This window comes from Anopheles stephensi, chromosome 2 (genome assembly GCF_013141755.1).
Source record: "Anopheles stephensi strain Indian chromosome 2, UCI_ANSTEP_V1.0, whole genome shotgun sequence".
NCBI classification, from domain to species: Eukaryota; Metazoa; Arthropoda; class Insecta; order Diptera; family Culicidae; genus Anopheles; species Anopheles stephensi.
The window spans coordinates 68,231,602-68,353,497 of NC_050202.1; the positions used below are offsets into that span (position 1 = coordinate 68,231,602).

The window sequence follows — 121,896 nt, forward strand, 5'->3', positions numbered from 1 at the left end:
GTTTTTTTCTTCTCTCGCTCGCGTTTTCTTTTTGCTTGATTCACTTTTTTATCTCTTCATACCAGACTGACGGTACTGCCCCGGATAGCTTGGAATTGAAAAATAAGCTCGATCAGAAGGTGTGAAACTACTTAACCATTTTTAAAATTTGAATTAGAAATAAAAAAATGACATGAACAAGTTTTATTTTGAACAATTCTCTAAACCCATTTAAACTGTTAAACGCGTTTTATCGTTTGCCATTCTATCACCACTTTGTAAAAGAGTAAATCGATACAAAATTCTCCAAACAAATCACGAAAACAACTACACTGGCGAAGCATTTCAGCTTCAACTTAAAACATAATTATCATTCAATTTGTTTGCCATCAACTTGAAAATTAAATTAAGATATCATCAACTGCCACATTAAAGGAGGGAAGCTGGGAAACAGTGCAAACGGAGCAAGTAAATTGATCCACCAGCTTATCGTCGCCCCTTCATGCGATGGTCAAGTATTTACAGCAACCCAATACCGTCGGAAAAGCTATTAAATGTACGAAAAACTCATTACCAAACTTCGGCAACAAACGATTACGGATAAGATTGTTGCAGTTTGTTTATTTTCGCGTTCGGTGCGGCCTTTTTTTAGGTACACAAAATTTGAAGTAACAAAGCTGCTAAAAATGATCCGTAAACTTAACGCAGTAAAAAAAGTAAAGCTTTTAAGGAGAATCTCAGTGCCCGGAAGAACTTTCTTTGACTTTTCAATTACCTAACCATTGTTAGAATCTAAAGCTGCCTCAAAATCACCCCCGAGAACTTAGCATTGACAGTTACAATTTAACCGTTTTACTATCATACTTCACCCAACGCACTTGAACACTTATGGTGCTAGTTCCCGGCATACAGTATATCATTCTAAATTACCTGTGATGATTTCAATTTCCGCCAACAAACGTTACATGTCCAGGAGTTTTAGCCGCTCGCGTTACCGTACAGTCTAATTGACTTTGTTCCGTTGAAAATAACATAACCTTTGGCCTAAAGCCATTCTGCATACGGAATCAAGTTTTTTTCTAGCGTACCAAATTCGTTTTATAAAGTTTTGTACATCGCGAAAATGGACGCGAGCCTGATAGAGCGTCTGGTACCTGCAGCAGCACCCGGTCACTTGCTCTCGTTTGTAACATGTGCGCCACTGTATGCTTCTCGGTATTGTCCGGGACTCACTTGTTAATTCTCGTTGCCCACCACAGTTTGAAGCATAAGCTCAACTTTGTTTAACGTCATTTCTAGCGCAGGTTTTGTGTGTGTGTATCTGTGTTGCCTTTATTGTACGTGGTTCATAAACTCGTTCGGAACACGGGAAGCAAAGCATGTTTGATTTTTCGGTTTCATGCTGTCGTGTCCTGTGCAATGTTCTTCTCGATAGTACGGAGAAGTGGTTAGGACAGCAAAATACGCGGAAAAACGAAATGGATAGACTAAAAAAAAACATAGAGCTAAGGTACGGGAGCCTGATGCTACTAGAGCTTAAAAATGACCACTAGTCTTTGGTAACATTTTTTTTCCACCTCTTCCTGTGTGTGGTGGCCTTTTGTAGGGCCACCAGCGCTAATATCTCCTGTGGTTGATGCATGTCACCCTTTCTATTGAACACGCCATTTTAGCGCTTGCGGTGAAGTCATGACAGCATTTTTTTTTTTTCGTTGGAGTCCCAGCTCTTATCACTGATTTACGGGTTCTTTCGTTTCGTTCGACTCATCTACTACTTTTTTTGGTGCTATCGAAGATTGCTCGGAACCCACACATCATTGAGCGGATGGAACAATGATCGATCGGTAGGCTTGATCTACAACGTGTGTACCTGCAAGATACCTTTTTGAAGAATGTGGCGTTTGACGGGTAAACAGTTCTCTCTCTCTTTCTCTCTCTCTCTCTCTCTCTCTCTCTCTGGATTCGGTTGAAAAACGGACGGACTAGATTATTTACGTGTACAAAGGCATAGCAACTAGACTGCAAATGTAAGGCGATCGGTGAATATAACCAAATTATATTTTATTATATGACAACCGATACCAATCTATGATAACCATTGATAAGTAAGTTCTATATTTGAGTTTTCTGCCAATCCAATCAAAAAAATCCTTTCTAATTTTGGAGCTGCTGCAACTATTCACAGGTGGCAACCCAAGGCTCAGCACTTAGCGGCTTCAACTCATTGGAATCAGAACATTATTGTGTTTGACTGCTTCTTAACTCATGCAATATATTAATATTCTATGGTGAATGACTCTTCTCATTGAGGATAAGTCTTTTTATGTTCGTAGTGGATGCTCATCAAGTGATATCATGTGACAGTATATCGATGGGTCTCTAACTTGTAAGTTTACCTTAGCTGACGGCAGCGTCCCAATCATCGTTTTAAAACAAAAGAATTTTTCAAGACTTTTAGCATTAGATGAACTTCACTACCGTTCGATTCATTTGATAGAAAAATGACGAGCCCGAATATTTAACAAGTAAATCATGTCTGTACAGTCTGTTTAGTAGCTACCCCAACTACCTAAAAACAATTTAAATACGTTGAAATTTGGTTGAAAATAAGTTGAAATGTTGGGACGGGTCCGATGTTCAAGGTGACAGCGACGCCGGTCTTCACCCGCCAGGACCCGGGGTTCTAATTCTATTCGCGTCCGCCTTTCTGTACGCAAGGCTGACCAGTTTTCTACGAGTAAAATCAAGTCACTGAAAGCCAGCAATGGCAATCCTACGACCTTTTGAGGTTGAAGAGCCAAATAAGAAAAGGTAGTATAAGTTATACAAGCTCTTCTTCTATTGCCATTTACCGTTTAACAACTAGAAGCCAACACTATCACCCGAAAAACTGAGATCGTAAAAGTAAAAAAACTATCGTAATTAATCAACTGCTGGCCGAATTCGATTCTATTTAATATTATGTTACTCCTTTCACAAAAAGTGTATTATCAGCTTATCGTTAACGATTCATGTTCGAAGTTATCCACCCACATCTTCTAACTGACAAAATCATATTGTGATTTTCATAACCGGTTTATTTACATAACCGGATGCCTCTCACACTCTGAAGGCATTGCAGGAAGAAATTTCGGGGGCCATCGTTTTAATAACCCTCGTCAAATTAACACCCAAATTAAATCAAGCTGCTTCACTGCACCCATTTCAAGCACCTTTCTTTTGCATCGGATAAAAAGTTAGCCAGCAGAAGGATTCCAAAAAGCGTTGCCTTTAACTCGTTTTTTTTCAATGCTTAAGTTATACGTGTCATAAAGGAGCATTTTTTTTATTTTCCGAATAATAAGCGTTTCACAACTTCAATGAACAAATTTTACTCATTGTTGGTGGAGCAATGAAAACTGTTCAGTCTAAAGAAAGTTTTTAAATGTGTGCGATGAACGAATCAATTTCTTTTAAATTGTAATTCGATCTGATCGAAAAGGATTTTTGGGAGATCGGACGCTGGTTGAACACCAGCCAACTGCCAACTATACCATACGCTAGACAGCGTTATGAGAAACGTTTGCTTTTAACACCATTATACATTCTGATACAACATTATGGTGAACGAAGAGATAATTTCTGGTTACACTCTAAGCAAAATGTGGTGCACAGAGTGTACCGTAGCGTTCGTTCGGAATCATCCCTAGAAAAGTATCATTAACTCGGCTGTATAAGTGCATTACGGAGAAAATCAATAGCACTGCCATAAAATGTATAACGGTACGGTATCTCCCATTCTGATGCCGGTGGCTCGCGTATTTCGTCATTGTTTGGCTCGCGGCGCTTGGGATTGAGCTTGTTTGTATCGATCGGCACCGATGGGAAAAGTTAATGGAGCAAATAAGCAGCGAGTGCTCTGCAGTAGATTTTCCATCACAATTCAATACGTTCCATCCGTTTCGCGGGATCATGCCGGTTGGTAGCCTTTCCGCCATTTCAGCGATGGTAAGTGTAATAAACCTACGGTTTTCCGCCCCCAATGCATCCACCTATCGTCATTGTGGTCAACCATGAAAAAGGGTAGAAGTGCACTTTTGGAGGAGGCCTACTGTTCCATAGAAAGATCGCTGCTCCGTTGGGAAACGATAACAATACATAACTTTTCGCTCCTACTATCCTTCCCGGGCAGGGGTCAGCAAGTGCTTTGTTTGTACTTTATTTTGGGCAGATCGGGATTTGGTCAGTTTTGCAATTACAATTAATTTTAGACAACAAATCTTTACTGAACACATATTTTTTGAACAATCTAATTACTTACTAATTACAGTATAACAAAAATATATAAAATTTCCTCCACAGAACTCTTCTAATAACTTTTTATTTAAAATTTAATTTTGAAGCAAATTTTGAGTATGAAACATACAATATAGGTAACGAAATCCCTAGCAGTATCTATTTTGACAGCCACTGAACTGAGCAATAATACTCACAACGGTATAGATTTCTGCCTCCGTGTGGATGTATACACTGTTGATGTCCTCGTTCGATTGGCTCTATTCTATTATTCAATTGAAAAACGAGCTAATTAGTGCATGAATAGCTATAGTATGCCACCCACGTGCAAAATGGTATGCTTGCAAGAAATATCTTCCCTAGCTGGTATGATGCATTGTTGCCTGATGCTGGGCTTTGGTGGCATTTGCCGGATGGAATAAAAAATATTGCGGAACACATTAGAAAAGTCACTTTGTTTCACTTATTTGTATGATTAGAAACAAAATAAATGCTAACAACATATTTTATGAAAACCTCATCTTCACTACACAACCGAGCATGCCCGGGATATGGCAAATGACTAGGAGGAAATGCCTAGTCAATTTTCTTTCATTGTTTGTTTTCGTGAATTTAATTCACAGTCACCACACGCGGTGGTGACAATACGGCATCAGTCCGTAATAATAAATAAATAAATAAATAAAAATAAATAAATTTTATGAAAACATTTCATGGATTTCCATCTTTCTACATAATAACTTTTAACCAAAGTTCGCAATAAGTAGAAGAACGAAAGTAATGAGGAAGTAATTTAAATGTTATTTATTTCCGAATAAAATGAAAATCTCTGTTGAAATATTCTCTAGCATTTAAAAAAACTACAAACCTTTGACCTTTGTTTTTAGATTATATATTTGTCATACTTACCGATTTTTTTACCGAGACCTTAACCATAAGCAACTACTAACTTGACCTCTCTCCAAATATCGACGTACAGTGCTGCGCATTGGTTTTATTCTTCAAACCCAATGAGCTATGAAAAGGGCCGATTAACGACTCGCCTCTCAACACATCCATGATTTATTTCAGTAAATGCTCAATTGATTCGACATTTGCTACCTGCTGCGTACACGAACAAGGGAAATAACAATCGATTTCTTTCGGCAATCGCTTTATTCATGCAAGAAAACATGTTTAATGGAGTGGAAAATGTGAGAAAAATTCGAATTTTGCCAAGTACTTGCCCTCTGTATATGGTCAGCACTGCTTCAAACGAATTATTCGAGTTTAGAATGAAGCTTACTAAATTTTACGATGGACTTACCATGAAGTTTAACAATACTAAAAATAGGAGTTAAAAAATCTTAAAAAAACATCTTTGAAAATGCTAACCAAAAATGCTACCCAGCTCAACCAAGGTGACAAACTTGTGCATAAAAGTGTAATATATTCATCACATGAAGTCACGCAATGTCTAGCACCGATAAAAGGTCAAAATGGTACTGCATGCCCATAATGATGATGACGCGCCAGTATCGCATATGGTTCACCAAAAGCAAGTAATCAACAACAGCAACTTTTCGGACCTCAAATACGTTAAATTGTATTATGAGACAACTTAAAATTAAAAGGAAACACATTACTAGCTCCAGACACTATTAAAAACCCACTAGAGTGGAGGGTTGCTGGGGCAAAATAATTCGTACACAAACCTAAAAAAAGATCTTTTTCAGTCATACAGCGTTTCATGTGCCGGTCACGCCTACCCTAATTATTCAATTTGTGGCCAACATTGTAATATAACTGTGGATTTGTGAAAAAAATCCTTGTAAATTGACAATTAATACCCTCTCCATGAACCACAATGATTTTCCGAAGTGTTCCACAATTGAACCAAAAACCAACTATCTTTTATTAAAGACCCGTTCAACATCTTGGTTGTTTAGCAGCCTCGCTCTTTCGAACGACCTTGATACAGATCTTTCACAAATAACAAACAAATCCGACACAAATCATTGCACACGTAAACACTGCTCGAAACCGTTCCCATTCCAATTATCGGTAAAGCATCGCACTAGCCGCTAGACTTTGCGTACCACGTCCAGGTACAGCACAACCACATCAACGACTCCTACCAAAAACCTCGAGCAGTCTGATAGAACTTTCGGTAGCTGTACTAACATGAGCGTGTTAAATCGAAACGTCCCTGTGGTAAGATGAGCTTTCAGCGTACTCGACGAAACTTCCCAAAAATTAACCCATGAAATATTGCCCAACGTTACTAACCATCCGTCTCTCTCTCTTCTATTCTCCCCCCTCCCCCCTTAACCTTCCACTACATGTGCTTGAAAGTATGCTCGTCGAAAGGTATTGCCCCATTCGCCCTTAAGGGATTGCATGTACGCTACGGGCACTTCTAGTAGCTGACCGTTCGCGTTCCTGTTCCGGGCTGGTTCAGTTTACGAGCCCGTGCAGGGAGAGTTTTACTAGAGCCACTGCCGCTTCGACTTCGTCTACCATTTCACTCCAAAATACTCCGCTCATACGCTTTCCGGTCCGTGAAAATTGAAAACTTTTCCACTTCGTTACACAGAGCCACCAGCCAGCCCTTCCACCGTTTGTCGGCGGGCGCTAGTCGGTGAGGAAAAGGTTCATTTTGATTCACTTCTCGGTGAGCTGACTTTTCGGCAAACAATGCGAAGGAACGAATGCAATCGTTCAAAAAGGACTCCAGTGTAGCGTGTGTTTGTGTGTGGGAATGTGCTTCATCCTACGTTCTCATTTTACGAATTTATTTCTGCCCGCTGCCCTCGCCCGTTGTGACGGTTTCAGGTTGGTGGATGTTTGTTTTGTGTGGCATCAGTCAAAGATCACGTATGTTCATACGGTTTTAAATGTCCTACATGGTGTAAAACCTTAGCCTGTTCTGTTCTACGCTTAACCCCTTTCGCAGTGATGCCAGATGCTGAAATAGTAAAATTTTCTAACGATCTCATGAAATACACCCAACTGGTGTAGGAAAGTTTTCGCCCAACGGAGACAGGAAATTAAACGTGGCTGCTGTATTTACAGCTTAACGGTAGTTTTGAAAAGCAAAACAATAAAACAGAAATAAAACAATGTCGCTGTAACAAACTGTACTGTGAGCATTAAACTATGTCCCCTTGGCGAACGTGAAACACAAATTTCGTGCAGATCTGCAACCTTTCGTACGTAAATTCATTCAGTCTCCATTTACAATTCAATTCCCCCGATCGAACCATTCATTTCACTTCCAAGGATTTTAAATTCCATAACTTACCCGCAGCATGGATTTCTTCATGCACTGTATATACTGTGGCTGCAATTTCGTGGCCTTATCAGCGAACGGCCATTGCAAACCTCCATTTCACCACATTGCGCGCATTGTTTCAAGACAAATGACACTGTACGTGTCCATGCGCTCCTAATGCAACGAAGGGGGTAAGTGAAGAAAACCATGCCCTGGCGTACGCCTTATTTTTGCCATTCACAAGCGCACCCGCTAATGTATGGTAACAAAATCTGTTTTGTTACACCAGCTACTAGCAACGCAATGGGTCTGTTTTTTTGTTAGCAACGCTGTGGCAATGTTGTGGGACAAAGACCAAACCAAGCTAGAACACACCTTAACCGCAGAGCAATTTTCGCTGCATCCTTTTTATCGCCGGTCGATGGTGCAAATGAGTTTACCGGGATTATGGTAGTAATTTATAACCCTCTGCATTGCTTTCAAACAAATTGGGTAATACTTTATGCAACATTAATGCTTCGATATCTATCGCAAGCCACATTCTACTACAATGAAAAGAGGTTGTGCTTTTACTTTCTTCCTTTTTTTTTCTTTCAGCCAATCAGCGTAATGTCACTAGCTGCTGAGGATACTCTGTCGTTTATCTGACTCTAAATAATGATTAAAGTTTTCTAAACTTATGTAAAAAGTTCTAGTTCTAAACTTCTAAACTTATATATTTTTTCAAAACGCCTTCAAACTCTCATTTCCTGAGACACACAATCAAGGCCGTTCAATTCGTTACTGGAGGCTCAAACTAAGTGCACGCATATCTATATCATGATCAGTGCAGCGAGTTTCCTGTGGTTGTCTGTCTGCATTTCTTCAGCCTGCACGCTTTGCATATCGTATCCTAGAACGCAACCTGCAATCTTTGAGCTTAACAATTCTAGAGTGAGTGTCCTGGATTTGAACGAGTTGAACCCATCAGTGTTTGGACGCATAACACCTCAATATGGGCGCTGTATCCGTACCGATGCCCGTTATAAAGATGGTATACTCAACATTACAATCTACTGCACAACTACATCCCAACGGACAGTAACAAGCTTACACTGGACATCAACAAACTACAACGCGCTGGTCGATTTTCAAACTTATCATGACACAGTTGTTGGCTACGACCTAACGATCTGTAGATTGGGTAAAGGTAACAGTGGATCATTAGTTGTAAACGCGTCACAAGATTATGTTAAACATTTCCCAAATCATTCAATTGTAACGTACGATGTTGATTGCTACTGTGACCATCAAATTACCATCATCGTAGATTTTTTCAACAATTCAACTATATCAAAACACGAATTCCAAGCATCATTCCTATTGGAAACACACATTAGAATGGTTGTGGGAGTTGTGATAGTTTCTATCATAGTTTTTATATTTCTATTGTATGCTTATTGTAAAAACAACTCACCAAAATAAAGAAAATGTAGTTGGTTTCGTTCGATTTAACACAACCCTCCATCTTTCTTTCCTTTCTTAACAGCACTTGCTATAATTTCTTCCCATTTGTAAGCGAGATTTTTTTAAATATTTAATATCACACACAATAATCCCCAAATCAACATTTTCCATTTTAATTGCCGTTAGGCAAACGTACCGTGGCGGCACTTCGCAGTCCACAAAAAAACACAAAAGATTATTGTTTATTCAAGGTGTAAAAGGTTATCTTCGCAATGAGTATCGCAAAATGTTTGTACCCGTAATTTGACCTTTTTTTGTCTTTGCTTCTGAACTTACTACCACTCTAAAAGTTTCATTGTTCCACGGCCGTGCAGCTGATCAGTACGAAAGAAACGCAATGGTGTGGAAAAAGGTACTCATCGGGTAAGAAAATTTAGTGTCGTAAATATTTTAAATACTTTCCACAAATGCTGCCAGCGGAACGAACGAAAGCTATGGAGAATCAAGCGCGGGCACACACACTCACACACAATGAACCTCTCACTCGCTCTTTCTACTCTTAAGCAGTTGAAAAGATTGCTTGAAATAACGCCCCGTGGAATTCGGGCGACACCGCTAAGTGCATAAAGATCAGGAACATCCCAAATGACGGGGAACATGGACGAGGCACAGAGAGAGAAGGAGAGAGAGGGAGAGAAAAGAAAATGAGGTAGATTTTTCACGTTCAATTTGGCTTCGGGCGATAATTTCTGTTTCATGATTCAAAATGCAAATCAGAAAAGCGATAAAAATGGTAGCGATAAGTAGAATGGTTGATTGCATAATCATAGAAAATGAACAAAAAGAAACCTGACTTTATAGAAGCGGTTTTGGTGGTTGTGTAGAGGTGGGATTTTTTTTTCATAGCTTGATTTTCAGACTTTCTCTATGGGCAAGATAAAAAATGTAAAGTTTAAACTATAATTTAAAACGTCTGCTAGAGTATCTATAGTAACTTTATAGAAAAACATTGTAAAACAAGCCGATAAAAATACAACTAAAATAGCTAATCGATTCTACTTCTCATTTGACACTACAACCTCAAGAGGCCTCGACCTGCCATTTCTGGATTGCATGACTTTAATGTTGCCGAAAGCTAGAAAGTAAATGCTGCGTCTATTTGCATGTTTCAGTTTTTCAAAAATGTAAATGTAAGTAGTGTATATATCCTTCAAAACTAATTATTCCATTTGTTTGTCTTTCCCTTTCATACTTACATAATTTATACTCTTACCCGTACTGCACATTTCAACTGAGGACTTATAACTTACTGAAACCAAACACATTACTCATCGAGGTTTTATGACGCATAATGTCCGCACAAGCAGACATTGGACTCAACGAAATGCGTTTTACTAGAAAGGACTCGTTTGCATAATGCTTTTTTTTCGTTATATTTTATGATACCCCTGCATACATGTAAATGTAGCTTTATGATTCATGTAAGTCAGCTTCAAGGAATTTTATTTTTTTATTGGTCAAATCACAGTTTATTTTAGGAATTTGAAAATATCTAGAATAAAGATACATTCCTCTATACAATTTTCTTCTTTTACTTATTCATAGGCACTACAACCTCGAAAGTTCTCAACCTGCAATTTCTGGCTTTCTGTGACTTCATTTTACCTATAAGCAGTATAACATACAGGAAGGCAGTCTGGGCGGGATTTGAACCCCGGTTCTGCCGCGTGAAGACCGGAGCCTCAATCGCCTCGATTATCGGACTGCCAACAAGAGACATTGACCAACAAGTGATATGCTTATTCTGCAATCAATTTTCAAACAATTTTTCTTATTTAAAAAATGGTTAAATAAAAATAACCCACAATTCAACAAGATTTTTTAGCAAAGCAAATAAGTTAGAACTAAAGAACAAAACAAAACATAACAAGGGATGTAAGAAAACGATTGAGCCCTGGTACAATGGCAACCTTCCTTGCCGGGGTTAAACAAAGCCTAACCCATCTTTAACCCATTTACATGGCCAGCAAAAAGTCCTTTACATAAATCCGTAATGGGGAAACTTTTCTCTACGCCCTGTGCAAACTTTTACCACATTTCATTCAATATTCATGACGTGGTAACTGCTGTGTCACACTTCTCACCGTAAACGGCTCTACTCACTGGGACGACTCTAAAGTTTTTGGTGATGGTTCAACAGAAAACGGTATCACAATTAAACAACGAAGCGCAAGTAAGAAAGTCCACTAACGAAACCACAAGCACTTCAAGATGCAGCCATTTATTCACCTCTGTTGGTCTCTTTGGTATCCCAACGCTAAGATTTTCGTTGGATTTCATCCATATCTGGGTTCGATTTCTACAATCCCACAATTACGGAAGCGATGTGATCTCACAGGAAGCACAAACATAGTTCCTCCTCCTTGTAGTCCTAAGATCCGGTGTAAGACAAATGCACTCTATCGCCGTGCACTACACAGGCGCTCCGAGGTATTGTGAGAGTATCTGCGGACGCAAAAGTTTTGCTGCTTCATGCTCCGAAAAAAAAGGATTGTCTGGGGAGGGGGGGGAGAGAAACCAGTAATCAAAAAAGCAGAAAAGAATGTAAATGAACGTAAAGAACAAGAAACATACCCAAGACAGCGGAGAATACCAAATTAATGATGTTATTCGTGCTGTTGGTGCGCGAACGCGTACCGAGCGCCTAGCGCTGCTACCTTCCACAGTTATACCTCAGGTAATGGGTAACTTTTCCATCGGTAAGACAGAAGAATATAGCGAGCACATTCTTACAACACAGCACAGCAGTAAGTTTCGTTAGGGTTTCGTAAGTACTAATAGCACTCGTGCCGGCCCGTTGCACGATATCCATTACTCGAGAAAGTACATCCATCGTGATGAAGTATGGTTTGCAGGAGCTTTTATTAAGCGTGTACACAGGGTGCACGGGAGGCAAAAGGTGGAGTGAGATGGAAAATTAACTACCGCATTGTTTCTGCTGCGTTGAGTCTTCAGTGACCAGACAATGTTGTTTCGTTGGAAAGTTTTTCCCAGATCTATTTTACCTCTGATTTAAGAACACGGGTATATTTTCTTCGCCCGGCATCGTTCCTGTAGCCTGAGCGATCTTGCACCTTAAGCTGGAAATCAAGGTGGTTCGTTCGCGATAGTGCGTTCCACGGACCAAGCTGTACAATCAAACATTTTTGTCTTATGCGCAAGGGTACTTGGAAAATAGATAAATCTTGAAGCTCAGTAATTATATGACATTTATTGTTTATATACTTTTGGATTTCGTCGAAATCGTGTCAAAGTCAATGCTACTCCAGCACTCCAGCGGTTGGCTCAACCCGTTCAAGTGGCAAAGCAGGTGCTACCCAAATTTACTTACTCTAGAACTCTCTGTTCATTCGCCAGTGCAGCCCATCCGACGACACATATTACCAGCGGCACAACAAATGTCGGACTCATACAGACGGTTTGCAATTAACATGCACGATCCGTCAGATGCATGTTTCACAAAAGCGTTTTCGGAGCAAAATGCGATTCGCACTCCGTTATCCCTGAATTGTCAACAAGACCCCGGTTTCCGTATTGTTATGGTGATAACTCTCACAACTGTCCGGACCGGAAATGGAACACGGTACCCGTTGGGGGTATGCAGGCCGGGACACAGGGACCGTACTTCAAAATAGATGCAGCCGATGCGGGTAGCCTTCCGGTGCGAATCGGTTTTTATCATTCGGGTTGTCAGTATCGCTTGGTGGACCGCTGGGCCGCTGGTGGTCAAATTTATGGAACTAAAGATAAATAGCTGTCTCTGTCTGTGCATTCTCCGGGTCCCTAGCACTGGCCGCCAACACGGTGCCATTCGTGCCGGGACGATACGTTATGGAATACGGTAACTTTTGTATCAATAGCGGCAGGATAAATGGTCAACTCACAGCCACCGGGCCCCGATGACACTTTCACTAAATGCGTGCTATCAAATGCGTGGTGTATCTTTTACACGATGCTTAGTCAAAGAATAATATTGCAGCCATAATACTACTCTCAGGAAATGTCAAGAATCTTCTACTACAATCCTTCGAACGGATCGGCCATTCGATCTCCCTCACCTAAAGGCGACACACACCGTTACGCACGCGGTTATTTCTCCCGCTCATTTAAATTCTCAAAATAAATGCTTGTCAGGACGTTGAACGGACGTACGGACACAACACCGGTTTTGCAAATGTCCCCAGTTTAGTTGACATATCGCCAACCTGGGCCAAGCCGTGGTTTGGCTTGTGGCCCTGTCACGGCCAGAAAACTCGCGGCTGTTCCGTTCGATGATAACAACATTTTGACTGCTTGTCCACATTTGCATTACAAACCATCGCCGTGAGGTGTGTTTCACGGCCTTCTGCTACTGTAACCATTGGTCCATTGCACGGAACCGCAACCGTGTGTCGGTTCCACAAACACGCAAAACAAAAAGCCCCCTCCGCAAATGGTTACAGTACATGTCATGATTTCTGCTCATTATTATGTGTAGATTGCTCCGGCAGCGGTACGAGGCTTTCAAGCAGGACGGTAATTAACGGTAAGCGTCCGTTTCTCTGTTTTGCTTGTATAACGCTTGAGGAAACGAAGATTTCCCAATGTCCACAACAAAAATATTCAAAACAAAACATTTGAACGCCCAAAAGTATTGCTTTTAACTCACAAGCTAGTACCGATATTAAACTTTCCATTGGTTATTTTTTATGTGTAGGATGTTTTTATTCAGCACATGTCCAAACTTGACACAAAACTAGTGTTTCGTGTTTGAATTCTTTTGTATCCCATTTTTTGATAGAACTCATGTTCTAATTGGTGTAGTGAGGCAATTAAAACAGGCAAGATACTGCACCGGTTTGTTTGAACATCATTCTTAGGGTGTAAATTGAAGAACGAAATCTTTCCCACAGAACTGCTCCAACTTTCTAACAGGCCCTTTGTGAGATGCCAAACAAAGTGACAAAAGTAATGAGAAACAAACACTTTCTACTATTGTTAAGCTCTGCAACGAGAGACATGCCCTCTAAATAATCACGGTCACAAAAGTATAAAGGCTTTGCACTGTGATGTGTGATGTTTTTTTTCTTACAGTATTTCCCCATCGTGTGAATACTACATTGAATAATTGATGATTTTTCTGGACGTGCGATGGAAACCCATCACGAAAACTGTTAGCCTTCGCTCACCTTAACTCAACCTGAAAAATGGAAAGTTTTTTCTTACAATTCACGTGAAAAATCACCAACAAATAACGAACAATTACTTACTCACAAAATGATAAACACAATATGGAACGGAGGCTCACCTTTTCCCTTTGCTGATTTCATTACTTCAACGAGCGTTCGCGGCAACTTTTCCCGTTTTGATGGGTTACGCTAGGAACCATCTTGCAGAAAAGTTCCTTTTGTTATGATTATTGTTTAATAATCACGTGCTTCCAAGAACACAAGACGCTGGAAATAATTAAAAGGAACCCATCGGGTGAGTGAGGCGCACCTGAAATAATAAAACAACCACTTCAACGATGAACAAGATGTAAATCGCACGGACACCTCCGGTAAGCACGCAAACCATCACCGACCAGGCCGAATGCAACGCAACCGCCACCCTCCTCGAAACTGTCCCTCTCTCCCGTCCATTCGCCTCTCGTCGCCTTCACGGAAAAACACGAAAAACAATTTCGCTAGCCGGTGGCACCAGCAGCAGCAAACATGGCCCCGGTGGCAGGACTCTAAGGTGGTGGAGAAATTTTAATATTCATTTCAATCATTGCTGCCTTCTACTTGATTTGATGACAACTTTTTGCCATGCTAACAATAACCATTCATTGGTGGTGGAATCGTTTGCCAGTGAAATTATGGGTAGGCGGGTTCACTTCACAGACCACGAGGGGGGCTGTTCAGAATTATGAATTACGAACAAATCGTTCCAGAACTGGTTATGAATAATTCATTTTGAGGGAGGACAAACGTTGCAGGAAGGGTCCGCAACTGTACAGGAAAAGAAATACGTAGATTTCTAACTGTGCAGCAACGTCGATGTCTGATCTGGCTGAACACTGATTTATTTATCGTCTTTTTATTTTAATCAGCCTCTATCAAATGTAGCTCGGCTGAAGGGGTGTTTTTTATATCCTTCTAACATTCAGTCGAAAAACGAATTTAGAAATTATTGAGATAATTGAGCCTCGCGACTAAATGTTATAGTATGGCTTCGCTTTTGTAATAAACAATCAAACAACTTGAAACGAAAATTTCGATTCGAACGTGGTCAAATATTGAAATGAAAATTGAGCGTTTTATTCATCATTCAACAATCGCGAAAAGTTCATCGACCGAGATCTGCAATCTTTTGAATTGATTGGGTCATTAGTCATTAATATCTAATTATGAATGCGAGGCTCAAGAGCATGCTTCAAGCAGTCGAGCACAGGGACGAACATTCGAATCGAGGTCAGTCATTTATCTTGCGACAGTAGTTATGCATTAATCCATTTCATGATCAATTTTTGCTCCTAAAACTGTGTTTCTACTTTTTTAATTTTTAGTCACTTGTTTTAATTAGCAAAGCAATTCGTAATTAATTTTTTTTTTAATCTGTTATCATAATAAAAAGAACTCAATCGAAGAAAAGTTGAAAATTATATGCATACCTCGATGTATGTCGGCAAACGCCAACGGTTTTTATATGTTCTCAACTAACAGCAGCATGGGCGGACGCGTTTTTGGTTATTGATCGCTGCCCACTCCTCAACACATGCATGGCCTTTTGTCCCCTTAGAGCTTACGTTACTCGGCTGACATTCTGCTGCCCCTGTCAACAAACTCCCCAGAGAATATATCACTTTCGTCTAATCTGACACCCCATAGCGGATATTTGAGCAGGCGCTTGGGTTCAGATTTCTATTGGCCCCCGTACCATCCGATTTCATAATAATTGAGCTGGTTCCGGCCAGCTTCGATTTCCCTTCGGTACTGACCCCGTCGATTGATAGTCAAAAGTTGACGTTTGATGGAAGCTATCCGGCATGATTGCCACCGTCATCACTGATGCCACTACGTTTATTGATTGCGAGCAGACGACACGCGTGACCTTCCCGTCATCTTTCACCAACTAATGGAGTATCATTTTGTGCGATCGTTCCGTACGCAATGCCGTGGAGTGTATTAGATGACAAAAGATTCATAAAGGTTAAATAGAATCGCTCACTTAAGCGCACTGATTTCTGCTGGCTGTCCACGCTTTGATTGACAGGCGGCCACCAACCCCTGGTGGGAATAGTGTATAGAGAAAATTCTGAAAGCAATGTAATGGCCATTATTGTAGCTGGTAGTTTTTTTTTACACAGGAATTGTAAAATATTATTTTTGCTATAGCTTCTATTGGGGCGGTCCAGTGACCGTGGGGACATCGGCGCCGGTCTTCACACGGCAGGATTGAGGTTCCAATTCCATCCAGACCACCCCCTTGTACGCTAGGCTAACTACTTTGCTACGGGTAAAATCAAGTCACAAAAAACCAGATATAGCAGACTGAGTCCTTTCAAGGTTGTAGTGCCAAACGAGAAGAAGAATAAATATTTATTTATTTATTTATTATGTCAATTCAAGAAGAAGAAATAGCTTAAATTAAAAAAGATACATTGTTTTACTGTAACAAATATATAAATACAAATGTATTAAAGAGAAGTTAAGGAGTTTGAGTTACTAATCAAGGAAGATCAGGGCTTATTGGTGTGATGAACTGTTACCGTTCAAAAAATCTGATGCATCATTCCTTTCATAGACTATACAAATAGCAGTAGAGGAATAGCTTAGAGGGCTAAGGAAACCTTACAGCGCTGGGACTGTTGAGAATACTCATGGGGTTCATGGAAGGGAGGATTATTTTAGGCTCCATTTATATGATAGCAACAGGAATGCGGACGAGCCATATTAAAAACAATGAGCTATTTTGGCTGGACAATTAGCCATAATTATTATCAGCATATGAATCAGACTTCACTCCATGCCTTGAGACTTTCACCAAACAGCCTTATCTATGAGGCCTCCTTAGGCCAAATGCACAATTCCATGCACATCGTGACAAAAAGAAAAACACTTTGAATGTTCGTCCAATCAATCTGTACGACAAAAATTATTGTCTAAAAGGTGCTTTACGATACGAATCCCTTTTACCTATTTCATCGATATCCTCTAGGGGCTTATTAACCTACCAATTTTACTTAGTGCATCGGTACAACATTCTATTCAATACCCTCAGACACAGGGAACATTTGTAGCATGGTCAGTTCCCAGCGCACCGTTTAGCAATACAGCCAGCCTCAGTTTTTCGTTCAGCAATGAGAATCACAGGTTTCTGGTTGTGCATTGTCTGCATGCCAAGGATTGCATTCAGTTTTCTAAACTGCGATCTTCCTCAGGAAAAAATGTCTCTTGGGTTGGGATTTCAAGTGCCGAACCAAAACATTCAATTCTTTTACATGAAACATCTAAACCCGGAGCGTTTTGCGTGGTTTAATCACGACCACGGCCGTTGCCTGGAAGCGAGTGCAACGTTTCGCGAATCCCGATTCGTTTTAAACATCGTCTGTATAGCGCAACCGTTTACCGCAGTTGAAAATGTTAGTGTGATCGAGTGGAGTCCATCGTCGTTCAACATTGGCTGTCGATTGGGAAAGCAGAGATCAAATCAATTTGAAGGGATGGAACTTTACTTTCAAGAAAAGAAAACGAACAAAATTGGAATGATGGCAATAAATGAAGATCCCACGTTCATGCAGGTACTTCCTAACGACACGTTTAGGGTACGATTTGAGCACAATTGTTCGTGCAAATATCAGATTATAGTTAAAGTTGGCTATAACCAATCGCGTGGCTCAACAAGCAAAGTCGAACAAAGTGTTGGCGTCGTGTATGGTATCATCATTGCTGGCGTTGCAGCTGTTATGTGTTTGTTCATCTTAGGCATAGGTTTGATTCTATACTGCTTATCGTAGAGTAATAAAGATGCATCTAAAAAAAAATCTTAAATAATATCAGTTTTTGTTACATATTATAAAAAATAAATTAAAGAACCATGTGTTCATGACACATCTAAATGCAATAAAAACCTAATGTATTTCTGTCGTGGCCAATGTATGAGCCGTAATTTCTTTTCCCAGTGGTATATAATAGGCATAATATTCAGCGCTACATTCGCCATGCGACACACCAAAAGCGGAGACTTTCACCACCATTCTTAGCTTCGCCGACCAAACCATCATCAGTCATCGGATGTGTTCCAGGTGGACCAGTGTTCAATCTAGCGCAATGATCCGCTTACTTGTACCGAGGATAAGCTCAAGAAAAGCGAACGAAAGATAGCTTCAATTAGGTCTGACACACAAGCGCCAATAAATCTCTTCCACCATTCACACGGAAAGTGAATCAAATCCCCTCTTGAATGACTGAACGATTCATTCAATCACTTAACGAAGATTAGGGCGACAAATTATTTGATCGATTTTCCACTACCTGTCGCTTTAAGACCAGCTTTCGGTGCCACCCTTAGAGATATACGTCGGGCACTTTTTTCACGGTGGATTTATGAAGGGACAATTGAGCACTACAATAAAGAACGGGATAATATAAGCTTACACATTTGTTATGTGTTTGTGTGTTTTGGAAAAACTAGATCCCTCAACACTAATTTCGCTAAACTTGATCACTTCCGAAATGATTGCTTTCCGTTCAAACTGACTGAAGGATTCACTTTCGCTTAATCTTTCATATAAAAACAAACACAAATAAACGATCTAAATCGTTTTACATGCTTGATCCCCCGCAGCAAGTTCAGTTTTCCTCTGGACCACTAAAAAAAAAGACGATTTATCTCGAGTTTGTCAAAAGAAGTACACTTTTCTAAAGGAACGCAATTACGTTTATCGTGACGTTTGGTGGTTTCTGAACGATTGATTTCCGTGTGGAACGATTTCAAGAGCGGGAATGATGTACTTCCCGATCAGAAGTGTTCGGTCAAACGGTCTGAAAACACTCTAGCGAACGTCGTAAACGATTTCCAAAATCCCCCAAAAATGCGTTTAGCAAATAAGCAGTGATTTATTATTTGTACGTGCTCAATCTGGGGCATTCGAATTGAAGTGCATGTTTGCTGGAAGTGTCAGTTTTTCTTTTCAACTTTACTCGTAGCTTACCGTACTCTGCACGCTCAAACGAAACGTTCTCGTTGGAAGAACCGTGTTTCATAATGTGCTGACGATCACGGATAGTTTACTGGGTGGTTCGTACGGATGAGCATAGTTGTTGAGCAGCTTTCCAACGGCGACCGCTATGTCAGTTGATTCCTGCTGAACTTTCATCCATTCAGATCAAATAAAATCCTTATTGAGTCAATAAATAATCGGACGATGTATTGCTGGGTTTCTAAAGGGAGATGAAAGATGTAGTTCGTGCATGTACATTTTGTCATTGAACTATAAGAAAACGGTAAGACTTTAGTTTACGGGTTATTAGTTTTTGATTAAATTTAATTAACTCAAATCATAATCTTCTCAACGGCCATGGTCAAAATCATTTTGACTCGCTGCATAATCCACAAAGAAGTAATATTTCATTATCCAAGATCGAGTTGGTTCGCAGTGACCGTGCTAACAGGCAAATCCTCACATTTTTACTCCAAATTGTTCAATTATCGGTTAAGAGCAGGACCAGTTACGAGCATACTACCGGTGTAAATAACAACGAATAATGTTTGTCAAAATTTATCGTATGTTAGAGACTGAATCTACACATTGCCAACATCAACGCAACGGCACGACTGCTTCCAGTGCAAATCGGCTTTCCTTAATCCTCCAGGCCAAATGCATCACTGCATGAATCTGTTTCGTAAAGCTCTATGGCAGCGTTGCTTATGAAACACTGTAAGAACCACATTTGTGCTATCAATTGCGTGCATCCATGGGCACACCAGGAGTCTAAACCTTCCAAGTGGGACGAGAAGACGAGGAAATAACCCAAGTCACGTTGGCCATTTGTGTCTAGTGTACCAAGGTAGCTAAGGTGCGGCCAACCGAACATGCAAATTTTCAAAGTGAGCAAAGAAGGCTGATTAGATGGTACGGATAACGTCATAACATTGAAACTTCACGCAACCCGACATGTTAATTACCCTTTACTTTGTTCATAAATTTTATTTGCTGGCCTGTGAGCCAGGTGGGCTTGACGGCCGGAACCGGAGATGATTTTTTCATCATTTTTCAAACTCGGCATCCTGTTGGTAAGGATTGAAGCCCTAATCTTGGCGCAACTATCATAGCCAAGGTTTCTATTAACCCCTTTTTCACATTTAATATCAACAGAACGCCGGAAATTTGTTCGTTCCTCATTGCAGTGCATTACACTAAGAAAGTGGCTTACAACTCGTTCCTGTTGGTTGGGTAGAATATGTATTCATTCTATGAAGATCGTAATATCTTTGTAAGAGAATTGGTATATAACGAATTTTTGTACATAAACCGTAATTAATGATCACAATAGAAAAAAAAGGTTGAAATCATTATTTTTATGCATATTTTTCAGTTTGTAGCTATATTAGTATTTGCACCTGTTTTATAGACACCTTAACCATAACAAATAAACAGCCTCATTGAAAACAGTATTCGATAAGAGACCAATATAAATATTAATATACGTGTGGTTGTAACGATAACTACAAGTATCCTTCCGGAGTCCAAGTATCCGTCCGCCGCGAACGGCTATGTTATGCTGGTGCAATGCAGTGAAACAGGCTAACCGGATGTTGTGGTCGCTAACGGAAGCAATCAATTTCTGTATCGAGCCACGATACTGTGCGCCAAACAGCCGCCAACGGGGCACAAGTAAAAGTATGCATATTAACGAGCTACTCTTTCAGATCCAAAATAAAAGCTTACGCTTTGCTAGTGTACAGTTATTGTAAATAGCAGGCAAAACAGGTTCGTCAAATAATGAAACATTCACTCATATCCTTTTTGTATCTTTTTTTACTTTTTTGTGATTTTAGGGAGATATCATGATGCTCCAAAAAAATCAGACTCTCATCTGTAAAGTAATGGTCATTTTTGTTGGTCAATTATTTCATCTAAAATATTATTGAAATTTATTCAGCCTAAATCACTTGCCCTTTACCGAAGCTGTATTCATTTATATGAATATAGAACAGCCAGAAAACCATTTAATTGATTCCAGAAGAATTCTCCAAAAATCTTTTATAATTGTTTGGTAAATAAATCATTCCATTTAACATACTACTCGTTTGCTAATAACTTATGAACACTAGCATCAATACAATTCCATCGAAAAAAGATACGGCAATCGCTACTATTGCTCCCTTCTGGTATTTCCATTCCAAAAAACGGCCGGATAACCTGATACTAATTCTCTAGATATTGATATCTAAATTGTTCAGCCTGCCAGCCAGCCATCTGGTGCCGGTCATTACTTTAGCATTTTATCTCAAATTACCTGAAGTGATATTTCCCCAGAAACTATGAACCTTACCAATGCAAACGTACTGATTGAGCAGTTGTTGGGCTGGGCTGTGAAGAAGCAATACTTAACGAGCCGCCCGATACGTTCCATCGATAATGGGCGAGAGATTATTTACATTTATTATTACTGCCGAATGGGAAACTATGCCTTTACCGTGTAACTTGGGAATCATAAGCAGCGTAGAAAATTGCACATACCGTACCGTAGAGTGATCAGGTTACGTTAGGAACAAATGCACAGTATGGGTTCCCCCCGTGCTCTAGCAGCTGTCCGATCGACCCATTTTCCGCACACCATTAGAGATCTTGGGCAATCTGTGTGAAAGGAGCTCATGCTGTTTTCAGTGGAAGTTGCAAACATCATGGAGTATAGACATGCAAGTTGTGAAACATCTTCTACAGGGAATTCTATTTACATTAATAGCATCATGTTTCTTCTGCGAATACGGGTGCAATAAAATTCAAATGGAATTGATTTATGGAAAATTAATTTCCTTGAGCCAATTGCACTTTAAAAGTGAGTCATGAGTTGAACGCCGGTATACATTGAACATGCCTATTCCACGTAAAAACCATTTACTGTAAACCTTAGGCTCATTCAAGCAATTACAACTCTACAACTTTATCAAACACCGACGAAGTTAACACGTACAATTAAGAGTTGTGGACATTTTTTATATATTAATACTATTATAAGTCTCTTATTCTACAAAGTGAGCAATAAAGATTTTCGTATAACATATATCCAAAAACCGTTCGTGGTAAGAATATTTATAAAATCTATCTAAATGAATGATTTGTTCACTGATCAACCGTACGATACTCACCAAAAGATTCGCACCATTGAGTGTATCTCTCACCAAACACCGGAAATAAACTGCTTCAAACCTGAACGACACAATCACAACCATCTTCGCGTCTATCATAGATACACACCTATCAGCCCTTGATTCAGACACGTGACGAACAAAGCATAGATCCGTTACTTTGAAGTACCTTGATGACAGGGCACGCAATCCTTCCCAGATGCGATACACAACAACAGTACGTGCCTATCGCGAAACTACACGGCACGTAAACGATAGCAACAGAGAGAAAGTCAATAAAACGCTATCATGTGCTAAATCGATAATATGGAACGACACCTTCCCTCTTTTTTCTTTGCTTTCGCGCACCCTTTTTATTGAGTATCGGTGATGTTCAAAGACACCTACATGCGTGAAACGGGGCTACGTTTAAGCGATTTGTAAACGTACATGTTTAAGGTGTTTGAAGAATAAAGTGAAGCTAAATTATCCCAAAAAGCGGTGCTACGTTACGTGGTGAACTTTTATTTGTTTTTTTTTTATTTTTAACCATTTTTTTTCTACGAGAACGAAGCAGATGTAATATGATTTAGCATTAAAAAATTGTGTTTATAACTTGAAACAGAAGTTTGGTGTTAAAATTAGTAACAATAAAAGGTACAAATTAATTTTCAACAAAAACTTCCCTGAGCTTTCATACATTAAAAGTATCAAGACAAATCAACCTGAACAAAAAACCTTTGCCCAGAAACTCTAAATGTAAATATACAAAACATAGTCAATTCTCGAACATTTAAATTCGCCTGGTACACATAACCTCACAAAATAGTCGGTTTAATGCGAATCTTGCAAAGCACGCACTGCCTCTACACTCAAAAAAAGCCAACCATTGCTCATTGCTTGTTGCCATTAAAATGCTTTACTTCCATCCAGCACAAACAGCTTTACACGAGCTGTTGTGGTTACCGTCAGGAATTCGACATTCGATGCGTGCCCTTCCAACAGAAATGGCTACACCATTAATGCCACCGGGACATTACGCTGTGCAAATGCTGCTCCATGGAAGCGTAAACATCATTAGGTGTTTAGCTCGAGAGCCACTTATCTGATGGCATAATCTGTGGTTGACCGCGGCCATTGACTCCGATAGCATTTGACGGAATGTGCACCGCGATAGAATGTGACCGGAATATGTCATACGGTCAGCAGCAACTAAACGGTCAATTTTCCATTTCAAAAGGTAAATCGGATGTACCCTTTGTCCCCTTTTCTCCACCCAACGACCGGCTGGTAGCTGGTGTGATAAACAGTTTAAATGATTTACATCACAACTAAACGTATTAGACAAACGCATGTTTGGAAATCAATGCAAAACTTTAGTTAGTTAGATGATAGACGCACACAAGAAGTATGTTGAGTTACCAGAAGAATGTTTTTTTGAGTAAAAAATGATTTTGCGTTCATCTCTTCTCAATTTATGAAAGTTTTCAAAAACGCAAATGAAAATGTAACAATAATTATTAAATGGAGCAATGCTTTCCCGTTCTACCAGCTGAACATCAAAACATCTAAGATCAATAAGAATTACAATTTAATCATGCATAGGATTTTACCTTGCAAGAGTAGGATTCATTTGCTCGTAATGTAGCTTTAAGCCTGATTAAAACTCAGTGTTGTGATACATAAGCTAGATTACTTTCCAGGCATACCTTCAGTCTGCAGGTATTTAGAACTTTCTTTCAATGTACTTATAACAAAATACATGGAGATTTAACCAGGCTGTTACATTTCGGTTAAAAAGTACACCTGTTTTGATAACTTTTTCATTAAAAGTAAGTAAAATCTAGTTCAGTAAAAATGCAATTTACAGCAAACACTCCATTTTGAACAGCGTAAATCACTCATTACACTGCAGAAAGCATATTTTATATTTAAATTATCTCTTACACATACCTTACAATCATGCCTCTTCAAATCAAAAGAAAATCAAAACTTGATATCGGTCCACCTTTTTATTTTGAATTTTACATTTATTCAAGCAGCACACGGTACAATCAAAACGAAAATCATAGAATACTCCACCCACCAAAAATGTTGGAAAATCCCTTTTTTGCCAGATAAATCCTCAGAAGTACACCACGGGCTGCATTCAGCTTGAATAAGGATCTTACGTAAGCCAAGTGTAACATCGGATTATCCTCGATTCCTCGTAGCCCGGTTCAGCAATGCCCGTATCACCCACTCATCATCCACCCTTGAGCGCTCGCTTCGTTTAACAAAGTAATGCGTAACTAAGCAACTGGTCCGAGATACTGGGGGGAAAATGGTAACGACCGGGAAAGGGACCAAATGCCACGCGCTATGAAGCGGAACTTCTTGTCTTAACAGTCTATGAAACAAAGCCAGAACGGTTTGGAACAGGAGTTACAACGACGAAATATTTTATTACAATAAATCATTCCCTTAACTTTTTGAAGTTTGGTTGCATCTTATATGATTTCAATTCATCACACTTGGCTGACTTGACAAAAAATAAAGGATCATTCATATCACACCGTGCTACAAATTGCAAAAGCTAGGTAACCACTTACAAAAATCCAAGTGGAATTCAGTAACAGACTGAACTGAACAATAAAATGTTTAAATAAATTCTACCCAACTGGCACTTCCTGTTTCAACCTCCTTTAATTATTTTACCACTTGCAAAGGTTCTGTTCATGTCCGGGTACATTAGATAACGGAATAATAAAGAAAACGAAGGCATTCTTTTCGTGCAGCCCTCTTTTTTCGTATCCATTCCTTCAACAAAGGTGAAAAAGCTTAAAATTGTTCTCAAACTTTGTTATTTTCTACTTCTCGCTCTTTTTCTCTCCTTCTCTCTTACTATTCTCACACCTTACTTAAAGCCTACAGTTGTTGGTTATTCTGGAAGCTTCTCATTTAATTTCTCTAATTAGTACCTCCTGTTACTATAACTACACCGGCACTGAATGCAGTTTATCGGCTCCATACACATTTGCTTCTTATTGTGCCCATGTTTCTACACCGTGTGTGTTTGGGATGGCCTTTGTTTCGGCTCGCATACAGGTCGCACGAACCTGGCCGTGCAAACGGTGCTGATAAAATTTTCTAGTTTGCTTTAAAAAAACCGAACCGAAAAAAGCCTGCAACGATAGAGGTTACCGGTAAGGCATATTAATTTTATGCTACTTCGTTGCTGTGTAAGCGCTCCATAAGAACGAATTTTCGTATGCACAGTAAAAGGAAAATAGAACACAATTTTTAATTAAATTTTCTGACAACAAAACGCAGCTTGCTGCACCCAGCCATACCCCGGTGTAATGGTGTTTTCTTATTCAAGACAGTGCTTTGCTGCTTTTTTTTGTTTTAAATTATTGCATCAAGGCCCAGCAACCGACGGGACGATCAAAGGTTATTCGTACCGAAATTGTTTAATCCGGACACTTCACTGAAACATTATTTTGAAACTTTAAACAAACAAAAACACACCGTAATGACTATTTCATGCGATAGGTATGGGGCGCAGTTTACATGCATTTTCGTTACAGTGTGTATGATTGAACTTAGGCATAGGCTTAATATCATGCTCTTAGTAATTGTTACAAGTTCTAATCACATTCTCTCCCTACTCTTGTGCACTTTTACATAAGAGCATGTAACGCAAAACCAACTTCACAAAACTTACTTCCAAAAAAAAGGAAAATATTAAAAGTGTAACATACGGCAACATTCAAAGTTTAATTATTGTGCCATCTGCACGCGGAAAATAGAAATTCACACACGAGCTGTATTTTTCCCACTATGGAACGAACATATTAAAATGTATATGTTTGTGCTTGAAAGCCTGTGATTGAAAGGCTTTTGGTTACGTGTCTTAGTAAAAATTTTTTCTTTTGGAAAAAGTTTTGGTAAATAATTTAATTGTTTCTCAAGTGCCTAATTTTACGTACGTCAAGTACTAGGCGCCTCCATTTGTGAATATTTGATTGGAAATGCAGCGATAACAATTAAATCTTTTCTAGGTTAAGAAGAACCCTTAACTACGATATCTGATTGTAATTTAAATGTGCTAAATTGCTTATAAACGATCTTGTGTCTTATTTGTTCACTTATTATATTTAACATTTGTATGTTTTACTCGGCGCATACTGAAGTGCCAGTACCAGGCGCCTTCATTCGTATATACTTGATAGGAAATGTGGTTGAACAGAATAAATATTTTCTAAGCACAAGGAATTCTTTCGTTCGATTTCCGATTCTAAAGTAAATTTCCAAATTTACCATATAAAACAAGTTTCTTTTTTGCTTCCTACACTAATTCCTACACTAAAAATGTGTATGTTATATTCGACGTAAACTTACTTGCATCAAGTAGTAGGCGTCTCCATTAATAATAATTCGGCTTGGAGTAAAAAGGACAAGTGCAGATACTGTTTTGTTTTGTTAGATTATTATGTACTTCACAGGTTTCACACGTTTTCACATATTCAGAAATGAAAAACATCATAAACTTCGTACTGTAGGTAGAGCCGTATTAAATCAACCCTACATTGGATGCCAATCATTTTATTTTTTTTTGGCTTAAATGATGACTACGAAACTACTTGTGCCCTGCCAATCCCCGTCGTACAGCCATCAGTGTAGAAGTCTCGGTTAAGTAATTGGATGCCTATAGATGCTTAATTTGATAAACTTTCCCAACTGAAAATTGCCAAAAGTTGATATTTTTCTCCTCCCTCGCGTGAAACTTTCTGCAACCAATTGTGTACGCTGCATCCTAACTCTGTCGATCTTAAGTTTTATGCCTGGTGACGAGATTTCTTTTTTGCTTTTGCATTTTACCCACCCACTTCCCGTAGGATCCAACCATCCGCGCAGAATATTGAATGGAAAGACAACGCATCGCATCGGCAAGTTTGTCTACGCTCAGAAAACGCACTCCATTTCATCGTTCAAACAGTTTCTCCACCATTGAACCATCTTTACCGAATGCTTGGCCGGATCGTACCCGGAAAAACTTTTCAAAGTGCAGCACCACCTAGATAGAAAGCAACCGTCCGTCCGTGGTAAATCAGCCTCCACGGCGGAGTGCAGAAAATGGCACATCGGTACGGGCACACAATCGGGAAACAAAACGAGCAGCGAGTAGCAGCATGGAGGGAAGAAGAAATTTTAGTTTCGCATTAACATTTTGTCATTAAAAATTCCGTTTTGTGTAATAACTTTTCTTCGCGGGCGCAAGACGAAACCGTGCGCTCGAGCATTTTCCATCAAAACTTTGCAATTTTCCACCAGCTGAATCTCTGTCACAGAGGTCCTTTAACGTGCTATCCCGCCCCGGGTTTGTCCCTCCGCACGGGTCGGGTATTATTTCAGGCGTGTTGAGTCAGCAGTCCTCGCCGCCCAAAAACCCATTCCGCGATGATGCAAATGACGATCGCCATTTGTCGGGCAGCGTCAAAACCGCTGCCGCGAGTACTTATGATAAAGTGAAAACTTTAATCGCCATGTCACGCTTCATCAGACTACGGTGCGGCTCGTTTAATGAATCGGTTCAAGAATGACTGATAATTTGTTAAAAAGAAGAACACACACACACACTCTCTTTCGCCTACGCACAGACATACCTACACCTCCTGCTGTTTAATCAACATAATTTCTCTCGTGAGGGGAAACAACGGCCGGGTGTGGCGATGGGCACAAAGTTTTCCCGCCCGCTAACTAACTAACTTTTTCCGTGAACGAGCAGAAATGCATCAACATTCTATTCCCTCGTCTTGCACCGGATCACGAGCCTTTGTGTGCATAAAAGTTACCAAACTGCTGCCCTGGGACGATGAAGTCACGAAAAGCCATACTAAAGTGTCACGTGTGCATAATAAAACGGTCTGTTAGCTAATTTTTCAACGTGTCAAACGTGTGTTCTGTGAAAATAAAACAAAACTTGCCGTAACATTTTGATTTGTCACGTTGTTGTTAGGATCCACGCTGTACTTTAAGGATGTATAATTTTGTTGTAACAGACTCAATTTAGATAACAGTTCCAAGATTTTACTACTGCCACAGTGTCCATTCGTTTCTGTTTATGTTTAATTGTACATTCAAATGTAAACAAATGAAAGAATAGTGAATTTCAAACACCCGGTTTCATCTGGCTGCTGTACTGTAGGCCTTCTCGTTTACCTCTCATTAGCAAAGATACCACGACGGTGATTTAATTGGGAAAGCTAGTCATGCTCATCGAATACACATCCAATCCGGAACGTTGCTACCATTTGCAAGCCAGACGGATGCTACAACGCTCCAGCATAAAGTTGCACATCGAGCCAACCGAGCGTTTTTTGCCTCCACCGTCGACAGCAAGGCGAGTCGCAACGTGCACGTCCTCTTACTGTTTCACTCGCTCGGACAGATAACAGTGCTCGTTACAGTTGAAGAGCGGTGGTATTAAATTACACAATCCAACCCTTTCAAGAAATCACTAATAATCACCACTTCAAATCCTCATTACGTAGCTGCTACTGCTTGAAGAACCCCATTCCCCGAGATGCATCTTTCTCAACTTTGACCTTAAATGCAATTGGTAGTGTTATTAAAATTTTATTTTTTTGTACACTTCATAATCTCACACAACATATCCGTAAAACTTCCATCTAAAAGTAAGAACAAACGACACACAGTACTAAGATAATCAGTGCAAATATAGCTACACCCGTTGCAACGACGTACGGCTTCGTTTTCCACATGTACGCTTCCGCTTGCTTGCGCCCGCGCTTCCCGACGGTCGAGTTTGTGTAGAAAATTTTAAAATCGAACCGAAAATTACACGCACATTCTTCGTCGAACGTTAACCGGGTCGAAGATATGGTTGGCCCATCCACAAACTTCGGTTCCTGATTCACCACTATCCAGCCTTGCCGGTAGGGCTTACTCATACACACAAACAGTTCGAATGAACGGGCTCCATTGCTGTAGTTTGAAAATTTGTGTAACATGAATACTTCGTAAGCATCAAACCTTCGCACATACGTTTGAGTGATACGATCGTTTAAACAGTCGATGCTGATGTTCATTTGCTGCTGGTTAGATTTTATGTTTGCCAGCAGGCACCGTCCTAGTGAATATTTAAACTCCGGTACATCTAGCGTAGCAGCTGCAAGCATGTTGAAGAACACAAGCGATCCATTTTGAAGCTCTATCCCATCTTGTGGTGCACTGTTTCCTGTTCGATTGGAACACCTGAAGCAATTGACTGTCCGGATCATTAAAATTGTGACTACGATAGTAGCGGCGGCCATCGTTCAACTACTACTAAACAGAACAGAATTGATTGCGTTTGTGACCTAGTCGAATAATTGCTGATAGAAATCGGTGGATCTCGCCACTTTCAAAGTACTTAGATGCTAGTACATTTACAAACTTTTCCATTCATTTCAAGAATATGATTCCAGTTACTGGAAGCAAACTACAAGTTTCCAAGGTTAGTTTTGTAACACTTTTATACCAAGGGCAGCAAAAATACATAATAAATGGTGTCGTAGAACCCGGTACTAATACCCACAAAAACAATGATGAAATTCTTGAGCCATAGCGGTCCATTGAACAAATTATATTTGATCAAGAATTTGAGGAAGGAGCTTTACGCTTCTTCGAAATATCAAGGCACGTAGTTTGAATTTGTGAACTAATTAAATTGATTTTCAACATCATATGAGTATTTGCTCATGTAAATATTTCAGTATTACTTTAGTACTTGATGTCCTTTTCGCCACATGAATGTAACATATCTCCCACAGTAGTTCCACCTATGGCTGTTCGTTTTTTTTTTCCTTTACCATTTCCAAGCAACGATTGTCCTTCCCTAGACACCACCATCACCATCATGATCATCATCGCCATTATCTTGTTTCATCGTGAAGAAAACTCCTAATTTTGGCAGCTCTTTTAACGTAAAGCAGACACACGATTTCGGTGACACACTGTACAGTGCCACGTACCTTAAGGTCTTCCCCCAGCTTTATCTGTTCTCTGTGCAGACGACAGTGAAAGCAAAAAGAAACTATAATAGTCAACTTTTCCGGCGCATTCAGCAACACAAAGGAGCCACTTGTCTCAACGAAGCAAAAGCTCTGGGTAACGAAAACTCATCAACGACTGTGTTTCGATGCCGCTTTTATGCCCCTCGTTCTTTTTCAAGTGCTTTGTTACGGTGTATCCCCGGTACGTACAACAAAATAGAGAATAGACAACATCATACACGGTCGGTCATATTGTGATAAGTAACTGCTGGCATGTTGTATTGCTTCAAACTCGCTTCTTTTCATTGTTGCACCATTCATATCGTGTCCTCAACTTGCCTTTTGCTATAAAAGATGAAAACACTTGATGGCAAGTATGCTCTTGGTTTGAAAATGGCTTTTAAACATTCCTTGCGCATCATTCATCATATTCGAGTGGTTCGTGAGTTGGGCAATCTTTGTAGATTGTGGTTTTTTTTCTCTCACTCGTTCATTATCACACCCAGTCTAGACCACAGTTGAACAGCTAGCCACTGGAGACAGAAAAAAAGGTCCTATTTTGTGGTTGCGGCATTTCATTCACTTTCCACTAATATGCGCGACCAGCACCGGTATGACAAAGCAAACTAGAACCTTCCGAAAGAAGTGGAGTAATTAAAGTACTCACTCTTCGCGAGTTGATAAGATAAACATCACGAGAATTTTTTTTTTCTCATTCTAGTGCTCACCACACACGCTAAAAGATTGCCCATTTTACGCCCATTTATGTTTGGCTCGCCCAAACAAAGCTTTTCGCTGCGTTTTGCTCTTTTCTTTCTGACACGCTACTTGCACGATGCTTGCGTTTATGCGGTATGACAGTAGACATGGCACAAAAAAGCCAAACAAACTTCTCCCATACTAACCCATCCACATGCGAGTGGGAGAAAAAAAAAGAGGCTGAAGCAAATTTTTAAGAGTACACCCGCCCGCTCTACGACCTCTTCCAACGAGTTGAAACGAGTGAAGTGGAGCGGAAATTTTTCAATTTCCAGCAGCGGAAATCATACGTATCGTCGCATGAAACGCAAAACTTGGCGAACGGCAAAAACATTAGTTTTTGCTAGCAGCCGGTCCCCGTCCAGTTCATCGCAGCATCGTAGAGAGTAATTGTGCCTCACTACTTACAGACTGTTCAGACCGTTCAGACTCCACTGCTTCCCGCCGTGGACCCGCACACAGACACACGCACACGACCGGTGAGGTTATATTTCAGGCATTAAATTTTCCCAGCATGATAGTACAGTGCCTCGGTTCGCATCCGAGGAATGGACCACGCCAAAATAAGCTTTGCTACTATTTTCTCTCGAAGAAAGACCGAAAGCCTTCGTCCCTGGTGTGTAAGACCCTGATTCGGAAGACGTACGGTAGAGTTCCGGTTGCTCATCTACACTGTCATGCGAGACAAATCTTTCCGGTGCCCGGGCGGCAGGGGGTTCTCGGCGTGTAATGCTTGTGCTGCCGCCTCTGTTTATGGAGACGAATGAAAAGGCACAAGTGCGTGACTGTTTTAATTTGTAATGATGTGTGACTTGTAGCAACTTGTCTATCGCCTGCTGCTGCTGCTGCTACTCGTGGAGTATCGTTGCAGAATTTGGAAAACTTTTCCTGTGACATGTTTGAGCACGGACACTTATTCCCGCCAAAGGAGGACCCTCTGCGAAAAAGTTTCTGCAGCACTGAAGTAGGTTTCGTTTTGTTTGAAGATTTTCGTACCAATTTCGTAATGTTAAACGTACTTATTGTTACTTTTGCTCGAGCTATAGAAAATATGGACCTGCAATACTTTAAAGATTTTTTAAAGCCTTTTAAAGCTTTTTAGGATGTCAAAGTCAAAGTATTCGACTAAGCGTAGAAATCTTCTTCTTCTTCCTTGGCACTACAACCTCGAGAGGTCTCGGCCTGCCATTTCTGGTTTTCTGTGACTTAATGTTACACCCGTAGTAAAGTTTTCTGCCTTACGTACGGGGAGGCGGTCTAGATGGGATTTGAACCCCGGCCCTACCGTGTGAAGACTGGCGTGTTATTTTAAGAAACACCAAAGAAACACTTTTCATCGGCCATTTTAAAGCAACAGAGAATATTTGAATAAAATTTAAAGGCAAAAACATCTAGAACTGACCGCGACACTTTGATTTCTGAATTCTAAGCGCTTGAAAAACAAAAATCGAGTCTCTTTTAGCAAGAGAAAGAACATCAAAGTGGAAAGTGCATATTAAAAATTAAATTAAAAAATTCTTTCCCATGTAAGGCTAACTCCGATTGCTCATCATGCCATCATTACTCGGCTGACTACTATTAAAATACTTCAATGCTCATGTCAGTTTGGTCGAGGAGTAAGCGTACAGAACATCAAACCCAGCTATAAATATTTCTCCGATACAATCAATGTTAAATCAACGATGAAATACTTCATTCTTTTATTGGGAAGCTTTGTGAAGCTCCATTTTTGAAACGGTCTCTATCTCCAAAAGTTAAGACTGCAGTGTACAAAAATACATTCCCACCAGATGAAAATCAAGACTGACAGCTTGATAATTCAATCCCGCTTTGATCGAATCGTCCATTTCCACCAATCGATAGTTCCAGCGTGACGCATTCGCAACCAGCAGTTCGGGTGGAATGTGTTCGGTTCCTTTGCGATGCTGTCCTTGCGATCGACCGAACAAGATAAAACTCCACACAGTCAAACTCCATTCCCAAACTGCCAGAATCTTGATTTTGGTGCAAGGGTCGTCACGCATTAGCAATCTTCAAAATCATCACGCTTCGAACCTAATGATGTTTGTAATTGTTTCGTGAGCTGGTTGAATAATCCACCATCCGTTGTTTCGTTGCTCGGCTGCTCATGAGTTGAAATAATGGGATTTTCCTCTAGGGGAAAATAAATCACTCATCCTAGATTATTTCTGCCACACGTCAGACGGTGTGGGAAGGCAGAGTGGCTTTCGTGGGAATTAAACCATGTACGATTGATATATGCGAACTGACGCTTTCTTTGGGAATTACTTTTCATCTGCTAACTGGCTAATGAAATAAAACTGACTTCCCAATCGGTACCTTTTACGCTCGCAAGTGGATATATGTTTGTTTTTTTTTGTGTAGAAAAAACGCAAATACTCAAACTAAAACAGTCAAATAGTTGGTAATGCTGGTACGTCACAGTAATAAAATATTTTTCTACTAATTTTTGTTGAACAAATTCAAAGTTATTATCATATACAACTAGTTATACACTTGTAAGACTGTACAATTATGGCATAATTTAATGGAAAAAAGAGAAGCATACTCATCAGAAGAAATGTCAGTTCTTCTAATTCCGTGACGTAACTAAGCTAAATTAGGCAGTCACCCGCGTATCATAAAACACACACACCAACCATCACACAATGATTCATGTTTGATTTACTATACTTGACATACAATTCTAACCCGCCTGACTTTTGTTACCATCCCGAAGAATCACACACCCAGTGACCCTTTTATAAGCCAAAGCAAACCATTATTTCCAGCCCCATTCGCTACATTGACGTTTCGGTGGCGTTTGACAGAGATTTATGAAAATTATGATCTATCGTATAATTACCGCCTCATTCTCCGTGCTAGCAGCTCACTCGCGAAACCCGGCAAGACATATGGTGTTTTCTCCCCATTCCCATCGAAACAAATGCGACTCGCACAGTGAAGCTGTTCGATATGCTGCGTGTATTATTAAGAGCGATTTATAGCAAAATTATCATTTCTTCTCCACGTGCTGTTTGGCATCATTTATCATTAAAGGCAGCCATAAGGTTTCTCCGGACCCTCCAAGAGCCTGGGACGCTGTTGGCTGTTGTTGTGCTTCATTCCCATTTTTCTTTTCGCGACAGTTATGGCATAATTCACCGTTGCAAAAATGTAGCTAATGGAATTCGAAGCCCAATCACCCTTGTTATGGCCATCGTAAGCAAATAAATTTACTCCACAGGTGAACCGATAGTAGGCAGCAAAATTTAGTGTCCGTGCTGTAACAGTTTGGCAAATGGTCAAATGAAACGTATGTTCCAGCAGTGCTGTTGCTGTGGTGGTGTGTGTGCCTCATTCAATCATGCTAATTATAATATATGTGCGCTCGTAGAGCAACAATCCATAGCTGCGACGGTCGATACGTAAATATTTTATTTTTTGAAGTAAGGTTAAACGAATGAGATTTTTCAGGAATTTCATAACCCCAAACTTGGCTGTAGACTGCCTTTTAAGGGTTGTTTTTAAATTGCTTAAGACATTTAAATACTGAAGTGTATTAATCACAAGAGTCACGAGAATATTTTTCAAACTCAAAAAAATCAAATCAAAACAACTAAATAATATAAATAATAGACATAAACTCAAGTCTAAAAATTTAAAACTTTACAATATACTGATAGATATCCGATGATTCAGTTCGGAATCGAAATTTGTCATTGATGAGCATCCTCTCCGTTCGCTAGCCCGTCCTATCTTATGTGTACAGCCCTGCAGAACAATACATACTTTTATATACAGCATACTTTTAACTAAAGTTTTGTGATACAATTCAATAAATAGCCCAAAGCCATTGAAAATGCGGTCGCCCGACCAGCAGATGTAAAAGATCTACACTCACACAACGAAACAGAGGAAGATGACAGTTTTGATTTTTGCAACTTCCAATGGAACCTTCGGAAACTTGGACGAATTTAACGAGGCGAATGAGAAGGAAAAAAAGTGTCATTCCTAACGCGAAAAGTTTTTAAATCACATTTATTTTAAAGCGAGGATACTTCGTCTGGGGTCTGGTAGGATGGGTAGCTTACGGCTTTTGGCGCTTGAATTCATGTTGCTTTTATTTACTGCTATTTGCGAAGGAAATGCTGACGGAGTCCTCGACCCATTCCCCTCAGGGTTACTATATTTATGTTTTTTGTTAGCAAATCGATTCGATGAAGTGCAAATCGCGCCTCAAATCATCATATTTATAACTATGGCTGTTGATTCAAAATAGGAGGACTTTTTCGATATTCATAGTGCCATTATTACTTTAGAGGAAAATCAAATGTCAATCATGCTGCTTATAACTTAGGCACAGTCTTTTCAATAAGTCATGAAACTAATAAAGTCCTCATCGCAGCGTTAATATAACATTGAAATTATCTTTGGATTATGTATAATTATTTAAACCTCGCAGTAAATAAGTCTTTTTGTCCAGTTAAGACTATTGCTATCGTTCGACAGCTTTGACAAGTTTCCCCAGTTAGTAGTTGGTGTATAAAACACCTACCGGAATATCGTTACCGCTAGGCTATTAAATCGGTATACATTCACCAATGGACCACCAGCAGAAACGATTCCACTCGTAAGCTGTACTGTAAGGCACATAGCCATGTGGTGAGACTGAGGCAATATAAGTGCCATTTTGAATTTGTAATCCTGAAGCGCCCAGCAGCGGAAGAACGCATCTTGAACGACCACCCCGTTCGTAGTGTGAAGGAAAATCAAGCCGACTCACAGGTGGACCAATGCATTAGCGTTACTGACTATACCACCTGCTTAGTGTGGCCGGCTGCGCTATTCGTTCAGCTTCAGCCTCAGCTCTCGCTGTCCATTTGAAGTGCAACCCCGGCACATCCCATCACACATGCACCGGTGTGGTAAGACAAAACATGTGCCAGAATGCAGCGTATCTGCGTGTTTCCGAGCAGCACAACGCCTGAATACGTTACGATGCAATTTATTCCGAACGACGGCTAGCAGCGATGTGTGCGATTTCCGTCGCGTAACGAACGCATTTTCCGGTCCGTATTCCGCTCGCAGGGAAAATGCATTTTATTGTGTGTAGCAAGCGAGCATCGCACTGGTTTGTATCTGTGTGCCAATTTCAGTCGTGCGTTGGGCGTTGGGCGTCCTGTTCTTTCTTCAATTCCCTGTCCAATAATATTTCCTTTAGATGTCGCCCGTTTATTACGATACCTGCATTGCCGGAGGAGTTATTGAATAAATTACATCAGCACGGAGCTAAGCCATTGTCTACGGCGCGTTGTATGGTTTATGGTGTAATAAGCATAGGTTTTTCGCTCCAAGACTGGTTTACTCTTGATCGAGGTAATTTTATTGTAATGCGACTCGAACCAAAGTCTTAAGCAACACTAAGCAATCATGTGCTTTATCTAAGAACATTAAGACGCTTTAAACCTATTTCGCTTTGCTGGTTCGTGTAGCAAACGCACGAACTTGAACGAGGTTAACGTGTGCTAATAGAATTACCCACCGTTTCTGTCACGGCTGTGATTGCACCTAGGCATGGTGGAGCTTAGCGAAGCCCTACTCAGAGAGAATCACTGAAGCATATGCAGTAAGAGAGTGTGGTTCAATGTCAGTAAGAAAGCATCGGATATTTTGTTTCTTTTGACCTGAAAACCCAAGGTGAACCATATGATTATATTGCTAAAGAATAATTCCTATTCATATACAATAGTTGTTATTATAGAATTGTTGACCCTTTAAGAGACCCCTTTCATCAAGCAAATTTTAATCAAAATAATTGATGATCATACTTTTGTTTGCAATCGACTAGGTCATACACGATCAAACGAATGAAAAGTATTCCTATCATGCCACCTATGCCTTCATTCGAATGCTTTAAACAATCTCATCCCGATTTCCATGCCATTATTACGAGATGTGTGTTTTCCCTGAGCAAGTAATCGGACATTTCTTTTCGTTTCAAGTCTCGTTGAATAGTGGGTGAAACAGAACACACATCACTCACAATAAGTGCTTCCTGAAGCGCCAACACGCAATTGAGAACATTGTGCGGCGCAAAATGAAGAATAAACGCCAAAGGGATATTGTACGGTAAATATAATCCCTGCCGTCCCCGTGCAATGCGGGCAAAACAAAACAAACCTGGCACGCCAGAACGTGATTTCAAGAGCGAGAAATATCGCCAAAGCAACGAAAGACTACTATTTTCCCTCACGCCACGCAATCCAATTACTCAACCAAGACGTTGAACAAATTTAGACAGCTTCAAATACAATTTTCCTCGAGAAACACACCCAAAAGGAGAACGAGAACAAACGGCAGTGGCTCGCAGCGAGGCCAGCGTAAGCCTGAGCACCTCAATCTTTAACCTTACGGTCGTGGCCAGATCGTTTAGTAGGCCCTTCCCCATGCAAGTGGCTGGAAGCCCTATTGGCTACGCTAAGAGGCTCAATGGAAGTAAGCAACGCTGGAATCAGCACACCGTCCATGGGGAAATCCTTGCGGCCAAGGTTCAACGGCTGTGGGAAACGGATACGCAGCTGGACTTCGTCTGACTCGGTCCAGGTGATACGTTGTCTGGCCTTTTGATCTCTCTCGATATCCCACAAAAATCCGTGAGAAAAGTGAGCACAATCCGGAGCAGAAGCGTTTGATGATTGGACAAATCCCTTGTGCATTGCAATCAAATAATTTATTCACTTTCTCTTCTTATCTCACTTCGTATCAGAAGACTAGTGCTGGAGGAAATGAGAAGATATTTGGTACAAGAATGAATTTATCATTTGTGATTGCAACAAAGATTCATGACGAGTGGTCAATGGCAAATTAATGGGTTTTCTTAAGCAAGAACTTCAAAAAAGGAGAGTATCAGTTTTGATCTGGAATTCATTTGCTGTTCCATGAATCTTTCTCTGGTCTGTATAACTAATTTATCACTATGGAATCATGCTTACAGGATAAACACTCTACCTTCGCTCGCTTGTAATCCAGCTGGCGAATTCCTTCACCGAAAAAATGGTCTCTATGCGTCTGGGATCTCACTAGCAGCATATTCAGCAAGGTCATAGGCTCAATGGAGTAGTTTTCCCTTGCGGTGTGGTTCTACTGGTAGCTTATTTAATATGATAACGCCACTTATTAGGGCATCGTTTGATGGCGAAGGATTTATTATCCTCAGTGCACCCTATCATTGCAAGGTTCCGCTACCGAAACCGCTTTCGAAAAGTGAGACGTTGAGACGATGCATCCTGCAAGGCACGTGTTCAACTCAAAAAACCGATTTGGTCACTTCCTGACATTCTCGTACCACATTTTTCGAGCTGTTCCGGCTAAACCTTACAACACAAACCGGTACGCCTTGTACCGTAACCCGCTCTGACGAAGCAATTTTATGAAAACTGCATGCATCCGGTGTTGGAAATTTTCTCCGTCGTGGGACACACTTATGATGAAGCGTTCGGAGTGTCTCGGACCGTCAACCGAGCTAACGCATGATCGTCCTAGGCCGAATCATTCTCGTCAGAGTGCTCAACCGACGATACCGACCGAAAACACGTTAACTGACATGGAAGCGAACAGTTTCCTGATTTAAAACCTGGGTTCCAGACACGCTGGTTTCTCACAGAAATGTCCTTACCATAACTTCATGATGCTGTTACTATTTCGCCAAAATTCACCAGTTTATAATAGAAACTGACGTTCAGAGAATCGTAAAATAGTCGCAAAAGGGTTCCAAAAACTTTTCGTACGTTGATTCCGATTTTGTTAAATTAAAAAATATTCTTGAAACGTGTTGCTACAAGCTGTGCTAGAAGCTAGAAGTAAACTCAATCAACAGATTTCAAAGGGAATTGTATGCAAAGAATCTTTCACATTAAACTATTTTTCATTTCACGTGAGGAAAACTGAGTGAGAGTGCTAATAAAAGGGGTTTAGTATTGGTTAAGTAAAGTAAGTTTGCTCAATATGTTTAAAGTGTTATGTTGACAGTGAATTGGAATCATTTATCTGCTACAATACATAAATAATCTACGCTACTTAATCATTCTACAATTATTCTACCTATATCATTTGAAATATCTAGACTGACTGGAACAAAATCTTAAAACAATGTTATATCAAACGATTTTGCGTGAAGCAAATGAACCGTTACGGGTACGTTTGACTCTCGTAAGCGATTCCTTTTTGAAGGAGAAACGATCGAATATCCAGTGACTTGTAATTTCCTTTAATCAAGAACTCAAATTTACAACATCTCATGCTCGCACCAACAATTTGCAACCGTGCGGCTCCTTGCTCGCCTTGCTTCATAACGAATGCCGTGGAAATTTTTTCTCCTACAGCTCACCATTTCAGACACATTCCTTCCCTGCTCGGTATGATTCACTCGTCGGTGGTTTTGTGTTTGTGCACTGGTACTTATTTCTTTTATTTCACTTAAAACACAATTAAAACGAACATTAAAACAAACGTAAAATACGAGGCCGCGCGCGAGCCACGTCTGTCCCGGAACCGTGATGAGCAGAGAGTCCCCCAAGGATCCGCATGATCCTTACTCAAAAACTTCTACGCTCTTAAAGCGCATCCCCGATCGTTACTAGAGCGAGACAGCCATATCCGCTACACATCGGATGCTGTCAGTTCCCAGACGGCATAGAGCGCACGGTTAGGCTACGCTCTAATCAGGATGCAACATCTCCCCCGGCTAATTGAGCTGATAGGCTCCAAGCCGACGCGGAAGTCTTCTAACTCGAGAAGACCTGCGTGGCAAATCTAACAGCCGCTGAGAGGTCCTACCTTTGTAACGGTTGGAAAGCTCGGGAGGATGTAACGATTGGGATGTCGTCACAGGGACATCCGTCGGGGCGCTCGGTGCTAGTGATGTTAATGCGAACGATGACGGTGGTGGCGCGGACGATTCGCACCTGCCTGTCTCCGATGCCGGCTGGGTCGGTTCATGTCGGGAAAACGAAGGCCATTCCGCTAGCAGCACGTCGAGCGGAATCTGATGCTTCTGGGTTGCACTGCCAGCGACACGTCGCCTTATTTGGTTTATGTGGCGCCGAAGTAAACGTCCGCTGTCCGCAATGACATCATACATAACTCTTCCACAGCTTCGCACGATCTTTCCAGGTATCCACTTCCAAGAGTTTCGGTGGAACGATTTTGTAGAAACGAGCTCGCCTGGTTGAAATCTCCGCACTGAAATAGAGGAGGGAGCAGATAATGAGTGTGACGATGGGGGCCGCAACAGCTCCAGTGCTGTTCTGATGGGGCGGCCGAACATTTCCTCAGCAGGAGTTTTCTGTTGGCTCAACTGCGCGTTTGGTGTCGATCTGTATGCCATGAGGAAAAGTTCCAGCGCTTCGTCCAGGGATGTCTCGTCGCTCTGGATCTTCCGCAGCGCTCGTTTGAGCGTATCGACAAAACGCTCCGCCTGACCATTCGATTGTGGGTGGAATGGCGCCGTAGTGACGTGGTCGATCCCGTTGCTGTTGCAAAACTCCTCAAACAGGCTGCTTGTAAATTGGGGCCCGTTGTCACTAACCAGCGTTTCCGGCATACCGAAGCGAGCGAAAATGTTCCGTAGCATGGAAATAGTGGCGGATGTTGTTGTGCTCGATGTTTTGTAGATCTCAGGCCACTTGGAGAAGGCGTCAACAACGACTAAAAAGTAAAAACCTTCCCATGGCCCAGCGTAGTCCACGTGTACTCTACGCCAGGTGCCCGTTGGTGTTGGCCATGCCGCTGGTGTCGCTCGAGGGGGTGCTTTTGCGGCTGCCGAACAAGATCCGCATGAGGCCACGTAGCTCATAATATCGTCGTCGATCATCGGCCAATACAGAAAACTTCGCGCGATGGCTTTCATTCTCTGCATCCCCGGATGTCCTTTGTGCAACTGAACTAAACAACGGGAACGCAGCTTCTCCGGGATGACCACTCTCTCCCCGAAAAGTACACAACCCTCAACGGTTGAGAGGGATTCCTTCCGATTGTGGTACCGTGCCAATTCTGCTCCGAAAGAATCGTCATGTGGCCATCCGTCTTGCACGTACTTGTGCACTTTCCGGAGCAAAGGGTCAGCCTGTGTAGCTACCTGCACGTCCCTGAAACATAGGGGAAATGAACTGAGCGCGTTAACGGCAACTGACCTTAAGTCCTCCTCTAGTTCCACGCTTGCGATCACGTATTCGGCTTCAGGTTTCGTGTGGTGTTGTATTAGCCGGGATAACACATCAGCGTTTCCAAATGAGCCTGTTGGAATGTACTCGATGTCCATGTCGTACAGCTGAAGCGTAAGTGCAAACCTTTGGAGCCTGTTTGCCGTGTACGTTGGAATCCCCTTTTTGCTGCCAAATATGCGTACTAGTGGTCGGTGGTCGGTCTGAAGCGTGAAATGACGACCGAATATCATGCGATGAAATTTGGTTACAGCGAAAATTATAGCCAGTCCCTCTCGATCGATTTGGCTATAACCAGCTTCCGTTTTGCTGAGCGCTCTGGATGCATGCTGTACCACTTTTAAGGATCCGTCTGGGTACTTGTGAGATAGAGTTGCCCCTAATCCAACCGAAGATGCATCGGCGGAAACAACTATGTCACGCTTCGGGTCGTAGTGAGTTAGCAAGAGTTCCGATGATAATAGCGCTTTGAATTGGTCGAACACCTTCTGGCAGTCTGATGTCCACTGAAACGAGCTTCCGTCTAGTAGCAACCTATCCAAAGGATAGCGTAAGTTGCGCATGTTTGGGATAAATTTGGCATAAAAATTTATCGCACCGATGAATGACCGAACACCTGTGACGTCTTTCGGAGGAGGTAGCTGTTTTATGGCGTCGATCTTGGCTGGGTCGGGTCGCAGGCCTCGGCTGTCGATGATGTGCCCAAGGTAACGGATTTCCGGCTTGTTGAATGCGCACTTTTCTTTTCGAATGGTAAACCCGTAATCCATTATGCGCTTCAGGGTTTCTTCAAGGGCGGAATCGTGCTCTTCCTGCGTTCTTCCTCCGACGATTACATCATCCATATATGCGGACACTCCATTTACACCGCCAAGCATTTTGTCCATTATTTGTTGGAAAGCACCAGGCGCCACTTTGATGCCTGGAGGGAGCCTGTTATAATGATACAGGCCTCGGTGCGTGTTGATGGTAAGCAGGGGTCGGCTCTTCTCTTCTATTTCCACCTGCAAAAATGCGTCGGATAGATCAATTTGTGTAAAGATAATGCATCTGGCTAGCTTTGAAAAAATGTCCTGTGGTAACGGAAGCGGATACTCATGAGGGTGTAGCGCTGCATTCAATCCAGTCGAATAGTCTCCGCATAATCGTAGTTTACCGTTTGCTTTCCGAACCACAACGACTGGTGCAGCCCAATCCGAAAAGTCACAAGGTGTGATGATCCCCAGATTTTCAAGCCGATCTAGCTCCTTGTTTACGGCATCTTCCATCGCGTATGCGACCGGACGTTTCGGACGAAATACTGGTTGGCTATCCTGTCGCAGCTGTAGATGAATTTGCGCTTTGGTGCACAGGCCTGTTCCGTGAAAAACTGTCGGAAATTTTTTCTCCCATGATCGTGGTTCCGCTGTTCTGATGTGATTACAAAAATTATCCATTGGGATCGTAGCCAAACCGAAAAGATGAATAAGGTCAGCCCCGAGCAACGACAGATCGGCTTTTGACACACGGATTGTTGCTCGCTTGATCATGTTGTTTATTTCCACGTTGGCTTCGAACTCACCTTCAAGGCCGAATACATCTCCAGAAGCTGCTTTTGCTCTTACCTTCGGAGGGTTAAGGTGAGGCTTACCCAGTTGCTTCCATAGACGATAGCTGATGACCGAAATGTCCGATCCGGTGTCGAGTTGTAGTCGAGCTGGTTTTTCTCCGATCAGTAAGTTGACGTACTTGCGGTTCTGCTGCACGCTGCACACGTTGACTCGTACTACTCGAGATGATACGGCACGACGATGATCGAACCGCGGCCGTGCTTTGCGTCGGTGGGCAGAGCTGCAAAACCCTTCTCGATGACCCGTACGTCCACAATCACGGCACTTGTTGGCTCTGTAAGTGCATTCGCGGGTCCAATGAAGGGCACCACAAAGCCAACACGGGGTACGGGGTTTAGAAGTTTCGCTTCGCGGGCCTGATTTGGGGTGACGGTCGGTGTTGTTCCGGTAAAAGTGACGGCTGCCTTTAGCTTGCACCGCGTGCACTCTCTCACTGGCATCCGTAGCGATCATTGCACTATCCGCTTTCACGCGCATTAATCGCTGGCAATCCGCTGCTAGCTGCTCCAAAGTGGCGTTCTTCCTGTCTTCGATGGCGGCTAACAATTTCATCCTTATGTCCTGTAAGCCTTCGTCCTTCAACCCACACACAAGGATGAGGCATTTAAAATCTTCCTCCGTCATTGAAGAAAATTCCGCATCGACGCACGCTTTGTTCACTCGACAGGTAAATGCTAGCAGGTCCTCGGTGCGCATTTTCGTTATATTAAAACACTTGAAGCGCTTGCTTAACACCGACTCCATTTTGCCGAAAAGAACGCTTAACTTGTCCACCATTTCGTTAAAGGTGAAATCTCTGGGTGCACGCGGCAATATGAAGTTGCTAAAACGGGCGTGTTCGGCGGTCCCAAGTTTGCGTCCTAGGAGTCGAACCTTGGCGGCGTCATCCAAGCGGGAAGCATCTTCTCTGAACAGGTCTACATACCGTGTGTACCATGATGCAAAAGTTATTCCCGCCTCTGGATCGTACCGGAACTCACTAATATTCCCCGCTAGGGCTTCCAATATCAGCTCCGGGTTGCTCGGCTTTGACACAGGTTGCTGGTCCGGGATGTGTGGCTGCAGTTGCTGTTGTTGCTGTTGCACGAGCTGTGATAATAACTGCTGTTGCTGTGCCATTTGCTGCTGCTGTTGAACGAGTTGCTGTTGCAAAAGTTGCAGCGTTTGTTGCAGCGGCGTTGGATCCGATGACACGTGCTGCGCTGGCTGGAGGTTGATGAACCCGGCATTAAGGATTCCATTTTGCGAGAGACGACGCTGCTCCTCGGTGATAGGCGTCTCTTCTGGGCTGGACATTCTGCGGCGTTTCTCTGCTTGACGTCGATCGTTTCCACTAATTCTCGTCGCCACTTTTGTGTTTGTGCACTGGTACTTATTTCTTTTATTTCACTTAAAACACAATTAAAACGAACATTAAAACAAACGTAAAATACGAGGCCGCGCGCGAGCCACGTCTGTCCCGGAACCGTGATGAGCAGAGAGTCCCCCAAGGATCCGCATGATCCTTACTCAAAAACTTCTACGCTCTTAAAGCGCATCCCCGATCGTTACTAGAGCGAGACAGCCATATCCGCTACACATCGGATGCTGTCAGTTCCCAGACGGCATAGAGCGCACGGTTAGGCTACGCTCTAATCAGGATGCAACAGGTGGAAATGTGTAAAAGTAAATGAAAAGGAAAAGGAATATAAATTGGCTCGAATTATCAGCAAAGCCAACAATCGATTGCATTTTGAGCTTATCAATCTTCATTTAAACGATGATTGCGAATTGAAAATGTTGATGGTGGTTTGCGATTCGGTGTCTTTTTCTTTGAAATCGATTACTTTTTTCAATTACCACCTTGTCCCTTCTCCCTTGTCGATTCGGAGCGGCCGATGATGAGCCACTCAACGAAGAATCAGCCAAATTATGTTCATCTCCTTTATTATTTAGATTATGTTTCCACCATTACGATCATCATCGTTACAGCAGGCTTAATTGATTGAAGCGAGATTTTTTGTCCAATTCTTTCATATATCTATTTTTGTTTTATTATTTATCGTTTATCTACAAAGTATTTGAATGAGAGGTTGTAAACAATGAAACTGATACAAATCAAGATAATGATAAATAATATCTTGATAATTATTTTTATTTATTTATTTATATTTTGAGTTAAACGGCTTGACGCCGTATTGACAATAAATAACAATTACATTATATTCATATTGATATTTTGCAATATTAGCAATATTAGCAATATTTTGAGAAATTTCTTATGAAATGCATTTAATTAACTGTTAAACTTGTCAAACAACCTCATTAATCTGACATGGGATCGCTGTGGACGATCTAGATAGATAAAAGAGTAGAGAGCTAGGAAAATGACTAAACTATATGCTTGACCGGACAATCGACCGTCCCTGCTTCTTCCTTACTTGTTGCTATGGTTGACCGAGAGATAAATATTCAATGAACATATCGCTTTACTAATTGCTGAGACCGAACGATAGCCACTTACCGAAAAGGGGTTCGGTTCAAACGGATAATTCGCCCCTTGTGTCGATCCATTCTCCCTATCCAATTCACACGATTCCTTATTGTTTGATCGCTTTCGATAGGACCCTAATATAGTGCATCCAACGCCTCTTCTGCAAATCGCCACCCTGCTTGACGTTGTCAATTAAGTGGCTGCTAGCTTTGCATAAGGGTCTGGGCGAGCTTCCAACAACAGATGTGTCTTTAACAAGTAGTAATCGTATTTCACTCCCATTCAAACAATCTTTTACAGATCTTGGAATACAGGCAAACTATTTGAAGTGATGAGGAAATTGGAAAATCACTCCAAACATTTCAACACACTTTTTTAAGTGAAATTAATCTTCTAATCATTCACTTTTTCACAGATACGGAAATGAGTTTGAACATAATTCTTCAACGTCCTACAATTAAAGCTACGGAACGGATTTCCAGAAGGACACTACTACCCACCCATCCAGTCGCAAAGCGTGTGTGAAACAAGCTGTGAAAGCAAGAATCACGTCCAAAATCTGCTCCTTCCACGTACGACAGGAAATAAAATTAGCAACAGTCACGATTGTAGCACGGAAGAAACTTTGCCTATGATTGTCATTCAGCAATTTCACTCCATGGTGGATGCAGCAGCATGGCAGCATGGCTGGAACTCCGAACTCTGCACGAAAGTAGATAAACAAAGATATGCCAAAGTCGGCACGTGCTTCAAGTAAAGGAAGTGACTGTCGGTCACATGGAACACTTGGAACCTTGTGGAACAGGAAATAACAAACCGAATGAGTGGCCCGATTTATCCGATCTGGTCGATATTATCCTTACCGTACCTCGGCAGACTGTGTCCAGCAAGTTAGGAGCGAGCGAAAAAAAAAACGATGACGATCCGTGATTTGTTTAGCACTAATTAACACCGATCAGTCTAATTAAGTGTAACAAGTTGGGATTATCCAAAAGATTGAACAGGAAGCTTATTATTCGTTGGGCGTTGCTTGGCGCGTAGAGTAGTTTAAGATTGTTTCTTATTAGAATATTTTCCCGTAGTGGTTGTGTTAGTTCGTATCCTTATTGTCACTTGGCGCAGAGTTTCTTATCTTTTATTAGTGTTCATGCATGGTACAATAGGCAGACGAAAATAATATGCTCTACATGGAAGGGCCTAACACTCTGCGACTTCTTCCTTATCTTCCATATAAACGCCACGAACCATGAATTAGAAACCAGTGGTAATGAAACGTTTCATTATTCAAATTACCTGGAACCTTTTCCCCAATCCAAGCACACATAAACCACCCCACAATCGTTCCCATCCTGAGGCCCGAAAGGTTCGTTTAATATTCGCTTTTATCCTCGGCTTTTTGATTTGTATCTTTAGATGCTTCATTTTTTCCAGCCATGGTTTTGTACCCAACAACAAACGATTGCTTCCCTTGGCATGCTCTTTAAAGCGAATGCTTGCCACAGAATTGGGGAGCGTATTTAGAGGTCCCTTGCATGTTTTACAGCTCCAGACGGGCTAGTAAGAATTTCCATTCGTTCGGTAAGGTAATGCCGCGTGCTAACGATTTGTCCGCGCCACATCCGCAAGCTTAAACTTTAAGGCAAAAGGAATTATTTTGAGAGCCGGCACACCTACCGCTCCAGGTGTGAACATCGCGCCACAGCTGAACTTTTTCGGAAAGCAGCCAAAGAATATGCAAGTCAAAAAAAGTTTGTGGAGACCTCGCGGAAACGGAAGAATTGTGAGTATGCGGTCTGGTTTTCCGGTTGCTGGGCAATTGAAGTCACACTCTGACCATGGTATGAGCTTTTGTTCCTTTGTTCTCAAGAAAAATGGGAAATCCCCACCGTGGCTCTATTAACGATCGGATTTTTCGACCTTGCCCAGGTGGCAGCGAAATCAACGGTTTTCTTTCCGATTTTCTTCTACAAAGCGCGCATTACATTTCTACTTATTTTTAATCTCGATAGAAGGGCCGTGGCAATCCGCTATCTTGACGGTACGAATTAATCGCGCCCTACGAATCATTACTGTAGCGGCGGGAAGGCATAGGCGTGGTATGAGTTCGCCCTTTTCCCCGTGGCCTAAACGAGGTCACCTTAAGCTTATGTAAATTGGTCGTCCATTATTGGTGGGAGTCATTTTCTTCCGCTTAAATTTTTCGACGAGCTGAACAGACAAAAAAAACTTCCCCAACACGATATATCGCCATGCATGGTTTTTAGGCAGCGAGAACCTTCAATTTTTACCCTGCCACTCTGTACTTCTGCTGGCTGGGAGTCGTTTGCATGTTAAGCGTTGGAGGGACGGCGCAGTACATACGAGTGTCTTGACACCTTCTCCGACGATAGCGTGATTCCAGCCGTACAGGAGCAGCATTTGCATTTGCGTCTATCTCCAAGACAAATAGCTTATCTTAATTGAGCCTTTTGCTTGGTTCTTTCATCCGGGTCGCGCGGTTTGCTACACACTCATTTCAAGCGTTAACCACACGGTCGGCCAGCAATGTTGTGGTTTTGTCTGAAATGAAATCTCACCAAACGGCTGGTACATGTGATTTAACAATATTCCACGCCGTTGGAAGCTTCCAGCATTCTTTTCTGGAACATTTTAGGCAAACCACATTTGCATGCCCACATCTATTTGACATGCACATTTGTATTCATCGTAGGCTTTTCGAGCGGTGAGCATAATCTGCACAGATGCAGATTGTGTTCCATGGTTTCTTTTTTGATAATTTGACAATCAGCCTTTAATACGTAAATTGCTCGAGAAAACAGGTTCAATGATGAATTCAAGTTCCAAATTAACAAATCGTTTAGGGAACTTAAGCAGAGGTGTTAGAGACGATGAGTTGTAGTGCTTCATCAACTTGACATAGATTATTTTTGATTTTATAAAGTAGTTGAATGAACACTTCTTCAACTAAATTATGATTGTAAAAGATATATGAAGATGAATAGTTTAAATTATTTTTCATTTAGATTTTCCGCAATTTAATTGTTAATTCTGGTTATATACTTAAATAGGTTTAGGTTTTAGCTAGGAAGAATGAATCATGAATATTGTTCCCATGCTCATAAAACTTCGTTGTTTTGAAACAAACAGCCAGGAGCCTTTTTCTTAACGTGATTTCCTCCGAACCAGTTTTCCAATATAGGATTCAATAACTCAATTCCTTCACCGCAAGCTAACACTGGGACTAATTTTTCCACCATATTATCTAATTGCACCGTTCGAATTTCAGCGCATCATTGAACCCTCCCGAAAGCGTAACCTCATTATCTCAACCGTCGCTTGAATATACGCCGGCCATCTACCATCGAGCGGCCGCAGTGTTCCGAGAAAGTTTTTCAATTAGAAATTCTGTTAATGCTTATTACGCACGACAGCCTCTCAGCTACGTGCCTGGGTGTCCAGGAATCATAACAAGCTAATGGAAATCAAAACTTGTACCGCGGCTCCCCTATCGACTCCGGATCGGATTCTGATCCAAACACCGTGCATCCGTTCTGTGCTGTGGCTGCAGTACTGCAACATGACATCGCCCGCAGGGTTAGCGAGTGCAATGCTTTTTTTGTTGCTGAAGTTCCTCAGTACGGAGTTTGTTTCGTTTTCGAGGTGGTGGTTCAGGTTTATCCCGCGTTTTTGTTTTGCTTGTTATGTTTTTGTTGTTTAGTTGCATCCATGCACGAACAAGTTTCTCCTTTTCTACCCCGTACAGCGAGGCATAAAAACAGCGTGGTGAAAAATCGCGAAACTTCATCCACCAGAGCCACCAACACTCTTGGATTCGCATATTGGAGCATCTTCGCCAGTCAGTCTTCCGTTCGCATGACACCGCCCCAGACACACAGCGGATAGTGAAAGTTAATAAACTAATTTAAACTAAGGGAAAACTTTGCTTCTCCTCCTAGATTGCTGGCCACCTTGTCGTGTCACACAGTATGGGTTTTTGGTTTGGGCTTTTCCCGTTAAAGGAGGAAGAATTAGTTCGCCCAGTTGGTGGTGTAAGAAGTATGGCGAAATTCAACCCCCATTCCCGTGACATTGTGGTGATAATTTATGAGTGCAGTTTTCATTCGGGCGTTATCATTTTTTGTTGTCTACTTCAACTCCCCAAACATAGCCATACATGAAGCTAGTATGAAACTGGAAACTGGTAAGCAAGCAACATAATTTTTGGTCACCTTTTGTCAGCAAAACTAATGGCAATTTAACACAACCTAGAACCACCACGCTTAAAACATGTGCTCGATGACAGGTTCACATTAGCTCTGTGAGATAAAACAGTTGGAAAAGCGTTATCCTTTCGAGAGGATTTATAATATAAGGTACAAAAATAGTTTAACGTAACAAAAGATCCTGTGATTGTTATATTTAGAAGACTGGTTTAGGGAGAAGTTCAGACAATACTGCTTGAATTGCAATCGCGCTTTGACGTGTCTTCGATCTGCCATGCCGTGATTGACATAAATTGGTCAGTTGATGGATGTATTCACACGAATGCAATCCGCTTCATTGCTCCGAACTCTTTTCATTCCTTATCTCGGAACAAAATCCTTAGAATTCATGCATGTCAACTTGCTCCCTCCCTACAAGATTGTCCACAGCCAGGATGAAAAGATGCAAAAGAGATTTTTCTAAACCGTCATTCCTCGATCATTCTCCAGCAACAGTCAGCTTATACACAGTTGATTTCTCGTTTATTTTATTCGTCCTCTAAGCTTTTATCCAGACCGATGGCCAGGACGGTTGTTTCACCGACCGTCCTCATAAGTGACCAGACCGGTGGCAGCAAATGCAGTGCATGAACTTAAGCCTGAATAGATCCGTTCTATTGAAATAGTTGTTGCAGAATGGACAAGGGTGGCGATGAGTGTCCTTGCAAGCATTCCATTCAAGGCACAATTGTAAAAGATTTACATGAAGATGTCGAAAGAAAGGAGCAGCGAAGAAGATTGGTAGGGTCGGTATGAATTTATCCTACCATACATCAACGTCATCAGGGAAATGGATATATCAGGGCAAGAATATACCTAGGACGCAATAGATCTAAGTAAGGCACACAGCTTGCCCCTTTATTTAAGACTCTTTTCCCAGTGATTTGATATTACTTTGCATAAATTGCACTCCCAATCGTCCGACTTGTGTCCTTTAAAATAGCCTCAAAGCGGCTGCTTAGCGTTAAGTCCTGAATGGTAAGAGAATATTTGTTCTTCCTCGGAGGAAGTATGATTCTTGCAAACTTTGCATTACCATATCAACCTTTGAGGGTATCGAAAATAATTCATGAATGCCGTATACAGTACCAGTATAAATGCAATTGTGATTATTTGTGCGCTTGGCAAGCACAGCTCACCAAACTTTAACTTCAGCTGTTGCCGGAGAGCGGACAGAGAACCATGAACCCTCTCTACTGTGTGAAGTTCATCGAGCAATAAAGTCCGAGAGTAAGGAACAGGGAAGCCCTACTGAAGAAATGCCGGAGCCGTCGGTTGTTAGCATAGCCTCAAGGTTTGGCGTAACCATGCTCAGATTTTGCAAGGAATTTTATTATTCCGTCAGCATATTACTTTTAATACCCTCATTACCTTCCATCGCTACTGCATTCGCTACTGTTGCGAAGAAAATATATTTGTTTTTGCTGTCGCGCTTGTCTTCCGCGTTTTATGCTGCTACGCTTCATTCTGCTCCCGAATGCCCGGCAATGTGAAGCACAAAAGCTTCACCACGTCCGTCTAATCCTTCACTTCATCCCGGGTTTGCGTCATGATTCGCGTTTGGAGCCGGGTGGAGCCAGGCAAGAAACCCCAAAGTGAGACATTCTTGCTTTCGGCAGCTTTCTTAAGCCGTTTTCAAACGAAACCAAACATACACACACAGACACTCTTCACAAAAGCTCACACGATTCAACCGGGATGGGAACACTTAATAGCTGATGGCGCGATAACATTCAGGTCCTATTAATTGCTTATTTATCGCCCGCTAAGCATCTTATGTCATCTTCTGATAAGCGACAACATTAAAAAAGAGCCCGTGTCTGACTCTCGGTTCCTGAATGGCTCATCACACCTCGAAAAAGAAGGAATTTTTCCTTTCAATTTTCGAGCGTTTTTATTCCAAGGCATTGTGTTTCATTTTGTGTACTCAAGCCATGAACAAAATATGCGCAAAACTTTTAAAATATTTCAAGTTATTTTTAACAAACTTTTATTAAACCTGAAAGTGACAGAACTCTTTTTTAATGTACTAAATGACCTTGATAAAAAAAATTGTTCTCGATGCGTTTGTAATATTCTTTACAGTCAGCTCTTTATCACCATTTCCTGAACATCAATTTAATTGTCGATAATATAAAAATATGTTCAGTACTCCGAGCTTCAGGCACGCAATAAAATATTCTTGGTTCAAGCTGAAAATTCCCAAACGCGATAGCGCCATCAAGCATGGTTCAATTCTTTACATTCTTTGCTATAAAAATGTTAAACTACCACCCATTTCTAACCTAACCGCCCCGGCACACTTCCATTCCAGTGTAACATTTGGTGCATAAACCCCCTTAACGTAAAAATAAAATGCCCGACGGCTCAAAGCATTCAGTTTCACTTTTGTTTGCCTTTGGTGCCCACCATCGTCATCAAGCGACCACAAACAGGAAAATGTGACGTTTGCCCAACCGTACCGAGATTCGTAGCGCAAACGAAAAACCGCTTCCTTTCGCATACTGGCACGCCTTGCCTGCCCTCGAGGGGGATGAAACCTCCCGTTGCTGGGGTGACAGTCGAAAATCCCATGCACAGACCAGCTCTACACACATACAAACACACACACACACACTCACATATTTTTTTACACTTACCTCCCCCGGTTCAACATAATTCAATCAAAAACCAAGCCATAAAACACCAAAAACTCGCAATTAATTGACACCGCAACATCTGTGCCGGTTTGGAAATCAAATTACGGTATAAATCAAATAAACGGTTGAATTAAACCCGGCACCATGCAGACACGGATACCTGTACTGTCATCCGGCACGATCCAGACAGATCTCCCCGCAACACGGCATGGGTTAAGGGACGGTAAAGGCACGGGCGGAAGGGGGGTCTGAAGGCGGGAGATAGGAAGTCAGTCCAATTGCCTGAACCGCTGGCATCGAGCATGGCGCTCGGGTTCAGAATAGTTCGAACCGCTCAAGGCCTCTCGTGAAAGCACAAACATGTAAATGGCTGCCACACACACACACGCACACGTGAACACAATCAAGCAAAAAGGCGTTAATTTACATGGGTTGTGTTAAAATAATTGCAATGAAACAGCAGCAAAACCGCAAACAATATGCATTTATAGCATCCAGCATTTTGCGCTTCCTGTTGACTTTTGCGCTGCAGCTTCACCCGGAACCGATTACTTGACATATAAAGTTGAGGGGTGTTTTTCTTTTTTTTGTTGTTGTTGTTATTTTCCTCCCTTAAAAACGTGTCAATTGTCCCCTAAAAGCGCTGGTGGCGTAATGCTTAATTAAACAAATCATTACCGTGTGTCAGAACAGCTCAGCGGCAGCAGTATCGTTTCGGGCGAGCCAACACTTAAGCACATGCACATGTCAACCGCAAATCGGTATAAGAATTGTTTCAGCATGCTAATGAACAAACTGCCATTTTCACGTTCGTCTTCGTTGATAAACTTTCACCGCAACAATGTCACGAAAATCCGCTTGCGGTACACAGCCACCCCCGGTTCGGGCGCACTCACTTTGTGCGCTTATTGACATACATCGCTCACATTTCCGTTTCTTCGTCGGTTTCCTGCCGGTTAGCTGCTTCCTACACAGTTACTTACAGCGACCGCAAAGAACACATGCACCACACACACACACACACCAACTGCTCGCCCGGCAAACCGGCTGTCAGAGTGTACTGGAAACACTGCTCCATTATCCGGATGATGCATTCAAAATGTAGCTTAAACGCCATTTTGTCAATTTATTATTCATGCCGATACCGTGCTGAAATATTCGTATTCATATGCATGTAACATGGATGTGCGGCAGGGCAGCCGGAAGCTCTGTCTGCTATCCCAGCCGGTCGCTCGAAACCGTGCTCACCAGTGCTCGATGTACACGCTAGCGAAAGGATGCTGATACCATGGCAACGATGGTGTCGCTATTATGTTCACCGTGTTGCAGAACGACATTGCTCCAATATTATTCTGACACCGGGTTCTGGATAACATATCAATGGATGGGGGAGTTGGGTAGGGATTTTGCCGATCGGCTTTCCGGGGCCTCCCGTGTGTTCCCGGTATTCGGAAATAGATAGATCGATTTTCTTCACCTTACCCGGGCAAGGTACGGCTGCCGCCCACACGCCCCGGGGAGAGCTGGATAAAATTAAGCCGTGTTAGCCATGTTACGTCAGAATGAAATGTTATTTTGTTTTAATTGAGCGAGTTGATATCGAACGGTACATTACCCATCAATCATTTTAACACATTGATTTGCACATTTCTTTGACACAAGATTAAATTTCCCCTTTCTTGGTGGTGGTGCATGTAGGAGTGTTGCTGCAGAGCGTTCGGTAGCAGCACCGTTCTGCACCGAGAGATGAATCAATAAATATTTATAAAAGCTAAATTGATTTCTCACACTGATGATGTACTGTTTTGGTATGATATTAGAATATGATCTGATACGCAAACATAGTCAATTTAAATAAAATAATGAAGTGAGCTTTATTCAAACGGACATTAAACCGGTCATATAGTGAAGCTGATAGTGCACTACAGGCTCGATCGGAGATCAAACCACAACAAGCCCACGTAGGTTTCTTTAGCTCGTTTTTTATGTTAAACTAAGAGCTAAGAGCCATCGAACAATAGCTTTATGTACAAAAAATACTCATTTACTCAGAAGATGGTAAGGATGCCGGACGAATGCTTCACCAGGAAGGTGCTAGTAAGCGCCAAGTTGGGTCAGAGGGATCCTTCTGAATCTGTTGAAGATCGGATGCGGTCGTGGTAGGACGAATGGAGCCCTGGAACGATTTTCCTGGAAGAGGACTGGTGACCTGGCCATGTCTTATAGAGGTGCTCTACCTAAAGCAAGCCACAACTCTTTAACGTTCCAATCTTGCATCAAGAAAATGGAAACTCAAGGAAGAATGATCCAAAAATTTTCTCTCTTCTACTTGCTTAATGAGCTGAGATATTACTGTCCAGTTTTCCATGTTCAACCTTATTTTGTGTAGAATCGAGAATGTAGGATACAAACCAGAGCTACCCTCAAATTTTCTACTTCATCTTGAGCAAAAATGACTGCCTGGCATACAGCAAATCATCTCAGAATCGCAGCAATGATGAGTTGTTATTAAAAATAATTTAAATAAAACTAATTTTTGCCATTGAAAAGTGATGTGAGTAACAGTTAAAACCTCTCCTTGTTCGATGGAAATTTTTAAATAGGAATATAGTGAAATTAACCTTCCACTCGTATTAATTTTTTTAAAAGCTGCATTTAGTCGTGACTTAGAGCAATAGAGGCGCCAGACGTAATCGGTTTTCATCAAGTAGTAGCACTCCAACTTATTCAATAATTCTAACTCACAGAATTTCTCTCCAATCAACTTCCTTTTTAGCATTGATAATTGATTCCAAAGCAGTTCAAAGAAAAAACCAACGAACTAACGAGAAGTTAATTGAGATTTTTTCTCACTGTAACACAACACCCAAAAACGCATAACCCTAACAAATGACGAGTAGTGATCACCTACACCATTATGAGTATCTTCAAAAAATTGCTCATTTGCTTGAGCAATGTGAGGCTACCGGAAACAACACGAGAACGAAAAAAAAACAAGTTGATCCTTTCAGTGAGAACCACTTCATCTGGACATTAAGGTCTTCATCAGCATCAACAAAAGTAAAAGGCTAACAAAACTCGCACAAAAACAAGGCCCTACCCCGCATCCGCACCGACCTTACCCAACGCCCACGACACGTCCTATAACACATCCCAAGAAAAGGCGCAGCAACGCGAAGGACGAACACAAAAACAGCACCTTAAATCTTCGCCAACTTTGCCAAGGTCTGCCGACCGCAAATGTGAAGCGATTCGAAACGGAAACTGCAACTAACCGAAAGCAAACTTCAAAACAAAAACTTCCACGGCCAAAAACAACAAGCACGGTACACCCCCCTCGAAGCTTCCGGTTCTGCCTTTGTACCTTTAAACCACGTGGGACTAAATTTAAGGGCGCTTGAAACCCGAAATGAGTAATCGTTTTTGTTTTCGTTGCGCCTGGCTTGGGTGGCAAAAAACAACTCCTCTAGAGAGCTGGGGCGGTACTTTCGCACACAGCAAAAGGCCGGGAATGGAATAATGAAGCAATCAGCAATTCGTGTTGGTAGAATGCACCGAAGGGTACAAAACAACAGAGGGGTGTTAGTGGTGCCTACGGAAGACACACCAGTCCGAGAAGATCTCGAAATGAACTTTTTTATCCCGGCAAGCAACAGCAAAACAAAAAGCCTCCGAAATTTACCTTCAAGTCTCTAAACAAAGCGAGGCGTGAAAAAGCTGACTAAAAGCCGAGTAATTAGCGGTTTTTCGGGGTGGAATAATAGACACAATATTTACACGCTCCAAGTATGCTTCGGTCCGTTCGCTTGTACCGTTCGGCATTGTTCCCTTTTTGGCTTTTCGGTTGTGCTCCGGAAACCAAATGGAGACGCCTGATCCTTGACAACTCGATGACAACTGGATGGCAAAAGGTTTTCGAGCGCCACGTTTCGCGTGGTGACGTCTGTACTTAAGGTTTCGCTACTACCACTACTTGAAGCCACTGCATAGTTGGTGCCAGTTGGTGTGGACCGGAGCTGTGCTGGCGTTTGTCTAGCTCCGCAAGATATTTATGTAAAATTTAATTACGTATTTATTAACTTCGTCTTCGTGTTGGTGGGCGAGCCGTGGAAGTTGAACAAAAAAACTAATCAGCTGGACAAGCTTCGGCAACAAGCCCGGTAAACAAACTCGCCCGCCCACCGTTTATCGTGTGCTTCTGTTATCAAACTTTTCCCACAGCGATTAGAATTGCAAAGTGATTGTTTTTATTCGATTCCACATTGGCAGTCATTGCACGCACCTGCGCTTATTTCGCTCGCAGCCAGAAGAAACAAGTTGCCTGCTGTGGGTTACCATCGATGGTCACGATTCTGTACATGTGTTCTGTGAGCTGTGGCCGAATACTCGTGTGTGTGTGTGTGTGTGCCACGTATACGAAACATTCGTCCCGTGGAAGGAGCTTTCGCAGAACCCGTGCTGACTTTAACGCTGCAAGTGATCAACAGCCGTAAGCGAAAAAGAGCTACCAGTTTATCGGGCGACGGACGATTGGAAAATGGTTTGGGAATTGAAATAACACGAACACACACACACAAAAAAACCAGGCATACCGCGGTTCCTTTCGCCGTAACAACTCAAGCAGCATAATCCTTGTCTGCAGGGAGTCGGAGCTTTATAAAAAATGTAAATAAATACACACAGCCACCGTTTACGTTTCGATTGGATAACAAACGACGTTTCTGGCTGCTGGTGATGGCGACATCATGGGAAGCACCCGGTCACCGACTGGTGCTGGTTTATTGAAAACGCATAATTGACTCAATGGGCCTTTTTTCGTTTTTCGTTGCGTCTTCTCATGAATTCTGTGTATGCTGATTTGGCAAACGTAATTACGGGGGCTTTGACACTATTTACCACTACATACAGTGAGGTTTGAAGTCTTTGTTCTTATCATTGCAGCGATAAAACATACGTTCTGATATTAAGATTAAATAAATGAGAATTCATTAACACTTAACCTTTTCTCCTCTCGTCTTCACTAAGCATTTTTGAATTCAGACTAAAATTCATAATTGGAATAATAATTATAATAATAGTTACATAATAAATAAATATAACACAAAAACACAAAATTAACGTTAAGGCATAGGTGCGGCATCGTGAACAGTAATATCTGGAACAATCTTTAGCACAACAAGACATTTTTCAGATTTCATTTTATCAATTATTGATTACGCCTCTAAAGCAAACGATAAAGATTAAAATTACAATAGAATTTCAAATTTGTAGAATAAAATATCACGTTGCACGTGGTAGATGCGAAAAATCCGAATTCTTTAGCCGCCAACAAAATAAATATTTCAATTTGAAATATGAAACATTTCATGAAATATTTCACAAACGAATTGTTTTGATTTTGACATTCAAATCCACCAGGCTGGTTCATTTTCATTGCGTGTTCTCAAACCCATGCATATTTATTTCACTTGATTTTGAGCAAAACTGATATAGTTAATTACGAAAATAAACACTTAATTTACGTGACTTAATTTCGCACATTTTTAACTCTCTGTACTCCATTTCTGTTTTAATAAAACGTGCATTATTTTTTGGAATGCCTGCTGTCAAAGTGTTGTGTCACTCTGCCAGCAAAAAGTGCAATAGTGACCCTACCTTTCCTTCCTTCACGCTACGTTTCCAAATATTATGGAAAATGTAGTGTTTTTGTCCTTTTGCTACGGTCAGAAACTCGGCATAACACACATTACGGACTGGTGGGAGGGCTGTTTTTCGGTAGGCGTACTGGCCAGGCGTGTGATGTGTGTGAAGTGAATCCGAATCGTCTCCATTGCACAACCATCCAGAACGAAAGGCAAAACACCTGCGGAAAACGCATTTTGTGATAACACTCTAGTCAAAAAAGTCTGCACCCCGTCTCCTTCCCTTCCTCCCCGTGGTAAATTGCTGTTGCACCGATCCAAACGTGAAAGAAAGAAAAAAAAGAAACATAATACGTACAGCAAGTAATGGATACCAGTTTCCCACCACCGAGTGCCATTATTTTTGAAACCCGTGGAAAACGCCACGATTGATAAGAACCCGGAGTGGCGTGTCGCATACACATACGCCCGGCTGCATATGTATTCGTGGTCGGCGGATATCGGCCCAACGGAGCGCGGAAACCACCCGATCGAACGTAAAGTGTCGCAAACAGGTGCACAAACAAGCAAAGAAAACGGGCGAGCAAAAGGAGAAGGTATTGCCGATTAAAATAACTTTCATACAAGAAACCTCGCGCGACACACAGTGTGCGCCTTATCGCGACCTCAAGAACGGGTTACAATCGAGTCGATTGTACACGGCGACGGGCAGTAAACGAATGGTGTGAACCCTTGGAGAACGCTTGTAGCAGGTAAAAACGGCCCCAGCGGCCCACAACCAGTTACGAGGTCGGCGATGCAGCAGCAGTGAAAACGTATCGAACAGCAAAGTTTCGTAATACCGAAACAGTACCGTCTCGCAAAGCCGTTTTGGACAAGTGTCTGGAAAGTGCCGAACAGCACCACATAATGTTCACGTCGCTAAAGAACAAAATTCGCGAAGAAACTGGCAACGATGTAGCACCACTGTCCGTGTCCCGAACGCGCCGCAGCCGGCCCGAATCACTCACCAGTGCCAGCTCGATCGACGAGCTAAGCGTGCTGGAGCAGAAGGATGCCGAGCTGAACGCAACCAGGCTCGAGCTGCAGGAGCTTGCCGGTCATTTGAGCAGCTGCCGGGAGCAGGCACGCACCCTGGAGGAGGAAACCGCACGGCTGCGGCAAACGAACAGTGCGCTCGAAGCGAAACTGCAAGCCAGCCAGCTGCAGCGGGATCTGCAGCGCGAAGAGCAAGACAAGATACAGAACTGCCAGCAGCAGGAAATATCGAAGCTAAAGAGTATGCTACTGTTTCGCGAGCAGGAAGCTATCGACCGGATAGCGCACCAGAAGAATGCCGAACAGCAGGCCGAAAGTCTCCGGCAGGAAGTGAACCGCCTGCGCGAGCTCGAACCGATGCTGGAAAACACACAGGACGAGCTGGAAAATTTGCGCCATTCGTCGCAATGCGAACGGAACAGTCTGATGTCAAAGTTGGCCGCGGTCGAGGAAGCGAACCGGCACCTGAAAAGCCGCGTCCAGGTGCTGGATACGCGCGTCTCACTCGGCACCACCGGTGGCAGTACGGATGAGAAGGTGCAGAGTTTGCTGCAGGAGCGTGATCTGCTCGAACAGCGGCTAGAGGCGGCCCATCTGCATCTGTCCGACATTAAGACACGCTGGAGCGCACAGAACATGACGCTCGAGACGCAGGTAAGCCGTTTGTCGCGCCAGGTCGCGGAGGAAACCACCGAAAAGCATAATGCGCTCAAGGTAAAGGATGAGCTGATCGAGAAGCTGAAGCAGCTAGAGTTCGAGTTCGAGAAGCTGCGGTCGGAAATAACGCAACGTGACAATAAGGTGTGTACCGTATGCGCTGTTCCGTAATGTCCTGCAAAGTTCATTCACTAATCGAACCTACATTGTGGGTTTTTTTTTACACCGTCTTTCAACTTCAGATCAAGCTTATGAATGAAGAAATCGATGAATTGCATTCTACCCTGCGTGAGGCACGTGAGCAGCATGAGGAGGAGGTCACGTTCATGAGCAGCAAAGTAGTAAGTAGTTCAACTTCAACTCGAACACACGTCAATCAGCTTCCGCCAAAAGAGCATCGTTAAGAAGGCCACACTTACCTAGAATCAAACTGTTCGGTATACCGTGTTGCTGTACCCGTGTTCTCTCTAGGACCCGATATCCTACCCTTCCTTCCTATCCTCTCTATTAGCCAGCGTAATAGCGTAAGTGTTGTGCGAATGGCTTGGTGTTAACAGCTTATCAGACAAGTGCCGGTGGTAAATATGTGTGATAAGCTACGGGCTAAACCGTGACGAAACCGCAAAAAGCATCAAAACAACCGAATTCGTTTCGTTCGGACCCAGAATTCAAGTTTAAACAGTGTTTTAAATGTTTGCCTTAAATTGACTTGCGGCATTTGAGGTTCCCTTGTGCTTGTGTTTAATTCCATTCCCACCCACCCGCGAGCATGATTCAGCTCCCAGTATTTTTAAACTATCACAATAAAGAACAATGTTATTCGAGCAGTTGTTTGTTATGATTTATTTATTGGTTTACCTGCTTCACCACACCACGCAACCCGCGATATGGTTACACCTGCAACGGGCGGCTCTTGACAGCACGCTACACCCTTATCAGTTTCGTTATCGTGTGCTTCAACACCGAATTCAGTTCTCAAACCATTCCTAACACCTAGCACACCCTTGCATTCAGGGTTTAATAAACTGTCGTAACAGTTTAGCGCCACATTTAGAAGCGATAAAAAATAGTCCCATAAAATTAATTTAAAATATTTTCCTTTCTCCCAGGATCAACTGCAAACCGAATGTACCGACCTGCGTACGAACCTCACCGAATCGGAACAGCGACTGCTGGAGTGTTTGGAGAGTGCCGACCGCGCAACCGGTACCTATCAGGGCCAGGTGGCCGAGCTGGAGAATGCCGCGCGGGAACTTAATCGTCAACTGGCAAGGTGCGTTTGTTTTTTGGGCATTTTGGAAGTTTTTCACCCTATACACAATGGTGCAAAGTTTTTGTTGAGTTTTTTGACAGAAAGCTTATCTTGCTTATCGATGTAAGGGCTCTAATCAAACAATCTCGATACCACACTGGTTTGAATTTCAAATGAACGTTACGGTTTGGTAGCGTGTTGTTGTCCTTCACAGGCAAACATTGGATATTCTTTATTTATTATGTGATAAGCGTTGCGAAGAACATATACAGTGGAATATCTAATTCCAATTCGTTTAATCCATAGCGAAACTCAGGAGAAAATGGCTGTACTGATGAAGAACGCAGAAATGTCACAGCAGGAGGAAATTTTACGCCAGGAATTGCGACACGAGAAAGATGAATCGATCGAGCTTCATGAACGTGCTATGATGCTGCAGCATGAACTAGATAAACGGTAACTATTCCTACACACCATTGATGATGGATTGCTTCATTGATGAACGTATTGTATTTAACGTCTCCATCAAAGCCTAAATACGGTCAACGAGCTGAGAAAACAGGTGGACGAACTGATGACCACGAATCTCAATCTGAACGCTGATCTGGTAGACAAGAACAAGGTTCGTTTGCGCGTGATGAGCGCCAAGAAAGCCCGCTTTATAATGCTCTCTACTTTGCAGATTATAAAAACACTAAACCAACGTCTCGTCGATATGAAGAAAACGCTCCAGGAGGAGCTTAAGGGTCAACAGAATGGCAACAATAATAATAACAACAATGGCGCCATCGGCTACGTTGGCGCAAATCAACCACCACCATCCCACGAACGATCGCTGGAACGATCGAAAAGCTTTGAAGGGAAAATGATAGCGAAGGAGAACGGAATCCCGAAGCAAAACGGTACCAGCAGTGGGCCCGTAGTGATGGATGAGGTGAACTTTCGCTATCTGAAGCATGTGATAATCAAATTTCTTACTAGTCGAGAGGTGAGTGCTTACCGCCGAGGAACGATGTAGTACAGTTCTTTATGTTAATTTTTCTACGCTTCGACAGGTTGAAGCACGACACTTAATAAAAGCCGTCTCAACGCTGCTGCAGCTTAGCTACGAGGAGGAGAAACTGCTTCAGGACACGCTTAACTGGAAGATGAGCTGGTTCGGCAGCCGACCGGGACAGGTAACGCTGTCGACCAGCTAAAAATCTGCCTCATCATAATACCACCCAGGTGCAGACGTGCGACGACGCGAACGTCCCCGCACACGCTTCACGCCAAGCCTCCTAGCATCATATCTCCTTATACAGTTTTTTCTCTCATTTATCGGAATCTTCCAAGGGGACAATTCAGACAAAAGCAAACGAAACTCAACCACAACCAAAGCGTAATCTCTAGCATATATTTAGTAGATATCAAACCGGACAGTGCAAGAGAAGTAACATAATCAAAAGAAAGGGCAATTTACGCTAATGGGCATGAATGGGTTAAGTGATTACGCATAGCTATCATTTGTCTGCACAAACTGGTACAATAGTCAGTATAGTAGCCCTTCTACCTTTAAAAAGGATGTTTCTTTTTTGTTAGTTTTTGTAGCTATCATTTATTTTGTAGTTATTTACGTGAATTTATGGAATGCATTTCCTTGCATTCGTATTACCTGCAACATTCCCTTAGTCAAAAACAAATGTCTATATGAAAGCCTTTTATACGATTTATATTGCTTACATTTATGTTACACCATATGTGATTTGCTTTCCAAAGATACCAAGTATTTACAATGCCATAGTATTAGGTCGGGCGAGTATTCCGTGTGATTTTGATGAGTGAGTTCGTTTCGTTTTAAACGCACGTTTTGCTGCATTTTGTTAGCTTTTGTATTATTTTTTTATCTATATACAGCTTCTTTATAAAAGGTAGTGTGGCGCACACGATGCGCAAAACGTTTATTCATTTTCGGCTTGTGACGATTGTTGAGCGGTAAAACCAGAAAAGAAGTACAGTGCAATAACGGTTGAAATGAAGCATCCTTGCCAGTTTAAGGGTGCGGAGTGAAGGCGAATACCGCAAGCTGCCTAGCTGCCCAAAACAGGTTCATTGTTCATGTGTTCCACACAGCCATTATTCATGTTTATACGAATTCAAATAAACCAATATACGCTAGGTAAATTAAAGCAAAAAGTACCCAATATGGGTAGTGGAGTAGCATTTATGTACGAGAGACAAAAACATCGGGCACACTTTTTAACTGTGAAATTAGCCGCGAGCGAACGGCGATGCAGCGTTGGTTTGCAGATAGTAGACACCCTGCACGACACGACCAAAGTTCGACGGCTGGCCACCCATGTTGGCGTCCGGTCCGGAGGAAGTGCAGCTACCGCCCAAAATTTGTCCATGGTCTACGCAGCGCATCGCACGGAACGGTGTGCTAGTGGTGATCGATTCGGCAAAAAACATTGGTGCCCGATCATGTGCACAGCTGCCACCAATGTCTGCCCCACAGCCTGGTTGCGTGCGTCCACCGTTGGGGTAAAAGTTGGCCTGTCCAAGCGGCGTATTGATGCCAAGCAAGCCGGCGTTTGTCATAATCGTTTCAACGTACCGTCCATCCGCGGGAGAGACGGCATCGTTCTGCCCGAAGGCAAACAGCGGCCCGGCAGGGTCCAGTGCAATAATCGAGTTGATACGTCCGTTCTGTGCCTTTCCGGCGCTACCGGCTGCGTGAGCACCCAAACTGTACCCGATGATGTAGATATTGTCCGGGTTCGCTCCGGCACTCGCGATTAGCTGGTCGATCAGCTGCGAAACCATATTTCCGACCGGTCCCACGTAGTTGCGCGCCGTTATGTAGTTCGGGTTGATCGCACCCACACCCCAATCGACGGTGATCACGTTAAAGTCACCCACCTGGAAGTATGCGTCCCGGATGCCGACATTCATAAAGTGCGATCCATCATTATTCCAGCCGTGAATGGTGAAGCGCGTCGGATGGGACGGATTGAAGTTCGAACCGGTCAGGGAACCGGGGTTGTTAAGTTGCAGAATTTGTGGCTGCGTTGGATTCGCACGGGTAAACAGCCGGAAAATGATGTCCTGCTGGGGTACGAAGCGTGGCGCAACATTGTGGTCCGATTCGGGAAGATCGTAAGGATTGGTGTTGATCAGATGCAGCCTACCATTGCCATCGGGAGCCAGCTGCCAGTTACGCTGGTCAATGGCGAAACCTTAAGAGCGAAAAAAAATCCATCACCAAACTATGTGTTAAACAAAATTCAACGGGTTTTTACAGCACGTGTATACCTACCATTGGCAATTAATGCCACCACAAGGAAACAGCTGACGGTGTACCACTGCATGATGAGAGTGATGAAGCTGTGGACCAAAAATCATACCCGTCTTCGATTGACCCTCCACATTTATAGTCCAACCTTTCACACACCCCCAGCAGGATTGGGTTTATCCAAAAGATTAAATTATCACACCACGCTTATCACATCTTGAGACCTCACCTGTAACTATTCCACTGTGCAGGGAAAGCATCTGTGATGACGCCAGAGGCAAAAGTCCATCTTCTTTGAACGATAATGTCACGTTTGCGAGATTAGGAAGTATAGCATATCCCAGGCAATTACGCGCACAAAAGCAACCCTTGGCAGGGTACAAACAAACAAACGAACGAACGAACCCGCTCACGAGCAGTATCCATGGGGGTTAAAATACACATGCGGCGTGTCCATGGGTCGGACGGAATTGAACCATGAACATCTGAGCTGATGTATTGTTATACATTAATCTTGCGAGCGATAATGTTTAAAGTCGCTGCAACATTTGGAGGTGCGATAATCGTACTCTTAAATCGGAAATCCAATAGCTGGAAGACGCCTTTAAGTATGCTAACCGAATGATCGATGAATGTAATCAAATAGTATAACTGCTTTTCCTTGAAGGACCTAATGACCTGCGAGCAGTGGCGGATCAACCTAGGAGCGGAAGGAGGGACCGCTCCAAGGGGGTCTGGTCGACAAGGGAAATCCGGCTGGTCTGACACATAAACGGGTCACAATTTGATGGAATCAACTGCCATTCCGCTTGGGGATTGACCCACTTTGATCCACGGCGTGAGAGGTCATGCAGGTAGTCTTGGCTGCAATTTCTAAAAAATCACAACATAATTCGTTTAGTAGATACCGTGTTTATTGTTATCGTCATTGTAGCTTCACGTGTTACAACTAACATTCTGTCCTCGATCATCGTCACGCTCACAAATAGTCCCTCGTTGCAGTATAACTAAATCCATTAAAATCGTTCACATAATCAGTCACCACGTTTAGAAATAGATCTATCAGAAATAGTACCTCAACTGCTCTCCACTCTCTTCTATGTTCTGGCTAAATTGACTCTCCTGTTCCAATCCGTCATTAAGTTGCCGTGTTAACTTTGTAATGGGGAAAAAAAATGTCACAGTTGTTCTAAGCGGAAAAACAGCCTTCAATATACAACATTCGTAAACTAAACAAAACAAAAACGTGGAATGCACCATCGTTGTACATTGCACACTAGTAAGCACCCTACAGTCGTACTTCACCGCGCTTGATCTGTTCATAAATTTCCGGCGTTAGCAGCTCGTACTGTCCCTTGGTCGTTAGGTAGTACACCGAGTCCTCGATGCCGCTCGGATCGAACCCTTGCTCCTGCAGGTCTAGCTTCTTCAGCTTAAACGTACCGGTCATATCCACCTTCGACAGTAAGCGCACAAACTGTGGCCGAGCGTACGACGGCAGCGTGTCCTTTAGCGTGCGTGCCAACTGCTCCAAATCGACCTGTCGCTCCGGATCCAGTATGGCGGCCATACCGGCACGGCCCTCCAGATTCGGTACCTCCACACCGTACACGACCGTGTCCCGATAGCCACAGGCATTGCTGACCTCCGCCTCTACCTCACTCGTGGACACGTTTTCACCCTTCCAGCGGTACGTATCACCGGTGCGATCCTTGAAGAACAGACTGCCCCGCTCGTCGGCTACGAGCAGATCACCGGACAGGAAGGCGGCATCACCCTTGCGGAAAATGTCACGCACAATCTTTTTCTCCGTTGCACCCTTATCGACGTACCCGAGGAACGCTCGGGATGGATTGTTCGGAATAATCTTGCCGATGAACAGTCCAGGTTCGTTCGGTTTGCAGAGCTGGCACAGACCGTCCTTGCCGCGCAATGGTTCACTGTAACCCGTGGCCGGATCGGCACGGATAATCGAAATCGGATACACTGCAGGAATGATACGTGATACGAACCCGATCGCACCCACCGTGTTGTCGATGTTTACTAAAAAGAAAGACGAAGAAATAGCCAACAGTTGAGTTGTGAATATTCAGCAATCAATAGTGTACACTTACCTATGTTAGCGTTGCCTTCCGTAGCGCCGTAAAATTCGGCCACTCGCGGAATGTTGAAGCGCTCCACGAACTGGGGCCAAATTTGAGGTCGCAGCCCGTTACCGAAGATCAACCGAACCTTATGTGCCTTGTCGGTAGGTGATACTGGTGTGGCCAAGATGTAGCGACACATTTCGCCAATATATTGGGCAATCTGGAAGCAGTTAAACACTCAATTATTATCACCATCTTGAGACCATTTTTTCTTAGATCGCTTACCGTGCAGTTATACTTCTGACAGTCGGCAAAGAACTGTGAAGCGGAAAACTTCTTCCGGGTGACCACCGTCGCACCGAACAGTAGCGCCTGCCCGATGCTCATCATACCACCGGCAGTGTGGTACAGTGGCAACGGTGTGTAGAATGTGTCGTCCGCACGGAATCCAGCCACCAGGGAGATTGCAGCAGCAATAAAGATGTACCTGTCAACGTTAGCGTACGATCATCGTTAGAATTTGTATCACTTGGGAAAATCATCTTCGATCGTCTACCAACCTGGAATGCGTAATAACGGCCGCCTTCGGAAGCCCGGTCGTACCGGAGGTGTAGATGTAAATCAGCTTATCGTGATGGTTCGGTTTCGTTACACCATTCACCGGCAACTCCTTCGAGGCGGACTGCAACAACGTCGTCAAATCCTTCGCGTTAGCGAGAACCGGTTTCTGAGCGACCTCATTAACCTGGTACAGGGCCACCGCGGACGGCAGCGTGTCAGCAATTTCTGCCACCGCGTCTGCTAACGCTTCGCCATAGATCAGCGCGTTACAGTTGGCCACCGTGACGCTGTGCATGAGCGCATTCTTGCGCAGGTTGTGGTTGATCAGTGGAACGATCACACCCAGCTTCGACAGTCCCAGCCAGGTGGCGACAAATTCGGGCCGGTTCTCCTGCAGCAAACCCACCACATCGCCATGCTTGTAACCGTGCGAATGGAACACGTTAGCCAACCGATTCGAGTAGTCGTTTACCTGTTTTTTTGGGGAGTAAGTTAAAAACACAAACTCATTGTACTCAAAGGTAGCTTCTTCAGCACCAACTCCTTATTCGGCACTTTTTGTTGGTGTAAAATATTAACGCACACAAAACCACAATGACTGGTTCACCGTTGACGTCAGAAGCTAACGTCAGTTATGCCTGCGCGCGTTAGTGCCTACCAAGCAATTATCCAACTACTCTGCTGAAGGTGATCGATACATACCTCACGGAACGTCCAGCTGCGTCCCTCGAATATGAGACATGCCTTTTCCGGCTGCTTCGACACAAACTCCGCAAAGATGTCTCCGATCGTAGCATTGTTCTTCGCGTGCTTGCGCACCAGTCCCAGCAGCTTGATGTACCTCGTAAGAGCTCTGCCGGGTTAAACAACAGTAAAACAACCATTACACCATTAACCATCGAAGGATCGTTTTTGTGCGCTAAAATTGGTTAGGTTATGCGATAAGATAGCAAGAAAGCTTTGCGTTCGAGTTTGAGTGGTTGCCCTAAAGTGGCATTGTTTATAAACTGTACTTCAGCTCAATCCGCCTGAACCTTGATCACCACCACAGGAATGTGATTTGATCGACAGAATAAAACAGACTCCGGTTTCAGGTTTGTTTAGTTGCCCACACAAAAAAAGCCGCATCCATAAAATCCGATTTAAAGCTAATCCCCCACATGAAGCCCTTATCGGCGATTAGATAACGTGCCCCCGGCTATATGCAGTAGCGTGCCCGGGTTTGATAATTGTTCGTTTAGGCTTTGGTTTTAATTTCTGCCAATGATTTTGCACATTTCGCCAACAAAAACTGAACCATATATTACATGGAATTTTCAAATGCCTGGGCTTTACAAATACCTCACACATCATTAAACGATCGTGCACTACGTCTCGATTGTAAAGCTCCGCATCTCAGCGTCTCCATTGATGAAAGCATCCCTCAGATGCATCGTCCACCGTTGCAAACTGCATCGCAGTACAAATATTTGCAGGAAAACGGTTGCGTGTACGATTTTCTCCTCCCGGTGTCGGTTCCAAGTGTGACACGCTTCGCTAGCTCGGACAGATGCAGCGATGCTCAAAAATTACATAACTTCCACCACAAACACACAGGCGAGTTTCGTAAAGCAAGCTGTATCGCCGCATGCCGTAAGAAATGCAAGAAAGAAACGAAAATCCCTCTCCAGCGATTTTCTTGCAATGAAACCGGTTCCCACCTCACAACTGAAACTGATTCAGATCGAGATAGGTTTTTTTGTAGAATACCCTTGTTTGCTGTATAGTTCTAGAAGATCAACATGCGGATCGTAACGGCCTAGCACAACAAATCGAAGACGAGCGCCCTCCCTACCAAAAACTTCAAAGTCTTCTGCTAGTACACACTTCACTTTCCCAAGCGTTGGCGACCTTCGAAGCGGACGGACGCGTTTCGACAGCTAACCACGTATGGCTGTTGCACGATCGTTTCGTTGTCCGCTTGATAGCTGAACCGATGGGGAATTTACAGCGCGGCTCTTGTCCTTCTGTTTGCTTTGTCGGTGCAAGAAACTCGGCTGTAGCAGGGTTTTCGGAGGTCTGCTGAGTTTGCAGGTGCTGTTTTTTTAAGCCGTAGTGCTGCAGCTTAACGTTACAAACTGTTGACAAAGTGTCTCACTCGCGCCTGTGATCATTCCAACTCACAAACACCTGTCCAAACGTGGTGCGTTACAAACTCACATTCGTTGTAATAAACATCATACAACAGTCACTCGACACATTAGGCATGCGTTTCGAGACCTGCCCTACAATCACGTTCACGCTCTATCACATCCGCCTCCAGTGACGCCGCACACACCGCACACACGATCGACCGAAATTCTACCCTTAAGAACTCGCGAACTCCATTACAGAACTTCCCAAACGCTCTGCTTTGGCCAATAAACTGACTGCAAATTACGTCCACCGTTCGGCAGGGCCTGACCCGTCCGTGCGGAATGCTGAAGCGCCATGTCACCGTACCACCGAAGGTTAACGCAACCTTTACAATGCAAATGTGCTGACACTTCCACGTTCGGCGAAGAAATTACTGCGGTACCGGGGACACTCACTTGATATCACGCGGCGCCGTCACAAACGCGATGTGCCACCATCTCCACCAGCCGCTGGCGATGAACACCGCGACCAAGGTGATCAGCAGCGCCGGCAATCCAAACTCCCAACCCATGTAGTACCAGATGAGTACAACGGCCGCGATCGAAGCACCGACGCTGGTTAGCTGAAGCACGTACAGTAGCACTAGTCTGAACCGGTCGCTGCTCACGCTCTTACTGTTGAGCTGGTCATCGCCCGTCGCAAATGGCTCCACCAGCGAGATTGGTCGTGGCCGCGAGCCCGCGACCTGCCTCGCGAGCTCATTCTCTGGCTGCCCCTTCTCTACGTCAACTATCGATGGCTGCTCGCCCCGTGCAGGGAGGGTTTTCCGTTACGGTGCACGCACGCCCGATCCAATCCGTGCGAGAGATCGTGAGATTCGGTGAGCAAAAGGGGAGAGATAAAGAAAGAAAACAAAGCGTATAAGAATGAGCAAACGTGATAAGCAAATATGGTAGAGAGCACGATTGGCTGTGAACGGGCGCGGCGAGAGCAAGAGCATGAAGCATGTGCTTCGCAGCGCGTTAAGGGTGAGAAAGCTAAAGTCGGTTTGGTTCAGCGTTTCTTAACCTGTCGTATGTAGCCGGCCTTTCGAATGATCAAAACATTGCTGAGAAACCCTGACCAAAGCTTAACAACCCCTAGAGCGCCATGAAAGCTTTCTCGCCTCTCTCGAGAGAGAGAGAGAGTATGGAAGCTTTAGCTTTTCTGAGCACTTTGGCGCCGATCTTCGAAGGGATCATCGGTCCCTTTGGCTGACCTTGGCCATGAAAAAGTAGAATTTCCAGTTTTGCAGGAATGTTGCTAGTTGAGCCAATTAATTAACTACTAGTTGTAGATTAGCATAAAAAATGATTCATTGATTCCATTGAAGCATGAATTGATTATTTGCATAAAATATTCGTGCTCCGTTAACAATTGTTAAAAATTTGTTAGGGGATGAAATTCGATGGAAATTTTCAAGCTCAATAATTATAAAGCTCACTTAAGCTGAATCGACCAAATAAATTATATTCCTATGATGTGATGTACATTACCAAAATTTAAACAGGGTTTCAAGGTACAAGGGAATACAGGGCTTCGATCCATATAATGAAATTTTAAATTAATCAGGAAATATTGCAAATAAAAAATTGGAATACTATAAATCGGCTTTTCGGAACTTTTCAATCCAATAGCCATTTGAAACATTTCCTTAAATTATTCAACAGTTATTCAACCCTGTAATACTTTCAGAGCAAAGATGCCCCATTCCACCGTTCGATAGATTGATCCACCAGACCGTAATAAAACTTTTTAGCTTAATTATTCACCACCGGCAACCTGACACTATTGCGCCAGTGTTGCGATGAGTTGCTTACCCAAAAACTGGAAAACCCGTTTTTTGTTTTACCTAAACATTACTCTGAGCATTGTACCTTGTTGTAACTGCTGGGGCGTCGCGTACGTGCTCTGGCAAAGTTTTTCACCGAGCGGATCGTGCGTCAGGAAACATATTTACTTTTCATGTTCAGCTGATGCGTGAAGAAAAGAAAGTTGCGGAAAATCATTCTATGATTGAAGCTAACCGCTCTGGCGGTTAATTCTTCTCGTGCGACAACCTCAACACCCCGGGTAATGCTTCACTGCTCACTTTCTTTGATTACTTTTTGCTTCACGCTAAATGTTGCAGATAGCTAGCGGATGGATGTATCGTCGTATCAAGGTTTATCATCAGCCCGAAAACCAATTTACGTCACTTTCTGTTTCAGCTTGAAAATTAATGCACCGCAACCGATCATGGAGGAGCTGATTGGAGCATTTATTCCTGCCTCACAATCCCACACACACACACATCCATCAATCATAAATCAGCACAAAACAATCGTACAATTTCCTAATCCACTTTTCCTCTTCGGCACAATCTCTTCCAATGCAAGCTTTTGTGAAGTTGACATGTCGCAACAACAAATTGGTTTATAACATTTTTAGCAACAGCACAATTTTGCACGTAACACCCCGAGGAACAGCAGCGAGCTCTTTGACCTCGAGTAAACCCGAACCGATTCAAAACACAATAATTGAACGCAGCTCCCACATCCGTCAAAACTAGCTGGGCTTTTGTTGTGATGCGCAGAACCGCCCCGAAAATGGTCGATTTTCACGCATCCAGGGTCACGTTGCAGGGAAAAACGGCAATCCGCGAATGGAAAAACGGCAAACCAGATGTCATTGAATGGTTGCTTTCCCTCGGTTATCGCGCCTAACAGGTGGACTGTTTTCGACCGGCCGGCATGGGCACCAGTTTTCCTTAACCTTTAAAAGGGCTAGAAAAGTTACACGCACATCCGAACGTCCATTCAGGGTGATTATTAGTCCTTGTAGATTGACCCGTGTGTACTTTAGGGCAGTTTGCTTTGCAGTAGTAGCGTAAACCGGGTACGCAAAGGTTACGCGAGTTAAAACTTTTCTTTCTGAATAGATAGAAAGAGTCTTTTACAGTTCGGTGTCTTGAAATTAACTATTTTATTGAATTCAGCCGATTCCGTTATCGGCCCATAAACGGCCCAGCAGCGATCGCCGCTTCAGCATAACTCGTCGCGTTGGATACAACACGACACTCCCAATGCTGATTTAGCGATTACCGACGCTCGTTGCTAACTCGCCCCCCCTCAGATGTGAACGTCCACGATTCACTGTGTTTGTTTAGGAAATGTGACGTAGTCGGGTGTCTGATTTGGTGACGAATTATGTACTGTGACTACCGTTTGCGTGTTTTTGCACCTCTTTGTAAACCAGTAAAGCAATGCTACTCCCAGTATAATGAGAGGAAAGATGATACCTCCGAAAATGTTTATCGTTGGCCAGGTTATTTGAAAAGAGTTGTTTTGTAAGCGAATGTGCTCCAATTCTTTACGTGTCTCGATGTGCAGATTATGTAAATCTTCCAGACTTATGTTCGAAATTTCCAGCTGTCTTTTAATAAACACTCCGTCGAGTGGATATAAGTTCAACGTTCCAACTAGATCGGTGAGTTTGGATGAGTATCTCACGTCGTTTATGTAAATATCGCATGTGTTGAAGCTTATTACGAACGATCCCTGAAGTGTTCTGTTGCTTATACCACAGTTGGAGACGAGTGTAAATTTCTCTACAGAGTTAATCAATATGGCGTGATTATTAATCTGTAATATTTCAGTTTTGGCTGGACTCTTCGTAAAGTTACATTCTGCTTCTCGACCTTCCATTAATCTTGGAATGCAATCTGATTCATCCAACTCTATTTCATTGATTTTATAGATTTTCGGGGTTAGAGTGCTAACACGGTATCTGATTGCTTCGTGAGTTATGAATCTGTCATACTGGAGGTGAATCTTGCCGTCGTGGTACAGGATTGGATAAATTTTTATCTTACGGAACGTTCTTGGGTCGAGTTTGGGTGTTTTTATGAGCAGCATTATTTCTTGGCGGTTGGTGGCGATAGAGGCGTCGGCGTAGGAAAGCGCTTCTAGAGTTGTGTCGAACGGAATGTTTTCTGCTGCCAGGTTTTTTTCCAAACAATTGATTTCATATTTTGACAATATTTTTTCGTTTAAAATATTCGCTTTCGTCATAACTATACTATCAACTATTTCCTGCAGTGTGTCTATCATCTTTTTTAGGTGGAGATAAATATTGATGGAATGAATTTCTAATGATTCTGATCTGAATTGAGTTATTACGTTACGAGTTTTTTCTGTTATTTCTTTAATCTGGTTGTTAATATTCCTATTGATTGTAACTTGTGCATTATTGTCATCGATGAGATTATTAATTGTTTTGTTAATAACACGAAGATCGTTTGCATCTGGTGTTCCTGCAATAAACTTCCAAATTGTTCCTATGGAATCCCAACGTTTGAATCTTTTAGTGGGAAGCATTCTTTTCAATATGGTATTCAGTTCTTCGAATTGGTTTTGGATAATACTGGAAAATTGATTATTGCTCATTTTTTCGAAATCGTCCTTAATTGCTTGAATATAACCCTTATACGCAGTTAAATTGTAATGGTGTATGTAAATATGGCTATCTATCCTTATTCTTGCCCAACCTTCGTCCATTGCAACTATAGGTTGGTTGTCTACCTTCAGAATAGAGATCCTCGGCTCAGCTAGGGTACATACTACAAATAGAAAACTGTAAGAAGAGAACAATGATGTTAGAATGACGGTATTGTTAGCTATCTTATTTTTATATCGTTTTTATGAATTTTTCGTGAATCATTTGTGTTTATAGTGCTTTTGTTTACTTTGTTAATCTTGATTTTCTTGTATCTCGGCTTGTGTTTTAATCTGGCTCTGGTTTTTTCATAAACTGTCATATCCTCTTTTATATTTATTTCCTTTTTTCTCTTATTGTAATATGAAATATCTTTCTCCTGTTTCTTTGTTAAATTTTTGTAAACATTTTCACAAATATCTGATGAACGGACAGACGGTAAAATTATCTCATAAGGAGTATATTTAGTAGTCGAATGAATGGATGAATTATATTTGTGAAGTGAAAGCTCGATTAGATCAGAAATAGTTAAATTGTTGTTCTCAAATTTCGTTATTCGATAAATTTCTAATATGGTAGAATGGAACCTTTCTATTACTCCATTCATTTCACTTCGACCTGTAGCTGTTAAATATATTTGGATTTGGTGAGTTTTATAAAAATCTATTAGATCTTGTGTACCAAAAGATTTTTCGCCGTCCATTACTAATATTTTAGGAGGATGGTATTTTGTAATTATTTCTTTAACTGCCGGAACAATATCTAAGGCGGCTCGCGATTGAATTTCTTTAATTTGAGCGAATTTTGAAAATTTATCGATGTAAGTTAAAAAATAATGTTTTTCGAGAAACATTATATCAATGTGTGCAATTTGGAAAGGGTGTACGGGGATTGGAGTTTGTTGTTGAGGATACCGGATAGGGTTTCGGTCATATTTGTTTTCATTGCAGATACAGCAATTGGAAACAATTTTTTTTATCTTGGCTAGCAGCTTTGGAAAATAGTATTTACGTAAAATTTGCGACTTATTTTCCTGGGCTCCACGATGTGCCCTATTGTGCTCTGCCGTGATTATTTCTCGTTGTTGATCTTCGTCTGTAATGTCTTCCAGAAGATTTTGAGTAAATCGAATCTTAAGGAGCTTCTGACTTCCAAAATACTTCCTATAAACCTCTTGAAATTTTCCCATTATGTCTTCACTCGTGAAAAGTCCGTTTACTTTTGATATTGTGAAATGATCCTTTAGAATCTGTAAAAGAGATGATTCGGTTATTATTTCGGAGTAAATTGTTGTACGTTTAAAATTTTGGAATGGATATTCAATTACTGTGTTTGGTTTCCCTTTTTTCAACACGATCTGGTTGTGAAAAGCATTAAGTGGTGCTTCTGTAGAGATAATGTAAAAATCGTCACTAGTTTGTGATGAATGTTGCGTACCAGTCATAGAGAAAACTATTCTGCTGAGGGCATCTGCTACAACATTGCCTTTGCCTGGTTTATACAAAATCTCGTGGTCATGCTCCTCTAAATATGCTTTCCAACGTTTTAATTTTGCGTTAGTATTTTTTTGGGAGAGGGCAAAAGTAAGTGGTTGATGATCAGTTAATATTTTGAGTTTAGCTCCATACAAATAATTGCGGAAAGTTTGTAGTGACCAGAAAATTGCAAGCATTTCTTTCTCAGGGGTGGAATATTTCTCTTCAGTTTTAGATAGTGTTCTTGATGCGAAGTGAATTGGTTTATCTTTGCCTAATTCACCTTGAGAAAGAACGGATCCAATTGCATAATCTGAAGCATCGGTTGTCAAAATAAATGGTTTGTTAAAATCTGGATAGATGAGAATATCGCTCGATGATAGTATTTGCTTCATTTTATTGAAACATTCGATTTCTTGTTGATTTAATGTAATTTTCTTTTTGGATGTGTCAGATCCCTTTCCCCTTAAAATGTTTGTCAAAGGTTTAGCAATTTTGGCAAAGTCTTTGACAAATCGTCGATAGTAGCCCATTAATCCTAGGAAGGCACGCAAATCTTTAATGGTTTTGGGCACAGGGTATTTATTTATAACTTCTATTTTTTTATGGTTGGGTTTTATTCCCTCTGTGCAAATAATGAAACCAAGAAATTCAACTTCTTGGCGAAGGAATTCTGATTTGTCTAATTGAATTTTTAGTCCTGCATTATTTAATGTTGTCAAAATTGTGTCCAAATTTTTCAAATGATTTTCTAAATCATCGCCAAAAACTATTACGTCGTCTATATAAACGTAACATATTTTTCCAATAAAATTTCGAAGTACATCATCGATAGCCCTTTGAAATATAGCCGGTGCGTTTTTTAAACCAAACGGCATCCTAGTAAATTCGTATTTACCGTTATTAATAGCAAAAGCCGTTTTTTCAATATCTGATGCTTTCATCTTAATTTGATGGAATCCCGAAGCTAAATCTAAAGTCGAGAAATATTTTTTTCCTTTTAATTGGTCTATCACATAATTTATCTCGGGCATTGGATATTTTTCGGAGATGGTTTTAGCATTTAACATTCGATAATCGATAACCATTCTAAATTTCTTTTGTCCTGATGCATCCGGTTTTTTTGGCACAATCCATACCGGTGAAGTCCAAGCTGAGCGAGACGGTCTGATTATTCCATCCGCTAATAGCTTGTCAACTTGCTTATTTACTTCGTCAGCATATGCTGCAGGATATGGATACACTCTTTGATGGATAGGTGTATCGTCTGAAGTGTGTATTGCACATTCCACTTTGGTTGTACATGTTAGTTTACTGTCTGGTTTGTAAAATGCATCTCTGTTTTTATCTAAAACCTGGTTTAGTTTTTCTAGCTCTAATTTGGATAGATGAGATGTTCGGATCAAATTGTGGGATGACCGATTATGTGGAGAATAGTATGAGATTGGGATGACGAATCTTTTAGAGTTTCTACTCAATGTGATTTGGTCATTTTCTAGATCAATTTTAGCTTTCAATGTTTTCAACATGCTATTTCCAATGATTCCATAAAAAAAATTGTGAAATTTGTGTAACAAAAAGCGATCTTCAAAATCAATTTTGGGATGGAAAAAATTTATATTAATTGCACTAGTAGGAGCAAATGTACTATTTGCACAACTTATTTGACCTACTGAAAATTCGTACGGTTTACTGATTTCATATGCACGTGCCAATTGTGGATGTATTAAATTAATATTAGCACCTGTGTCTATTAAAAACGGAAAGTTTCCAATGGTAGTTTTAAGATAAATAAAAGGAAGGCTGGGAACTACCAACTCATCTTCCACTCTAAAAAATGGTTCTGACCATCGCGACTTGATCCCTCCAACGGATCATGCTCGTGTTGCAAATTTATGTTTTGTAATTTGTCAACAAGATTGTTTTGCTCTGTGAGCTCAAATTCATTTATTGTTTGTCCGTGACAATACCTTGCGTCGTTGGCATTTTTATTCATTTGATGAGCATATAATGGGTGAGCTTGCCTCTTTACCCACGCTTCTTGACTTGATGGTGGTCTTGGTCTTTTTTCGCCATATGTGGGTCTGTTACCATAGTCAATATGACGTGAATTTATACTTCTATCTACCTCCATTGGCTCGGGCTGTTGCCTCTGTGGGGTATATTGCTGATTAGGCAGGTAATGGGAATTGTATCGTGGAGCTGGACGAGGCGCTGCTCTAGGAGGGGGTACTGGTTGATAAACAATTTTTCTGGGTGCTACCCTAGGGGGTTGAGGCTCGAAGCCTAAATCTCTTGGCTTGGGAATATTAAGAGAATTTTGATTTCCATATTGATTTTTAAAAGGTGCTGATCGAACGTCCATATTAAAGTAATCAATGCAAAATTGATATGCTTTGCTAAGGGTCTTCGGGTCAGCAGTTTTTAATAAAGTGGATAATGGTTTTTCTAAACCTCTAATAAACGAATCCAAAGCTTTCTCTCTGAAATAGTTTATGTGGACATTTGCATGCAGAGAGTACTTACTGTCAGTTTGAACTTGTGCTATTATAGCGGCTAACAATTGGTTAACCCTGCTATAATATCCGGCGAGGCTTTCCGAATTACCCTTACGAATACACGTCAATTCATAATCCAGGGTCTTCACGTCACGCTTATCTTTATAGTAAAGCATTAGGATAGATTTTATCTGATGCCAACTACATGTTGCATTATTTGCATTTAACACATCGGAAGCTTCTCCACGGACTTTCCTTCTGATTGTTCGTTCGATCAGATGGAACTGCACAGAGTCGTCAGGAAGATCTCTATACATGATAAAAACATCTTCCACATCCGAAATCCAATTCATCAACTCATTTGGGTTTCCATCAAAAATAGGAACATCCCTCAAAAAGTCAGGGGTTTTTCCCATCTCCACGAAAGATCGTAGAACCATTTCAGTGTTGGGATTGGTCATTTTTGTGTTTTAAATGCTCACTTCACTTAACACTTGTCACGATCACGATTCACCACTAACAAATTACAGCAGAAGCTATTTAATTAAACACCAAAATTTCACTGATTTCGGATTTTTTAGGTTTTTACTTACAGTATGGTTGAGTTAATTTCCATGGGCATCTGACTTCTTTTTCTTCGGGGGAAAATTGGGCAGCTACAGCAAGATGTTCCTTTTTATCCTTCTGATGACTGGGGGCTCGCTGGCAGCAATCGGGAATTAACCACGGTGTCCCAAAGTTCGCTTCGTTATTATGATGGCTCCTTCAACCACGAGATTAGCCACAATTTTTAAATGGCTAACTTTATAGGATTTTTTTTTTAACTTATACACTTCCCGCTGATTTTTTTGTCAGGTCCCTATTCGGGCGCCAGTTAAAACTTTTCTTTCTGAATAGATAGAAAGAGTCTTTTACAGTTCGGTGTCTTGAAATTAACTATTTTATTGAATTCAGCCGATTCCGTTATCGGCCCATAAACGGCCCAGCAGCGATCGCCGCATCAGCATAACTCGTCGCGTTGGATACAACACGACACTCCCAATGCTGATTTAGCGATTACCGACGCTCGTTGCTAACTCGCGTGTTCGTTATCGAAATTTACTGTAGCAATTAAAATTTTTGTTTAACTATTTTTCAATTATTTTAAATGTTCTTTAGTTAGACCACCTTGCTACGGGTAAAATGAAGTCACAGAAAGTAGGAAATGGCAGGCCGAGACCTCTTGAAGTTGTAGTGCCAAGGAAGAAGAGGAAGATTCAGCTACAGGTAGAACCAGGTCAAGAGAACCTGATATGGTTGGCCAAACCCTTTCGAGGCTGTAATGCCCTAATTTCAGTTTTTTAGGGTCACTACACGCTGTGTGCGCCGCCTATTCTGCCCATAGGATCGAGAGTTAAGTTCCAGTTTTCTTAATTATTCTAGGCATACTTCGTATGTTGACTGTCATGACATGTATTTTAAAATTTCAAAAATCCTCGAGCTCTGGAATGAATGGTTGAATGCGTCAACATTGTTTCTCCCAAGATATTTAAAAATTGGGACATTTTCAGAGGTCTTCTGTGTCATAAATACTCAGACACTAGGTAAGACTTGACGTCAAGAGCAACACTGATAGTCTGCCTGATTTGAATTCCGATTTGAATGCAGCAGCTCGTTCCGACATAGATTTTGGGTTTCTTCGTGACAATCAACGACCCTAATGAAATTATTATCAACTTATAGAAGTGATTACAGCACGCTAATTCCCTCTATATAGCATATTAATGCTTGTAGTTTTTATAGTTGGTTGGTGTTTCTTTATGAAGTGTTTGATTCTCACCGTTATTGTTGTGATCACTAACTTTTTAATGACTCTTGTTTGAGTATATTTTAACGAATTTCTCATTAAAGTTATACACTGATGCTTCAGCGATCATCCCCAAACAAAAGACTTACAATGTGAAACAAAAGAAATGCAGGAGACATAACTGCGCCTAGTGCAACAGAAACACTTTCAATACCATTGTTTCTGTCGCTTTCCCCTTCCAGGCCACAATTATACAGGCGCAGCTCACACAATATTGACTTTCATGACCTTAGCGCAGCCCAGCGGAGATATTTTCTGCAAACTCTTCACATCGATTCAACCACTAATGGCACACCACCCTCCACACACACTGATCACACCGCATCATTTTCTTAGCGCCTTTCTAACTGGGCCAAGTGTCTAACGGGGCTAGCAAGATCATCGGGACACGATAGAGATTGAAAGCGCGGCGTTTGCAAACAATGGCGGCGGTTGCAGCGAACTAAATGCAGACGGTGCTATGGCCTTTCCACAGCCGTTGTGTTGCTGGCTCTTTTAACCTTCAATGTTACACAAATTTGCCTGCAGCACACACACAAAAACGACATGAAAAGCTCACCCCGTCCAATACAATAAGCGAGTTCAACGATCGTTCATGGGGTACGAGATTTTCTCCGTCCGACAGTAATTTTCTTTCATGGACATCGTTCACATTGCTACACGGATGGTTCATTTTCGTTTGAAATTATGCTTCATCTTAATGATCACGTGCCTGCGTACCGCAGCCTCCACGAATGGTCTCCGTGCTGTAGCTCCCACTGGTAGTGTTGGGAGCTTTAGACTATCCACACTACACGTGGCTCGTTATGCTGCTGCAGGCTGATTGCATATCTAGCGATTTAAACTTCTTCAAGTACCTTGCGTGGTCAATGATTTTTGAATGAGTGGATGGAGCGGGAAAAAAATGTCTAATAGCAAGTTGATTTTTTGAACAGCGTCTCAAGTGCCCACTCGTCGGCTCATCAACGGTCAGGTTTGATGGAGCTGTTTCCCGGGCTGGCGGGATTAAGCAAATTGGGGTGAGGCTTGGGGTGGTTAAATATTTGTTTATCATCGCTATTAGCGAACAATTGTCACCTAACGTAAAACACTCGTCCTTCCTGACATTCCTGCCGCACGAAAGCTTACCGAGAGCTCTACGCACAAATGAGTAACGAATATTTGGAAAAATAATAAAAATCCCATTCCGCCTGTATCTTTTGCCAATGTTGTTAATCTGTGCGCACCGGACGATAACGCACTTCAAGTGTCGGTGTTACGCTTGATATGCCAATGTCTATTTACGAACGTCTAACAGCAGCGCGCCGCGATAAGTGCTAATGAAATGTTTTACCAGCAACTATTTACCATGTTCTGTGGCGTGGCGATAAACTATCTTTTTGTGCCTAAGTTTTGAAACAATATCTATTGTTCAAGGGTATTTACATAAATTTAGATGCCTGTGCTGTGAAAATATTAAAAACAAATCAAATAGCTAATAAAAAAATATGTCCAACACTATTTCATAACTTTAGGCAACTTTAACCCAAAATCTCAACGCCATATGATCGCTCTTTCGTCAATGCTCAGGCAAGATCATTTCCATCCGATTATTGAGCCCGAAGACGCCGAACGCCATTTCCATAACAAGGTTTTAAAAAGTTCGCCTGATTGGTGGTTGGGTAGGCTATACGGCTGAAGCCCGCCTGCACGATCTGCTCGGTCACAATCAAAGCTGGTAAACATCGCCAGCCATGTAATCTGGGCCCAAAAACTGGTTCGAAACACCAAAAATGTCGCAATAGGGCTGGTGTAAAAAGTTTTTTGACCTGTAATTTGAATACTACAACGTATGAAATGATATGGGTTATTTTTTCCCTAATATAAGCATCATTTCGCTCCTGTTTTACAGCGTGATAAGGATAGAAAAATATCACACTTTAATCATATACGATTGTTTTGCTTATTGCTTATGCAGGAATTATTATTTATATAAAACCAAACTTTACAACCTGCCTTCCAAGCACTACGAAATGGAAAGGAACGTAGTTAAGGTTGACTGTTGCGTTAACAACTGATTCGAATTTAACCACACATCACCTAGTACTGAAGGTCACTCAGGACAGCGTTGGACCTTAAACAATAAAAAACAGGTTTGGTTTTTTTTTGGTTGGTTGGTTGGTAAAAAAAGGGTAAATCGCTCTACTCGGATGGGCTTCAGCAAACCCCACTCTGCTGTAATGCTCTGTCTCCCGGTAATTTAAGGTTAAAAGCATGTGTCTTGCTTGGCTTCGACACATAGGGTCGGGTTTTGGACGGTGGTTTGTGTATTTTTTTACATATCTCAACCTCAATACTGCCGAAGAAGCTGGCAATTACTAGTGGTTTGCCTTTGTCATGGTTTTCGAATTGTGTGGCTTGGTAGGTGGACAGGCCAAAGGCTAGGCTAAGATGGCCGACTACATTCCTTTTTTTTCTTTGGGGATTCTCCGGGACAATGTGCCTCGGGTGATTGTTTATTGACGTACGTACGCAGAGGCTATATAATGCTCTTACTTATATGACACGACAATTTTTTAAACCATTCACCATCGTATATCCCCAAAATGATAGTAATAATTGTTACCAAACAATCGTTCATCATAATCTGCTACCAGACACATCCGCTCATTACGAAATCTATATCCACACGGTTGTCAAACTCCAAATTAACTATTTTCGACCGTTTTCCGTTGGCTTTTCTTTCTTTCCCCTTTTTCTTTGTTGGTTTTGCAACAAATCGGCGAATGCTGTTACACATTTCGATCACTCTACTATTTCGAAACAATCGAGCCTGGCGATTAGTGTTTCCCCACATCCTTTCTCTATGTACCCATTAAAATACGATTAAAACTGTTGCTTCCACTATTCCATCCTGTGGTGTAATGTGGTTGTGTGGCATAACTTTACGCAACACAACAATTGCTAATAGCGTGATCAAGAGATTATTTTATCTTCCAAACAAAACTGTGACGGTTCCAAACAATAATGAGAGCAACATTTAGAGAATTAGTCGATTTCTATTATTTTTGAAATTGTATCCAAAAAATATACAAAACTGGATACAATGTCAATCAGTAAATTGTTTTTAAGGCCTGTTAATATTTTTTCTACCCGGTCGAAACGTTCGAACCATACTTTCTACTTCCCTCCGGCAATCACCTAGCGGCCGCCGCCGTGCTAGCGCAAGAAAACTGTCTCCAATTGTCGCCCGATCGAGTGACCTCATTTGCCACAAGTCCCGGCCCCGAAAACGAACCACCCAATCCGGCGCTGGGCGAAATGGGCGAGCGTTTGCCATACCAAGTAGCAGTAGCTTGTGCATGTGCGTAACTTCTCCAGCGTTTCTCAATGGCGGCACCGTTTCGTGCCCACTTACCTTCGTATCATCGTTGTTATTCATCGTGAATATTGATAATTAAATCCATACAAAAGGGCAATCGGCCGGCGTTCGATGACGTTTAGTTTCCGCGCGGATGGTGTAAGGGGGCGGAAGCGCGCAGGGTTCACAATTAACGAAACACGTTGAACGAACGTTGATGTGTCACAATCCGGGAGCTGATGGTGTTTTTGCACACACTTTTTTTTCCTACACTAAACAATCTACACCTGCATGTGTTGAAGGAATCACTCTACTACCGATCATTGGGGGGGGGGGGGGGGATTTACGAACATTCACCACACTTGCAACAATTCGTTCTAGCAGACGACTGTTCGCCGATGAAGCATCCTGTTGATGAAATATATCATTACTAAGTGCGCCCGGGGAGTGAAAAAGGAAGGAACGACGGAACGAGGGGAAGGATGAGGAGAATGTTATTAACTCAAAAATTTTGCTAATCATTAATTCAAACCTAAACATGGCAAACACTTTAAGAAAAACTCACATAAGCTTGTTTGCTTCAATGAAAACAACACACACACACACACGCATCGGAACACTCTCCGCACTTTGAATCAAACGCGATCAGAAGAAGTTAAAACATTACACTTGTACGGTACGTAGGGTAAGCTTTAGCAAAGCTCAAATTCTAAAACAATCACAATCACGACGAACGGGAAACAACAACAACAAAAACAACACAAACACACACGCACGTGCTAAGTGGAAATTCTTCCCGTTTTCCGACCCGCGCAACAAATTAACGCTTCTCACGACGCTACGCACGCAGTACGCAACAACGAAGCCGTGCGCAGCCGCCAACGGTTCAGCACGAAATGCGGCAACGTGTTGTGCCGGAACGCGAAAGAAGCACGCGAAAGCTTGCACCGCATCATGCCGTCCGTCACCGTCGAGCGTAGACGGGGTGGTAACGTCTAGCAGATCTTCACATGGTTTGGTCCATTGCTACGTTGAATTAAATTATTAAATGTACATTAATGTATAGTCTGTTCGTCGCATCGTTTTCGCAACGATGTGCGGAAATGAATTCCAAAACTGGACCGCAAAAGTCGTAGACACAATGACATTTGGTGCCGTTTTGTCCGTCTGCCAAGTTGGGCGATTTTTTGGGCTAAGGACGTCTCGTTTTTTTGTTGAGGTTACATTTTATATACGTTATCGGAACTGTATAGCTAGTTAGCGAACTGTGTTTGGTACACAGTTCGTAGAAGAGATAAAAAAAGTGTTGGCTAAAGTTTTATCGGGTGGTTTATCTTTGGGGTGTAGATCCAGTTTTTCTTTGTTTTAAGCAGATGGCCGACGCTGTCCAAATGTGTATCCTTGAAGCGTTTGGGCAGCCAGACAGTTCGCAATTTCGCATTCACTTAAGCGAGTTCGTTGAGTATTTGGCAAGCTCAAACATCCGATCCGAAATTCTTAAATGACACGAGATGAATTCGATTTCACTAATGAGTAATCTGGTACTTAAAACTTATGTACTAAAAGGTAGTATTTCTTGATGTTGCTACTAAGACACCAAGCTTTTCCTAACCTATTACATTTCCCTCTCTCTCTCTCTCATCACAAAGGCTTTACTGATTAATACTTTTGTATAATAATATACTGCCTCTTAACAACAATAAATCTGATTTCTTAGTTGAAGCATTCCAACTCAAATTTCGTAGTCAAAATAAACGAATGTCGTACGTTTCAGTGCGTTCCAGGCCGTATTCGATTAGTGAAAGTGCATTACTGGTGCGTCGGTATCTAATTTTTCTAACATTTTGAACAGGGCCTCACCACTTAGACATCTAAACTGTTTCCTAACACCACTCGCAATAAATTTGCGCTCTTCTCGAGGAATTTTTCTTTGCATGGAATTCTAAATACTACGTCAGATACCGTATTGTTTCTTTAAGCCTTAACCCCTATGTGTGTACGGGGGGTTATCGTATGCAATCCCTCCTTCTCTGCAAGATTATATCATATCTTTGACGTGCAATATAAATCGATTCGACGCGATTACATACCAGGAGCGTTTGGTTTTTTTTTCGTTTATCGCATGAACTTTTAACTTTAGCCGATTAAACCGTGGCGTTGTTTTATTTTTGATCCTCTTTTTTCCCTCCTGTTCCATATCACAAGATAAGCATTGATTTACGATTGGTACGATAGCAAAAAAAAAAAATGGTAAATAAGAATCACAACGGATGGGACTCTTGTAAACATTCACGATTCCATTGCACGTAGTTCCAATGCGTATGATATATTTTCCAAAGGTTGAGGTTGATGTTAGGTGGAATTGTTAACCAATGCCTCATGTTCCAAGCGTTTGTACAACAGCGAACGTGTAAATTACATTCCCAGGTCGACCTCTGACACCTACTGTGACACACGTTAGCTCATCTATTTGTACTTCGTGCTTCATCGTCATTCAGATTGCAGATCGGCGAGAAGCAGTGTGAGATGGTGAGATGGTTTGTCACTAAACTATTAAAAAAATGAATGGTTCTTTCATATTAGCTAGATCCATCTTTACATGATCTGTTATCCTTTAATTGCTAGATAATATGTTTAAAGATCTTCAAACGCTCAACTAACTACATTTATAGCACTACAGTTTCAACCCTAACCAATAATGATCCGTTTTATTGAGCAGTTCGGAAACCTTCATGGGAACAAGCTACTCACGCTATGGGTGTAACCTTGTTCCGAAGATCATCACCACTGCCAACGGCATTGATGCTTGCAGTCCAATTGTTCAGGGTACACTATAAAAAAAAAAAAAAAAAAAAAAAAAGGTAAAAGGTGCATGATGAGCCTCACGTGTCGTCCACCGAGGTCGCACGGTGTGAAAGGGAAATGTGCATGAATTCTCGTTGTAACGATGAAAAAGTGTAGATCCCATTCATTCACGCTATTTTTCGACCATCTTCTTCATTCTTTGGCAAGTTTTTTTATTCATCCAAAAATGCTTCACGCATCAGTGATGGAGGTGTGATGGTTTCTTGTACAGGTGTGAATTTAACCAGAAGAAATGTAAATCGTCATTGTCAATATTGAATGAATTGTACAAACATACTTTTGAACAAAAGCTAACCATCTGGAGCACATCAGATCATCGACTAGTAAATAAACACCTATTCGTCTGAATGGTATTATAGTTCACATCGAATGGCCTTTACCAACTGGGCATAAAATTAGATATTCAAGTAGCAAGCACCATTTTTTGCAATGATCGAACATCCTGGCGGACGAGGCTGTAGCGGTAACGGTTTTCATCGACAGGAGCAGATATCGAATCCCGTACGCAGAACTGACTATCCGACTCAAGGCTAAGTCTAGCAAAGGAATTGGTCAGTAATTAAAAAGAATAAAGCTTTAGCACATTTTAAGTATATTTTTGCACGGACGAAAGACATCCAGACAGTTTTAACATGAGATCTTTACTATCGATCATTTACTCTTCAATAGAAATAATCTGGTGATTCACTACACGCAAGCATAGTTATAAAAGTGGATATGCTAAACGGGAAGAAGGACAGGGTCATTCAAATTTGAACCATCGTGCGTTTTCCAATGGTCCGTGACGCGCACGGGAAAGCTGTGTCGTGCAATCCATGCTTTTGATTACATACCAGAATTAGAAGATAAGGTTTTCAAGAACATGCTTTTGAACTGTAATTCATCTTTTGCCACTAAATCCATTCAAACAGTGAGAATGCTTTGATGATCAGTGTAAATTTCTGCCTCCCAAACGTCAATCGTTTATAATGTCCCAAAATGAAAGTGACAGAACCAAGGTATGTAGATATAGAAGGTAGAGTTGTTTAGAGCAAATTGACATTTCTCGACCTGACATAACAGTTCCGAGGTGATCGAGGGGAAGGGTATTGAGAAGAGTGATGGCAGCATCGGAGGAGGCGCCGGTGGTGGTATCGCTTGCGATTTTTTGACGAAAAATGCAACCAAATATCGTCAATCGTCTGTGGGACAACACTTAATATGCGAAGATGACCCATAAATTAGCGAAATTGCTCAAAGGACTGAGAATCGAGGCTGTTTGTTCATGTTGGTAGCCCCATACCATATGTTTTTGTAAACAAACTCTGACATAACTCGACTAAAATGTCGCCCTGTCAAATCGATAAAAATCCACCTTCTAAATACATACACCTTGGACAGAACGCGAAATCACAGAAAATAACCCAAAGAACGAAAATTTCCCTCTTAAGTGGTGTTTACACGTATGTAGAAACGACTACGAATCAACCCGCCACAACTCTTGCTGAAATATTTTGTTCGCATGAACTGAAAAAAATGTTAATTTAAAAAAGAAATATATATTAAATTTTAAACAAAAGAATATTATGGAGCTGTGCTACCGGCCTCTCCCAATGCATTTTGATGGTTGCTTTTTCGTTGAGTAGTTCAACTCGATTGATTCGATCAACTGATCTGTCTCCCAACCTCACTTTACCTAGCTCTGCTTTGTCTTCCCTGATTTCTAGCGATAATTGTTGCACTAAATCATTGCTGCAAAAATACTTCAGTAGAAAATCTGTTCAGCTCTACTTTTCACACTGAAATTTTGTTGCGAATATAATTTATTTATAAATTTATTCGAATCATATCTATTTGTGCTCGGTAAATTCTAGATTGCCGACACCTGGTTTTTGTTTGACAGTTCTGCCGCATCTGCCGCTACTTGGGAACGTCTTTAACTTCGAACGTGTAACAGCCGCTTAATAAACATTGTTTTTTCGTCGGTCGAAGTAGGTGGAACGCGTGACACTTGCGCTTATTGATTTTGCCTTCTGCAGAATTAATATTTAGAGAGTTTTTACATCGTGTCTCCGGATTTCAGTGCCAGTGTTTCCGTTCTCAACTTCGATCCCCAGTTCGTAGCGGGAGTGGCCAGCGGTGTTACTTTACGGTGGTTAGCGATGCGTGCGTACTAGGGCGTGCGAGAGAAGGTCGTCACGACGTGAATCCGTGCATGATGAAATGATGAGCTGTAAATAGTGTTTTCGGTGTGCGAGTTAATCATCTCGTGCAGTTTGCTCTAGTCCTACTGCCTAGCAGGCTAGTGCACATTGCCTTTAACTGAATAAAGGATCCCGGTTTTCTGTTGGCGTGCGGTACAGAGAAAGAAGAAGCAGCAACTCCGAAAGTGCGTGTGTGGCTGTGCAAGTGATCTGCATAAAGTTTGTTCCGTTCCTTTCAACCGGGCTCCGGCTACGGCAGCAGCAGCATGGAGATAGCGCAGGCCGTTTCGAACGCGTTCTGGTCGACGAAAGTGTGGCTACCGCCGAACACCACCTGGGAAGACATTCGGCCGGGTGTGCGATCGGACGTGAACCATGCCGACTACCGGCACCTGATTTATCCGATTCCGATAGCCGCGGTGATAATCGTGCTACGCTGGGTCGTGGAACGGTACGTAAAAGGGGTGTGGAGGCAGGGTACAGGAACAACGGGACCAGAAAAGGCGGTGGCGGCAGCGGCGGCCGGGAATGCTTGCGATCGCGCGCCGCGTACACACATAACCTCAATCGCGCACGAATGCCGTTTCTCGGTGTTCGGTGTGTGCATGTGTATGCGGCGTTCGGTCTGCCCTCTCCGCGTATTAGCGCGAAATTCGGATCGATGTTTGCACGCGGCAATGGTGGCGATGGTGGATGAACGTGTGTGTATCCATATCAACCCTGTCTGCCGCTACGCGGTTACGCCCTTATAATTTCTGGAAACGGGAGAAATCATTGAAGGAAGCGAAAAATCCGCTCGCCCGTTTTTGCTCAGTGTTGTTCGCCAAGCAGACGGTGGATTGACCATCATAACGCACATCACTGCGGAACTACCAAGGCGATGGAGTGCGTTTGTTGGAGGAGAGTTTCACAAGATTTCATACAAAATCGATCACTTTAACGCATTTCCTTAACAGAATAAAGGATCCCGGTTTATATCGCTTCATTGATTGCTGCTTCACCCCGCCCTGGTGGTCAAAAACAAACCTTGTACAAACTTCCAAAACTACGCTCGGGACGAGACACACTCCGGGACCAAAATGGGTGCCGTTTGAATGATGTTTTCTTTCCATTCAGTGCGGCGAAACCGTTGTGCTTTCTCCGGCCTTTATTAGTCTTCATTCCCGCTCTCGGAATGCCGCTTTCTCTCTCTCGCTCACTCCCTCTCCCGTTACCTATCAAGTGCATAGTTTATGTTTATGCTGCAACCGGCCGTTGACAATGCACAGAGCATGCTTGGATCGTACCGGCATATTGAACTATGGGAAACCTATCATGTGTCTGTGTGTGTGTATGTGTCAAAGGGTCTGATCACTTTCAAGTCTTCCTGTGTCGAAGATCAATTGGTTGACCTAATTGATGATGATAGTAGAGTGGAAAAATACAAATGCTATCCAAACTCAAAGACGACAATTTGGGGATTTGTAAAAAAAAATTGTTGATAAATTTTGAATTACATTTTTACGAAGATGAAATGTCCAACCATCATCACGCATTAAACGGAGAATGGTGCCTTACGTGAAAGCCCTATTCACGATGAGCAAGCGATCCAAAATTCAGCTCAGAAAACCACGAAACACTCATCCACCCATCCCCCAACAGCGTACTGCTCGCGATAAGATTCGTTGACTTCGACCTCCAACGGTTCATTATCACCATTCGCTTCTTGCAGCCGATCGCTTCGGGGTTTGCATATACTACCCTCCCGTTCCACCCACTAGACATCCGGCGAGACATCGGTTCCACACACCATTTACATTATTGCACCGCCTGATGTGTCGACTATCGAATGGCGAAGGCTTAGAATGTAGCTGATAATGGGTAATCTAATCAAGCAAAAGTCACGCCAAACTGCTGCAAAATGCTCCCCAACAACTATATACAGAGCAGGGGATGCGGGCGCGCTTGTAGCAGCTATTGATGATGGTCGGACTGTTACGCAATAACGAGAGACGACGATCTGCTTGTCATCGTCATCGATTGTAAAATGAACCGCGAGAGAAGGGTGCGTAAATTGGTGATCGGACAATAATCGTACGATTAACCAGGCTATCGTTGTTCTTCTTGGAGACTACCTGTTTGTTTTAAACTTTAAACGAATAGTATTATTCACGTTTCAATTTAAGCGTTGCATTGGTTGTTTGTTTTCGTTTTTTTTTTCGAGGTACTGTTTGCAACAGTGAGTCACGCGTGCGTTCAGCACCACGAGGTTATCATCATTCATCACGTCATATTGCTATAGGGTCACGATGAGCGAGAAGTATCGATGGAAGTAAAACAAGCTTCGTCATACTTTACCCCAGTTCCAATTCGTCAGAATCGAATAGTGATGTCATAAAGAGTGGGTTGGTGTTGATTGGCCTCCTAATATTATAGCGCCTTTGATTGTAAACCCCAACAGTTAGTAAACAGTTGCATATTTTTGTATGTTACTGTTAACTATTTTCTGATAGGCTCAGTAGAAAAGGGAAGTATTTCCAGCGTCAGATATAGTTATCATTTCTTCGATCTTATCAACATTATTTACCCTGCCTTGAGTAATGGGGGTATGCTTTTAAAGTAGTAGAAATATGTAACGAAAGTGATGATGCGCTAAATGCCATAAAACCAGAACAGATTAAATGTTACAACGATGTTTCAACCCATTATTACTCATAACCCTGCCGCGTATGTTTTGTAGGCAAAAGTTTGTGCAAGCTGTTTGCTCTGTTGTGTTGTGTGCTTTAGCTTAAACCGCAATATTTGCTAGTTGTGTCGTACCCTTACCTATCTGTTGTGAATGCTATCTGCTGCATGTATTTCCACACTGTGTAAGCGCTGCGCTTGTTCCTATTTTTGGTAAACGTCTGTTGTTGTTTAATTTTTAACAAATATATAATAATTTGAAAGAGTTTTATTTCTATTACAACATGTAACTTTCTTTTAAACTTCCGACTACATTTAGTTGGGTTCCGAGCATCGTTCCGTTGTAAATGCTTATTATTTCACCAATTGGTTTGCTTGCTACACGGCACCCAACATTTAGGCGCCCTCGATTACACATTATCTTGCCCCGTTATATATTCTGTGACACTCATCTTATCAGCCTGCGATAAAAATATTCTCCCGTAAGCGAGAACAATTCATTCGGAAGCGTATCTCTGTCCCACGGATCACGGACATTGTTTCTTTATTTAACATGTTGTATGATTTATGTTAGCGCTTTCCAGGTGCATTTTGGCAGTGCGTTTTGCCGTTTAAAAGTTTGGCCGAACAACACGATAGAAAGGAAGCACACAAAACGTACAGCACACCACGCGTGTGCCTTATCGCGTTTGCCCATCCCCCCGCACAAGCTGCAGTCGTAAAGCTGTATTATCTTTGCAGCTGATACGCGCCGGCCCACCACCACCCCCCTGTTTGGATAAATCCCTACACACTTTCGATGGAATCACCCCCGCCCGGACACGCGTTGATAATAGATGTGGAGCGGTGGCCAGAACCGCTGTTTGGCCGGAAAAGTTACTAAGCGAGTACGGGGATACAAAAAGGCGGGGGCCAAACACGTCAACCTCTCGGCGGTGACTCGACATCTGCGAGAGTGTTTGACGCACTCTTCCAAAAGGCTCGACCTCCACCGGTACAGGTGTGCTCAGCTTTTTAGCTTCTTTTCCTTAATCATAAAACAAGCCTGTCTACTACCTGGACATTGCACGCACATCATACGACAGGAATGTTACGGTTATGAAGAGAAAATGACTAAACATAGGGAAGTTCTTTTTTTGTTGTGTGTGGGTCGGATTCGTTACCAGGCACCACTAGCAGAGCAGTGCGTTGGTGTCGTTTGTTAATGCTTAAATTTAAATTCGGCACTCAGACACAAATGACCGACGTCCGAACAGCAGCAGGACACACGTTTATAGTATAAAACGTTTTTTTGCGTCTCCATCCAAAGTCTCGTTGCATTACCAGGTTTCCAGCTGATAAGTTATCGGCAGTAATAAAGCCATTCGGCTGGGGTTTTTTTTGAGGAAATCTTCATTCTCTTCACATTTTTATATGTGTGTGCGCTGAATCATGCCATATCAGTGGAAAAAGAAGCTTTTTTTTTGTATAAGAGTATGCTCTTCATTACCAAAATAAATGTCTAGCATTATCGGTATGAGAAGTTGCTACACGCGGCTCTCACATACGTGTGCCACACCACTGTGCTTGCGTATCAATATCAATCAAATGCTCTTAACCTTCTGTACATTGTACCCCCTAGCCCCTCTAGTGTTGCCCCTCACATTGTGGATGGAATTTGATCACTATTAACTATTAAATTGAGGCCATGGATTTTGTGTAACAAACGAGTACATTGTGTTGAGCTTGTTGCTCCAGGTGGTGGCATGAGTCGGCGTGATCTTTGGACCAAGAACGGAATGAACCGTTTAGAAAGGGGAGGAGGATACGGTTTTAGAGCGTCTGGGTGGGCATCGTTGGAACGTTGGTATTTTAATATTGATTCTCTTAACTAGTGAAAGTTGGGGGGGGGGGGACCGTAAACAGGAAAGGAAAAAAAAGTACAGAAAGGTTCAAATTCTCATCTAATAATCCTTTTCGGTTTTGCAGATATTGGATCGCACCGATCGGTAAGGCGATTGGGATTAAGAGCACCGGACCGAAACCACCGAGACCAAATAAAATTCTGGAAGCGGCATACAATGTCAACAGTCGGCTTAGTCACAAAACGGTAAGATTGTAAAAAGGTTTTCTTTTTTTTCGGTATAGTAAACCGTTTGAAATGCCAAAGCAAACGTAAATGAATATTTATTTTATCGAATGTTTTCCCCATCGTACATCCAGCAATGAACGTTGTATTTTTTTTTTTGGGGGCAAATACAGTGACTTACACCACCTTCATACATTAGGCATGACTTGGAGCATAACCGAACACATAACGTGTCGGTAGGGTCAAGCAGAAGCCGAAGCTTGGTCAGTTCTGAAACGAAAGCAACCGACGGTTGATTCCAGGCGCGTTGTAATCATGCTCGTTGCTCGTGTTTTTTTGCGAGCAAACGCCTTTACACAGCAGCGTACTCGAATCGAATGAATCAATTTCTGTAGCAATAATCGTACGACCGGAAGTGATAAGCTTCGCACGTTTCGCCGTCCCGCTTTCCGCTTATTTCCGCCCGTTTTGTTTTTTTTCTTCCAAAATCGAACGATTGTAAACAGTATTCGGCTCGGCGAGTGTGTGAGAGATTAAAGATTGGGAGCAAGAAATTGCCCCGGATGTCCGGGCTGTGTCCTACACATCATCCGGTGGAACGGTGAGAGAGCGGGAAGTGGATGGAATTTATTTTTTTCACCCCGACACTATGGGCCTCCCACGTGGCGTGATGTAGTTTTAGTTGATTGATAAAGCCGGTCAGTGCAGTACACCACCAACTGCCACTGGTCAGAACTTGGCTGGATGTGGAGGGCGTTTATAGCGACAAACACAGGATCGATTAGACACTGAACAAAACAAAAACTATGGTCTCACAAAACTGCTGTAATTACACTCCGTCACGAACGTCATCAGAGCGCGAAATATGTTCAACCCTTTTCTCGATGAACGTGATACAAAAATGCATCCCAGTTAGTAGTAGCTTTTGTTCAGGTTTGACCGTGGTATAAGTAGCTGACGGTTCAGAGCGGCTTCCCCTGAAATGAACGAGTGTTACTACTGGCTCTGATTTGATTTTGTCGTTTTTGTGCTTAATGGTTTATATGCAAAGGCACGTCAATACGACGGGAGAGTCCGGCTAGTTGGGTAAATCGATAAATAGTTCCCTTCATCACGCAAACAGCCTGCCCGAAGAATCGGGGACTGGTCGGTTTCACACAAACCGTGTGGTGCCAGCCAGTCCAAGCTAGTCGCTTATCGTTGGATCGAAACGACGCATATTTCCTGATGGGGCGAGAATGTGTAGTAGCAGTAGCAATATTAGGTTTAATGTCAGCTTGGACGGCTCGTACCGAAAATTGCGAAACAAATGGTTTGTTTTTATTTTTGCATTTCATTTGCTATCGGTAGCTTTCTTTGTTGCTTCCTCGCTAATGCACTATACTACACACTGCGTTTGGCCAAAAAATTGGGCAAGATACACAACATCGCTTCGCTTACAGGTCAGAAGCAGCAAGAGAGATGGAGCAGATATACTTTGTTAAGAAAAGGAAAGCGCACACACATGACAGAATATGAAGAAGAAGCACTTCCTTTCGGGAAGCCTTCCAAGTGCCCAAGGGTGGTTGTCGCTTTGCCAAAAATACGAACCGAAACTTGGACTTTTCGTTAACTAACTCAAACCACTGGACACGACTTACTGCATTGTAGTTTTGTATGTACGGTTGATGCGTCCCTATGGAGGTTTTGGCACGGATGACAAACTTTAGCAAAAAAAAAAGATGTTAAAAACTTGTTCGTTTTAAAGGCTATTATTTGTTTCGTTGGGATAACCAAGCAATAGTTTATGAATATTGCTTGAGTTCGGGGTAAGAACAATTTTTCATTAAATATTTTTTTAATTGAACTGGAGGATAACGATAAAACGGTTCACGGGCGAGAAATCCGGTCGTATTGTAAGTTAAAAAAGCTTTAACAAAAAAAATCAGATGATAAAATGACTCTTGGACGAAAAACATTGTCCATCTCTCGTGCCCCGTTTGAATTGAACATATTCAGGCATATGTGTGTCTCTTAAGTGAGCAAGAAAAACAGAAATCTGTTTTTTTTTTTATATGGAAGAACAGTAAAGGAAGGTGCTATAATGGCGAGCTCTTTTAGCTGTACTTTGTCAACCATATTAATGACTTGTCATTAAAATGGCACCGGAACACCTGTAGCCTGTAAAGCCTTTTAAAACCATTTAGATGATCGTAAAACGATGTCTACATTAGGTTACCATATTTCTGATTCCGCTAGTTAGGTTTTAACATCCTGGTAAAGAAATCAGGAAATTACCGAAATTAATGCGCTAGCCTTAGGTTAGTTTGGGACGGTCCGGTGGGAGAGACGATAATGGCGCCGGTCTTCACGCGGCAGGACCGGGGGTTCAAATCCCACCTCGACCGCCTCCCAGTACGTAGGGCTGGGACAGGCCGAGACCTCTCAGGGTTGTAGTGTCAAGGATGATGAAGAATGCGCTAGTCCAAACGATGCTCCACGTAATGTAATGTAATCTGAATTTTTGTTTAACGTCTAGAAAATGTCACTGATCACTGCTTACGACATCCTTTTTCAGGGATTCCTGTGTTAAATTGCTTACATGTGCCTGAGTTTTGTGATAGTGAATATTCAACATTGCTGTGAATATTCCTTTCTGTGGTTTGAATATTCTTCTCCTTAGTAGCGGTTCTCAATTTTGCACTACAATGCTTTATGTGTAAGTCTCACTATAGAGGCGACCCGGTGGTAGAGGCAACAACGGCGCCAGTTCTCACACGGCAGGACCGGGGCTCAAATCCTATTCGGGCCGTTTCCTCCGTAGTGAGGATTGACTATCCAACTATGCGGTATCATTAAGTCTAGTAACGCCGTGAAATGGCAGACACCTAAAACCTAAGAGAGGTCGTTCGGCCAAAGAAGAAGAAGAGTCTCACTATATTTGATTATATATTTCTGCAAACATTGCACACGTCGTTTGATGTCACTAAATGCATTTTGATTTAAATTGATGCGTTCCCATAAGCATCAGCCGGTAATAATGAATAATTAATAGGAGTCTTGCAGTGGTCCTCTAAGTTGGACACTATATGATGCTAAACCATCTCTTCAGCAAATATGAATTTTTAACACAGTGAAGGTTACATCCTATTACGGAGCAAAGTAAACCAAACAGAACCCTAGCTGAGATTGTCTAACTAGCAAACCACTCATGGACGTTGCTGCAGAGGGACGCGTTCGCATAAAAATTTTGAATATGAACCCATATGAATGGTGACCAAGGAATACAATGGTCAAGACAAATGCTGCACTTGCCGCTGGAAACAGGTCTCGCCACTCATTTAGTCGCAGCTTTTACCAGGCTGGGGAAGGGGCTAGTTGGTTGGTCGATGGTGTCTCCAAATCAAACAGAATTTATACAAGCAGAACCTTTCAGCGTGAAGTTTCCGCCGTCAACACACCCGTGTCCGTTGCGCGAATGTCCAGCAGCTAGCGAGCACCTCCTTCCGTTTCGTTACCTTTCTGGGAGCAGCTTATTAGCCTTCGTCACAATTTCGCTGACGGGAAGACGGGGGATGGAATTTACGTCGATGGAATATTTAATCTAGTCGCTCGGTCCTCTCTCTCTCTCGTGGCGCGGAGCGAAAAACTACAATCACGAGGCGAATGCGCGATAGATAGCGTGTGAGTGGCTCATAATATTAGTACCGTGGAAGGTCGAGGAAATATGAAGTGCGTGTGGCATAGGGGTGGACAGGAGGGAGGTTCGTAGCACAATATAGTCGCGGCAGTATCTGGGCACGTTGACTGTGCTATCGTACATGCTGGATATCTCTGTCTCACTTTTGAGCTCGCCCTCGCCAACTGCCTCCAACCGGCGACTCGGCCTTTGCCATGTGCGCGATAATGAAATTGACGGACGCTCTTACCACTTCGGCATCAAACCGCGAACGCACCACTTTGAGAGCTGGAGAACAATATCTCCGGTGAACTACGCGAAAATGGCAACGCCAGTGGAGGTCGCTGAGGCAAGATCGGGTGCGCGATCTGTGCGATTTCGTAGCTGTACGCGCTCAGTAAACCAGTGTGTGCACAGTCCATGATCTGGAGATTATGTAAGCAACCGTAACGGGGATGGGGCACAGAACCGTGTTGTTGTGTCACACGGTGGAAGTAGCTCAATATAGCTGCTCAACTAAAGGAACTGGTGGGATTTATTATTCCAACACACTCCGAGACCGAGGCTATAATTTGCGTTATAAAACATCCTTTTTCACGTGATTCTTTTATTGTCAATCGTCCATAGTATTCTATTCGGGCGTACCTTACAATGACTGTCGTCAGCAAACCTCAATATGTCTGCCTCTGCAGTGTCTGAACTTTCAACGATAATGGTATGAAGGTTAAGTAAGAACAGTACATATTTGATGAACAGCTTGTGTATTCTTCCTGTTGAAAGACTATATATAGCCAACACACTCCGAGAATAATCAGCGTGAAATCGTCCAATAGGAGCCGCACTAATGAAATTATCATGCCGCTTTCGGCCACGATCCGCTACTTTCACTTGATTTCTCCATGCTCTAGGGTCACATTAATCGGAAGGGTTTTAGGGTCTCCTCGACGTCAGTGTCATCGATATATGCTGGTAGTGGTGGTCAAAGTTAGGTCTCTCGGGTGTGTGGGTATCCAAATGCGCTAGGACTGGTTTTATTTCCGGAGCGTAATTTGTTTGCTGGTTTTATCTTTTGTATTGCTGTTGCGTATGCATGTCATACTACAGCCTGAGGAAACTTCTCCACTCTAAATACCTGTCGGGATTGTACAGAACATTTAAAGTCCCAGTACTCACATACGCCTCTGAGACATGGACTCTGTCGAAAACTGACGAAGCCCTCTTACCCGCGTTCTGGTGGAAGATGCTCAGAAGGATTTTTGAGCTATTATCTTACCATCGTGCAGCGCACTAGACTCGCCAGGCTCCGGTGGGCTGGTCACGTCATGAGAATGACACCGGACGACCCGTAAAGTCCTTTTAGGCCGTCCACACGGACAGAGGAGGCGTGGTAGGCCCAAATTGAGATGGAGTGATGGCGTTGATGCGTCCGCCAGAACGGCCGGGATAACTGGACCGGGCAGACGACGGCGCTAAACCGTGAGCGGTATCGAGGATTGTTGCAGCAGGCCAAGACCGCAAAGCGGTTGTAGCGCCTGATAAGTAAGTAAGTTGTGTTCTAGTGTTGGAACCTTTTTGTAGCAAAGATTGAAATCCCCTTCTCTTTGATTCACTGGCGCTTGTCAATGAAAGCTTTCACTTCAATGGTGGTTGCAATAAACGACAGCAAAATATTGTCGTCGAGAGCACACGAATGCACACGCCAGCTGGAAACAGTTGAAATCAATTAAAAGTTTCATTCGCATAGCAGCAACACACCGTGCTGTTGAAAGTGACCGTCGTCGGTCCAACACAAACCCGACCAAATGCTTTACCTGATACAAGACGGTTTACACATTGAATGCGCTTTCTTGCCACAGTTTCCCCCGGTTTTTTGTTTCCGCAATCGAATGAGTTTCTTCCCAAGCGCCGGTTCGAATACGAAAGTATTCATTATTTGAAATGCCAAAAATACGCACACACACATCAATAACATTTCATAACCCGGATGGGGGCGTATAAACAACCACCCAACCCACCCAAGAAAGCCAAAAACAAATCGAAACAAAACACTTGCACTAAAGTCGTGTGTGTGTATGTATTCTATTCTATCAACAGTCTCTTGTTGACCTATACGCGCTCTCTTCGCGCTTCGTTCTAGTGGAGGTGTGTGCCGGATCGGCCCTGCGTGCGTGAGTTCGGCCAAGAAACTGGCTGGCTGGCGTTGTGCTCTAGATTTCTGGAGCATGACGAGATGCTTGTGCTGTGGTTTGTGTTGGAATGCTACCGAATAGAAAACACGAAACAATTATTGCAGATTGCCAGAACAGGCGCTCCCGGGGTCAGCTGAAAGGGGAGCAGCTTGGACATATGATGTGATGATTTAGGTCTTTATTTGTGAAGCAATTTCCAAGTGGCCTTTCGCGTGAAAGCGTACCGTATGTGTGAAAAGAAATGAGCTGGATATTGAAATACGTTCTAAGGTAGGAGTATAACATGAAGGATAAGTTGTACCTTGTCCAGAAACACAACTAGCGCGAACAAATCCTGGTCACGACACCAAACAATCCTCACCATCTCTCAGACTCATATTGAAGCGATCCGGTGGCCGAGGTGATAACGGCGCCGGTCTTTACACGGCAGAAATGGGGTTTAATCCCATCTAGACCGCCTCCCCGTACGCAGGGCTTGACTACTTTACTACGGGTAAAATAAGTCATAGAAAGCCAGAAATGGCAGGCCGAGACCTCTCAGGGTTGCAGCGCCAAGGAAGAAGAAGATCCCAGACTCATTGTGTGTCACAGAGGCGCGTGCTGTCTCCTGAAGGTATGCAACGCTTTAGCGAGTCAATGACAGTGAAAAGAAATGGTAAATGTTACTCAATCTTCAACCTGACTGTATTACGGTTTTGGAAAACCCAACTAAAAATGATGCCATACAAATGCCGCTTGTTCGTTGGCCACGTTTGTTACCAAAAAAAATGCCTCCAAAATTTCATCTGTACATGGAACCGTTTTTGGTTCGGACGATGTTTGCTTCATAAGTTGTCCACACCACAGTTGTTGCTTTATTCGTTTCACTTTAGCTTTCACCGTTTAAGGTTTCGCGCTGTGTACCTATTGATTGTTATTCCAGCAGCGGAAAACCATTACTATCGGTAAAAGGCAAATCCGGCATTAAACTTCAACTGCCGCTGAGAGAGCACATTGTTTGGTGTATTTTTCGACTTCCGTATCCAACAAGTTTCTCAACCTGTGTGCTACTGAAAATCAATTCGTTATCGTACAAACGGAGCAAATTCACATCCTTAGCTATACCAAGTTCTCATGTTTCCCCTTATCCCCGTAGACGATGCGGCTAGTAAAGCAGGTGGATATGACGGAGCGACACATCGAGTACTGGTGGCGACGGCGCCGGGCACAGGACAAACCAACGACGCTGGTCAAGTTTTGCGAAACGTCCTGGCGGTGCATCTACTACACGTACAGCTTCATCTTCGGTTGCATCGTGATGTACGACAAGCCGTGGCTGTGGGAGATCAAACACTGCTGGTACGGTTACCCGCACCAGTCGGTCACGAACGACATCTGGTGGTACTACATGATCTCGATGGCATTCTACTGGTCGCTGACCGCCTCCCAGTTCTACGACGTGAAGCGAAAAGATTTCTGGCAGATGTTTGCCCACCACATGATCACCATCCTGCTGATGGCGCTCAGCTGGGTGTGCAATCTGCATCGGGTCGGTTCGCTCGTACTGTTGGTGCATGACTGTGCAGACATTTTCCTGGAGGTAAACAACATTCGCGGCTCCGTGGCGCGCGATTATTTAAAATAAGAAGTAAAAGTAATTTGGCTATCAATGTCTCTCATCCCCCAACAGTCCGCTAAGCTGACGAAGTACGCACAGTATCAGAAAGTGTGCGACACGATCTTTGCCATCTTCACCGTTGTGTGGATCGTGACGCGACTGATTCTGTACCCGCGCATCATCTACAGCTCGTCTGTGGAGGCGCCACAGATTCTACCAATGTTCCCGGCGTACTACATCTTCAACACGCTGCTCATACTGCTGCTCGTGCTGCACATATGCTGGACCTATCTGATCGTACAGATTGCGATCAAGGCAATCAAATCGGGCCAGGTAAGGGGGATTATAATGCTTTGCTCGCCAATCACAAGTGTACACTAAAGCTCCGTGGTTGTTCCTCTCTTCAGATGGAAGGCGACGTGCGGTCCAGTTCCAGCGAGGAAATCTCCGACAGCTCGGAAACTTCACGCCCACTACTAACGAACGGCGGTACGCCCAAGAAGCAACCGAACAAAAACGGAACGACGGGCAGTGTTGGTGCTTCCCCGAAAAAGAAACAATAAATTGTGTGTCGGCACCTTTGCGCAGACCAGCCGTTCGGACAGACCACTCATCACCTTAGAACCGCATCACGGCGTGTGTATCACGTGTAACAACGTACCATAGTGTAGAGGGCTGCAACTACAACAAAATAATAATATTTTGGGATACAAAAAGGGGGGGGTATCGGCTAAACCTTAACCCTTCCCGTATCCGGCACTTCAACAACCCTGTTTTGCCTCCTTTTTGGCCTTGGCATGGCGTAACGCGGGTTTTGTGCTAGCTCCTGAACTATACCCCTCCGTAACGTATTGATCAGGTCCATGATCTAGTCGAGCTTTGAACCGGTCATACATACACACATCCTCCTATACTGTTACTACAATACAACGTAAATTCCTGCCGTAAATAGTAAATAGTGCCCATTACAAAAAAACAAAAACAGTGCTATTATTCAGTTAATGGCGCACAGAACAGAAGAAAAACGCTATTAGGAGACAGTTAACCGAGATGAAAAACTCTGTGTGCACGGGGATATGAAAAACCAGTTTTTTATAAGGTACATTTTGTTAGTTTGTTTTTCCCCTCTTTTTTTTCCCTGCTATATAGAATACATTTAAAGTATAGTTGAATAGAGCTAAAATAATTTGATAAGCTTTCCTCCTTCCCGGAACCGTGGAATCGTGGGCAATGCTTTCGTGCGTTTAATGACGGAAAGTTATGTTTGTGTACGAACAAATAGCTGTAAGGGGGAGGGTAGCAGCATAACCAGCATAATCAAATGAGAGCAAGCTAATTTGGGGAAAACTCCAGCAGCAGCAGCAGCTAGCAGATAAGTATTTATTAGCTAAGAAACACAATACGGAAAGAGAAGGGAATGAATTGCATTAAAAAAAAAACAAAACAAACCGACGAAAAAGTTGTTCAGTCGAAAATGAATTGGTTTGAATTAGATAAAACTATGAGAAGGGAAGAGGAGCAGCAAATGTTTGTGTTGAAACAAACCATCTCCAGTGGGGAGAGGATTAAATAATAAATAGTTTAAACGACGATGACGACGAGAAAAAAGAAAAAACTGTTTGTACTGTGTTTGTGTGTGTGTGTGGCACTTGGCCGCACTAATTAACAGTTTGTCTGTGCTAAATGGCGATACATTCCCTAAACCGCCGCTCTGACCTTCTGATTCTGAGCAGGCTCATTCGCGCGGTCAGTAACGAATTGAAGTGACAAAAAAAGCGTCAGGCAAATTGCGACATTAAATTGCAAATTAGTTGGTGAAAGAAAGGAATATTGCATTTGAATATTATACAGCAAAAAAAAGGATTACTTTTAAGCTTTTTGGAAGTTTTGGTAAATAATAGATGAGTCTATTCGAATGGTTAGCTAAATACTCGACAAACTATCGGTGTTGCAGAGGCATTGCTGCAGAATAGTGGTGGGCAAAATGATGCTTTGGTTTGGGATCGATCCCGGAGAGTAAGTCGGGAATCGGAATCGGTTCTGGATTCATCTGGTTTTAAATCTGGTTCTAATTCAACCATAAATACAATTATCTAGCAGCTGGCCAGTCTGTGCCTTTTTGATGATATTATGTTACGATACGGTTTTCTAGCTTTTTACTGGTATTTTGTGCGAATGATTCACAACGTACTTTGAAACAAAATGCGCAATAGAAGGCCAACGTTTAAAGTAATCCAGTGCAATAATATGACTCACACGGCAAGACCCCGAGTATCGAATTCATTCTGAACTTGGTCCCGGAACCGGAGTCGAATCCGGAATCGGAATCAATTCCACAATTCGAGTCAGAATCGGTACCGATTCGGAGCGCCCATCACTACTGCAGAATATCATTGATCTAACATTGATTGCACAGATTGAGCAGCAGTTTCTCCAGTAATGACTCCTCAATCCTTATCGCTTTTGTATGAAAATAAAAAGGCAAGATTTTATTTTTTGTGTCGCTTTACCAAAGCTTACATTTATGGAATGGGCGGGTCAGTCAAAAGGGGGGCCGGTACCATGCGTGACGATATGTGACGAGCAGACGTTCCATGCTTCAATCTGTATATCCTCTATAAGACTGCGTAGCAGAGTACAGTAAACAGAAAAGAAACACATTATATTGCGATGCCGCCAGAAGGTGATAGAGGGGGAATCGCCCAAACCTGAGAAAAGAAATAATCGGGAAAAACGTAAGAAGCGGTTGCTAACTAAGTGTTAATAGTAAAAATTTTATAACGATACAAGATTCACTTACGGAAGGAATCCAGTTTTTGAAATCTTTGCTTGAGTGTCCTTACTGAACCAAAAAAAAAATGTATATCAAAAACTACATCCGGTTCTACGCGTGTTCCGTTTAACATTTATTACTCAACGGTGCTGGTCCTGGCTTGGTCAGCCAACATTCACCACATTTGTTCTGCGTCTTGTTCGTACTTTCACTGGTTGGCTGGGTTGCAGCTTTTCCTATTGCACTCCCGAACGATGACGAACGATCCAAACGGAAGCGTTAAATATCATCTTACCAAGCGCTTGATAGATAAATGTTCACAACGTGTAATAAGCATACGAAAGGGAATCTTCTTCTATTTTCACCTGTAGGTCGCTAGAAGAACAGTGTGAAAAGTGCCGAAGTTTTAGTAGGATACCGCAGATCGCAAAGCCCTGGGATAGGGAGATGGCAATGTAAAACAGTGAGCCAATAGTTAAAGAATAAAGAAAAACCTGTTTCGAGGGAACAACTTAAGGCTGATGGGAAGATATGCTTATTTCATGTACTTAAATGAAGGAAATTAAGCTCCCTTTTTAATTGTGTTCTTTTGGTAGAGAACTTTGAGCGATACGCCTGAAAGTATGCAAAACATACATATATGGTTTACTATAAACAGGGATGCTATAAATGATGTTCGTATTCTTTCAGGGCCAGTCGATGCAGGGCCGTGTGCGAGTAAACTAATATCGTTACACTTCTCAACTAGTGAATGCTCTACGTAATACAACTTCAGTCGGATCTAATGTTCGATCTTCATTATATTTTTCGGAGTCGCCTCAGGAGTTCTTACGATCGCCGCGATCATCATATAATCACAGAGTTGAGCACGTGCTAAACACATGGCCTTGTACAATCTTGTGTCCGGTAGCATCTTCACGTGCCTTAACCGCCAATGAGCACAGCTAGCTCATGGTTCATTCTCCTTCTTCACACGCCCTTCTCTCACACACCGTCAAAGATAGGTTGGTGTCCTCCGCCGGCATAGTCCAGGACTCGTGTCCGTAGAGGACGAACGGCCGTTCCAGGGTGCGGTAAATGGCGCATTTCGTGTATTGTAGGATCTCAGTAGTCTTTGGAGTAGTAGGGACGGATCCCCTGAACAATGCGCATTCGGATTTCGCTGCTTACGTTTTTCTCCGAAGGTACGATCGTGCCAAGGTAGCAGAACTCCTCCACTAACTCAAGGAGGGAGGTCCATCCCATCAAAGCCCATCACTGCTAACCGAATTGTGGGACTTCATCCAAGGAATTTGTCATTGTCATGCTAGGTCATATTGGTTCTGTAGAAGTCCATACATACGCGGTCCGCATCCGTACAAATTGAAAACATATTTATTTCTCGATTTTAACAACTTATTGCAGAATCGTGTTTTACCGCAGAGAATTTCAATGATTGCGTCAGTAACGGTCACTGTATTCCGGGAATAAAATCACACCCTTTAAAACACCTTGCACACAAAGCGGGGATACTCTTTGCGCTCACAAACCTTTTCTGCCTCACACTGCTCGCGCGCCTTCGCTAAACAGTGAGAACAGTTTGATACAATTATTTTTACTAATCTTTTTTTCTGACACTTTGAACATGGTGTTTTGCAAGCGTATTGTACAAAAGCCACCCCCCTTCCTAGTCTGGGCATTTAACCCCATTATTGATCCCAGAATAGTTCTGTTATTGCCACGACTAATTTGTTTTCTCTATTGGCGAGCAATGTCGATAAAGTTAAGTTCAACTGGATTTTGTAACTTTATCTACAAAAAACGGCAAACCAGCACTCCTCCTCACACACACTGTCAAACCAGCCCTCATTTACACTATTTCGCTTAACATAGTTTTCCTTCTTCGTTGTTTCTATCATTATTCTCTGCCACAGCGCTTAGTGGGTTTTTTTTTTGTTATCAACTTTCTATTTATCACGGTATCAGTTTTGCTCCATATACACACACACAAATCACATTCATTCGTACGCTCCCACTCTCAACACAGCTTTTCGCTCACTCAAGCTTAACAGTAATTCCTCTTATTCCTCTCGGTTGCACGCGCACCTGTCTACCGTCTTTCGGTTAGACCCATTCCGCCTGGTGCTATGACTTTTTGCCCCCGAGTAAAGGGGTCCGTTCGGCGGCCACGGCCGATCCACCGCTGCTCCGAGCGCCAGCCACCGAACCGGACGAAGGTCCTGCCAAATCGCCACCGATAAGGCCCGGTGCGAGCGTACGCAACGGATGACTGACTAGCGTTGGTTGCGTGACCGAACCGAACGGCCGGAATCCTCCCGGTCCCATAAAACGGCCAATGGTAGAAGGGCGTTGGGATGAGCTCGGCGGCGGTGGTGGTGAACCCATGTCAAGTCGCAGGCTTCCACCGTTACGTCGCAACTGTAACAAATCAATAAAGGGTTGCATTTTTCGTAAAGTTTTTCCATCGCAGACCTATTGCTATTTGCTTACGTGATTGTGATGCAACTCATGCAGGTACAGCGTACTAAGACACATGTCGGCCGTCGTAAATTCGTACGGTGCCGGAACATTCGTGGGCATTTCGGCGTACAGACTGCAAAAGGGGAAAATGTTTTGTTAATGCAACCCTAGCGTCACTTACACACTGACCGAATCGCTCACCTCGAAAGTAGTCCGTTGCGTGATCCTTCCGCAGGACCTTCGCGGCGGGACATGCCACCCCGATTGCTGAAGACCATCGCATCGGTGCCGGCTGCATACCGGCTCGCTTCGAACTCCTGCTCCAGCCCCATCGAACCGGGAGCAACGCTTGCCGACTGCACGCGGCCACTGGTGCTTGCTTGTGGGACTTCTGGCGCCAACGCCGGTGCGCCCGCTTCGTCATCGTTTTCGTTAATGTCGGCCAGAAAGGTACTGCGGCTGGGCATCGGTGCTACCGTACTGGCGTCGGTAAGATTTTGCTGCAACATTCGCTCAAAATCGTACAACTGTGGTCCGAAATGGTATTGGTGGGACGACTGTACGCCTGGCCCGTGTTGTGCCGGTTGATGGTGCGCCGCTGATGGCATCATTCCTTGCCCAAAGGCCGGCGTCATCGGTGGAATCGGTGAACCAAACCCGCCGAGATGCATCGACAGGCCAAGGTGCTGCGAGTTGGAAAGATTGTGTGTCTGCAGAATGGGCTGAATGATGGACGAATATTCCGCGCCCATGCTTTCCATCGACAGTAAACTCTGACCCATCGCGGTTGGGTTGTGCAGCCCGAGCAGCATGCCCCTTTGCCGGTTCAGGTCCTGCAGCGCGTGTCGTTTGATGCCCTGCACGAACTGTTTCGCTTCCGGTGGCATCTGCCAGGTTGGATTGGTGAGCGTGAAGTGTACCAGCGAAAGCTCCGTTTTACCGTGCTCGCCCTGATTGTACGGTGTGGCACCGACATTCGGCCCGGTGGGCGGTGGCACTCCATGTCTGGGACCCGCACCACCGACATCATCCGGCGATATAAGAGGAGTTTCACTCTCACTATCCTTGTCGTCCGCCACGACCGGAATCTGCCAGTCGGGGTTACCGTGCTTGCGGACATCCATCTGGGCGAAGGAACACACGTCCCCAACGCCGACCACATCGACCGTAAAGTTGCGGAAGAAATCAACCAGCTGGGGAGATTTTGGCCGCAGATCGTACAGCAACACGAACGGTGCCACCAGCGGGCTGAAGAGTTCGTTCAGAATGTACATCTGTGTTTGGGAAGCATCGTTAGATATCGGAAGGACATGGAACAGAAGAAGGAAAAAAAAAACACGCAAGCTTACAATTTTAAGCTGGAAAAACAGTTCAAACTGATCGCGAACGTGTGAACTGTGCGCGAGGCCACGCCAGGATGAGGGTAGATAGTGCACGTGGGCCAACACGTTCCTTAGCAGCTGCTCCGGACACCAGACCATATTTTCATCCGGTATAAGTGATCTGGAAGGTTAAAGTTTACAGAAATGTTAAAGAAAACTACTCCTTCCTTCGATCCCTTCTCACTTTGCCGCACCTCGCAATGACACTGATCATTCCCAGGATCGTAAAGAGGGTAAGGACGTGCTGCACCTGAAACACATCCTCATCGTAGATGGCCAGCAGCAGTATAAGCGACGCAACACCACCAGCATCGAAAGCTATGTTTCTGTTGGAGAATAAAAGCATTATAAACTGCCCATAGCGTGACTAACGGTTCTAAACGGCACAAACCTTGCTATGACAGTTAGCAAGGGCGACGAGAAAGAATTCATATATTTTACCGCCGGTCGGTAAGCTCGGGTCAGCCGCGCATCCAGCTCGTGGTCGAGTTCGTTAAAGTGGCGCAAGTACAGCTTGCCGTACTGTGACCAACATCGTACACCCAGCGTACCGGGTTCTTTTTTTATTAGCTAAAACGAAAGGAAAGCTCGATGCAGTCGATCGTTCGGTTGATTACCATCGACAGCACTTACATCCGCATAGTTGAAGAAAAAGTACATCAACTGGCAGATGAAGATGAAGGGCGAGAGGATGATGTTGGCGATCGCGACCCACAGAATTTGCTTCGATAGCTTCGCTGCCAGCTCGTTCCGCATGTTGGGCCGTTTGTATTCTTCCCGCAGATGCCAACTGTTCTCGAACGGTGACCATGGTCCCCCTGCAGAGCGTTTGCGAGAGTTTAGAGGAAGGGAATATGGGTCATATATGTATATATGGGGCACAGTCAGCTTACAGAACAGTATTAATCCTATGTTGTAACGGAGCGCTTGACTCATTAGTACTACGTTCCCTAGTAATGGCAGCTTCTTCGTGGCAGGCAGCAACGATTTGTTCATCATGGCTACCATGTAGTTTTTAAATCTGTATTGAAGGAGAGTTCCGTAAGTACATCGTACCACACCGCCAGAGGTCGAGCCAGCGCCCCAATTACCTTAATATTCTATGGTAAATATCTAGCTCAGTCAGTTGCTCTTTGTTGATACTCATCTGTATCTCGGATTGCACTTCTCGAATGCACTTTTGTACCTCGTGCCAAGTCAGATTGTCCAGGTCAGCCTAAGCGTGGCGAAGAAAAACCAAATCCGATTAAGCAGACGCCGTCAGTATCGGGCAGAAGGGGCTCAACTTACATCCTCGATCTTAAGTGCTGTATTGTAGAACATCTTAATGTCCCAGAATTGGAAAAATTGATAGAAGAATTTAAACAGCCGAAAGGTCCAAAAGATCCCTGCCAGCACCAGGGCCAACCATTGAAATGCACCGAGCTTGGCCGCACACTCGGACACACCGATCATGGCATCGCCGAGCGATACTTTCGTGTCAAGTTCGATGATTTTATCGCTGCAAAGATATCAAAGAGCGCGGAGTTGAATTGATCGTACCTTGGAGTGCGTATTTGCAAAAGCTTACCGGAAAAGAATTCCATAGTCGATGCAGTTAAACATGTACGTGATCAGTACGACGACAAACACAAACTGGAAAAGCTCGAACAGCTTCTGCAGCATCATCACGTAAAATCCATGCTTCTGATGGTAGATGTACACGCGGGTGAAGAATGAATCCAGATCCTCGATGTGGTTCCAGCGGGCCTTGCTCGTCTCCGGAACGACATGTATAACCTGCGGTTCGTCCTCTTCCTCGATCGTGGGCGAGCGTTTGTCCGCGAACGGGTTGGTGTCCTGGTTGGTGAGTGTGTCGTACGTTTTTGCGTCAAACTGTCGGCTTGCCGTTGTCGTCATATTGTTTTTTTTGTTCTCAGCCACCGGCCACCAGGTCAGCTTCTATTTCGAGACGCAACGTTGTCGTCTTCCTGCTGTTGCTGCTACTGCTCCTGCTGCTGGCTGATTCTTTTTCCTGTGGTTTGCTCTAGTGGTGATCAGCGGTGTCCGATTGCGTTCCACAGACATTCACGGCGTGTGTGTTTGTGTCTGAGACGTGATTATGATACACAAGGGTCGTTTTACGATGGTTCCCCCTTTCACTTATGATGGGGCACGGTAGCTGCACGGCGGCGGTAGCATCTGCGGGAGGAAACGAATCGATTAGAGTGCTGCAGATGTAGCAAAAGTTTTGTTTACACTTGTTCACGCTCGAAAGGAAGTAAAGCGTTGGATTTAGATTGAGGCAACAAGTATTTTTGTCGACAAAGCGCGTTCGCACGTGTTTGCGCCATGCGAAGTCCAAAGGGAGAGAGATAACACACCGAGCGTTTTTCATTGATTAAACATGGCCGAGACATCGCCCATTAATGCGTCACTACTGCCTATTGCCTGTTTTTCGGTAAACTAGAACTATGGTTGATTCTTTCGTTAACTAAATTTCACGCCACCATATACTAACGAAAGACACACTTTTCGAATGTTTTGTTTTGCATGCAACCATAGATGCGACTATTTTTGTTGATCGCGGTAAGCACAAGGACACACACATTCACCCGCTGGCTCGTTCGATGTTGTTATGATGATGGTGTTGTGCGCTCGCACCACCTGTCTGTCCCGACCAGCTGATTTTCGCTTTCGCGTACGAGAGTTCCACACAATTTAATTTATTTTACACAAACACGAGCGCTTCCGCCAACGCTTCTTCCTTTCTGTGCTGTGTGAGTTGGAAGCTATTTTCGATGCATCGAAATATTTAACGTACGTGCGCTATGTTATGTGCGTATTCAGTTGAACGACCTTCGATAGAAATTCACCTGCGGTTGCGGGGAAATGGCGAATCGCAATAGTTTCTAGCAAGGCACCCCGCGTGCGTATGTACGCAGTTAACTTATTTCCACACCGTCCCGCGAGCCTTCCAACCGATCACCGACCACCGAACAAAGAAAACACATTGGTGCAATGTCTGGACGTTTTTTTGCTCGGTTGCCCGCTTGCTTACTTGCCCGTAATCGTATAACTTCCCTAGTCTGCACGCGATCAAAGGTTTATTATAATGGTACATACGACAAATACCCAAGGCCCCCACAACACACACACAAACACACTCTGCTGCTGTGATTTTGCTTTGTTTACGTACCAATAGAACTTGCAGGCAATAGAACAGAAACAGCTGAAATCTTGTACCACACGTTTCGGGTCGGATTATTTACAATGTCTACCAGCGCTGTCTTTGTGCCCTGCTTCTGGTGGAGAGCACTTGTCGAAATCAAACAGCATCGCTTTTGCGACTTGCAGTAATTCTCGCTGGTTTTTTTTTGCTGACCCCTTCCCACCTGTTTTCGTGCTTCTTTTGTCTAACTTCCTGACGGAATCATGACGGGTGTGTGTTTGTTGTTGTTTTTACAATGTTTGACAGCAGTGACATTTCGCGTAGGGTTACCCTTTCGGACATTTTATTTGAGGTTAAGTAGCTGTAAATTTTCTTAACAAATAACTTATCACACATTTAATGGGCTAAAACTGAATTATTTATGTTGGATAGCAGTTTTTATGCAATATGAGAGTTTTATTTTGATATATATTTCGTTTTATCATACCAAAAGTTTTCGAAGATGAACCCCCTACATTCGAATGTCAAACTTCGGCCTTCATCTTCGGATGGGCGTGTTTAGATTTGTACGAGTTCACTTCTGCGGATGCCACCGTGTGATTTTTCCTGCGGAATCCAAACATGTCGACGATTAATTTGCCACTGAATTTAACCGTTCGCGTGCATCCGGTAGTGTTGTTCCAGATTGTGGACGCCTACGAACGACGAAATGCCGACTCGGAACGTGTTATCGGGACGCTGCTCGGTAAGAAACGGAACGGCAACGCACCCGTGCCGACTGGCACCGCCGTCAGTAAACATAACCACAATCTTGTACCCGTATCGCTCCGTGTAGGTTCCGTGGACAAGGGTGTTGTCGAAGTGACCAACTGCTTCTGTTTGCCGCACAAGGAACACTCCGACCAGGTGGAGGCTGAGCTGGGCTATGCGATCGATCTGTACGAATCGAACCAGCGTGTCAATGCGTCGGAAAACATTGTCGGTAAGAAGGCTTGACTGCTGCACTCGGTGTTCCCAAGGGATGATACTTACGGTGGCCTTTTCCCTTGCACAGGTTGGTGGGCATCGGGTCATGAAGTTACAAATCACAGCTCCGTCATCCATGAGTACTACGCGCGAGAGTGTGCGAATCCGGTCCATTTAACGCTCGACACCTCCCTGACCGGAGCGAGAATGGGCATCAAGGCGTACGTGTGCGTGTCGCTCGGTGTTCCCGGCGGCAAGAGCGGCTGTATGTTTACGCCGATCAACGTGGAAGTGACAAGCTACGAGCCGGAAATAGTTGGACTGCAGCTGTGCATGAAGACGATCGGCATGCAGTCGAACCCGAACGTACCGCGCACGGTTTCGCCCATGCTCGACCTGGCGCAGGTAACGGACGCGTCGGACAAACTGCTGGCGCTGCTGTCCGATGTGCTCGCCTACGTGGACGATGTGTTGAACGCGAAGCAGCAGCCGGAAAATACGGTGGGCCGTGCGTTGCTCGATCTGATCCACTCGGTGCCGAACATGAGCGGCGATCAATTTGCGCAAATGTTCAACTCGAACGTCAAGGATTTGTTAATGGTGGTCACGTTGTCTCAGCTAATTAAAACCCAACTGCAATTGAATGAAAAGCTAACGTCACTCACATCGTTCCTGAACTAAAAGTGCAGCAGATCGGTACCGGAGCGTTGCGCTAGTGACTGGAACAATTTCATCCGACCACTAGCGGAAAAAAAGTACGGAAGGGTGTGCGCGACAAGTGTCCAAAAAGGAAAAAAGGAAAAGATAACGATAAATTATTCCATAATCGAGAATCGTCTTACGGTATTAATAAAGACAGCATTATTATGATGCTGAGGAATCGCCACAGAAATACGATTGTTTCCTGTTGCTTTGAGGCCAATCGGAATACAAAGCCAGGTATGGATGACACGCTGCATAAACCCTACCGAATGCACTACTCAACCTAGGAAGAGGATTAAAAAAAACCTCCAAAGTTTAGATATAATAACCCGTTCCGTAACCGGCCAATCAAATCAAAGCTCAGGTCAATAACCTGATGTTATGAATCAAAAAAGCATTTTACATGCTCTACTTACACCGACACTATCATTATTTAGCGATCTTCAAAATTGATTTGTTTGTCAATTTAATATGCACTCCCAATGCATGCTTCTTGAAAATGTGAACTGACTTTTCCACCGAAATACGTGTTTCCATCCTCACACAATCGATCGTACAGCATTGCAGTTCCGAATATGCAATGTGTTATGCATTCGTAATGCATTCATAAATGTTGCATCCGTCACACGTTTTGCGCCGTCCAGGTGACCTAATTTAATGACATCAGTTCCTCGCGACGAGCAAAAAACCTTTCCATCGGGCATAATATATTATGCCGTGATTTCAACACGGACACTGTTCGGGTGTAGCTATCCCAATAAATCAAAGGCGTACACGTGCACATGGACCGAATGAATTGAATTATGTATCGAACGCGATCGGAGACTTGGCAAATGATCACATCAATACTAGCCATCGAGATCCCTCCGACGAACGATCGGTGTGTTTTGAGATAAAAAGTACAGTTATTAATCCGTGAGCTAATGACTTGAACTTGATTGATCGCTGTTTCGAAGGGTTGGATATCATCACATTGCAAACAATTCCTAACGGACCGACCGATGTCCGAAGTCGTGGGGACGTTCCGGAACCTCGCTCGCCGGTCGAAGGTCACTTGAAATGGCCAAACTAAATGATACACCAGGTTGGGAGGATATATTTATTATTTGCCAACAGCGCATCGTCCAGTCTGGCGGTATCGGACGCATCGATTTGCGGATTAATAGCGTGCAATCAGCGTACTCCGTCATTATCCACTCTCGATTTCATCGATTGTGCAAATACGAGCCACCGCCAAGCGGTGGACCGGCGCGTGCTATGACATCAGCGATGCAACAACGATGCAACGGTTTTGGCCGGCGGTCTTGCATTCCGACGCTCACACGGTGGTATGCGTCCGGTGCGCCATGTCACTAGATCTGTTGGTAATACCGTGCCCAGAATGTGTGCCGTCGTCTAATGATTCAGAAGACAGGTGCAGTCGAATGATAAGAATGGAGACATGGTTTGTACCATTTGTGCAATTGCATATTCTCGGACGACGTTCTTGGACGTTAAATGGTCTGAGATAAAAATCGTTAAATTACCTTAGGACACTGCAAATTTACCACCACATTTGGCATCAGGCACTATGATAAATCAAAAACGCCCGAACAAGAAAGATGTTATGCCCGAATAATATATCAGCCACAAGACACATAACAAATCCAGCATGCGCCCTATGCTGAATGCACCGCCTTCGTTCTCTATTACACCATGTGGCGCTTTTTTGTTACTCACTCAACGACTCTGCCGGTAACTGGTTCAGGCTGCACACCTAATCGGCTGGCCTAACGGGCTGATCCGTTTGGTCAGAGGTGAGCTCGATGACTTATTTACCACGAGGGCCATAGACTCTCACTCTGTCCGCTCCTTCTGTTGGTTGTCTTATCAAAGAGCTTGGTCCCGTTTGTGGCACCCGTAATTGAAAGTGCTCACCAATGCGGCCTGAATCATTTCGTTGCATCGTTGCATGATGCACCAACATTGCATTGGTATAAATAAGGTCGGGCAGGAACGATTGTTGAATAATACAGACTGATTGGGATTGTTTCTTCTTCTTCTTCTTCTGTGGCACTACAACCTCAAGAGGTCTCGGCCTGCCATTTCTGGCTTTCAGTGACTTAATTTTACCCGTAGAAAAGTAGTCAGCCTTTCGTACGGGGAGGCGGTCTGGATGGGATTTGAACCCCGGCCCTGCCGTGTGAAGACCGGCGCCGCTGTCGCCTCGGCCACCGCCCCGCCCCGACCGATTGGGATTGTTTAGTGATATATTAAAAAAAAATCTCACAACATTTCTACTGAAAATTCTCTTATCCTCTTTAAATGCTAACAATTAACTTTTGAGCCGGATTTATGTGTGATCAATGCAGAGGAAGCTGCTCGAGGCTGACTTGCAAACGTAATTCTACACGAGTTAATTAATGGTGTCGGTTGCCCTCGCTAGTGTGTCTGATTGACTGTCGTTGCCGCAAATGACAGTTAGCATTTAAAAAATATCCTCCAGACGCAACCGTTTAATTATCGTCTTTACTCAGCGGACATGCATAAATGCTCCTCACCCTTGATCGATTGATCGTAATAGAGAGTCTGCGTCATCTTTCACGACGATCACCGATTAACGCAACTTTAGGTAAAATTTCATTCATCTGTAAATGATATTGATTGTAAAATTTTCTTTGCGCTTTAAGCCATTAGCCAACCCAAAGTCTAAAGTAATGCGCGAAATTCAATTCCACATTGCCAGCCAGGAATACAAAGCTAGCACCTTCGTTGCTGATGAAAAGGCAACATCTTTTGAACCTTCCCGGCAGCCGGCTGGTCTGCTACTCTTCCGCCCGTGCTACAAGCAATCGGTCGGTCGTTACCTCGTTTGGCAATTACATTTTCAATGCGATCGATTGCGCTATAAATAATTGTCGTGATTAAAATGTGATTCCAGCCAGCCGAATGGGCAAACATTTTGGGCACAATCGTGCACCACGTTAACGCCCTGCGACCCCGGGGTTTTGTCGGAGTGGTCTCGATCGCAGAAGGCTCAAGATTGGCTCTCCTCACTCGGTTCATCTCCCGTACCCGGTAGGGCTTGATGGAGGACAGAATAAATACGCGAATACAAGAACTGTTTAGCTTCCCTGCGGTACAATCGTTGGAGAAGTGAGGAATTGGTTTACACTGCCGTTGGAGCTGGATCGTGATCATAGTACGCGAGAAACCCTTCGCGTTAGGTGCCTATTATGAGGCACCGCCATCGGGCTACCCTATTAGAACCCTTGCCGGAATGCCGCCGCCGGGTCTTCAATTATCCGGTGTGATCTACTACCACGCTGGATGTACAAGAGATACACGGAAAGGTGTCTATTACTTCTATCGAACTGTTGGACGAAATTTCAATCAGGAATTGATACGAGCTCTCTACCTAAGGGTGCACGAAAAACTCCACATTATCTTAACTTTTGTGATCAAGAGATACGAACGATCAGGGGGCACTTTATGTGGTGCGATAGGTGCAAGACGCGATGAACACAAGACAGTCCTAAAGTACGAAGCAGATCAGTGTTGGCCGTTTCGTATCCTTCACCTTTGCTAAATGGCTCTCAAGTGCAGTACCGTACCACCACAACGGGGTGTTTACAGAATTCTCTAGTCGACTGTGGAAGTGAATCATGGATCTATCAACGCTTCTAAGTTTATTAAAAATTATCACCCCCACCCGTGTTATTATAGCGAAATCGTTTGTTTGATTAATCACGTTCTTACGAAGGGCTTTAGTTCTGTTCTGACCCACCACTGGGTCTGCACGCTTAATTCAGGGCCATAGTGACCATATCCGCGACGATTATCCATCTCTACCCGTAACCGCAATTTCCGATTGATTTGTTGTGATATGGGAGTCAAAAGCGGAAGGCTACCGATGAAATATTGAATGTGGTTTTCACTTCATCGCAGGCTTTAAATTATTATAAAACTTTCAACCTTCTTGCAGAGGGTTGTCGTCTTAGTCCGTGCTGTGCGAAGTTAGCTCCACTCGTGACTCTACCTACACTCCTTGTGCCATGATTAACATCTGATCTTAACGTTACGATCTCGGGCAGAAGTTCATAAAATGGCACGAGGTGTTAGAAAATCGGCCCTAGATCGTTGCTTTTTTTTTGCTCCGTAGGGCCTCACCCTGCTCGATTATCGAATGACGCTAGCTTTGGCCTGGTAGGCTGGACACTTTCGAAGCCCTTTTGCAGCACCCCCCCTTGAAGATGATTAATCACGCGTCCACTCCTAATACACTCGGCCGGTTTCGGGACGGACTAGGGAGCAGAGATCACCCGCTAAATATCAATCGCAATCTAGGGTAATTAAGTTAACATTTTTGACACGCTAATAAATTGCTTTCGATCGAAGCTCGGCGTATCTGAGGGCCGTAATGTGTCTTCCGTAACGAATCGATTTTGTTTGCTAAGCGTTCCACTTATTTGCGTTGGTGATTAAAGTTTTCCCCTCTGGATTCTCTGCCTTGAACTAGAGGGAATTTACCCTCATCTGTGGCTATCGTCTGGACTAGAACTTTTCCGCCTTATAGTGGTGGTAGCTCGGAAATCTCAGAGCGGCGCGTTCTGAACGGTACCCGTGCAGATCATTAGGTGTTTATCTTGATCACCAAGATCCGGACCGTGGGCGACAGGTTGCCGGTGGCAGAATTGAGTTGTCGTTGCTATTTGCAGCTGCAACAATCATTTGCCCTTCGGTAATAGTGTTTGTCGGCAGCTTGAAACAATCGGGCCCCCTTCTTCTAATGGTGCAAGCCCAAACGCACAACGCGGGCTGGTTTCACACCTTCCGGACGGGTTTTCTTGCGATTACAAACGTTTCCCACCACACCGTACGACCATGAAAACGGTGAGGTGGGATTTTTCTGCTAAAATTTTGTTCTCATCGGCGAACAAGAAGCCGTTATCGTCTACCGTACGCTTCTTATCATCGGGCGTGTTTGGCTGCTGTGCCGGGATGGGCCACCTTTGCAACAGGCTGCTGTGAGGGTAGCCCATTCTGTGGATGGTTACGAGGCTGCCACTTGCCTACGGATGGAACAGCTGCCGAAGGGCCTAACATCCGATAATTGCCTATGTCTGGAAATCCGCATAGGCCGCACGGTAGTTAGTGCTACCATTGTTGGCCGGTACCATGTCTGGATGGCTGGAGGGTGAGATTAGTTCCCTCCAAACCGTGCTCCTAACAATCGGTAAAGGGAATGGGTCACTATGTGAGAGGGTACGCTTGAACGTTGAAGCTGTGTCGTTAGTCATCTAACCCTTGGGGCGACCGATAGCCCGAGTGCGATGGTAAATTGTCACCCCGCGTTGGGTCAACTAATGCAGCTGCAGCGTTGTCACAAGGACAAATGTTGCATTGTTTGAGGTGGATTTTCCTAGCACGCAAAATTAGCAGCGAGAGCTCGTGTACCACTATCAGACAACATGGTGTGTTCGCAAAGCTGTTAGCGGACTGATGCGGCCATTTGGACATCTTTGTTGACGAGAGCAATGAAGATGCAAAATGAAATACTATTATGAGATGTTATGAGAGTGATCCATCTACGCTAAACTGCTATAACTGACGATCAAGCTGGAAAGCTCCAGTATCCATTACAAGATCGCAAAGGTTAAGGATCCGTTTGAGAACGTGATCTTCTTCAGTACTTTAATCACGCACTAAAATGAGTAAAACGATAGTCTATTTATATCTCTTCTCATTTCTAATGATCCTTAACGTTAAGGAATGTACTGAAATCGTCCTTCTCGTGGGTGCTGTTTGGAATATTAATCAGTCGAAATAATAAAGCATAACTATCCGACGAAACCCTCACAGAGCTACGATGCTTTCCACCACAAAACTAGGATACACGTGATCGGCATATCATCAGTGCAGGACGCATCGGAACCCGTGCCTTTCGGACCCAAAGTTTTTGAGGGTTGAAATCGAAGTTTATAAAAACATGACAGCTACCGATTGGCCCTTACAACTTAATATGTGTCGCTGTCACTACTTCTGAGTCTACCTCAGTCATGCACGTCTCTCGGACGGACCACACTTCTCGTTGGTATTCTACCCGCCCGCGAAAGCTCACTCCGAAACGGTGTGAACGAATTGGGGTTTTTATTTTCAAACAGTGAATCCCTCGTTCCGATCCCTTGACCGGTCGTTTGAACCACCTTACGGTGCGAGACACGCGCACCCGTTGTTGGGCCGCGTATTGCATCATGTAACAACTGTTGGGGCGCGACCGACCCGATAGTGAAACAACCCGGCACCACTCATTTTGTAATGCCACCATATTCCCTTCTTCCTGGCAAAGGGAGCCGGGTACCGATGGAGACATCGACCACCATGGTGACATGTTGCCGGCCACTCGGTGCTTTTGCTTTCATTTCACCTTTCAGACGCACCTTTCGGTCGGTTGGAGAATGAGAGCTTTCGCTGCCGCTCAACTGTGTTACTCACCTGTTGCCGGTCAGGCTGAACTGGACGACGACGCACATTTTAGTGCGTTAGATCACCGGTGAGCCGGTTCGGTGTGGTGTGGTGTGGAAGATGCAGTGCAACACTGCAGCATGCCGGGCAGTGCACTGAGCTACGGAAATGTGTAGTTCTTGGTCGTGTTGGGCGGTATACGGTTTGTTTCTCACGACCCGCGCTGGTCGAAAGGCGAACGGCTGGTAGTTATTTATTGGTTTGTTGATATTTTCTATTCACACTTGCCGTGGCGCCGAAGACCGTGTGGGGAGGATTGCAACGACAAGCAATGATTTTTGTTCTTGTTGGTTCTTGGATGATTCTTACAATATTTTCAATCGAGATACGGTTTGTTCTTAGCATTTGAAATATGTTTTTAAACAAGCCTGATTTATTTAATTATTTTTAGTTTTAATTTATTATTAAGGAATATCACAACAGGCCATACCGTCCCTAAAGAATAAAAAATAATGAGTAAAAAAATTAATAATAAAGTCTTCACCCAACAGGACCGGAGTTCAAATCCGTGTTTAATTTTTTTTTTATTCATAAAGAACGGCCGTATTGCTTAACCGTGTTTAAATTGAAATTTAAACCATTAATTTTGAATAGATCTGTAATGTACGCACAGGTAGTAACTGGATATCGCAGTGGAGTGTAGTTAGTATAAACCAGTAAACCTGCAAAATAAACAGCAAAACAGATGAAAATTCTCACACAGTTTGTCATTTCATATAAAATGCATCACCCGTAAATATATTTTTAATTAGCCTGTGCTGATTATCTAATGCTAAGACATTTCAATTACACCTTGGTGGTTCAACAAATCAACACAATTTAAGAAACTACACACAAGAACGCCAGAGAGGTAATGCGTCATTGTTTTCAGATGGTTAGATCAAAAGCACATCCCATACCTCACACAGTACCTCATTAATGAACGAGCAATTAATGAAATTCAAATGATTCTTATTTACCATTTTCACTTGTGTTTTCCTCCTATCATTGCACCAGTGATGACCCCTTTCGTCGTTTCTAGGCAGATGAGGTATGAAGTTTTACGATTCGTTTGATGGGAAAACATGGGCGTACGAAGCAATAAATCCGTTGTACCGCGTGATTTGACCACCCACTCGGCTTAATCGTCGATTGCGTGCGATTTCGTACGGTCGATGTTGGATAGTACCAATTTTCTTCTTTTTTCTGATTTTTCCACTAACAGCAGCAATAATTTAACAGGTGCGAATGTACCCACCGGTGCCACTAATCGCCATATTTTCACACCCCTTATATCGATGGGGTTTTTTTTTTTGAGGGTGTAGCCGTAACGAGCGAACGAAATGACAGAATCAAACCTCCTCCACTGGGCTCCGTAGATTAGGAAACAATTGGCTTGATGCTGTTTGAGTTTTTGTTTTTGGATTTTACCTTTCCTCCAAAAGTTCCTCGCACGCACCCGCGCAGCCAGCTTTTTTTGCAGCAGCAGCAGCAGCGTGAACCAAACGCTACCCGTGACCCAAACCCCGGACAAATGCTATTCTTCATCGCCGACAACAACGGAGCGCAGCAAGAACAACTGGCTGCGTCGTGCTGTGACTCAAGAGTGAATGACGTACGAATGCTTAGACGGATCGGAAACTGGGGATGGAGCGGCTCGGCAAGGGAGAACACAGCTACAAACTGGTGATCTGCATTTGCTCGACCGATGCACTACCGATGCACTGCTAAATCCCTCCCGTCGGTACACCACTGCTCACCGCTCGCGTGCCGTGCACCATTGCAGGGAAAATTCGCACGCTTTGCACGAGCGAGAAAAAAAGGGGGAGAGGGCGCCACGCGGTGTCGAATGGTTTGGGGCAAGTCTGGTACGAAAAGTGGAACCCCGGGGGGAGAAGGGACGGCTCGTGCGAAACCCTTTCGCGGACGGGAAATTCTGTGACCGCTTTGGAGGGAGCCGTTTTTCGTATAAAAGTAATGGCAACTCCTAACAGCAGCATCAATTCGCCACTTGCAATCTCAGTGTACAGAACTGTGCAAAGTGTTCTACGCTACCAACCACCCAACCAACCAACCCAACTAACCAATCATCACTATGAAGTCCTTCGTAAGTTCGGAAGTGTTCCTGCTAGTGATAGTGCTTTATCGGTGTTCTTTACGGTCGGATTCTAATGTCTCTCTCTCTCTTCCCGTTTGCTCGCTCTACTCGATCAGATTGCTCTGTTCGTCGTCCTGGCCATCGCTGCCGTCTATGGTGCTGAGGAGTCGAAGGTGACCGAGAAGCGTGGCATCTACGGAGGACTCGGCTACGGCTACAACGGCTATCCCGGTTTGGCCGGCCACGGTTACTACGGTGGCATCGGAGGACTGGGCTACGGACACGGGCTCGGCTACGGATCGCACCTCGGCTACTACGGATCGTACCCAGGATACTACGGTTCCCACGCTGGATACCTGGGCGGTTACTCTGGCTACTCTGGCTACCCTGGCTACAGCCTGGGCTACGGACTCCACTAAGCGCCCACCATTCCGAACGCTCCTGCTGCTCCGGTTCGATGATGTGATGCAACACGAAGTGAAGTTGCCTCGATAGTGCAAAGCTAGTGCGTGCAGAGTGAGAATGGTGTGTGCCGCGTTGCACTCTCTACACGAGACGTTTCATGCAGAGCTAATGCCATCGAGCAGCAGCCAAGTGTACTAGAGTGAGAATCACTTCCGTCGGCCGTGCATCGGATACGAACCGAAAGGAGCGCAAGGATTCGCTGTGTCGCGATTTTGGGTGTGTCAACTTCCCTTCACCTGCCGTGGTACATCCCTACCACGGTAATGGTGGAGCTTTGGTTCCATCAAAATTCTTCTCCCGACCGACTTCCCTGGACGAATGCTGTGAATACTTTCGAAAGTATACGACTACTTTACTTTACTTTGATTTTGCCTCTACTGTGTTATTACTCTTTTTTACCTTAGTCTGTAGCATTTGTACAGTACAATAATAAAAAGGAAAAAAATCTTTTACGTAAAACAACTGCGTGCTTTTGTGGGATAAAAAGTGGAAAGAAAATTGTACCAAATTGATTCAGACATTGAACGATTGCAAGTAGTATTGCAGATGATAAAAACATTTTTTTTCATAATCTTTAAATAGCACATCTACTAATTGTTCAAAATTGCAATTGATTCATGTGAACTTTATTGTTATGAACTACTCTAAAAATGTAAGGATTAAAAGAGTAAAAAGAAATATGAACTTCAAAAACTCAATTACTACTATACATTATAAAACAGTTATGCATTGTATGATCATGCGAAAAAAAATCACTTTTTAGATTAATTTACTTGATCCAAACAAATGGTCAAAACAACTACACTACCTTGCCCTTAGATGTTGAGGTTTATCCATTCCAACATATACAAAAGCATTGGCAACATCTTATCATTTTGTCTGAAATCAACTTCAAAGTTGATTATAGACTTTACTATTTAACATGTTGTTAGTATGTGTATAATATAGTGTATAGTATAGAATATATGGTGGCTGGATTGATAAAAACAAACGTCCTTGTATCATTCTATTGACCTGTAAACCTTCGGAAAGTTCAAGGATGATTAACACAGTGTTTAGTTGTTTGCGTACCTCCCTAATGATTCGTTCGTTCATTCATTCATTCATTCTTTACTGTCAATTACGATTCAGAAAACACGGAAATATGAAATTTCTCTGATTAATGAAACAACAGCGAGACTAGCCACTTTCATTAACGATCGTAGAACCCGAATCGCCAACATGAATGAATCGGAACACAGTTACCGATCAAAGGTAGTAAATCGATCGTAGATTTTACATTCCGATAGCAATATTTCCCAAGCCATTCACGTTTTGTACCTAGTATGACCCGGAAAGCGCAAACGATAGTATCTTTTCTGCATACAAATTAGAGCGTGCTGCTGCACTAAAATGCACAAATTTAGATATTATATTTTTATAAATGTGATATGGAATGTGAGTTAGTTAGTAAATGCAGACAACAGTACCGCTTTATTGCATGTTATATGAAACTTTTTCGCTTTTTTGTTTTAAGGTGAACTATCATTAAAGCCTTTTAACTTTCTTCATCACTTT

At 43.0% G+C, this 121,896-nt stretch overlaps 10 protein-coding genes and 1 long non-coding RNA gene across 21 annotated transcripts; 4 read left to right on the forward strand and 7 right to left on the reverse strand.

Annotated features, from left to right (window-relative positions):
• Positions 1-18,823: 18,823 nt before the first annotated feature.
• Positions 18,824-23,136, reverse strand: LOC118504459. Its single transcript, XR_004905305.1, has 3 exons — positions 22,352-23,136; positions 21,723-21,839; positions 18,824-19,419 (listed from the first exon to the last, which is right to left on the reverse strand). It is a non-coding gene; the product is annotated as an uncharacterized LOC118504459 (long non-coding RNA).
• A 5,861-nt stretch (positions 23,137-28,997) lies between these two features.
• LOC118504460 lies at positions 28,998-30,478 on the reverse strand. The gene is made up of 2 exons (XM_036038959.1): positions 30,349-30,478; positions 28,998-29,603 (listed from the first exon to the last, which is right to left on the reverse strand). Exon 2 carries the CDS (start codon positions 29,512-29,514, stop codon positions 29,005-29,007), a length of 510 nt encoding a protein of 169 aa, XP_035894852.1. The 5' UTR covers positions 29,515-29,603; positions 30,349-30,478; the 3' UTR covers positions 28,998-29,004.
• Positions 30,479-39,789: 9,311 nt separating this feature from the next.
• On the reverse strand, positions 39,790-41,449 carry LOC118502446 (uncharacterized protein K02A2.6-like). Its single transcript, XM_036034675.1, has 3 exons — positions 41,322-41,449; positions 39,967-41,276; positions 39,790-39,803 (listed from the first exon to the last, which is right to left on the reverse strand). Exons 1-3 carry the CDS (start codon positions 41,447-41,449, stop codon positions 39,790-39,792), a joined length of 1,452 nt encoding a protein of 483 aa, XP_035890568.1.
• Positions 41,450-41,795: 346 nt separating this feature from the next.
• Positions 41,796-43,091, reverse strand: LOC118504461 (uncharacterized protein K02A2.6-like). Its single transcript, XM_036038960.1, has 2 exons — positions 42,508-43,091; positions 41,796-42,355 (listed from the first exon to the last, which is right to left on the reverse strand). The coding sequence occupies exons 1-2, from the start codon at positions 42,878-42,880 to the stop codon at positions 42,288-42,290; spliced, it is 441 nt and encodes a 146-aa protein (XP_035894853.1). The 5' UTR covers positions 42,881-43,091; the 3' UTR covers positions 41,796-42,287.
• Positions 43,092-57,977: 14,886 nt separating this feature from the next.
• Positions 57,978-63,092, forward strand: LOC118504463 (golgin subfamily A member 1). Of its 2 annotated transcripts, XM_036038964.1 has the most exons (7): positions 58,072-59,816; positions 59,915-60,013; positions 60,782-60,945; positions 61,231-61,380; positions 61,456-61,546; positions 61,607-61,912; positions 61,980-63,092. In XM_036038964.1, exons 1-7 carry the CDS (start codon positions 58,887-58,889, stop codon positions 62,121-62,123), a joined length of 1,884 nt encoding a protein of 627 aa, XP_035894857.1. In that variant the 5' UTR covers positions 58,072-58,886; the 3' UTR covers positions 62,124-63,092. The 2 variants fall into 2 exon arrangements, with proteins under 2 accessions (XP_035894856.1, XP_035894857.1); XM_036038963.1 differs by having other exon boundaries at positions 57,978-59,816; positions 61,456-61,912.
• LOC118504464 (pancreatic triacylglycerol lipase-like) lies at positions 62,495-64,757 on the reverse strand. 4 transcript variants are annotated; one of them, XM_036038969.1, is made up of 3 exons: positions 64,428-64,757; positions 64,223-64,290; positions 62,495-64,142 (listed from the first exon to the last, which is right to left on the reverse strand). In XM_036038969.1, the coding sequence occupies exons 2-3, from the start codon at positions 64,272-64,274 to the stop codon at positions 63,175-63,177; spliced, it is 1,020 nt and encodes a 339-aa protein (XP_035894862.1). In that variant the 5' UTR covers positions 64,275-64,290; positions 64,428-64,757; the 3' UTR covers positions 62,495-63,174. The 4 variants fall into 4 exon arrangements, with proteins under 4 accessions (XP_035894862.1, XP_035894861.1, XP_035894859.1 ...); XM_036038968.1 differs by having other exon boundaries at positions 64,223-64,314; positions 64,428-64,756; XM_036038966.1 differs by having other exon boundaries at positions 64,223-64,346; positions 64,428-64,755.
• Positions 64,758-65,090: 333 nt separating this feature from the next.
• Positions 65,091-83,525, reverse strand: LOC118504462 (long-chain fatty acid transport protein 4). Of its 2 annotated transcripts, XM_036038961.1 has the most exons (8): positions 83,201-83,525; positions 82,693-83,043; positions 69,417-69,760; positions 67,549-67,699; positions 66,846-67,318; positions 66,571-66,772; positions 66,313-66,505; positions 65,091-66,241 (listed from the first exon to the last, which is right to left on the reverse strand). In XM_036038961.1, the coding sequence occupies exons 2-8, from the start codon at positions 82,714-82,716 to the stop codon at positions 65,487-65,489; spliced, it is 2,142 nt and encodes a 713-aa protein (XP_035894854.1). In that variant the 5' UTR covers positions 82,717-83,043; positions 83,201-83,525; the 3' UTR covers positions 65,091-65,486. The 2 variants fall into 2 exon arrangements, with proteins under 2 accessions (XP_035894854.1, XP_035894855.1); XM_036038962.1 differs by lacking the exons at positions 82,693-83,043; positions 83,201-83,525 and adding an exon at positions 70,878-71,502.
• Positions 83,526-87,439: 3,914 nt separating this feature from the next.
• LOC118504466 (ceramide synthase 6) lies at positions 87,440-101,474 on the forward strand. Its single transcript, XM_036038976.1, has 5 exons — positions 87,440-88,134; positions 92,316-92,436; positions 99,398-99,841; positions 99,932-100,192; positions 100,267-101,474. Exons 1-5 carry the CDS (start codon positions 87,950-87,952, stop codon positions 100,420-100,422), a joined length of 1,167 nt encoding a protein of 388 aa, XP_035894869.1. The 5' UTR covers positions 87,440-87,949; the 3' UTR covers positions 100,423-101,474.
• A 2,510-nt stretch (positions 101,475-103,984) lies between these two features.
• On the reverse strand, positions 103,985-109,893 carry LOC118504465 (autophagy-related protein 9A). Of its 6 annotated transcripts, none has more exons than XM_036038970.1 (12): positions 109,653-109,893; positions 108,045-108,655; positions 107,765-107,975; positions 107,566-107,690; positions 107,368-107,495; positions 107,108-107,292; positions 106,866-107,044; positions 106,669-106,800; positions 106,442-106,595; positions 105,294-106,366; positions 105,123-105,225; positions 103,985-105,050 (listed from the first exon to the last, which is right to left on the reverse strand). In XM_036038970.1, the coding sequence occupies exons 2-12, from the start codon at positions 108,371-108,373 to the stop codon at positions 104,757-104,759; spliced, it is 2,913 nt and encodes a 970-aa protein (XP_035894863.1). In that variant the 5' UTR covers positions 108,374-108,655; positions 109,653-109,893; the 3' UTR covers positions 103,985-104,756. The 6 variants fall into 6 exon arrangements, with proteins under 6 accessions (XP_035894863.1, XP_035894867.1, XP_035894864.1 ...); XM_036038974.1 differs by lacking the exon at positions 109,653-109,893 and adding an exon at positions 109,330-109,501 and having other exon boundaries at positions 104,072-105,050; XM_036038971.1 differs by lacking the exon at positions 109,653-109,893 and adding an exon at positions 109,278-109,501 and having other exon boundaries at positions 104,072-105,050.
• A 250-nt stretch (positions 109,894-110,143) lies between these two features.
• On the forward strand, positions 110,144-111,483 carry LOC118504468 (eukaryotic translation initiation factor 3 subunit F). Its single transcript, XM_036038977.1, has 3 exons — positions 110,144-110,370; positions 110,461-110,607; positions 110,680-111,483. Exons 1-3 carry the CDS (start codon positions 110,247-110,249, stop codon positions 111,270-111,272), a joined length of 864 nt encoding a protein of 287 aa, XP_035894870.1. The 5' UTR covers positions 110,144-110,246; the 3' UTR covers positions 111,273-111,483.
• An 8,253-nt stretch (positions 111,484-119,736) lies between these two features.
• LOC118504469 (shematrin-like protein 2) lies at positions 119,737-120,801 on the forward strand. Its single transcript, XM_036038978.1, has 2 exons — positions 119,737-119,883; positions 119,991-120,801. The coding sequence occupies exons 1-2, from the start codon at positions 119,872-119,874 to the stop codon at positions 120,291-120,293; spliced, it is 315 nt and encodes a 104-aa protein (XP_035894871.1). The 5' UTR covers positions 119,737-119,871; the 3' UTR covers positions 120,294-120,801.
• The last annotated feature ends 1,095 nt before the right edge of the window (positions 120,802-121,896 follow it).

Bases quoted from the DNA above. Each gene is read 5' to 3' on its own strand.
- LOC118504460 (XM_036038959.1), bottom strand. From the start codon at position 29,514: ATGCTTGCAGCTGCTACGCTAGATGTACCGGAGTTTAAATATTCACTA.
- LOC118502446 (XM_036034675.1), bottom strand. From the start codon at position 41,449: ATGGACATCGAGTACATTCCAACAGGCTCATTTGGAAACGCTGATGTG. The intron at 41,277-41,321 runs GTCAGTTGCCGT...CCTATGTTTCAG, and splicing joins GAACTAGAGGAGGACTTAAG to GGACGTGCAGGTAGCTACAC.
- LOC118504461 (XM_036038960.1), bottom strand. From the start codon at position 42,880: ATGATCAAGCGAGCAACAATCCGTGTGTCAAAAGCCGATCTGTCGTTG. The intron at 42,356-42,507 runs GTAAACTACGAT...GCATTTTTGCAG, and splicing joins TGTGGTTCGGAAAGCAAACG to GTGGAAATAGAAGAGAAGAG.
- LOC118504463 (XM_036038963.1), top strand. From the start codon at position 58,887: ATGTTCACGTCGCTAAAGAACAAAATTCGCGAAGAAACTGGCAACGAT. The intron at 60,014-60,781 runs GTAAGTAGTTCA...CCTTTCTCCCAG, and splicing joins CGTTCATGAGCAGCAAAGTA to GATCAACTGCAAACCGAATG. The intron at 61,913-61,979 runs GTGAGTGCTTAC...ACGCTTCGACAG, and splicing joins AATTTCTTACTAGTCGAGAG to GTTGAAGCACGACACTTAAT.
- LOC118504464 (XM_036038969.1), bottom strand. From the start codon at position 64,274: ATGCAGTGGTACACCGTCAGCTGTTTCCTTGTGGTGGCATTAATTGCC. The intron at 64,143-64,222 runs GTAGGTATACAC...TTCGCTCTTAAG, and splicing joins GGTGGCATTAATTGCCAATG to GTTTCGCCATTGACCAGCGT.
- LOC118504462 (XM_036038961.1), bottom strand. From the start codon at position 82,716: ATGAATAACAACGATGATACGAAG. The intron at 69,761-82,692 runs GTAAGTGGGCAC...CGGGGCGAGCAG, and splicing joins ATAACAACGATGATACGAAG to CCATCGATAGTTGACGTAGA. The intron at 66,242-66,312 runs GTAAGTGTACAC...CTTTCTTTTTAG, and splicing joins GGAAGGCAACGCTAACATAG to TAAACATCGACAACACGGTG.
- LOC118504466 (XM_036038976.1), top strand. From the start codon at position 87,950: ATGGAGATAGCGCAGGCCGTTTCGAACGCGTTCTGGTCGACGAAAGTG. The intron at 88,135-92,315 runs GTACGTAAAAGG...TCGGTTTTGCAG, and splicing joins CTACGCTGGGTCGTGGAACG to ATATTGGATCGCACCGATCG. The intron at 99,842-99,931 runs GTAAACAACATT...ATCCCCCAACAG, and splicing joins GTGCAGACATTTTCCTGGAG to TCCGCTAAGCTGACGAAGTA.
- LOC118504465 (XM_036038970.1), bottom strand. From the start codon at position 108,373: ATGACGACAACGGCAAGCCGACAGTTTGACGCAAAAACGTACGACACA. The intron at 107,976-108,044 runs GTAAGCTTTTGC...ATATCTTTGCAG, and splicing joins GACTATGGAATTCTTTTCCG to CGATAAAATCATCGAACTTG. The intron at 106,596-106,668 runs GTGCGGCAAAGT...TTAACCTTCCAG, and splicing joins ATGATCAGTGTCATTGCGAG to ATCACTTATACCGGATGAAA.
- LOC118504468 (XM_036038977.1), top strand. From the start codon at position 110,247: ATGTCGACGATTAATTTGCCACTGAATTTAACCGTTCGCGTGCATCCG. The intron at 110,371-110,460 runs GTAAGAAACGGA...CGCTCCGTGTAG, and splicing joins TGTTATCGGGACGCTGCTCG to GTTCCGTGGACAAGGGTGTT. The intron at 110,608-110,679 runs GTAAGAAGGCTT...TCCCTTGCACAG, and splicing joins TGCGTCGGAAAACATTGTCG to GTTGGTGGGCATCGGGTCAT.